We start from the raw sequence: 131,464 nt of genomic DNA, 5'->3' as shown, positions 1-131,464 counted from the left end.
AACGGTTTAGAAGAGAATCAGGATTTGGGAAGTTCAATGAGTTTTTCGTACACACTAGCTAAGGCTATATGTTTACTTACCAAACTTTAACTTAAAAATACAATTTGTAAAAAATAAAAAAATGACAAAAGTATAAAGGCGCACGAAAAAGTTAGCATATTAACTCATACATTAAAAAAAAAGTAATTTAGCTGACTGAAACCTGAGTTAAACACATACAAAAAAGTTATTTCTTTAATCACTTTTAAATGATAGGTTCGGTAGTCTTTTCTGGTATCTTAGAAATGACAAGCATCTAGGATAAATATTTTGACGTCTTACATAAAATTAAAATAAATAAATAAATAAATCTGCAACATTCAGTCGCATTAATTAGGTTAAAGTACTCATAAATAATTAACAAAGATAAATGTGAAGGTGAAGTCGGGTAACTCAAACATCTTTAAAGTCGTGTAAATAAAAAAACAAATCTTTGCTCTAAAGAATGTTAAAAATATTGAAAACTTTTCCGTCCTATGTAAGAGAATGCTGAATTTTATCAAATATAATGAAATAAACATATTTACTTACATTATTTGGTCATCATATTAATTGCTTAGCCTTTGTAAATAAATTTAATAAAACAAGCTTTAAACCCGCATATAATTATGAAAGTTGCTTCCACACAGTACTTGCTCTTCAATTGAGGGATGATAATTTATGACTGTCTTTGTGTCATTTTGAAATACAAAACATGCGGCGTTTCAACTCGCGATCAGTCAGGTTTTTAAACACACAGCTTGTGGTTTCGCACTCCTCAAAAGTGAACAAGTGTGTTGGCTGTTAACTTGAACGCATGCAGCGCTTTCCGCGGTCACACACTGAACAATAAATGTTAACATTTGAAGATACGACACGATATTTAGGTGATTCAATATTTCGAACATCATTACAATCAATTGTAATTCATTGCAGATCAATCATTTATCAACTTACTTTTATTATAGGCCAGCCACAACATGTGAAATGGATACAAAGTTTTCATCTAAGTTGTCCTAAAACAAAACAGTTATAGCTCTTGTCTTAAAGAACTTGAATGAACATTTTAGTCCGACTCCTAATGTTGACTATCATGAAATACAAGTATGCTTAATTATAATGTTCAGGGTTTCTGCAAGTTTCACCAAGCAAAATGTAAGACTTTTTAAGACCAATAAGAATGAAATTTTAGAGTCATACTGGGCTAAACACTGAGTTTTTTTAATGGTCCAGATGGAAAATATTTGTATTTGCCTTATCAAATAAATGAGAATTTAATAAATTTACAATACAAAAATAATTTACATTTAACAATATAAGGTCGCTGGTTCGAGCCTCGGCTGGGTCAGTTGGCATTTCTGTGCGGAGTTTGCATGTTCTCCCCATGGGTTTCCTCTGGGTGCTCTGGTTTCCACCACAAATCCAAAGACTTGTGGTGTAGGTGAATAGCGTAAGCTAAATTGTCTATAGTGTGTATGTGTGAATGAGAGTGTATGGGTGTTTCTCAGTAATGGGTTGCAGCTGGAAGGCCATCCACTGCATAAAGCATATGCTGGATAAGTTGGTGGTTGATTCTGCTGTGGCAACCCCGAATTAATAAAGACACTAGCCGAAAAGAAAATGAATTAATTAATTTAACAATACAATAATAATTTAATGATTATATTTTAGTTTTTTCTTAGCAAAATATTTTAAATATTGTGTCAAAACAAACAAACTCTAGCTGTAAACATACACTTTTTTCAACATAAACTTTCTTTTTTCATCTCATAAATTTTAAAATAAAAATAAAAAAAAATTACTAATGTTTTTAAAAACTATAATAAACTAAATAAATGCACATTCTGTCCAGCTCAGTATTCGGCGGTAAATCCATGGGGAACTTTTAAGCAAATGTTATAAGAAAAACAATTAAAACATTACTATAAATAGAGTTAAAATTTGCATTTTTAAATAAAAAGCTAAAGTTTTATTGAGATGGATTGTTGATGATTGTATGGGTTTTGGCCAAATTGGGTAGACATGAACAAAGGAAAATGAAGACCTGATTAAATAAAGATTTAATTCCTACAATACAATATCACAGTAAATTTAAGACTTTTTAAGGCCTAAAATTCTGTTTTTGAGATTTAGGACCTTTAAAGTCTTTTAAGATGCCGCATATACCCTGATGTTAGTGATGTTAGTTAATAAAAAATGTGACTTCAAGCAAATCCAAACCTATACAATTTCATCCAACATTAAAGCAAAACTGAATTTAGGGTAAATATTTTTTAGTTACATTAGGTCCTGGATAAACAATAATTAATTTGCAATAGACATGTCAAAATCTTCTTTATAAAAAAATTAATAAATAACAATAAATATAATAATAATAATAATAATAATAATAATAATAATAATAATAATAATAATAAAGAGAAAACAGGGTCAGAAAAATAATTAAAGTCTTGACTTTTTTGAAAAATGAATTATTGCCCTGTAAAAAAAGAATTTGATCAATTAGTCATAACAACATATGTTTTAGTTCATTGTAAATTATTAAACTAGTTAATCATGTTCTAACTTAATAATATAAGTCACACAAGCTGTTTTAAGTCAGAATAACATGATACAAGTCCAATGGATTCAAAGGTTAATTTATTCAGCTTAAAAATTTAAGGCAACCAGGATTGTTTTTTTTACAGTGGCAACAAGAAAGGCTAAATTCTTCATATGTTTGATTTTATGTCTCCAAAAAGTCCTGTACAGCATGGCAGCATGGAATGCATGAACCTTAAAACAATATTAGTTGTTTTCTAATTGTATTCCCTCTAGCTGATAATGAACAATGAAGCAAATATAAAGCAACATTGTCAAAATCAGCCCAGCATTTTTCTGCATCAGTATTGTCTCTGGCACAGACTTTAGACTCTCCTGTCGCCTTTCTCAACTGTAACGTATGAACTAGTGCACATTTTTGAGATTGATGTCACAGTGCGGGTTTGAGACGGAGAGACTCCCTTAAGACAAATATATCCGTGCAAGTTTAAAGAAGCTCAGGGAATATTTTGCCCAAGAAACATCCGTCCGCCCCATGACTGATTTCAAGCAAGTGGCGAGGTTAGGGTATAAATCAGTTTCAAAAGCCTTTCACTATACTGTTTTTTTCCTTGCACGCTTCGTGCCAGGAATACTTGATGCGCTGCTGCTAGAAATCTGCCAAAAAATGTTTGTCATCCTGCCTAACATGCTTAAACAACAGTTAAAGAGTAGAAAAATAGTGTTTTTAGCTGTCACTCAAGAGCTGAGAGGAAAGACACTGCAGGTGACTGGGGCAAAAAAAAAAAAAACACACCCAAAACTAATACACTGAAAAAAAAAAAAAAAAAAAAAAAAAACTTACTTAATATTAAGAACTTAAATTATGTTAAACTGACTTAAACAGCTTGTGTAACTTATAAAATTAAGTTAGAACATGATTAACTTAGTTTAATAAGTTACAATGAACTAAAAACATATTCTGCCATGACTTATTGATCATATATTTTTTTACAGTGTAGTTAATAAACATTCCCCAGCGGTTTATCATCTTTAGAATTGCAAAGGAAAATTATAACATGTTTTCAAGAAAGTTCATAATAAACAAATAAAGCAAACGGGGTATTATCTCATTATGCATATTTACTTATTTCTAGAACATAAAATCTGAATATTGCAGGTCAAATGTCTTGTTTTATTTTGGTACATAAAAGAGAAAACTTTTTACTTGGGCTGTCAAATTAATCGCATAAACTGTGTATATTTATTACATATAATTACAAACAATCAATCCATACAACCTATTATTTATATATCTATCTACATACACACTGTAATAAAAAGTCATGCAAACATATGTTTTAGTTTCAAGTTACTTTAACTTGATTTAGAAAGTTAATTGGGTTTCAACTTAAGTTAAACAAATTTAAACTTGATGTTTTAAGTCAGCTTAATTGATTAGTTAAAATGACTTGTAAAGTTAAATAAACTTTAAAATTAAAATGAGCAACGTTTTTAACAGTGCAAATTTGTATTAGATATAAATATTTTATACAATAATATAAACATTTGATCAAATATAGACATGTATGCATGAGTGTGAGCACATACATATATGTGTGTGAGTACAAACTCATATATTATGTAAATACAAACTTTTGGATGCAATTATTTAATCATTGATTAGATTTTACAGGAGAAGATTTTGGTTATATTGTTTATATTTTGGTTAGGTAATGCAAACAGCCAGAAAGAAATAATTTGTTCATATTTATATATAAAATGGCACAAAAACAGGCAATTTATGTAAAAACAAATACCTTGGTAAACTTCAGAATGTAGAAAAAAATAAAACTGCTGAAGTGAAGATCTGTGGCTCAGAGTAGAAAAAACATTGCATTATACTTGGAATCACCACAAACAAATTGACAAAGAGTCAAAATAAACACTTGAAAGTAGGCATGGGTTGGTATAAGATTCTGACAGCATTATAATCTTGGATAAAAACATCACGATATTGTGATTACTGCTCTAAAATATTTTCTTTTTAAATGTCTTGGTAAAAAACAAAAACTTTTTCCCCTTTGAACACAATATATTTTATGTTGAGAGACATTTGAAATATTGACAAAACATTGACCAACAGCCTTCTGCTATTCACATTAGTTTCAAAAACACAGATTTCTTTACAATTTAAAACGGCATCTTTGGGTATAATTCCTGCTAGAGATATTGTTGTTATTAAATATATATATATATATATATATATATATATATATATATATATATATATATATATATATATATATATATATATATATAAAAATATATTAATTAATTGAAAATAATAATAAAACTAAATAAATATGTTTTTTTATATACCATAGGAACGGTATAACAGAAAACTTTGGTGGTTTTAAAACCTTGACTTTTCCAAACCGCGTTATAACATGCCTCCTTAAAAGTATACATTTTACTTTCCGTACTTTATGTAAAGCCAAAAAGCTAAAAAAAAAAAAAAAAAAAAACTGAGAAGTGCATGAAAGCAGTATTTTAACCGGTGGTGTCTTGCCTTCTTGAGAAAAAAAACAACAAAAAATCAAATCCTCCCGCATTTCAGTGTTGAATTTCAAAGCATTTTGTTGCCTGTAAATGAAAAAAGAGGAGAAATCCACCTGTTGCTATTGTAACAAATGAAGGTCCGGGAGGCTGTTAAAAACTGTAATGAGAATCCAAGCTGGATGAGAAAAACCACAGAGAGCCAAAGATCATTAAGGGAAATGTGCTCACCTCCTCAGGGTTCACAGCGCTCATAATGAATGAACGCGCTGTGAGAAACTCACTCGGACTCAAACAATATTTTTCCCCGAGAAGAAGATTACTCCGCTGATGATGCATTCGTCAAGCCTCGCCTGATAGAGGAGGAGAAAAGCATTTCAACAGGTACAGTCAATAATACAATGTTTAGATTCGCATGCAATTTACAGTACAAGAGAAATACAATTTAGTACCCTCAAAAAATGACATGTACTGTTAGATGAAGTCAAAATTATTAGCACTTCTGTGAATTTTAGTTTTCGTTTTTAAATATTTCCCAAATGATGTTAGTTTGATATGTATAAGTTGTTTGGAATTTTTTTTTTGACGGTATATAGAATGAAGCTCACTTCGCAAGGAAACAATTTTTTTTGAGAGTGGATTTACAATTGGCTAAATTTCATCTCTGATTGTGTGTGGATTTCAATCAATTTTGCCTAATTCTGTTTATCTGTCTCCTCTTATTACTGATTTCATTGTTTCCCAAAGTATTGAACCTGATACATCTTCTTTGTCATTATTTTCTAGGAATGCTACAAATTTGTCGGATGAATATTCCAAAAATTTGACATCCTTTAATAACATTATCAAATTTCCAAATACTAAATCCTCTAGACCGATTTATTTTTGAATTGAGTAAAGCTGGGGGATGGTGGTCTGATCTGAGTCTAGTATATTACATTATTGATATAACATATTGTAACAGTCTTGAATCTATTATGAAAAGATCTATTCTTCGATATATTTTGTGAACTTAAGATTAGAATAAAAAAGCTTTGTCTGTAGGATGGATAGCTCTCCAGTTGTCCACCAAATGTAACTTTTGTATAGAACTATTTAATAAGAGCGAGGATTTGTGTGTTGTAGTTCGACAGGGTTGCGTACTGTATCTAACCTAGCATTTATCAGACAATTATAGTCACCAGCCATAATGACTTGAGTATTAATAAATGATATTTAACAGAGCAAGGAATTTTTCACAGAATTTCCAATATTGTTTTCTTTCAGAGAAAATAATATTGTTTTTTTTTTCTGCGAGAATAAAAGCAGTTTTTATTTATTTAAAAAAAAATAAACATTTTGAAATGGGCAACTTCACATTTTTTCGTATTTGTAGACAATTTTGCTGGAGAAATATTATTTGTTTTTTCCTTACTCCAAAACAGAAAATGTCATTTCATGCACAAAAAAAAAAAAAAATGATATGATCAATTAGTCATGATAGTGTATGTTTTTAGTTCATTGTAACTTAAGTAAAATTAAGTTAAAGCATGGTTAACTTAATTAAATAAGTTACACAAGCTGTTTTAAGTCAGTTTAACATAATATTAGTTCAATGGACCCATAACTTAAATTCAGCTTAAAATTTTAAGGCAACCAGATTTTTTTAGTGTGGAAACTCAAGTTGGAGGCATTGTGGATCACAGGATGCTAACCATTATCACATATTTTGGTGATGCCTCAATATTACAAGTTTTTGGAATGGGGTTCAAAGCATTTTAGAAAATATCTTAAACACTTCAATTGATTTCAGTTTTGAGGTACTTTATTTGGGTATGCTGTCAATGGATTTCTTGGAAAAAAGAACACAAATATGTATATTCATCCTTGCTTTAAGTAAAAAAGCCATTTATTATTTATTAAGCCATAATTATTATGGGGAAAATGACATACTGTATGCATAACAAAAACGATCTGCTGACGTTTGGTTTAAATGGACTGAGTACATTACTCCCATTCAAGCTAATATCATTTCACTATAAAATTTTAAGATTTATTTATACTGTTAATATTGCTTCCCCCTTTTTCTCCTGTAAAAATCTGATAGGGATGATGTAAGATAATGCAAAGGGATATGTTGTTCTGTTGCTGGCATGAAGAAATTTGTGTTTCGTCTTTGATCCCTCATTAGGGAATTTAAACTAGAAAAGCTGTAAAAGTGACAATCGTTCGATGGTCAATATTATTAACCACCTTAAGCAATATAGTTAAAGTTTACCAAATAACCTTGTTAAGCCTTTGAATTGCACTTTACGTTGAATACTTTAGTTTCATAAAAAATATTGAGTAAAATATGATGGACTAATATTGAATTGGGGAAAAACATAGAGGGGGGCTTATAATTCTGACTTCAACTGTTTATAAAACAAGCTGAAAACATTATTTTAAGGTTTTTTTTTCCACTTTGAGGGGGCAACTTAATTGTTTTAAGTTCAATCAAGTTAAAATCAAGTTAGCTTAATTTCTTTATGTTGTCCCAACACAAATTGCTTGTATGGAACCCAGATTTCCTTAAGTGTTCACTCAACACACTGTGAAAAGTGAAAACTTAAAACACATTACCTCAGCTTGCTACAACTACACAAATTAATTAGTTTCCACTTGATTTACCACAGTTTTCAGTAGAAAACTAGTTAGAAAAAAATTACTCCCAGCAAGCATTTTTTTTTAAGATGTCTAATATAGTTATCTTGGCTACTTCTAAGAATAGAAAAAAAACAGACTAGTCAACAGAAATAAATGACTACATATAAAGTCTAGTTTTGGGCTACTCTTAGATGTCTATCCGATTTTCACTGACAGCCCAAGTTTAGCCTTGTTTTAGCCAAGCGGTCGACAATTAGATGTCTATTAGACGTCTGTTAAACACAAAATTGTTTGCTGGGTTCTTTTAGGTGTAGGAAGTTGAAGTAATTTATTTAAGTTGATCCAGTGAGGCTTTTTAGTCAATACAGGTTTTATACAATCCCCTAATCTCATCTAAATGCATATCGATTAAGTTAACTTAATGGTTTTTACAATTTTAGGTTGATTGAACATAAAACACTTAAGTTTTCCTTGGCAAAGTAAAGAAATGTGTTGTTTAAACTGATTTTAAATAAGTAGTTTAAACAAGCGGCACACTTTTTTTTTTTTTTTTTTTTTTTTGAGTACAGTGTCTATCAAATCCCCGTGTACTGAACATTTTTTGTCCCACACAGGGTGTCCACCCTGAAAAGCCGATAGAGCGGAAGCTGTAAAAATCATGGTGGGAGAGTCGGCGGACCCCAGGAGGGCTAGAACTGCTATTCAATCTATTGACATGTTGGGAACAGCTGTTTCTCCCCCTCCATCCCGTCACTGCCTCTCTGATGTTAAGGCACTGGCTGCATCTTTACGAGGAGAGGAATGTCCAAATCTCAGCATACAGTATATGTGGGCATCTAATGGAGGTGCTGAGAGAAGTGGAACTGCGAGGGAAGTATCAAGTGTTGCAGCCGGACAGGTGCAGAGGTCGATACTTAGGAGATTATACAGGCTGATATCTTAGCCAAATGTGTCCAGAGAGAACAGAGGTTGTTTCCAGGGCCCCGTCTGGAGATGCCGTGCATGGGAGAATTCGCTAATGCGAAAACTGATAACGCACATTTATTTACAAATATTACTGATATTGCAAACATCTTGCATGGGTCAAAGATCATCAAGACAAGTCATTTTTCTTTCCGCAACATGTGGACATACAGTGGAGCAAAAACGTTGTCTCGCAGGACCACATAAATAAACAATCATAAATATGAACACAACGCTAGACGCAAGAGCTATTTTAAACCTATACATAGCTAACATATTGGAACAGTAATCTAATTATACAAACTACTAACTATACACAATCTAACAGAGAATATACAAGTAATTTTACATCAGGCAGAACAATATTGTGCAAAATAATGTGCAAAAGAGACAGTTTAAGGTTGAAGAAAACTAATGCAACATGATTTGTGACACATTCATGAGTAAACATTGCTTTCCTTATTGAGTGCTTGAAAGATGGAGTTTAAAAAAATTGTCTGGTGCATTTGGAAAGAAGAGTGTTTCTACAGGTGGTTTGTCAAGCCACTCACCTGTGTGAGGCACTCTTAGAAATGCAGTTTTTTTTTCTTGAGATATGGAGCGATGTCTCATCATGGATGAGCGTTAAATGAAATGTACAAAAGTGTCTTTATATAAATATTAAGCATATATTAAATGCGAGTGTTTCATAGAACTGAAAATAAAAAGTGTCAAAATATGAGTGGAAAAATATTCTGGTTTTATTTGTTTTACTCAATGATAATGTTAACAAGCATGAAATTGGATTTTAATAATGCATTAGTTGCACTATGATTTGTAGCTGCAGTATTATAAAAGTATTCCAGTATTAATCATTATTATAACCAATGAAACCTTACTGTGAAGTGTAAGCAAAATTAAAAAAAATACTATAATAATAAACTTATTCTGACCAGTTTTAATCGGAAATTTAAAAAAATGATCATTTTAAATGTAATTATAATTGAAATAAATAAAACATTTAGCTGTCAAAAGTAAAACATAGCGTTTTAAAGCAGATTGCAAAAGTATAAAGATGATTCCTTAAGACCTTAAATAGAGCTTTTGCTTTGTTTGCTTGTTTTTGGTACAAACTACTGTTACACAGCATTTTGGTCTCTAAATCAGAACAAAAATGCATGGGGAATTTGTCAGAAAAACATTTAAAGGACACATACACATTGTTTTGATGCTTGACACCGCGTTTTATTTTACTAAAACTAATATAACTATGAAATATATGAATATCTTTTAACCAATGTATATTTTTTATATCAATTTATTCAATTGATTTGATTTTGGCAAAGATACAAACGCCAATGATGAATGTGTAGTTTGTAGTACGTTTAGGTGAAAGAATTGCAGACAATGAGTATGTTTACATGGACACCAATAATCGGATTTTAATATGATTAAGACAACACTTGATCAAGCGTCTAACATGTAAACAGGGATTTTTGATTAGTTTAATATGACAAAGGTCATAATATAACTAAACAGAAATGTGGAGTATACCGATTTTAGTCACATTATTGTGCAGTACAGGCATGTAAACACAGCAATCAAACTATTACCGTCATGTAGGATTTGCTGAATTTTGCGACAGAATGTTCCATACACACACGGCTGTTTGACACTATTCTCTGCACCTACTGAGTGAGTGAAAGACTACAGACACCTGCATCGCGAAAAGCACAGTTTTTCCCATACGGTGTGAAGTATCAAATTCCATTAAAACAACACTGTTTTTGCAGTTTATACTCGCATCCAATATCTTGTTTGTCACCGGGGGCATGAAATGTTCCTGAATGAAAGTGAAAGTGACAAACTTAAGTTAAAGTCGACAAATTAAAAATGAAACACACAAAGTTATGTACATGAAACTGTGGTGAACTGGTGAAGCAATGACATTAATCGAGTTATCAGCTATAGCATGTGACATGTGACTCATGTAAACATCTTAATCAGATTACTGTCTAATTCAGATTAAGGGAAATAATTCCTAAAATTAATTACTAATGTCCATGTCAACGTAGTCAATGTCCATTTAAAAGTAAAACAATAATAAAAATTCAGCTTTAAGAATAAATGAATAAGAAATACAACTGTTCAAATGTTGCACATAAGTAATCACCAGAAAAAGAAAACACAAGTGCTTTAACTGCCAGCATGCTTTCAAATCAAAACTCAAACACAAGCTTGATCGTAACATATTTTATTAACATGAACTTTCTTTTATTGTGTCTTACACAAGTCATTGGAACAGTGAGGTCAGATCTGTGTAAAACCCCCATTTGGAGCAAGCCAACGAAGTAACAAATACTCAGCAATCTTATTCAATTAATTAACATCATTAATTCAGTTCTGGGGAATTCAAATGGGTTTATTTGACTCATTTTCAAATAATCTCAATGAATCTGACATCCGAAAGCTCTCCAAAATATCAGCCTTTAAACATCTCAACTCAAACTCAGAGGGACGGAGTTTCATACAATGATAAAGCCTTCTGGGCTGACAGATTTGTTACAAAGCCATTTATTTCTGCAATGAAATATTAGAAAGTGAAAACGTCACTTAGCAAGTAATTAAAAGAGGACAAACTTTGAAATGCATTAGCACAAACCGTTTTCTGCACTTAACCAAAACATCAACAGTAACGGCGATTTGAATGCAAAATGCGCTCTTGTAGACCTTCAATTTCTGTTATGCTTTTTACATAGACACAGGAGTCTACAAGCTCATAGTCAAACAGGATGGGGCTGCGTTAAATAAATATATCATGTATTTACACAGACGTTGATTTGTGTACACATTACCTGAGTGAATTCAGGGACTTTTAGCACTTTTTTTTTTCCCTGATGGAAACTTTTATAATGGAAAGAGGTTGATTTCTTTCTAACTTTTGGTGTGTTTTTTGTGCCAAAATAATTATTTAGTGGCCAACGGCAGCAATTATCTAGCCAGTATGGAAGGATGTTGCTCTACAGAGCCAAAGAAGCTGAGCTGGAAGTGACAGCGGCCTCGTCCTGCGCCACGCGGCTCTTTTTACAGGTGAGAGCCAGCAGCAAAAGCATGGGCAGATGCCAAAGACTACAGAAAAACAGCTTGCGTGAGTTCTGCCGGTCGCCGTGCCTGTAAAACCTAAACGCCAGGTAGCTGATGTAAAGGTTAATGGGCAAGGAGACTAAAGGGAACGTCCAGGTGGTGACGTCCAGCACGGGGCCCAAAGCTGAGAGGAAAATCAGACCCACGCTGTGGCGCAGGGCCACGCGCTTACAAAGGCCAGGATGGGTGACGGACATCATTCGGTACCCGCCGCGCGAATAGTCCTCTCTCAGATTCCAGCTCAAGGCATTAAAGTGAGGAAACTGCCAGGAGAACAGGAAGGCTCCCAGTAAAAGTGCTCCTGGAGAAGAGACAGAGAGAGGAAGAGGAGGAGTGAATCAACAAAACAAGCTCTTCCGCATCATGGGTGGAGGAAGGAGGAAGGTCAGAGTGCCCTGCAGAAGACAGTCGATCATTGAAAATACGCACTAGTTCTGCACATCCGGTTGTGGAGGAAGCAAACAGCACTGGCCTGTGTTCAAAAAAGGTGACACCACACAAACAGTGGAGTTTGTGTTTGTGTGTGTGAGTGAGTAGGCCTGTCATGATAAGAAATTTTTGTTGTGATATATTGTTACAGAAAATGTTGTCATAAGCGATATTTTTATAATTTTAAGATAATTTTATGCCACTGATTATATGATTATTTAACAGCATAATAATGCAAATAGCCATAAACACTTTAAAATGCTGATAATTCTTAAGTTATTTAGATTCTATAATTTGATGTTATGAAGGTAAATGTTTATTATTAATACTATTAAATTTTTCACACCAGTGAGCAGGGCTTGACATTAACTTTTGATCGCCAGCCACTAAGGCTAGTAGTTTTCCACCGTTACTAGCTACTCGCCATTTTTTACTAGCTACAATTTTGTTGTTGGGAAAATATATTTAACTATATTTTATTTGCATAAACCTTTGCCAAAAAGATTTTGTCATGGGTTGCGGCATGCTAAAATTACTTCATTTACATTTTGTGTTTTTTCCACTTGCCACCTCGTTCATACTCAATGAGCATGAGCAAATGGGTTATGCTTTCATAAAAGTGTTGAATTGCATTTATTTTTCTTTCACAGGACTTTTCAGGGCTCAACACAATAAGGATTTTTTTTATTCTCTGGCCACACCAAACTAATTATTTCCTTGCCACAAATTTTAACCAATGTGTCAAAACAAGCAAAATACTGCTGCATACATGCACTTTTTATAAAAAAAAAGCTGACATTTAATATATATATATATATATATATATATATATATATATATATATATATATATATATATATATATATATATATATATATATATATATATATATATATATATATATATCTCACGCATCAAAAACTATGCACAGTGGTCTGTTCTGACTCAATATCCCAGATCACCAGTTAACTATACATACAACAACATAATAAAGCAATATTTTTTTTAAAATGATGTTTATTAAACTATATTAACAAAAATAACAGCAGGCAAAAGAAAGCGTGTAAAAAAACAATGAAAGGATGATGTCGCGTACACGGTTAGGCCAATTAATAATCTGTTCAAAGAATGGTTAAAGCGAAAGCGACAACAACTGCTGCTGCTGCTTACAAAGCCCTTGAAGGACTGTGGGTGGCAAGCATTGCACTAGTTTCGATTCCAAGCATGGTTGCATCGGGTGAGGAAAAGGCACAGAAGCTTTTAAACACTCACGCACATCAAATTATCTGTGCACAAGACACTAAAGCCCTCGTCAGTGAGTGAGGAAAGCTTGTCTCACCGTGCGCGTGATCCTCTCATTTGTTATTCACCTGGTTACCTTTGCTCGTGTGAAAAGCTGTTTTTGTCAGTCGTGCTGCTTCTCGATTCTAAGATCACATTTGTACGCATATAGACAAACGATCATAAACTAGCAGTCTAATCTGTAGTGACGATGAGCCAGCACTGGCAATTTAAAAATATGTTTCAGCCAGCCAAAGTGGCTAGTGGGAGTGGCTGTCTAACCCGCCACAACCAAAATCTACCCGCATGAATTTGTAGATATATAATGCATCTGCAAAATTATTGAGGTCATCTCCAAGTGTTGCACGATAAGTCGACATATTAATTATTGTCACAGGCCTATGTGTGAGTGTGTGTTCTTAGAAAACACTCTTGTAGTGAAATCCTTTGGGAAACGCTGAGAGGAGGGCAGTGGGAGTGACCTCTCACACACGGGGCATCTTTTTATGGGTTGTTTGTTTTTGAATGGTTCTCAAAAATTGTGATTTGCAGGAAGGAACTGATGGAGATAAACTGACAGAGTGCTTTGAGGAAAGTAGTGAATTACAAATGTGACATCTGTATATGACCGAGGGGTATTATTTAGCAGTGTACATTTTTAGAATTAATATAACTTATTCAGTTTGATGTTGCTAAATAATAACTGTTAATAAAGGTAAAAGATGGGTGAAAAGTTGGATGTACATAGCAGTGTGTGTGTATACTTGGGACTAAGCTGACACGGAATCAGTTTGTGCAGAAATCCATAGAATTTTAGCCCATCATTGAGTATTTATTAACTCATGTAAATGTGTGTAAATCAATTTTAGTAATATTACCGAGTAATATGCAAATGTTTATATTGTTTATTTCTAATACAGTTTAAGTATTATTTTCTGTCTTTCAGAAGAAACATTATATGAGACTTGCTTTGTTTATGAAACAAATGGATTTAATCGGATTTGCATAGTAAACCTTAAAAGTTAAAAAGTTATGGCATTTTTATTTCATGTCTTAAGTTTATTATTATTATTATTATTATTATTATTATTATTATTATCACTAAATTCTATGCAGAAATAGCAAAAAATACTTTTTATACATTTTTTTAAAACTACCATAAAGCATGGAAAAAAAAAAATATTTTTTTAATCTTCAAAAGATTATAACAATGGTTTGAGTTTGCATTAATTGCTTTTCCGCTACTTTTTAATTGATATATGTATAAAAATTTTAATTTTATTTTTTATTAATGAATTAAACAATTAAAAATGAATCCATAAAAAATAGAAACCACAGAACTTGATTCTAGAAAAAAAAAAAAGGGCCACGACATAATGGCTGAAGTGTTTCTTATTTGATTAAGATCAGCTTTACCTTAACAATTTTGAATTTAATTATTAGCAGGGTTTCTGCAGGTTTCACCGAGTTCAATTTAAGACTTAAGACATTTTTAAGACCATTATGAATGGAATTTTAGACCCGTAAAGGAATTTTTCAAATGGCCCAGATGGAAAAGATTTTTGTTTGCCCTTTTAAAACAAAAAAAAAATATTATAATTAAAAACATTTAATAATACAATAATCATTTAATATAAAAAATTAAACATTTAAATTGACTTTTTAGCTAAATATTTAAAATATTCAAGCTCTATTTGTATGATCCATACACTTTTTTGCAACATAAAATTTCTTTAAAATAAAAGAGAAATAAACAAATGTTTTAAAAGTTTTAAAAACTGTAATAAACAAAATTTATGCACAACAATCTGTCCAGGTCGGTGTCCTCAGCAGTAAATGCGGGGAGAACATTTAAACAAATATTATTGTAAGGCAATTAATTAAACCATTATGATAAATAAAGTAAAAAATATATATTTTTAAATAAAAAGTTTAAAGTTTTATTGAGATGATTGTTGGTGATTGTATAGGTTTTGGCCAGATTTGGTAGCAATACATGAACAAAGGAAAATTTAAGACCTGTTTAAAAAAAGATTTAAGACCTACAACACAATATTACAGAAAATTTAAGACATTTTAAGGGCTAAAATTTGGATTTTGAGATTTAAGACATTTTAGACCTTGCAGAAACCCTGATTAGGAAGTTGTACGCAAAAATTATATCAAGTAAACAAAAATATGGGGAAAAAATTAAATATGTTCTCATCTAATTTCATCCTCAGCCTAAAAAAGGTCATAATAACATTCAGGTTTGCACATCTGAATAAAACCACGCTTGCAAAGGGCACTGAAACCCTCCTTACTTCAAGAGGCACATGCGGTTCTCTGAGCTTGGAGGAAAAACACGTAAATACACACACAAGCAAACACTTCAGCTGTTCGCTTCTGAGAAAACAGAGCTCATGGTTGCCACAACAGCACACTTTAATAGTTTAGTAGACCCCCTGCTGTCTTCCACAAACACTTGATTCAAGCATGAGAGATCTTCAGGAAAAAAACACCGGATGTACTGAGTGTATACGCAACTGCAACACTCATAAGTGGACAGAGACCTCGGGACTGGAAGAAGAGTCAGTAAAAGTCAGAAGAGACATATGGATCATGTACATCACTTCTCTGGAAGGACTGCACAATACAGAACTCTGGGAAAAACTGATAATGTTGAAACAAGAAGGATTTTACAATTGCACGTCTTAATGTGAGCCCAATTGGAGATTCCCATTGAAATACTAACATTTAGCTTTCTTGTGTATTTCTTCAAAGCTTAAATCATAACACTGCAAATGTCAGCAATGTCCACAGTGTTTTAATAATGTGTTGCTATAAGGAGATCACTAAGGCTTTAGATTTCCAAAATGTCTGAGAATCAATGAGTGTAGATTTTATAGGAATATCCAATGCTATCTTGGTAACTTTTTGATTTAGTGGCTAATCATATGAATTTGTACGATCTCATTCATACAATTCAGTACGATTTGCTTATCGCACTATGACAGTTGGGTTTTGGTGGTGGGGTTCGGTGCCACACCTCATTCTCAAAATCTTAAATTTTTGTATGACTGAACTCGTATGAATTTGTAGGAAATAGCCACTAAACCAACAAAACGTAAAATAGTTATGCTTCCTCATGAGATCAGGCTGGAATCTCAGTCAGTAAAGATCATTATATAATCTCTTGGTGTTGTTTTCGCTCTGATATTGCCTCAGACCTTCATAAATTTTACTTCTTGGAATCATGAGATGCTCAGAAGAAATTCATAGAATAGCCCATTTCACTTGTATTCTGTTATTTTGTACAGTTCTGTTATTTTGAATTACCTATGCGATCAAAAATGTAAAAGTCAAGAAATATAATAAAAGCAACTTTAACATACAAAGAACACAAAATCAGCATAGAAAATAGTAATAATACCTTATAACTGATGAAGCTTTGGAGAGAATAAGAAACATATTTAAAAATAATAGATAGTAGGATAGTAAAAAAATAAACTTGAGTAAAAGGTGGCAGTGGTTTTTAACTTTCTATGATTACAAATCTATCAAATAACTTCAAAATACTTTAAATAAAGAATCATAATGGCCAGAATCATTTAACAGTGCATTTTAATCCTTTTTTGAGCTCCCACTAGTTATATATGTATATACAGTTACAATAGCCAAAATTATTAGCCCCCTTTATTTATTTATTTATTTATTTATTTATTTATTTATTTATATTTCCTAAATGTTGTTTAATAGATTCAGGAAATGTACACAGTATGTCTGATAATATTTTTCCTCTGGAAAAAGTCTTATTTGTTTTTTGTTTTTTTTTGGCTAGAGTTATTATTTTTTTACAATTCTTTTTAAGAACAAAATTATTAGCCCCTTTAAGCTATATTTTTTTCGATAATCTACAGAACAAACTATCATTAGAAAATAACTTGCCTAATTACCCTGACCTGCCTAGTTAACCTAATTAACCTAGTTAAGCCTTTAAATGTAACTTTAAGCTGTATAGAAGTGTCTAGAAAAATATCATGTACTGTTACCATGGCAAAGAGAAAATAAATCAATTAGAAATGAGTTATTAAAACTATTATGTTTAGAATTGCGTTTAAAATATCTCTCCCTTAAACAGAAATTGGGGAAAAAATAAACAGGGGGCTGATAATTCTGACTGTATGTACTAAAACAGCAGCATGAACATTCTTATAAACATCTCGTTTCTTGTTCTACGAGAGAACAAAAATGATTCTAGCTTAGAACAACGTGACAATGAGAAAATTCTGATATTTGGTGTGAACTGTTCTGTTTAGATCACTATTTGTAGCAGTAATTGATTTTGATGGCCCTCTTTAAACGTTGTGTTTACTATAAGTAACGTTTCAGCTACATCAATTTAATTTGTTGACCCTAAAATTCCAACATGTAGAAGCAAAATTACTTTGTGTACTCACACTAGGCTATCCGAACTACGCCCAGGCACGCTTGACCCCCATTTCCCGCTTCGTTTGACAAGTGTGAGTGCTCTGAATTGGGGCCATGGCGTGGTTTAGTTGGCTGGCCCTGGCCCGGTTGGAAGAGGTGTGCCAGAGTGTCAGTTGGGCTTTGGCGCAGAACGCTTGTAGAGTGAGTGCAAAGCATGCCTGAGCCCGAAACTGAATTTGCGACAACACTTTTAAGGGACTGTTTCATATGGATTTATTAATCATTCTTACTTTACAATGAACACAAACTGTCATAGATTATTAAAAATACAAACCGCTAGTTGAACAACAACTGCCACCTTCAGCAAACCCCCTAATACATGCAGCATGATGACTTTCATAAACATTTATGAGTGTCAAAAGTGGAGAATCTGTTCAGCAAAGTCTTGACTGTGTGTCACTGCATATCAAACAACTTAAAATAATACAAACAATATAACTTGTGCTTCTCTTCAGTTAAACTGAACAGTCGTCCTATAGATGACATAAGCGTGCTCAGGCTCAGAAGGATCATTGTGAGTGTGGGCCGAGGGGGAGAGGGGACAATTGCGCCTGGGCACAGTTCAAGACAATCATAGTGTGAGTACACCCTTAAGCGGATCTCTAATAGGAAATATTTAAAATGTGTTATCTGTGTCACTGACACGATGTATATGTACCTGGATCGAGAGAGCCGGTGGCTGCTGTCCAGCCCATCACAGGTGGGATAGCACCCACCACTGCACCCACCCAGGTGTTGGCGATGCTGAGGCGCTTCAGAGGAGTGTAGCAGCACGTGTACAGGAAGATGTTCAGGGCGCCCAGGAAGCCAGTCAGAGGATTTACACCCAGGGTCAACAGGGTCACACCTGGGATCCCACAGGCCAGAGCGAAAGACACGGCATGCAGAGGGCTGAGGAGAGATGGAGGACAACTTCAGATTGATGAAATCATGATGTTTAGATGAGGTTATATTTTTATTTTCCTTAATGTCCACTAGGGGTGTGTAAATGTTATTATCTAAGATAGAATCATAATATTAGTTTTAATGGTAACTTAAACTTAATTATGGAGTGTCATATTATGCAAAAAAATATATAATCATCTTGAGAGTTTGACAGCAGTCACTGCATGATGAAGTCTATATTTAGAATGCTAACAGGATGATCGTAAAATTTAAGATACATGATAAAATACATAAGATTTGTTTTGCATACTATGGTATATAGCAAATCCACATGAGCGCAGTTTTCCTGAAGTTAATATTGAGTGACTTGCTGTATATTTATCAGGGCTCAACCATAAGGACTGCCCAATGGCCCGGGGCCAGCGTGAAATATGTTTGGGACAGTAGAGAGAATTGTTACTGGCCCGATAAGGCCAGTGCTGCCTTGTCACAAAATTTTTATTTGCCTGTGACTACTTGTCAATTGCGTGCAAATACAGTCCTAGAATCAAGAAATAATTTGTGCTTTTAAGTCTTTGAATGCTACCTTTTCTGTAAAGTCGTAAACACCATATTGCTTTTTGGTTCGTTTTATCTGATTGGATGTTGTGAGCATGTTATTTCTTCCACAACCTGGTAAAAACCAGTACAGTGAAGAGACGGCAACATGACAGCAACATCAAATTATGAGGCTAAAAGGAAACGTCTGTTTCTAACGTTGTGGAAACAGATATTTACATGGGTACAACACTACGAAAAAAATGAAGCGATGTTTTGCATAGTTTTTTAAGTCTACCACTTTTTGTTTTGCAATAAAATACCAGCACATTTTCAATACTGCTATATTTTACTGCTGAATATTTTAACATTTTAAAAATATTTAAATGCTAGATTCACACACATTATTTTTGACACATTATTTAAATGTGACTACTTTATTTATTTTGGTGGAATCAGTAAAATTTTGGCAGGGCAAGTAAAAATCTGAACCGCTGGTCCAGTCAGGCCAGTAGAAAATGTTCTTAGCATTGAACCCTGTTTATGTTAATATTTTTTTAAATTAATCATGCTTTTGTTCTTTCTTGTGATCAAAAACAGTTTCAAGAAAGCTGCTGCAGACAGACAGACAGACAGACAGACAGACAGACAGACAGACAGACAGACAGACAGACAGACAGACAGACAGATAGATAGATAGATAGATAGATAGATAGATAGATGAAGAGACAGACAGACAGACAGACAGACAGACAGACAGACAGACAGACAGACAGACAGACAGACAGACAGACAGACAGACAGACAGACAGATAGATAGATAGATAGATAGATAGATAGATAGATAGATAGATAGATAGATAGATAGATAGATGAAGAGACAGACAGACAGACAGACAAAACAAAAGATTGAATGATATATAATGATAGAACGATAGATTTATCTCAAATTCAATCTGTTCTGAACATCCTGTTTCACTCAGAAATGTCAGACTGCAAACCAAAAATGGTTGTGAACAGCAAATAATATCAATGGTATGAGCTGGAATCCCTGTGCTAATGTTTCCTGTGTTAAGTTAAACTGAATTAAGGTTTTCATAACATGATGAACTCTTATATGAAAAGATCAAGCAATGATTTGATCCCTTGTGTATTTCAACATATACATTTACAAACCAATAACCACCACCAAGAGAAACTAAATGACTTCGATTCTGTTTGTGACCAGAGCGGACAGAGAAGGAAGCGTGCATAAAGCGAATATATATATATATATATATATATATATATATATATATATATATATATATATATATATATATAACAGGAGTATCTGAGATAAGCTTTAGTGTGGTTCTGCGAGTTCCATTAAAGCAAAAGCTTGTGGGTTTCTGCTACAGATTAAACCTCTCCTGGCCACATTTCTCTGTGCTCCATTGGACGACCACTTCCTCTAAGGTTTATTAAAAGCAGTCAGATCCAATCCAGCAGAGGCGTCTGGTTCAAATTCACAGCTAACTGCTCCATAAATTAGAGGGGTATTGAGACAGAGACCAAAGCGTAGAGAGGAAAAGAGGGCAAATTTTCCGCCCAACAGCAGGAGATTCCATTTTAATGTTATTATCATTGTTATGGCTGTTTTATGTGGTGGAGGGGTCTATATGAGCCCCATAAGTTAACGGGGTGAGATCAGTTGTTTGAGGGATAAGGCTGACTAACGCTAGGAGTAAAGCCACTGGCATTTCCTGCACTACATGAAGGAAATTACTATTTTCACACACCGTAATAAACTAGATATTTTAACTTTGTGCACTATTGAATTCATCTAGTGTTACAACGTATTTGTTCATCCAATGGGCCACTTGTAAAAGCACTTTTGAGTTATTGAATAATCTAATTTATAAAATAATAAAAACAATAAAAGACAGTTACTTTAAAATGTTATTTCATTTAAATAAAAAATGTAAATATGTTTTATTTAAAATTAATTTAATTTAAACTTTTACTGTTTTAAAAAAATGCACATTATATGTATTAAAAAGCCAGTAAATTCGCTAAAACTCTAAATTGTAAGATAATAAAAATAATAAAAACAGTAAAAAAATATTTAAAAAATTTAAATTGACATTAGATTTATTTAAAAGCCATTAAAGTCACTAAAACTCTAAATTAGAAGACAAAAAAATTGCTTTAAAATATTTTTAAAAATATATAACTAAAGAAATTGACATTAAATAAATTAAAAATGCATGAAAATTCACCAAAAATCCTAATTATAAGAAATTAAAAATAATAAAAAGCTACTTTAAAATATTGAAAATAAATTAATAATAATGCAAAAAAGAAATTGACATAAAATGTATTAAATATGCCAGTAAATTAAATAAAACTCTAAATTATAAGATAATAAAAATAATAAAAACAATTACCTAAAAAAGAACATTAAATTTATTCAAAAGCCAGTTAAGTCATTAAAACTCTAAATTATTAAGATGACAATTAAGATAACAAAAACACAAAAAGCAGTTACTTAAAAATATTTTTTTAAATGCAAAACTAAAAAAGAAATTGACATTAATTGTATTAAAACGCAAGTAAATACAATAAAACTAAGTTATAAGATAATAAAATTTATAAAAAAAGCATTACTTCAAAATGCACAATATTTGTTTCAAATCAATTAGGTTAACTTAAATTTAGGTTGTTTGAAAATAAAGCAATTGAGCTGTCCCAAAACATTTTAAATAAGTAGTTCAAAGGAGGAGCAAAATACTTGTTTGAGTGCACAAAACAACAGTGAAACAGAACTTTTTCATATTAAAAAATGTGTAAAAAAAACAGCAACAGAAATACTCCCCAAATGAAACAGCTGAGATTCAGCTTTGCTCCATCTCATGCACATCTCTGCCTTCAGGCTTACATCATAAGAATGTAACAGACATCAAAGAGCGCCGTATCATCTCAAGTCTGCGTAATAACACACTGACACCCGTACGAGTGCGTGTGCAGGCGTAAACAGGTTGCGCTAGGACACATCTAATGCATGTAATGACACGTTCTGCTAGGTGACTCCACTGTTAGCGTGCTGTGCATTTGTGTTGGGCTCTCGAGTGTCTGCGGGGTGTCGGGTGAAGACGCACAACAGAAGAATTCCGCAAGTTATTGACAGTCAGTCTGACAAAGATGACGTATTTGTAAACAATCAAGGAAGCAATTTTCTAGTTGGGGTGACAGAAACAGGGTGTGTAACGGCTGTCAGAACACATCGGTGTGCTTTCATGTACACGTTGCTCTTGAAATGCTGTATGCTGTGTAAATGATGTAGGCTATGTTTACACTAGTGCTTTTTCATTTTAATACAGCGTTTTAGAATACTGGTGTTTTACTGCGTTTCATCCACACTATACAGCCTAAAACACATGATTTAGACCATTATGGCTCATTTCCACTGAGTGGTACAGTACAGTACAGTACGGGTCACCTTTATCCGTCATTCCACTGCCAAAAGGGTACCAATAGGCTTGGTGTCAACAGTTTCAATCAACAGCATTCTCACTCCACGAAATGTCAAAGTAAAACTGTAAGGGTCGTTCGCATATCATATGAGAAGCACTTCACACAAAACAGATACTTTATATACAAAAATACTTGTGTAAAAATGTCCATTACTAACCTTTCTATGAACAGGATTTGTTACCAATTACAGTAAAACTACATACAGCATACATTTAGTCATTATTTGGGTTTAAAAACAACACAAAATATAGCCCAGTCAGCACATGTAACCTCTTGTTAGAAAGTACTTCCATCATTCCGAGTTTATAATAGACAAAGTGTGATGATAATAGTTAAACATGGCAGTTCAGGTTTTAGGTTGCTGAAAGAATCATTTGCTTCTTTGTTTTTCCGGCTTTTCCTTTGTTTTTTCGCACTTACCTCTCGCGCTTGTCTGTTTCTGACAGGATCTGATGTCAGAAGAACTTTAATAATCACGTGCACATTATTATCATCAGCTCAAGTTCTTTATTTCAAATATAGATGCGTGGCGAGCTCTGTGGAGTAAGTTAAACTGCGTGCACTTTTAGACGGGCTCGTAAAACAACAAGACATAGCAAATTTTGTTCTTTCTGGCTTAGTGGCTGTTTTTCAAGACGACGACAAGGTTTGTTTGAGCTTGGGAAGACCATGGCTTGTTATTAAATGTATATATTATTACGGTGTAATGTTTTGGCTGTATTTTTAAAAATGGTGGTTCCTTTGTTTTCATTCTCCTGCTTGTTGATGAGCGAATATGTATCTCTCTACACCAAAAGCATTCAACTGTGTGTCTAGCTCTGCCTTTTGGTACAATTTTTTCATAATAGGTCTCTTTTGCAAAGGGTACTCAAAAAGTGGTACGCTACGGTTCACTTTTTGGTATCCTTTGAATGTGAAAAGGGCCATAAAATTGTACCAAACCGAACCGTCCCGTACAACTCAGTGGAAACGGGCCATTAGGGCAGGGCAATTCATTAAAAAATAAATAAATAAATAAAAAAAATTTAACAACTACACCGAAATGCATAACCTATAAACAATGTTGTTTCCACACGTCGGTTAGTTAATTTATATGTTTTCAATATTGTTAATACATGCTCTTTAATAAGAAATTACAACGTGTGGAAAAACTGAAAGCTTATGAGTTGCTTGCATTGTTCTTATGCATGGCAACCTGATGAAAAAAAGAGAAGCAGAGTCTCTCATACATCAGGTAAACCATATTTTTATTTTTTTAAATTTTATTCCCAGGGAAAAGCACAATGTTCAATGCTTCTTTTCTCCACTTTAAGTAAAAACTTTACTTTTGATTTGAGGGGGAGTTTGATCCACCTGTACAGTCCTCCTGCAGCACGGCTGAATTAGTGCTGTGCTACTGCGAGGGTAAATCTCACAGTAATTAAGCTGCTCTGGGGGACGTTTCCAGAAGTTTGAAATAGAGTACCATTTATCTGCACACCTCTTCTTTATCTTCTGCTGCTTTAGAAAGCGAGCTGGGACTTAAGCTGAGAGGAATGTGGTGTGTTTGAAAGGGAGTGAAATTGTACAGCTATATGTTTTCCAAATGAAGATAAGGCATGACATAACAATGGCCTGCAAACCCTGATCACACAAGAACAGCTAAAAAAAAAGGGAAAAAAGCACAGAATGTGGAAACTGGCATGCAGCACATCACCTCTTCACTATTTATACTTACAACATTATCATAATAAATAATAATAACTGTGTCCAAAAACTAATGTGACCTTTTTATTATTTATTCTTATGATTCCTGATTAAATAGTTTGACTATGTGGTTTATTGGTGCATGTTAAAATTATTACCCCTCCTTTGAAATATTTGATCTTTTAAATATTTTACAAGTGTTGATTTTGGAGAGATAATAAACACATTTTAATACATTATAACATCAATAAGTAAATTTATTTTGTCTTTGACAGAAACAGAGGGTGTGTAACGGCTGTCAAATCACATCAGTGTGCTCTTGAAATGCTGTGTAAATGGTGTAAGCTGTGTTTACACTAGTGTTTTTTCAGTGTTTACAGTGTTTTAGAATATTGGAGTTGTTAATGCTTTCGTCTACACTATACAGTCTAAAACACATGATGTAGCCTATTTAAGGCTGGGCAATTAACTGAAAAGCATAACCTATAACTGACATCATTTACACATGTTGCTTATTTAGTTATTTGTTTTTCAATCCTGTTAACCTATATACCTAATAACCTATTATCACTGAAAGCATTGTTCTTATGAATGGCAACCTGATGGGAAAAAAAAGAGAACCCGAGTCTCTCATACATCAGGTAAACCATATTCTTTGTTGCTGGTTTATTTGGTAATGGGTGGGAACAGTGCAATTCAATGATTTGAATCATGTTTAATCAGCAATTTCACTTCAGCAAGTCAGATAATTAATATTCAGAAGCCTGACAGATTATTGTTTGCAATAGTTCTTTTCATTTTTTAACTGAGCTGTCAAATGTCTCACTCACTTTCCTTCAGTTTATTCCCCCTTCATTATAAAGTGTTGCATTAGCCGAATGAAGTTCTATCATATAATTATATTATATGAAAACAAATATGAAAGCATACAATTATATTATATGAACACATACAATTATGTTACAAGAAACGTATATAATATAATTATAGGTATGTATAGATTATCTTTTTTAATCTAGATTAACCTAGATTAATCTAGATTAAAATGGTTCATTTGAATTCTGCCGAAGGCATTTAGAATGTGTGCTATCCAAATAATAAGTCTTTAAGAACGGGTTTCTCATGCCAGGAGGCACATTAGACCAGGGGCTCATCTCCTGTTTCCAAAATGCATCTCAAACTTCTTGAGAAACTGTTCTACTATGATAATTGGTGATGAAAATAAATTATGTTCAATAAGATGTACTTGTGTTTATTAACTGTTAATTCAGTTAAACATAAATTTAAGTTTTGTAGGCCTACATAAGCTCAAAACAGCTAAACTAAAGTCATAACTGAATTAAACAGAAATGGACTTACGATGTGGAGTATGCTTATATTAGTGGAATTATGGTGGAAAGTATATTTTAATCTTTGTTGCTATATTTTCCGACAAGATCCACACACGCAGCGGTCAGTAAAGGACCGCACATGTGCACACGCACGCACACACACACACACACACACACACACACACACGAAATTTGCACGTTTTTTGCTTTCCATTTGGCTTGTGTTACTCCCTCACCAGTTCTTACTCCTTAATCGCGTCTAATACCTCAGTTTGTCACGGGAGCATGAATAAAATGTTCATGGGTGAAAGCAAAACTGCCAAACTGCAGTTAAAGTCAGGCATCCTGCTGATTTAATTCAGAAGGGCACTTTTTTGTCAGACAGCTCACCAGTCAAGTATACATCTGCGCTAAAATATCAAGGTGAAAGTCATCATAGCTTGCGTAGAATAGACCCAGCTCCCAACCCAACTTTGAGAATAGATTAACGCCAGTATTTTTATCGCACAATAAGAGTCTATAACGGCCCACCACTAAATTAAATATAATATAATATAATATAATATAATATAATATAATATAATATAATATAATATAATATAATATAATATAATATAATATAATATGATGTAATGTAATGTAATGTAATGTAATATAATATAATAAAACATATGGTGACAGTCTGTAATATATTGTTTTACTTATTTACAAAGAGACTAGTATTCAGTTTAAACTGCAATTTGAAGACTTAACTAGGATATGTTAACTAGGCAAGTTAGAATAATTAGGCAAGTTATTGGATAACAGTGGTTTATTTTTTAGACAATCAAAAACATCCTACAATATTGAACATACAATTGCTTTTAAAACATAAAAAAATGCTTTTAATTAAAATAAATAAGACTTTCTCCAGAAGAAAAAAATGTTTTAGCAAATACTGTGAAAAAGTCTTTGGTCAATAAACAGCATTTGGGAAATACATAAAAATGAATATATAAATATTTTACAGGAGAGCTAATAATTTAACTTCAACTGTATGCACATATGCTTGATATTTATGTGTATATCATTTTAATTTTCACTTTAAAATAAAAGTACACTACATTGTGGAATGGGCCAGTGAAGTTGACGCAGATAGTGAAGTTATAAACCATGTCCTCTTATTTCCTCTGAAGCAGAACTGAGTGTGCTCTTGTCTTTGATTGTGAGTGTGTGTTTGAGATGCAGGATAAGCCGGGGTGTTTGGTTTGGGCTGTTTAGATTACGGTGACTGCTCGAGTCATTCCTTATACCCTCACGTCAACAGATCTGCCCCTTCTGTTGTTGCAAAGTGACCCTCGAGGGAGTGAAAGAGGGCAGGGGTCCTGTTTGGTTCAATTCCACTAACACACCCAATTAGTGAGAAGTAATGGCTGTCAAATGTGTGATACTGCGCTCGAAAACATGTGTAAAAATGACACAGTATATGTCCTTACTGGCTATTGTTGTAAAAGCAGTAGGGCTGCACGATATTGGAAAAATCTGACATTGAGACATTTTGTTTTTCTATGACCCTTACAAAATCACTCCAGTCGATCTAAATTAATGATTTATTTTCAAACAGACATATTCAAGCCATCTGGTGAAATTGTATTCATATCACAATATATATATATTAACACTATTCATTTGTTAGGACTGTCATGATAAACAAAATACACAGAAACTTTTAGTAAGCTTATTTATAACAAAAATAGAAGAAATCCAGTTGAAAATAATTGGAGGGTTATGATAACCAAACAGAACTCCTCTGAATTAATTTAGTAAGCTTTCTTTTTTACAATTACATAATCTATCGGCTTAAAGATATGAGCTTGATTTTGTTTGGGCCAATAACTATAACACAGCTTGATCTCATGAGAAAACTAAAGTATTTTACGTTTTGCCAGTTTAGTGGCTAATTTGTAGGAATTCGTACAAGTTCAGTCGTACGAAATTGTATGATTTTAAAAAGGAGGCGTGGCACCTAACCCCACCCCTAAGCCCAACCGTCATTGGGGAATGAGCAAACTGTACGAATTCATACGAATCAGCCACTAAATCGAAAGGTTACAAATTGCCGTGACATTGTGTTGGATAACATTAAAAATAGCATTTATCGGCCGATAATGATATGGCCGCCGATATATTGTGCATCCCTAGTGACTGGCTGTTGTTTCACCCTGGAATGCTCAATTTAGGCATGATAGTGGAAACGTGGTTAATGGTTACAGGTTTTCAGCTTTCTTTAAAATATCTTCTGTGTTCAACAGATTAACGAAACTCAGATTTGGAACCACTTGAGGGTGAGAAAATAGTAAATGTTCATTTTTGCATGAACTTTCCCTATAAGGCTTCAAATTCATTAACACTATTCATTTGTTAGGACTGTCATGATAAACAAAATACTCAGAAACTTTAAGTAAGCTTATTTATATGGGTGTCAAAATTAATTGTTTCTTCGGTGCACCGCGATGCAGATGCGGACAATTCTGTATCGGTTCAGTAATAATCATAACCGTTATTATGTACTGACGTCATTTATCTCCTATTCGCTCTGTCGCGAGGGAGGTGAGTGCGAGTATTTACAACACTCAGGCAACTCAGGGCCGGCCCGTGGCATAGGCACCATAGGCATATGCTAAGGGCGCTGTAGATTCAGGGGGGCGCCAGAAATGAGCGCGGTTCAGTTGGTTTTGTTTTCGATTTTCCTTAGACACATTCAGTTATAGACGGCAATAACTCAAAAACTTCTTACCCTAAAAAGATCTAAAGTGTGTTTCCTACAAAAAGACAAAGCTGGTTATGTTTCACAGCTGTCTTTCTTTTTTTCGCTTGACATTACGAGCACTGCTCCGTTTAAGCCCTCGCAATATGTGTTTAGCTCGCGCTGAGAGAAGCTCTCAGTAAGGGACCGTCAGAAAAGTGCTTCTTTTTTTTTTTTAGTTCTTTTTCGTTTTTCTGCTCCACTCAGCGCGAGCTCTCCCTGTTGCGAGGGCTTGTGTGTGTGTGTGTGTTTGTTTGGTGCTGTCTATGTTTGTGTATGTGTTTGAATGAGAGACAGTGTGGTGCTGTGTGTCTGTGTGTTTATACAGACAGCTTGTTAGCCTCCCCCCTAAATAACACTGTATATAGAAAGCATCGTCAATGCACCGTGATGCACCGAGATATCGAATTGAACCGAAGGCATGATAATCGTAACCGAACCAAACCGTGAGACCAGTATAGGTTCACACCTCTACTTATTTATAACAAAAATAGAAGAAATCCAGTTGAAAATAATTGGAGCTATTTTTATATAATTGGAGAATTTATGATAACCAAACAGAACTGCTCTGAATTAATTTAGTAAGCTTGTCTAACAGCATGTAGAAATTACACCTGCATCCCGCATTAAGCCCACAACACTACAACCAAAATAAACAAGTCAACCTCACTAATTGAGTAGTGTACTGTCGTGACCCACGGTTTGTCAGCAGTGGAGTGAGACGGGACGAACAGAGAAAGGCACACCTACACAAAACTGGATCAGGTTACACAGGACAGGTGCGCAAGCGGCAGACCAGCGCTACAGATATCAAACAATGGCATATAGTTTCTGATGCCAGCAGGCTCAGCTACACACAAACACTTGTCTACCTGAGAACCATGTACAGAGTAAATGATGAGCATAATGAGAGCAAGGAAGACATTTTTACTTCTTACAAATATTTGCTTTAAGTTAAGACAAAGCAAGAATGTTTGAAACCCAAATAGAAAGCCTATGTAGGATGCTTGTTAGATTTTAAAACACACCCCAAGAGTGAGAGAGAGGTTGTGAAGGAGCTTACCTGATCTGTCCTCTGACCAGGGGTCTGTTTTTGGTACGATTCATGTTGGAGTCAAAGGGAACCTCAAAGTACTGTTGAGGAATGAAAAAAAGCACATTAATATATAAAGTATTAACAATACAAAATCTGTACAACACACATGCATTCAGAAATTTGCACATCTCTGGTTTAATGTGTCAAATTAAACACTTATTAATAACAGATATCTCCTTAGTAAGAAACACCAACTATACGATATTAGAATTATCTGATATTGCGATGTTATTTTTTTGCGATATATATTGCAATATGAATATTTTCACCAGTTTATTTATTTATTTTGGTTTGAATAGCTCTACTTCACTTTTTTCACTTCATTAACAGTATTCAGGTATATTGAAAAATCTAACTGCAAAAAATGCTTTTCTAATTTACAGATTTTGTCTCATTTCTAGACCAAATATCTGAAATATATAAATAAACTGAGTAAAAATATTGTTTTGCTTTCATCTTCAAAAGAAAAAAAGTCAAAATTAAGTGAGTTTTTCCTTAAAATAAATAAACTAATATGACAATGATGGGAAGGTTCGTCATTTCTACTCCGTTTTCGGCATTCCTGCCCTGTTTTTGGTTTGGAATTTTGATAATTAGATTAGAAACAAGACAAGTTCTAAAAAAGAACAGGTTTTTTAGAGTGTAATTTTGGCAAATTCTTGTGCCCAAATGTTTTAAACTCTCTTGAAATGCTCAATCACAGGCCTCAAACAGATAAATAAATATAAACTTTCACTCTATTATATTTAAACTCTACAAATCACATGTATTCTTTGTCTCCTGGGCACCTATCATTCAGACTCAACATTGCAGATCTAGCGATGTGATTATTGCAGGTGTGCACATTGCAATAACACAGCTAAAATATATATATATTGCCCTAATTCTTTAGTCTTTGTCAACTAGGGTTGGGTCAACAGACGATGCCATTGATGGCCGATAGACATCACGATGCTGAGCCGGCATCGCAATCCTCCGCCTTGCCCCCTTTGCAGCAGCAGCCGCTCGCGAAAAACACACAATTAGGCCATGTTTACACTAATACATCTTAGTTTTAAAATGACATTTTAGAATGAAAACGAATCACATCCACACTGGCGTTTTATCTAGCATTTCTGAAAAGATCTCCAACCACACTATTCTGCTGAAAACGCACATCATGTGACCACACACACATGCACAAACATACTCTGTCATGCGCTGCAGCGTCTGAGGAGCAGCAGTCAGACAGTTTATCAAGGATGTACCACTGCATCGCCCCTCACTATAGTTGTTAAACGTGATATTTAATTAATCTTGACTGTATCTAATGACTCTTTGGCCTTTTTAATCTATCAGGCAGCATGTCACAGTGTCAATACACTGCTTCAATCTTTCGCTTTTACACTTGTACTATATGTTAACAAAAAACCTCAGATACTGTTGGTTGTGCACCTTTTTTACCAACAAAGTTTGTCGATGCTGTTATAATGACACAGATAACTCTGCCTATTCATGCCAGAGTCCTGTGGAAAAAGTGACTGGCAGGTGGTAATTTGTATGTAACTTATCTTTACTCAATTATGATTTAGTGATGGGTAAAACAAAGACCATGCGGGTCAGGTAGTTGCAACGGTAGGCTACAAATAACTAATTTGTTATGAATCAATTAATTATTCAAAAATGATTCATTCATCACTGCCTATGTCGACATCGGTATGGTACATCGTGATGTTTCACATTAGACATCATACAATGCCAAATTAGTCAACATCGCTCAACCAGTCAATACTAATGTTACAATACTAACCTCTAGGGAAGTTAAGAAAATTGCATTTGGTTTAATAATTGGACATCACCAATACCCCCCTCATTCCAAAACTGGATTTCTAATATGATGTCTGTTATTCAGATGGAGAGACTGAGATTTTTACAGACAAGCTCCACGAGAAAATTTTTGGGCTACTTGGGGTCAATTTCTTGATTTATTTGACAAATCAACATCTCAAGAGCATTCCACTGACCCCTCTGAGGTTTAAGCTATACACCCTCTCTAGTTTTGACTGTATGTTTTGTGACTAGTATGTGTGTGTTTTTTGTTTATTTTTTGTTCTTTTGTCTCGATTCTTTGTTGTTTTCTTTTATAGTGTCTTTTGTTTGTCTAAAGTACGAGCCAATGTTTGTTCTCATGTGTTTTTTTTTGTTCTGTCTGTGTGTGTGTGTGTGTGTGTGTGTGTGTGTGTGTGTGTGTGTGTGTGTGTGTGTGTGTGTGTGTGTGTGTGTGTGTGCGTGTGTGCGTGTGTGTGTGTATGTATGTATGTATGTATGTATGTATGTATGTATTTATATATATATATATATATATATATGTGTGTGTGTGTGTGTATATATATATATGTATGTATATATATATATATATATATATATATATATATATATATATATATATATGTGTGTGTGTGTGTGTGTGTGTGTGTGTGTGTGTGTGTGTATATATATATATGGTTAATATAAAGTAATAAAAAAAGGAAAATTGCATTTGGTGGAATATTTGTGATCTTCAAAATCAAAATAAAAACCTCTAAAAGACAATAAAAAAAAATGTAAATTTGAAACCTCAGATCTTTGTATGATAGAGAAATATCAGATCTTTGTGTAATAAAACAAATACTACCAACACAGCTAACAATTGTTAGCACCTTTTTCTTTGTGACTTATGAAAAAAAAACTTAAAGAGAAGCACGTTTCTCATATATTCTCTGAAACATCTGCTCAAGATTTCCAACAAACGCATGAAATTCAAACCCATAAATGGATGGATATGAACGCATGTGTTCGAGACGGAACGACAGAGGTTGCTTAGGTGCAACAGAGACGATTAAGGTAAAAAAAAGTTTTTCTGTTTTATGGCTTTCTGCTGGGGAGTCTGCACAAAACCCACCTCGGGGAATCTACAATGTGAGACTAAAACACAAACACATGGGGCGTTTAAAGCCAGAAAGTGGTTATTCAGTCTGTGAGAGACAGCACATGCACCTAATGAAGAAAACAGATAGCTCACTTTTCAACCCCAAGAATTTCAGGATCCATTTCTCCTAAAATATGGCCCCCATAAAATAACTAATAAACAGATAATCCATTCCTCTTTTCCTCTCTTAATTTACTGTCCGTTTGACATCGGAAAAGAGTCCACGCTTAAAAACGCTCTTGTGGTAGGTAATACATTTCACGCAGACTACATTTATATTTTGTTAGATGCCTCAGAGAATGGGACCCGACCACTTGTGGAGGACAACAGGGGGAGATGCATATTATCTGACGGTGCGTGTCTGTTTGGAATTTCCAAGCATCCCCTGGAGTTTAAAGAGGATCCCTGCTAGTGCTATTTGCAACAAATGATAACATCTATTAACTGCATGATATTTCCCATCATGCATTTCAACACAAAAAAAATAAAATGACCAAAATACAATTCCTCAATGTTTAGACTAATGCATGAGGAGCGGGCAGGTCAATAAAACATCTCAAGGAGGTAAAACAACAAACTCGGTGACAAACGTGTCATGGGAGATTGATTGTTTTTCATTTGGTTTCAGCTATTTTTGGCTGCGCTTTTAAACTTGGACCAATGTCATCCAAAGTGATAAAGTAGCCTGATACAGTGCAGAGGAAGTTGAAGCCCGAAGTGTGTTGTATAAAATTGGAGCGAAGGGTCTGCTGAGTCTCAAATTTATTCTCCCGGCCGTCAGTGTTATTGCACTGGAGATCCCGGACAGGGCAGGGCACAGATGTGGCCGTTTCTGAGGCCCCTGCAGTTTTAGGGCCGAGGTGTTAATTCTATTTCCTGGGTCAGGAAGCGCGTCAGAGGGTCGACCGGAGCGAATTTCTGCTGCTCGCAAAGTCTCTCAAGTATTAGCCGGATGCTAACATGACTGTTACGGAGTGTATCTTGGCTACAACTGCAACATTTAAGACCAGAGAGATTTCAAATGCCTTGTTAACCTACAAAAAGGACAAGAGTTTACTTTAAAAGGCTCCCAATAGTGAGTAAAAGTGAGATCTGGGACAGAACACTGGCTTAAGTATTAGTAAGCGAACCCAAAAAAAAAAAGTATATTGGAAAACTTATTGAGAAACAAATACAAGTTTTGAGTGTTTTTGAAGCTTAATTCGCATGCATTGTCTTGTTTCACAGATTTTGTCTCTCAGGCTGGTTCATCATCTGGTTCACATCATCACCCCCAGACCCCCTGACACTTCTGCTTCAGTACGTCTATTGCCGAAGAAGATCACACTTTTAAAAAAGACACTGTAGAAGTGTAAATGAATATGAATAGAGCATGTGAGAATACAGGCTGTCAACTCCATATTTAAGGCCCTGAATAATCAGAAATCTGTCTTATTTCTTCAGTACATCAGCACTTGTTAGAATGTGTCAACATCGTTTCTTCAACAATAAAAAACAGAAGTCTATATTAGGGCTGGGCCAAAAAATTATATTATATAGAATCGCAATAAAATTGATATCAATAACAATGATAAACTCTGGACTTTTTTACTCTATACTTATCTAAGAGCCAATCACACAGCAGAAATGTGCAACAATGAGAATCTAAAAGTGTGCTGATATTAAAGATGTACCGATTTTTTGGCCACCGAAAAATTATCAACCGAAAATATGTTCTGCTATTTAATGGACCCTCTAATTTTTCTAGTGTTTTTTGCTTTGGTCATTGTTGGGGTACTCTTCTAAATCAATAAGCATTAACAACTTGTATTAAAGTAATTATCGCTATCATACAATATGGACAATAATTACTGAGACTGCATTTTTGCCATATCGCTCAGCCCTAATCTATATTGTGATTATGTTTGAAGACACTGCAAGATTACATCAATTTTTTTTTTCTTTCAGAAACGCACAATGTATATGCTATTTATCAAATTCTGGGTTTGATAAAAAATGCTTTTTCAAAAGCCCTTTATGCTCATCAAGACTGCATTTATTTGATAAACCCTATATTTTGCGAAATATTACTTATGAATCAATGGCACTGGTCACTCACATGTTATGTCCGTGTTTTGATTTTACAAATATATGACACATGAAAAATATTACAAAGAGCTTGAATCTTTGCAACTCACTCAAAAAAAAAAAAAAAAAAAAAAGATTTGAGCTGCTTGTTAAAACTAATTTAAAATGAGTTGAAACAACACAATTTTTAAATAGTTTTTGGGACAACCTAAGTGATTTATGTTGAATCCAAATGCATTTGTAAAAACTATTACGTTAACTAAATCGATTCGTGTTGGGACAACATAAAGGAATTGTGTGGAACTCAGCATTTTTTTCAGTGCTGTTGGATCCTCGATTTATCAGTAAAAGCCCATTATTCTTTTCTACCTACATTATGAAACAAGTTCCACTGACAACTGGGGACCGGTGTGATGTCATGTGTGACGTAGGTTAGTAATTCCTCTATAGAATGTACTTTTCTTACGGTCGATTAGTAAATTAAAATTTAAATGCTGTACTTTCTAAGTAGTAGGCAATTTCAGACACAGACAATATATTTATTTTGAGAAACATTTAAAATATTTTGCAGAAGTAAACATTTCAAGCTAAATCATATAAATGAATCATTGACTTCTGCTGTCTTCATTAGTTTCCAAAACACAGATTTCTTTACAAATTAAGATACCATCTTTGGATTTAGTGCTGGAGATACTGTTGTCCTAAAAAACAAAAAATAACTCTTACACATACCGTAAGAAAAGTATAACATCTATGTTTTAAAACCTTGACTTTCTCGTTATATGTGAAGCACCATCATGTCAGAATGAATTGCCCCAAGAGGATTAATAAAGCTTTAAACTAATATAAATTTAACATAGTTTTTACTGCAAATGTCACATCCATAACACTGCAATTGCTCGGGTGTGCAAATTTTTACACAGACCAAATAATGAGACGTTATTGCAAAGCAATGTAGTACAGCAAAGTTCCAGTGCACTTTGTGTGCGTATCAAGAAGCCTTAATCCTCATTCCACTCTTATCGAGACCACAGAGTCTGAGTATATTTAGAAAACGGCTACATCAGCACAAGAGTGATACTGCAGAGTTCACTGTACTCAGGGCTCTGGGTTCACTCACAGGGAAAAGCGCTGTGACTGCAGCAGCGTGACGGGACAAAGTGACAGCCACAGCAAACAAACGCTGCCTGGACTATGAGACTGTACTAACTAATGCTGATGAGAAACTTACTGTAACACTGACAACTGTTTACTGACGGGAAGTGCATCCGAGGGCAAACGCACTTACATAAACATGCAAACAAACTGAAAACTCAGGCCAAATATTCTCATGTAGAGAAGTGCACGTGTACGGAGACATTTACAGACGCAGCTGCTGTATATGAGAAAGACATTGGCGATGATCATAGGTAAAAGTAAACACCACCTGCTCAAACACCTACTCAGCAACTAGTTTATCCCTCTCCACCTTTGCAAACAAAAACTACAATCCAAATTCTCAATCAACACCGTGGACATTGTAAGCACATGCGTTAAATGATGATTCCTCATGCTGTCAAAAGTCCAGGTGCAGAAACAGTTCAGAAGTTGAGTTAATAGTCCACTGATTTAACAAAATTACCTGCCAGATCAAAACAACAGGCTGCAAATCATCTCGAGCACTTCTTTATCGACAGTGGGTCAAGTTCAACCTGAGCTACGTGATTTCTGTCGGGTTCCTGGAGAAACTGTTGGCCAGACCACTGCACTCACCATGCAGTAATTATATAGAGCGTCTGCTGCGCTAAGATTGCACTTTAAAGGTGAATGAATGGATCACGGTCTGCTGAATTACAATTACAAACTCTACCATTTCCCCTTTTGTGAAATTCAAGGATGGAGAACGAAAGTTGGTAGGAAAAAAAAGGCAAGATCTCTGAAAGAAAGGACCTCTAAAGTCTTCGGTTATGATTTAATTATTTGACAATCAGCTGCACGGACTTCCTTCCTGGCACATCTGGAGAACCAATGTTATTGAATGAATCCTACAGGCGGGGATGTTAATGATGCTTTAGTGTCCTATAAATTTCAGCAGTATATAGTTGAAGTCAACACAATTCCTGCGTCCAAATATGCCTATTTCCATAATATATACTGGAAAAAAGAAAAAAAAAGTATGTGAGGCTTTTTTTTTTACACTTAACGGTTATTAAAAAACAGTAGATGCGCTTTCCGAATGCTCGCGCTCAATCTGTTGGTGGAATGAAGTCCCTAACTGCATCAGAACGGCAGTCACTTGCTGTGTTCAAACAGTGACTAAAAACTCAACTATTTAGTCTCCACTTTCCTTACTAAGATGAGACTCCCTCTCTGACTCCTCCAATAACTACAAAAAAAAAAAAAAAAAAAAATATATATATATATATATATATATATATATATATATATATATATATATATATATATATATATATATTACCAATGCTTTCCTTCTTAGACTTTACACACCTGAAACTTGCCTACAGCACTTATTCATTGTTGCTCTTATAGTTGTGTAAATTGCTTCCTTGTCCTCATTTGTAAGTTGCTTTGGATAAAAGCGTCTGCTAAATGACTAAATGTAAATGTATACATTGTAAATGAATATAACGGTAAATATATAGTTAAAATTGGATAATTCATAATTGGTTTTAAAAAAAGATATGGCGTTGGCTTTTGCACATTACAAATGGTCTTTTTTAAACGTCAGTCTAAACTGAAAAGTAGCTGGATGCGTTTATACACTACCTGACAAAAGATGTCACCTATCACCTTTAGAACCAACAAATAATAACTTGACTTCTAGTTGATCATTTGGTATCAGAAGTGGCTTATATTAAAGGCAAAGGCCTATAGATTATGCTTATTTTACCAAAATAAAATATTATAATTATTATTTAATTAGGACAGTATGGCCTGACTTTACTTAGACAAAAACCTTGTCACTAAACAGAGATAATGTACAGTATAGAATATAAAGTCATGGTGCAGTGGAAAAAGAATTACTATTGAGTATGACTTCCATGAGCTTGGAGGACTGCATCCATGCATCTCTTCAATGACTCAATTTATTAATAAAGTCATCTGGAATGGCAAAGAAAGCGTTCTTGCAGGACTCCCAGAGTTCATCAAGATTCTTTGGATTCATCTTCAATGCCTCCTCCATCTTACCCCAGAAATGCTCAATAATGGGCTGACCAATCCTGGAGCACACTGACCTCCTGTACTTTCAGGAACTTTGATGTGGAAGTATGAGGAGTGTACCATGCTGAAGAGCTTGCCCTTTTCTGTGGTTTGTAATGCAATGGGCAGCACAAATGTCTTAATACCTCAGACTGTTGATGTTGCCATCCACATCGCAGATCTCCTGCACGCCTCATATTGAATGTGACCCCAAATCATGATTTTTCCTTGACCAAACTAGACTGCATTCTGTGAGAATCTTGGATCCATTGAGGTTCCAGTTGGTCTTCTGTAGTATTTATGATGATTGGATGCAGTTCAGCAGATGATTCATTGAGGAAAAATCTACCTTCTGCCACTTTTCCAAATGATCAACTAAAAGTCAAGTATTTATTGATGTATGACAAGACTTTTGTCAGGTAGATGCTTATATATTATGTCCATATGAATTTGATTTAGATTTACATATCACATGAGAAATCTTTCACTGTGTCACTTCAGAACAGCTACCACTATACACATTGAAAAAAACACATTCACCACAATTTATTTATTTTTTTATCTAAAACAAAATAAGACAAATATATTATGACTCATTTTAAACAGGGTAAGATTATAAAACAAAAGGGTGAAATAATTCAATACTTTGCAATAAATGTCATTTTCACTTGCTTACATTTTGAAAGGCTGATTAAATGGTTTACATTTGATTAATTAATTTCATTAGACACCATTTTGAAATCTAATCAATCCTATAGTAATGAAAAAAATACAATGAAAGACCTTATTTGAGGGGGTGAAATCTAATTACATTGAATTATGAAAAAATAAGCTTCATTTACATTAATACCTAGTCAAATATTTTAAATCCATTTTCCTCCCTATAATTGTCAAATAAATATTGTAAACAATCTCAAAATCAATTGAGAAAATACAGAATTATTTCGCTGAATCACTCAGCTATGTCTACAAATTCTACTTTTTAAAAATAACTTAAAGTCTGAACTGAAAAGTAGCTTGGTGCTTATTTATTGCTTATATAGATGAGTATATATTAGGACCATAAAAAGTTGACAATCATCTAGATTTACAAATTAGATGAGAACATTTCATTGCTTCACTTCAGAACAGCTTCCACTATACACACCAAAACAAAGATATTCAATACAAACTTTTTATTTTTAATTTGAACTAAAACAATATAAGACAAATATATTATGACTCATTATTAACATAAAAATATTAACATAAAAATCATGTCAAATAAATCATATAATAACAGAAAAAAATTACAATGAAAGATATAATTCGGGAGTCAAATTACATTTACTTGTAAAAAAAATACGTTTAATTTGTATTAATTCCCAAATTCAAACATTTTAAATCAATTTCCCTCCCTACTATTGTTAAATAAATATTGTAAACAATATCAAAATTTGAGAGAAATTACAGGATTACTTTGCCTAAATCAATTGTTTACATTTTGAAAATGTATTAAATGGTTTAAATTTGAAAATTTCATTCCATTACACACCATTTTGATAAAAAAAATAAATAAATAAATCAATCATTTAACAGAAAAAAAATCTAATGAAAGACACAATTTGAGGGGAAAAGCATTATTGGCCTAAATGTAATTGTGAACAAACAAGCATTGTTTACATTAATTTCCCATGTCTACATTACAGACATTCTGAAAGTGTTTCCCCTCCCTATTATCTAATAAATAAATAAATAATAAATAAATATGGATACCAATATCAAACAGAAAAATTACATAATTTTTTGGGCTAAAACTCTTTAGAAATTACTCATATCTAGTAATGCCACTTTAGAATTCATTTGTTCTAGGTTCACTCTGGGAACTATTTAACATCCGTACTCCCTGCTATCTCCACACAAGAGTCAGGATGCAAGTCCTTCTATCCAGCCTGGTATCTGAGCTGTGATCATTTGGCCTCTCCAGCTTGGAGCACTGCGAGGAACCTGGCAGCAACTCAGCTGGCACAGCGACAAGCTTGATTAATGGCCCGCGCAAAGCAGAGTTGAGTGCTAAACTGTCCACATGCTAATCAGCCAATTACGAATGTTCTGCTCTACACTAGCGCTGCCTCAGTGCAAATCAATGTATTAAGTTCCTTTTGCCAGCGGGCACTGGAGAAGATAGGGGGACTGGGAATGCTTAGGGATGTTGTACTAAAGAAGAATGGACAAACATGAATACGGAAATCTGTGCATCATCAGTCTAACTCAACTAAAGACTTACATTTTTGTCTTGTTAGCCACATACACTAAATAAAAAGGCACCATTACTTCACTGTAGCCCTTTTCTACTTTTTTTTTTTTTTTGGTTTGGTTCCAGCACTTGCTGATTTATTTGCAATGTTTGTTCCAGTTATTACGACAACATTAAAAGGTATTTCATGGTAATGACATAAGATGGATGAGTGCTGTCTAGTTCGGTTGGGTGTTGGAGACGGAGGCTAAGCCGGTGGTTCAAGAGGCCTGAATACCTCCTGTGGGAAAGACAAGCTAGTTCATCATCTTTGGCCTGGTGTCACTTCACATAACCCAGCTCATCATTAAGGTGAGCCTTTATTTCGCAGTTGTGATCCCGCCAACACAGCGCATCCTACTGCGACGAGGCCTCAAGTTACTAAGAAAGAGCCAGAATGGCTAACGATTCTGGTTGCGGTGAGGTAAGACAACTGTGATGGATTGAACATTAAACAGTCTCATTAATGGTCACGTATTTTGTGTTACAACAAAAACAACAAGGACCGCCTAAAAAAAAACTTAGGGCGATTATAAGTTAATCAAGCCACTTAAAACCTAGCCAAAATAAGCGGTTCTTCAACAAATCTGGCGTATACCGCACAATCAACATAACAATGGGCCTGAAATTTTAGGCACTCTTTTTAAATTCGGTGATTTGAGAGTTTCATGTTCTTCACTAGATGTTTAATGAAGAAACTTCCCTCTAGTATACGCCTTGCATAGGCATGTTTATGAACAGAGCTTTCGACTAAAAGCCCTCATTAATCATGACCCTGATAATCAAAGCTCAATTTAAGTCTCTGGCAAACTAAACAAAGACACATTTGAGTCATACGATTATTTTTACAGAGAACGCAAAGATATTCAAGGCCACATTAAGCTTTGATACGATGGGCTAATCATAGGTTTGATTTACCTCTGATGTATCAGTTAAGATTAAATGTTGACATTCCCAGATTACCATTAAGACCATGAACTGTTTGTGCAACTGAGTCGTTTAATATCAGCATCTGTGAGGATGTCAAGCAAGCATGTGTTTATCCAAGAACGCATGAGTATGTGTTTAGATTATATCTGGTGCCTGCGGCTGTGTGTGACAGCAAAAGTCTCATGAGAAAATAAGTCTTGCAAATGCATGACCCTAAAATGCTTGCTTACAGTGTGTTTACATACAGGCATAGAGCTTATGTCTCTATAGAGGTGGAACTCAATTCCCTGCCATTGTTAAAATTGTTGCATTAAACAACATGTGGCGAAAAAGCATTTCTTTCAAACATTCTTGCCAACGGATGTTGAAGTTTACTTCCCAAGAGGCTGGATCATTTCAGCCGGCCACGGTGTGATTGCACTTTTAACATTTCACCTCAACAAAGATGTGACATAAGACTAAACATTCTTCATTAAGCCATCTCCCCAATGGACATTTGAAAGAAGTGGTTTTCTTATCAAGACATTCACGTCAGCACCCTCTCCATCTTCTTGATCCATGAGGCAGAGATGTCAGATTTTCAGCCGAAGAGACACATATTCAGGCATAACACGCAAAGTACACACACATTCCTAGTGGTATTTCACCTATAGAAACCCTTTTCAATGTCTAATCTGCCTGTTTTATTCTTGTTTCTTTATCAGCAGTTTGCGGTAAGCGCTTAGACATGTCTGGACACGGGTCACAAGATCTGTTTTCTCTGCTGCAACTGCATCTATCTTACTGCAAAACCACAGGCTGCCGTTAACTCCAAGACCCCAAACAGTGTTTGCATTCCATAATTAGGACTCCTTTTCACATCCCTACACATTTATCTGCCTGCACACTTTAGTCAGGACACCAGGAAAGGTAGATAAAGGTTTAAGTTGACTCCAGGCAAGAACATCTATTGATTGTAGTTGAACTAACGTTGAACTTGTGAAGCAATCGAAGGGAGAAACTGAAATATTACATCTCTTCTCTAAACCTATAAGTGGCCAGTTATAAAAATATATCCTATACTATATTTATACTAAAAAATATTTTGAGAATGTTTAATGTGAGGGTTGCATTTATAAGGTTGAGGTAAGGGAATAGAATATACAGTTTGTAACCCAACTAAACAAAGTCCTCATAAAGATAGATATACAAGTGCAGGCCCGGATTGGCTAATCGGGAAGACAGGGAGTATTCCCAGTGGGCCGGTCCATTTTTTGTCAGCGAGGGCCAATTTCCCTATCCATGATTGACTCCTGTACTACAAGGCGAGCTTTAATCGCCATATATAGATTGACGATTGACTCCTGTACTAGAAGGTATGCAGTCTTTATTAGCCATAATTCTATAGTATTTGATTTGATTACCTAACTTATTGGAGAAGCAGCAGCAGGTTAATCTCCTATACACAAGCCTTTCATGCAGAAAAATCTCCGCAGGTCTTTGGATAATTACGCATTCAGACGCTAATGCCTTAACACATATTTATAGAAGTCTAGCATTGTTGTTGCCGATGAAAAATAACACAGACAATGATTGTTGTATATTTATATATAGATTTTAGAATATTTAGATTTAAATATTTTCCAGTGGGCTAGATATTAATTAACAGTCATACAAACATTTTGCACAAGCCTCTCTACTTTTGACGACGATTGGTCTCGCGTGTCCATCAGGTTTATAGTATATTTGCACATTTCACCCTCATATGTAGTTCTAACCGAATACACGTGCAATGTCCAATGTGCAATGTACTGTGGCCAATAAATGCAGTTAGAGTATGGACGGTTCTACACTTAAAAATTTGTAATAGAAATTTGTAAACCAGAAATAGAAATGTAATAGAAATTTGTAAACCAGAAATAGAAATGTAATAGAAATTTGTAAACCAGAAATAGTCAACCATCCTGGAACCTTTGGCATACTCTGTTAAACATACTACGATTTGGGACACACTAATTCTATTTTCAAATACTATTTAGGACGGATAGTATGCGAATTGGGAAGCAGCTTGTGACTCCTAGTATCTGAGATATCCAGCTCACTGAATTTACTGGATACACTATAATTTGCTGGGACAGTTTGACAAGGCTGCCATTCCAATCTCCTCAAGGCTGTCATTCTAAACTGATTTAATTCATGTAGACAACGCAAGAAGACAAGATCATGTTGAAGGCCAAATAATGAGAGAAGAACATATGTATTTTGTCAAAACCGGTCTGCGCTGAGTAAATATCCAAGAAACTGGAGGTCTAGACATGGAAGATTGTCTGAATGGCTCAAGCTCCAAGAGGCTTGGATTTGATCGCCATCCTCTCCAGCATTAAAGTTGGTAATTACAAAGCAGACACTAATTGTGGTTTTTCAAACCCATATGACAGGGTGCCGAGCAGCAGCATCCATGGAAACCAACCCTGTTATTAGCCTGAAGGCCTCTGACAGATGGGGTATGGATTGAGTTAAAGATGCAAGTCTTGTTTTAATGGGGGCCTCAGATTAACCTCCGTTTAAAGAAAAATACCAAAAAGAAAAAAAGTGCTCATCATTTCAGACCAATTCTGCAACCATCAAGGCACCACTGGAGAAGCGTTTGAATTATTCATGACTCAAGAACGGTGCCATCCATGCTAACAGATGGAAGCAAGATGGTTTTGAAGAGCTTGACTACGTGCAAAGAGTTTCTGTCAACCTCAGTCCGCTCTCGCTTCATGCGTTTGGCCCTCGAGACCCTTTCTACTCTTCTTCTTGTCCCTTAGTCAGGCTTGTCGAAAGCAATGTCAGACTGCTAGCTCTGCTGTCAAGCCCTTTGAGTAAGTTGTCAACCATCTGTCGCCATTAAACGAAGCAAAATGGTTTCTGTCAAAGTGAAAGCAGATTAGCTGGGATGACAGAATGATGCTTCACTATAAAACGGTAAGAGGAAACGTACAAGCTGTGGAGAGTAAGATTAAAAAAAAATAACGGTAATGGTCAGTATGGTGTATAAAAATAAAAACAGCTGCTTGGATGATTGGTTGCATTGTGCATCAAGGTTAATATTTTTAACAAAAACAATCTAAAAACGAAAACTAGAATTTAAAAACATTTTTGTTAACTGAAATAAAAATAAAAACGAGTTTTTCAAAAAACTAGAACTACAGAACTAAAACTATATTGTGAATATACAAATCTAACTGAAACAAAATTAATAGCAAAAACATCATTTGTTTTCATCTTTGTGAATTTTTTTAATAAATACTGTATGCCTTTTAGAAGCAAATCTATTTACTTCGCACTGCCAGATGTTTGACCCATACAGCACCTCAAAGTCTGTAATCCTAATGCCATTGGCCAGACCAAGCCGGTCCTCCTCCAGTCATCCTTGCTGTTTCTCCCGTGAACAACAACAATGGCTGAACATGACAGCAGCATGCTGACAACATTAAATATGACCCTAGCAGAGACTTAAGAGTATTAATTTAACACATTTGAACCCAATAATGTGTTTTATTTATTAGTAATCATGATCGGGAATAAAATCGCTTTTATTAACCAGATCTTCTAAGTGAACCGGTTGAACTAATTCACTAAATCGAACTGAATCAATTGAAAAGATTTGTGTCTCCAGTAAGCACTTTTTTCTTCAAACTACTTACTTTTATAATTTCTGATTGCCCCCTAACTCGAAATAAACCAATATATACTGTATTATTCAGTTATTAGAACAATACACTGAGATCAGATTTAGGAAGCGGTGAACCAATAATACTCTGAATGCGTGATTCAGCAGGTGAATCAAACACAAACAGTACATGACAGCCTGCTGAGACTGAACTAAGCTTGTAACAACTGCAGCTTGTAACAACTCAACAGCATGTTGGGTCCAACATGGTAAGATTGTCACAAAAGATCCGGTTCCTGTTAAAGATCCAAACTTCCCATCACTACTGTGTATCTAACCTTAGAAGCAGCCTTGCACACATATTGTAGGGCTGCTATGATGTGGGCTGTTGTATTTGAATTTGAGGATGGGTAGATGGTAATGGTCATGTGTCCTCTGAATACATCTTTCAAAAAATGTTTCATCTTAGGGTGAGTTTTTATCATACAATATTTATTCTGATGATTTTAAATCTTGCACCTAACAAATATCCTTATTTAGAAAAAGAAAAACTAAAACTAACACTGAAACTAATACAGGGTGTATGTTGAAATATTAGGGGAATTTAAATACCTTGAGACTTTTTAAAGGCCTTCTCAGAATATTTTAAGACCTCATTGCCACTTCAAGTTCTAATCAGTATCAAATCTTTAACTTAATAAACCTCTGTTAATAAACAGTTGTAGTTAAATAAATCAATGTAGCACAACTATGCAACAGAACTCAGATAATCTCAGAAAAAAAAAACTAAACTTGAAATAATAAATTAAGCTGTTGTTTTCAGTGACAGGCTTAAATATATATAATATATTTATGCTTTTATGCATTCAAACACTTTGGCATGATTTCCGCTACATTCATTCTTCCATGGCGGGGCGCCACGCCAAAATTCATCCTGCCACGGCTACATTACAGCTTCTTATTCAAAACATCAAAACATTTCATTTTTAATAGCGGGTAATAATCGCACCAAAATGTATTAAAAGGGAAATAAATTATAACAGTGCGATTTTTTCTGTAACCGTAGTAGTGTTGTGCGTCATTTGTTTAACCCTTTAAGGTTACGTGCTGACTGACTGGCTGACTGACAGGTGCGTGAGGCCAGCAAACACGACGCATAGCCGTTTCACTTTACTACAGGTCGCATTAATATTGCTCTGTAGGTTTATTAGGGAGACATTCATAAATATCTCTAGCAAATCTAATAAATGCTGGAGATATACTCGTTACATAAACGCACTAAATCACACTTCAGCAGCATTTAATCGTTAATCGTGAGCGCATAAGATCTGCGCACTCTTGAAGCAACTAATATTTGAGGGGGTGTGCAAGAAGTATTGTGCACGAGCAGAGGAAATCGGCGCGCAAGCAAAGAGATCCGCATGCTGTAGGCTATTACATAAATGCGATCTCGACTTCTAATAATGTGCTCATGACATTTGTCATTGAAATAACGCCACAGGTAGATCTGTGTAAAAAAAAAAAAAAAAGGCCTGCCTCCACAGCTGGAAAGAATCCTAGAGGAAACACTGTTTGGACAATGCTTAAACAAAATTTTGGACCTCATAAAAATACGATTAAGACTTTTTAGAGACCTTTTAAGGGCCTCACATTTCTCATAATTGATTTGTTAAATTTTAAGACGTTTTAAGACTCCGCGGACACCCTGTAATAAAAACTAAACTAAAACCAAGCAATTTCAAAATAAAAAAACTAATAAAAATTTGTAAATCTACCTCTTAAAAACTAATTAAAACTAACTGAATCTGAAAACAAAGTCAAAACTAAATAAAAAACTAAAACTAATGAAAAATTTAAAACTATTATAACCTAGTTGTGCATCGCCCACGTATTTCACAAGTTTTGAGGTTAGCCACCTTTGAGGCTTACTTCGAGACTCAATTAAATGACAGGAATTCATGCTCCATAAACCTCACATGCTCGACCACATACAGGATATGGCTAATCAGCAAATTATAATCTCAAAGACGCACACTTTGACTTTGACATACATGCCTCTTTTGGTGGTGAGCCAATTAATGCAAACCACAAACCTGAACTTTGATTCCAGCCTTGTATTTCCTCTAATCCGACTTTTATCAAACAGGCTTTTTTCTATATATACCACTATCATGAAATCAATGAGGAACGTGTTGAAGAAATGCCAGTGGGAAGATTGCAGAGATGTGAGGAAAAGTGCAGCATGGCCAATCCCCTCGATGGATGGAGAAACAGAAAATTTGCTTTCATCACCTGCCTATAATGAGCGCAGCGTCCTGAAACCAACGACAGCTGGCTGTTTAGTGCTTTTGTGTTCCCTGGATTAAGCGAAACAACAGATAAAAGACAGAAAACCCTTCAAAACGAGCAAATAAAACGATATGGCTCTACACTATAAAGGCTTTCGAGTTTGGAAGGAAGAAAGCGGTGGAAGAATTTCAAAGAGTTATACTTAAAGAAAAAGTTGCCAAAATAATTTTTAAACATAAAACATGACTAAAGAAAATATGGTAGAAGGCGTTAGGTTCTTAGGTGTCATTTGTGAATAAGAAAGAGAATGAATACAAGAACACTGCCTGAACTTCAAACAAAAATGTAACAGCCAATGCATCACACTAAAGAGGGCAACATCTGCATTTGACATGTAGCTGGAAGAAACGACTGCTAAACACTGTAAGATGAAGTCGATCCTGCTCACTGTCATGTTTTAATCCCAAAGAAGCTCTGTGGAGTCACATCTGCAAAGGAATTAGTACTTGCGCAAGTTAGCTAAAAGCTGAAAATAGGGAGTGAGAGATGAGTAAATGTTTCTGAGAGAGATGTTCTGTCAAATCTTGAGATAAGACAACAGTATGAAAGTACAAAAAAAAGTCTTAAAAAAAGTTTTAATTTGCTAATAAGAATATATTAAATTGGTATATTGTAGGGTTACACGATATACCGGTACTAAAAACGTATCGCGATACCCTGGCTCTCTCATGATACCGCATTTTTTTAGTACAAGTACTTTTGAGTGACAGCCATAAATCATGTCACAACAAATGTGATATATGTTGAGATATACTGTCATACTACTACCCACATATTAATATGTAAATATGTAGTTAAATATGAATATGACAAGATCACCATGTCATGACAAAATCACATGACTTTTTTTAATGTGCATACTGGAATTTGTTCATCTTTTCTTATTGAATAAAAAGTTTATTCTAATCACAATGTATGCACATCTTGGAATTTCCATCAACCATTTTTTATATGCATAACCAAAATGAGCATAAAAATAGATGGATGGAAACGTAGCTTTTGAGGATCAGGCAACATCTTGTATTGCTTTTTTAAACAAAGCTGCAACAACTTTATGTAAAATTTGTTTTTATTTCTATATTTTCAGCTAACAGTAAACATTCTGTGTTTATTAATAAATAATATATTCTTTTTAAATGATGTAGTATCCGTATCGTGGCATTTAATTTAGGTATTGTATCGAGCCCAATTTTTAGCAATTATGACAACACTAGTATGTTTAAAAAAATGCATACGCATTATGCTTTGGCTGAACCAGTCAGAAAAAGATATATGCAATTTATAATATGATTGACATTTTGAATACTTGAAAACATACTCAAGATTCAAGTTTTTAAAATTCTTGAGTAACTTTTTCTTTTTAATGACTGCATATTTTAGGATGATCAAGCTGAGAATGCTGAGTAGAATGAGTGAAGAATCCAGATGTAATAACCTTGTGCCATCTGAAAATCTCTTTAAAAATTACAATTTTTCTGAGACGTCTTTTATTTATGTTCACTTATTTCACATTAAAGGCAACGAAAATAATATATTAATTGACATAAAAGAGAAATTACTCAACTTCCTCAAATACATCAGAGCTTGAGGAAAATGCTAATTTTAGGATAAAAATTCAGATGGTACTTAAGAGTTTTTTTTTGCATCTGAGCTCTTCATATACACTTATTGAATGGGACGCATTTCCTAGTTTCTGTTTTTTAAAAAATGCTTTAGTTCAGAGTGGCATGTGAGAAACAGACATTGACTCAGAGCTTGTCTAGAGTCACAAAGTATCACCGCAAAGACAGGCCTGCAGGTGAGTCATACACTAAACACAGTCTACCAATGGCTTCTTCCGCTGAAAATCCCTACCACACCTTTTAAGCCACTTACATGGACAGGAATCAACAATTATACCACTCTAGTCAGTCAAGAGTGACATGGTTTCGTGACAAAACATCAGATGTCAACAAATTGCCTGCTCAAAGAACCAAAGTGAGCGGATGTTAAGCTGATGAGGGAGACGAAAATCACAGACAGGTGGCTTTTGATCAATGCAGACGCAAAGATGCATTAGCAAACTTTTAAAATAGATAGAACGGATACACCACTTTTAAAATAATTGAAGTGCTGTTCGAAGCAAGATAATTTAGTGGTTTGACACCAAAAACAGGTTAAGAATGGCTACTCCTTTACCTCGAGAGCTATTATTAGTCAAAAAGTATGCATTTGTAAAGAAATTTGCAAAACAACAAACCAGAAACTATAACTAAAAGTATGCAATTATGACTAGCTAAATGTAAGGTGACTGCCACTTCAGACTTCAAGAGTAGAATCACTTAAACCAGCTCTTCAAGTTCTTAAAAAAAGTGCAACTGAGATAAGCAGGACAAATACTGCAGAAGTTCAATTTACCTTTGGCTGTTTTATTGGGCCTGTTGAAGATCAATAACATTTGTAACTCCAATTTACCTCAAAACTGCAGTTTGTAATTCAATTTAACTGAATTACTGCTAATAGAACAAGATGCAATCTCAACGCTCCACTCCTGGAGATGTCTAGAGGTCAATCATGTGGCATTGGAGGTGCTCTGCATGCAACCAACTCTCGCAAGTTAAAATTAGCATTCAACACAAGCCTGTGAGCACGGTGCTAACAGGGCTGCTTTTGATAATTAGTTACGCATCTCAGAATTAAACAAAGTGTTCCTATTGGTGTTGGCTGCTACCTTCATCAGGGCAAGTGGTGCTCGCTGCAGAGCCATTTGAGGAGAGCTGAGCTCCAGCGAGGGGGAGCTTAAGCTTGAGCTCCACCTTTTTTGTACTTCTTCTACGAGTGATGTCACTGGGGGTAGGGTTAGGGGTGGGGTTGGTGTACGCATTAAAACAGCTTACAGGAGGAGGAGCGACAGCTCATGCTCCCCCTTGCTGGAGCTCAGCTCTCCTCAAATGGCTCTGCAGCGAGCACCCTCTCCATCAGGGTGCAAACAAAAGTAGACTTGGTAAACATCTAGCTTTAACCAGCTAACACGGGAGATCTTCTTTTGAAATGGGCAGACATTAGTGAAGATCACTAGTTTAGGCAGACGATACCACCACCAATGATGTAGCAACAAAACTTTAAACAAACAAATCCATGTTGAGACTGCTGTATTTGCATAAAAGTTAAATAATCATGGATTTGATTCACACTAAAAAGTGCCTCACTGAGACTCTAGTGAGTCTATCTATGAGAATCTAATGTCTATAAGAAAAAAACAGGTTACAATTTTATTGATGACCCTCTCACACCAACAAAGCAAGCATACTCAAATAAACACTCCTGTGAAGTAAACAAGAAAATGGCTGCCAAGATTACACATTATTCCTCAAATGACAAACGTCACTACCCTTCATTTCCGCCAATCTTTCCACTGCCCACTATTACATTCAATTACAGTGTTGTTTAGGTGCTTGGATCCGCATTCAATGAAACACCTAATTTTAAAAATCATTTTGTTCTAAGAAAGAACATTGACTGCAAATGGAAATCACAAAAATAGCTGCTGCTAATTTGGACGTCAAATATCTGCTCCGCTTCTAGTCCTAGTAGAAGATGTAGTTCATACAGGCACAGCTAGATCTTAGAGATAGTTTCAACTTTCAAAACTTGTCAACCAGGCATACTAAGACTTTAGATGCAGAGGAGTTTGATGATTGTATGAGTTGTTGTGTAAATAAATAAATAAAGTTTGATCAAAAATGATTAAAATTGACAGTTTTGATTAACCTCAAAACTGCACAATACAATACAATACAATATTTTGGTTGATCAAAAATAATCAGAGCTCTCCTTAGAATCCAGAAGTCCATGTTTCTTAAGGAAAAAAATGTTGTCTAAGGAACAAGATCTTCCTCCAAATTGTGGTATTCCTAGTAGGGCTGGAATTATTCGCAGAAAGATTGCGATCTCAGTTCGACCCTACACACGATCTTAATTCTGCTTTTCTATGATCTAGCAAATTATATTTTCAAGGTCAGGAGAGGAGCGTAAAGGCGGTCACACAAGTCTTTACAGGAACATGGACACATCCAAATTGTATTAAAAGTGTCACATACTGTTTTTCTACGGTCTAATTCACCCAAAAATGTCATTTCTGTCTTAATTTAATGATATATTCGTGGCCGCGAAACCACAGGTGAGCTGACCGTGAGCTGTGTGTTTACTACCGACAGGACGTTCGCCCACCAATGATGCCTACTTTAGTGAACAGAAACTGCATGGGCTGTGAATAACAGCCAATAAAGTTGTAAATAATGTTCAGTTTGTTGCACAGGGCAATCGTTTGAGAGACGTGCAGGAAGTATGATTTGCATGTGTGTATTTATTCTCACAGTGATAGCAGCCATAAGCCACACACGGAGGTAAAAGTGAAACCAGCGTGCACATCTTTTCAATCAGGGGTGTCCAAACCCGTTCCTGAAGGGCCAGTATCCTGCATATTTTAGTTAAAATTGTAATTAAACACTTCTGAACCAGCTAATCAAGCTCTTTCAAGGTATACTAGAAACTTCCAGGGAGGTGTGTTGAAGGAAGTTGGAGCTAAACTATGCAGGACACTGGCCCTCTAGGACCGAGTTTGGACACCCTTGATTTAAATGATTAAATCGCATTTTAGAGTTATAATTACAACAAGTACTTGATGAGTTTTTACTTTCATGGTGAACACAAAGTGTTGTGCATGAAATAAATGTTTACTGGGTCAGTATAACTACTCTAGCCTACACTGCCAAACCCAAAAAGTTAAGGTAACTCAAACCGTTTGAGGAAACCAATTGTAACAAACCATTCAAGTTCAAAAACTAATCCTAATGAGTACTGTGAACAATGTGTTTGAGTAAATGAAGCAATTTGGGCACAGTAAAACCCGATGAACAAAGAGAACTTAAAACAACTGAGTACTGTAAAACCCAATAACTTAAGTTAACTCAAACCGTTTGAGGAAACCGATTGCAACAACCCATTTGAGTTAAAAATCTAATCTATATGAGTACTGTGAACTTACTTCATTCAGGTTGACGTAATGAGGTATTTAATTAACTCATTACCTTCAACACTGGGTTTAAAACTCTTTACAAATGAGTAGAATTAACTTTCAGTCAATTTTGAGTTAACTACAATCATTTCATTTCATAAAGTTGACTGTTGGGTTTTACAGCGTATATGACATTGCATACGATTCATGAGGCAATCTGATGTCACATTTTACCAGTGAAATAAATAGTATATAATGTTGTCAATGACAAATCACAAGCATATGAGTTAACACCAAGCATATTGGTGTTGGCTGCTACCTTCATCAGGGTGCAAACAAAAGTAGACTTGGTAAACATCTAGCTTTAACCAGCTAACACGGGAGATCTTCTTTTGAAATGGGCAGACATTAGTGAAGATCACTAGTTTAGGCAGACGATACCACCACCAATGATGTAGCAACAAAACTTTAAACAAACAAATCCATGTTGAGACTGCTGTATTTGCATAAAAGTTAAATAATCATGGATTTGATTCACACTAAAAAGTGCCTCACTGAGACTCTAGTAAGTCTATCTATGAGAATCTAATGTCTATAAGAAAAAAAAAAGGTTACAATTTTACTGATGACCCTCTCACACCAACAAAGCAAGCATACTCAAATAAACACTCCTGTGAAGTAAACAAGAAGTAAACAATAAAGTTGACTGTTGGGTTTTACAATGTATATGACATTGAATACAATTCATGAGGCAATCTGATGTCACATTTTACCAGTGAAATAAATAGTATATAATGTTGTCAATGACAAATCACGAGCATATGCCTCAAACATAATAACTCGACAACTATTTATTATTCTAAAGTTATCACTTTACTGTGAATTAACAACGAGGACAAATTTAAAAGTCTGGTTAAGTCCACCATTCAAAGTCAATACAAAATTGATAATTTTAACCAACAGTAGACCTAGAGATTTGCCTAATATTATTATTATTATTGTATTATCATATGCTTGAGAAATAATAATAATAATAATAATAATAGGCTACTCATATTAAGCTTTATTTTACATCTACTGAATTGTGAGAAAATCGTGATCTTGATTTTAACCAAAAAAATTGTGATTCTCATTTTAGCCAGAACCGTGCATCCCTTATTCCTAGTCATCAGAGGCTGCCTTGTGTGGGAGTTTCCCATAAATTTACTGTGATCCACTGAATGCTGATTAATTGGTCAACAAAGAGCATGCAATAGCAGCACCATGTCTAGACCTGTAACCTCTGCTGATACGAACATGAACCACCTGCCAAGGCAGTTCTCTGTGTTGATGTGTACTCCACGTAGTGGATTGTGGTAAATAAAAGGATGATAAAGTGATGAGCGCAGGGTAAGACACCTCGCGTGCGAGGATGCCGGCACTGTGTGAAAACCCCTTTGATCAAACGCACCGACGATGCACAGCTCCACCTGAAGAAGCCAATCCCTAAGGGAAGGTTTGTTGTCTTTCTTTTGTCAAGATCCTGTCTGGCTTTGACTCTACCTGTGTGGCTGGTGACACGTGAAGTCTATGAAGCCTCAGACATGCAAACAAGTCTCGCAAGGGTGAATGCCTAAACCACAAACACAAGGACCATGAGAAAACACACAAACCACAAGAGCAACAGCGAACCCACAAAGTCTGAATAAATACAAGGTAGCCTAAGGCTGGCCAAAAGCACCACAAATTGTCCATTGCTCAAGACAAAAACCCACTATGACTAGCAGTTCATCATAATGCGAAACTAACCCTGTATAAATGTAGCATGCCTGAAGGTTAAAGGCAACAGTATTGCACAATACAAGCCAAAGGAGAAAACAAAAACTTGGCTTAACCTCGACTTTACACTTCAAATAATGTCAAGTGATATCAAAACTGACATTGGTCAGAATTATCCTTTCCAAAACAAAAACTGTGATTTGAAAGACTTCAGCAATTATTTATGTCCATGCCAAGACTTCTATTTGGCATCTGTAAGACCTTTGAGCAACCCCTAACCCATAAAGCACATTGAACAAGCCACAATAAACAGGCCGCACTATGCATGACATGTACGCATGTCAATATTGCCAAAGTGTAATCTGTAACATGACATGATGATATTTTATTCATGTGCTTTTTGGTGAGAGAAAAGTTATTCTTGGAAGGAAACACGAGCTTCTGAAAGTTTTCCATGGCTTATTCAGTGCCTGATAGTAAAGCGTACTAATGCATAATCAGGACTGAAAATGAATGGTGGCTTTTGGCAAAAAAAGGGTCACTTAAATAAACAAAACTCCCTCAGAAATCGAAGATTAAGGGCAAAACTCCACCTCATAACATAACTAAATCTATTATGGTTGTCATGAATACATTTTTTAAGTGTTCATTTGAGGCTTTGCATTAAAATTGGCACATGTTTTATCATTTTACAAATTTTTACACAACCAAATTTTGACCAAGAAAGCAACCAAGGTGCCAAAGTAAAAAGAAATGCATACATGCAAAATAATAAACATATATGTGCAAAGTCTTCCATTTCATAACAAATTGCCTTAGACTTTTGCATGAACAGTCACTAACAGTAAAAAAAAAACAACAAAAAAAAAAACAATGGAATATCCTTCATATGCTTCTCTAATTTCAATATGCAACAGAAAATGAAACCCAACCTATCTGGCAACCAAATTATGGTATCAATTTCCTGTGACAACGCCATGTTTTGTGGCTGACATTTACTTAGAACAATGCCACAGCGCAAGCACTTGTGTCCATATGGAGCCTGCGGCATAATATCCCATGGCGTACAGTTTGACATAGATTGACACCCTGTGGATGGTAGAGACTGGGGAAATTAACTATTAAACGGCTGCCTCTGTTTAAATATTCATTCTTATCCTGAACACCGTGAAATAGGCCATTGAACAGCCTGTGTGCCACCGTGCCATCTGATCAGAGATCGCCCACTGATTAAGAATCTGTCTTTTCACAGCATCCTCCTCAATGGATTCAAAGCTTACGGCAAAAATGAAAGCGGAGGTGACTCATCCCTATTGTTAAAGAAGAAGTGTTAAACAGGCTCTCGATTTAGGCATCCATTTAAATGGAGAGATCACCTTGGTGTTAATTCCTTCCTCAGACACGTTTTCACCTCCAGAAAAAGGTGGTCTCGCTTCGAGCGTTGATGGCGAGAAAGCATTTTCAAGGAGCTGGTCACATTGTACAGTGGAACTAATGTGATTACAGACGGGAATAAAAGATTCATAAATAATTGATAGAGTACAGCATGAACCCCTAGGAGATCACCAATGGCAATTTTTGGACAATCGTAACTCAAACGGATTTGTCATTAATCCAGTTCAATTTATCTGTATTTCTTTAGGACTTTTACAGTGTAGATTGTGTCAAAGCAGTAGGGTTGCACGGTTTATCGGTACTTTGGCAGCACTGCAATACTATGGCATCAAAATACTGGCGGTGCCTCTGAAGTTTGTAAAAGGTAGTATCGTTATTAAAAGTTCTAAAATAGTTAATGATGCTTGTGGAAAAGTCACTAAAATGCTCACACGAGAGCATGGGGGGGTGGGGGTGGGGGGTTGGTGCGTATTGGCCACAGTCTCCACAATCAAGTCATTAAAACAGTAATTTCTCATCACTCAAATGGGCTAAAAGCTTAGGCTAACAACCATAGTGCTACATTTTATTTTTAAACTTTGTCAATGCCGTCAAAAAAACAGCCCCAAGGCAATAAATCTTCCCAGTCACAGCCAGAGGCGACTGACAAAATGGCGATGAGCGACCAAACGGCGGGCCTCGGGCTTGAAGGAAAAGATATGTCGATATTAATGGAAAAGATATTGGATAAGATTATCACCACCTAGGATGAGAGATTTGACAAACTTGAAGCAACTCTTCGAACCATACAACCATACAAACCCCTTTAACCAACTTTTAATAGTCTGAATTAAGGCTGCAAAATTGTAGATTTCGTACCTCGTTTTTTAATGCTTCAAACACACATCTGAATCAGTTCATTTTTGTTCCTGTGAACATGATTTAGCTACAACGACAGTGACAATCTCTTAAAAAGAACAACTCACTAAAGTTAAATTTGGAATTACGTTGGATTCTTACCTGATAAGAGAACAGATGAGGAAAAAACTAAAAAAGCAACAGGAAACACTAAAGCAAAAATTTTTCACTTCAAATTTTTCTGAAAAAAATCTCTTCTTGTAACGAATTTCATTTGGTATAATTTGTATCATAATTTTAATGTATTTTTTGTTAAACAGTTATCTACAAAATAAACAAAAAAATAATAATATTTGAGATGAAGTGATGAGCATCAAAAGCCGCTATTGTTCCATAGCCCAAATAAAAAACTGTCAAACAAAAGTGAAATATTCCTAATTATAAGTATTATAGTATTTCAGTCAATTTGCTTTGAGTTATTAATTAATGCAATATTGTGATACTACTTGGATACTTCAGCTGGTTTAGTATTGTATTGTGGCATAAATATTGTGATAATCTCACAAAGCAGCTTAACATAGAAGTTCTAGTAAATTGGAGTTTAGTTTAGTTCAGTGCGTTTTAAATGGCACTGCTGAAAGTCCAAACACTGAAGAGCAAATCCATTGATGTGCAGCTTCACAAATCCTAAACCAAGCAGGCCAGTGGCGACAGTAGCAAGAGACAAACTTCATCAACTGACTAAAGTGAAGGAAAAAAACAAGAGAGAATCCAAGCTTCGTTGGAAACAACCATTTCTCCTCTAGCCAAACTTCTTGTGTAGAGCTGCACTCTGAGCGCCAGAGGCTGGACAATACTGGACGTCCATCATAGAGAAACGTAGGTTTTGATCAAAAATTTTTTTGCACATTATGAAACATTGCATAAAAATTATGAATAAAAGCACGGCAACACGTGTAACAATTCAGCAACCTTTTTATTTAATAAGAAAATATATGCATAAACTACAATGCAAACCCAATTTACGGAATAAATTCCAGCATGCGCATCTATAAAGTCATGTGATTTTGTTTTGACAGATGATGTGATGATAAAAATGGACAGAATGAGACCTCATTAATCGAAAACCAGGGACCGACCACATTGCCAAAATCTGATATGTTGATATGCTGACATGTTTTGGTCATTCTAAAATCCCTCAGCCAAAGTCAGTCATCAAAGTGGTTTATTATCGCTATTATTATCTCCCAGAAGTGTCTTGAGCATCTGCTCTCCCAAAGAATGTCTCATGTCTCTAAAAGCCACTGCATGTTCATAGCATTTCATCCTCGTCTTCTGAGCCGCAAGTAATTTATTATATAAGAAAATAGGCCCCCAGTGGCTTCTCTTAACCAGCAAATTCCATTTTCCTTTTTAATATTTGGTACCACTTTATTAGGATGTGACAATTTTGTTCTCTTTGACTCGATTGGATGGAAACAATGGCAAATGTTTTATGCAACATTGCAATGTTGCACACAAGTTTAAGTCTCATCTTTGGATGGAAACATGGATATTGACATTTTGGAGTGTTCCATCTGCAAAAAATAAGCTGGAATGAAAACTGGACATCTTTAAAAAGCTTCTCCAATGCCGGTTAGGCTTGCTTTAAAGATGCAGCGGCTGTAAAACTACAGTCCACAATGTCATCATACTGGAGGAATTTGCAACCGTTTGAAAATGTATCATCTGTCACTGCATCTCATGGGACAACAGATAAAACTGCAGGATGGGGTGCTTCAAAACAAGACGGACTAGTGTGATGTCTTAGGGGGCATCTGGTTACAACTTATGGTTCCTTCAGAGGTTCTGGAAAACAGCGTGAGATCTCCAATGTGAAGAACAATGGTAACACTGGGTCCCGAGGGACAGAAAGAGCTGACAGGAATGCCAGAGCTTTAACAGATGGGTCCAGAGAGGCAGGGATTACACTCACAGATAGACCAAAACTTCAGACATGTGGCCCATATTAAGATTTGAATGGTGCTGTCAGCTAACATGAGATGCACTTTAGCTAGAGATGAAATAGTAAAAAGTAAAAATATACTTCAGTTTTAATGCGTGCATGTGGTTCCTCTTATAGTGCATATTTTGACATCAGCAGAGTGGTGCACCAGCCGAGTTTAACGATACATGCATTTTTAATTGATTTAGATTTTTTTGTTCAGTTTAATTAGAAAGTTTAAGTTCTTTAATACAGTTTTAAACTTTATTACAATTTATTAAACATGTTTATCCTCTGCTACACTCATTCAAACTACAAGTTTTTATACATTTGCTTGGATTTGAATTTTACTCAAATGCTTTTCTTACTATGATTTTCTGTTTTGTTTTTAGTCCAAATATCAAAAAAAAATGTTAAATTAAGCATTTCCTAGAAAAGCAAAACATAAGCTGGGTCCCAAATCGCATACTTATGCACTATTCTACGCCATTTTGTAGTATAAATAGTGCAAGTAGTGTGTTCACATTGAAAACTCTAAAAATAATAAGTGCACTTTAATTACCTGGATGATGCACTCATTCAGCCGCTAAAATGAAGTGTGGAATGATGGACACTTCACGCACTCAACGACCGCAGGTTTGCTTACGTACCTGAAGGGGCGGAGCGATCAGACGCACATGTTGAATAACTTTATTTATTTTGGATGGTGAAAGCAAAATTCTCCTACAAGAGTGATTATAGCGCCTCCCATTGGTAAATGCGGGAATACTTATTATTAGCAGGTATTATTTGATAATTTGGTCGTTTATTTCACTGATTTGACAACCCTCAAACGTCATCAGAGAAACGATTTGAATTTCCGCTTAGTAAAAAAAACTTTAGTGTGCCATTTGGGACAACACTGCATACATATACTATCCTGTTGAGTGTGTAAGTGCATAAGTACATAGTGCATGAGTGCATAGTGTATAGTGTGCCATTTGGGACGCAGCAATACTCACTGGCCACTTTTTTAGTTACACCTGTCCAACTGCTCATTAACAGAAATTTTTAATCAGCCAATCACATGGCAGCAACTCAATGCATTTAGGCATGTAGACATGGTCAAGACGATCTGCTGCAGATCAAACTGAGCCTCAGAACGAGGAAGAAAGGTGATTTAAGTGACTTTGAACATGGCATGGTTGTTGGTGCCAGACGGGCTGGTCTGGGTATTTCGGAAACTGCTGATCTATTGGCATTTTCAGGCACAACCATCTGTACTGTTTACAGAAAATGGTCTGAAAAAATTGAAAATATCCAGTGAGTGGCGCTTGTGTAGGTGCAAATGCATTGTTGATGCAAGAGGTCAGAGGAGAATGGCCAGACTGGTTCGAGCTGATAAAAAGGCAACAGTAACTCCTGTCACTCCTGTCAGCTAAGAATGGGAAACTGAGGCTGCAATTCGCACAGGCTTCCCAAAATTGGACAATAGAAGATTGGAATAATGTTCCCTGGTCTAATGAGTTTTAAATTCTGTGGTGACATTCGGATGATAGGGTCAGAATTTGTCGTCAGCAACATAAAACCATGGGTCCATCCTGCCTTGTATTAGCAGTTCAGGCTACTGGTGGTGTATTGGTGTGGGGGATATTTTCTTGGCACACTTTGGGCCCAGTAGTACCAATTGAGCATCGTGTCAACGCCACAGCCTCCCTGAGTATTGTTGCTGACCATGTCCATCCCTTTATGAGCACAGTGTACCCATCTTCTGATGGCTACTTCCAGCAAGATAACGTGCCATGTCATAAAGCGCAAATCATCTCAGGCTGGTTTCTTGAACATGACAATGAGTTCACTGTACTCAAATGGCCTCCACAGTCACCACATCTCAATCCAATAGAGCCCCTTTAAGATGTGGTGGAGATTCGCATCATTAATGTGCAGCTGACAAATCTGCAGCAACTGCGTGATGCTATCACGTCAATATGGACCAAAATCTCTGAGGAATATTTACCGTACCTTGTTGAATCTATGCCATGAAGGATTAAGGCAGTTCTGAAGACAAAAAAGGTTCCAACCGTAAAGTGCCGGTGAGTGTACAGTCTTGTTTTAAAAATAAATATCAAAATGATGTGTGTTTTTCCTTAAAACAAGCTAAAAAAATCTGCCCACTTGAAACTTACTGAATTTTGGCATATTATTTCTAAAACAAGCCAATATATTTTATTGTCTATAAATATTTATTGATTTAACAATTCTTTAGATATTTAGTTTAAAAACAAGACAAAAAATCTAAGAAAAGAATTCTTATTCAGGAAATGTTTCAACATGTCAAACAATTGACACAAAGTCAATGTAAAGTTTTAATAATGATCATCAAAACAAAGCTGCTTGATTCTATTAGAGTTTTATGTTTCAATATTTCCATTCAATTCTCTCTCTATTTCTCAGTCACAGCGCACTCCTTCTGAAGCAGCCGCACTACGCATGCAAATATGGATTTTAAAAATGCATGAAAACTACAAGCAGGCGACAATCACTCTACTGTCTGTGTCGCTCAAGATTAAGAGTGAGACGCCTGCAGTCAAAACGCAAAGCCTCGTGGGATAGCGCAGGTCTTCACAGTCTCCGTATCTACAGGAACCCCTATGCAGGAAAGCATTGTGCGCCCACAGATATGGAGATGTGATTACTTGCTTTCTTTGTGACAACTCCTGTTCTTGTTGTTCCAATGACATGAGGTCGTCCCCAATCCAGGATACTTTTCTTTATAGATCGAGCATTAAAATTTCATAGCAGGCATCATTAGAGAACACTGAATCCAGTCTGAACGGGTGCAAAAACAACACAATGACAAGCTAATGTAAATCAGTTTTTTGGTTTCTTTTCAAAATCAACTATCAGGCGAGAATGATTACAATTAACGTTGTTAAGGGAAGCAGAAACAAGTGTGCCGAGCACTTCTACAACCCTGATCAAACGCAGAGCACAACTGAAATTAATGTTTTACAAAGCCTTAAATGACTTCAAAGTGTGATTTGATATGCTGCTTCCTAGAGTCGCGCTTCTACATTTGCATCTGAATATATCTGGAGATTCCTCGAAACAAGTAGGTGTAGAAGCTCCTGAAGGTTTAGATCTTTTTAATATATATCAGTAGGAAATTTCCGAGATCATAGTTCTGGGGTTTCAAGTTGTAATGAAGTATGAATGCATGTTAAGATATTTTAAGGTGATTAACGTGTCAAAATGTGAGATGCTGAGATGGGGTGTAGTTATTAAAAAGATTAAAGAATCAAGTATATTTTGGCAACGTTTACACTAATACATTTTAGATTTAAAACACCACACTGGCATTTCACACAGTTTTTCTAAACAACTCTCCGTTTACACCACACCACTGAAAACGCACATCATGTGACCATACACACACACTCTGGCATGCGCTGCAACATATCTACCCAGATGAGAGCTGTGCTCGTCGGACTGTTCTGGATCCAATCAGTCATGATATTTATGAATTAAATGATATTTAATTCATCTTGTTGTCTATATCTAACGACATATTCACAGACTTTGGTCTTTTGAATCTATTACTTGTTCTCAGGTAACGTGTTTTGGCTGAGCGCAAAGATAAGTTAACCAGGTACATACTGTATAGTGACTAATTGCTTTTATTTCCTACAATGTATAAACTTATTGTACGTTATACTTTTATAATGGCCATTGTTGATCATTAAAACTGATAATCAGCAAAAGAGAGGGTATGTTTCGTATTTTCAATGAAAATGAAAGGAGGCAGTAATGTTATAGGTTCTGTTTTGTTATTAATATGCATACAGTGAAGATAACGATCACATTATGCAGCTACACGACGCCTCAACATTTCTGCTGTCTGTTAAGTTGCTAATATCAAAATAAAAACCCTCTATCATGTTTTCATTTTTTTGCAAAGAAAGTGAAACAGCGTAGCCAGGATGATGTGAATAAGGTTATAAAGTACACTGTTTCCTTTGAAGATTTACCTGACATGTCCTCGGGAGTTTGTTTTCCATATCAAACTTGCAAAGTCTGAACTTACAAGGAGAGGATGCAGGACTGAACTGTGTGTACTCTACTTAATATTGAGGGAAAAGTCCTAATCAGAGAGGTGAATGTCTGCCGCCACGCCTCTGTTTTTCAGATTTCTCAGTTTTCCTCAGCAGCGTTTCAGAATGAAAATGGCCTCTCTAACGTTTTCAAAACGCACCATTTTCGGTGCTCGAAAACTGTGTAAACGGGGCCTTAGACTCGAGTATATTTTCACTTTTCAATGCTGTCATTAAGGACAATGTCATTTAATGTTCAGTGTCAGTTTCATTCTTGACCATCCTGACACGTTTCGTTAGTCTGTACGTGCTACGCTACTTTTAGGTATACCCTACTGACCTTATTCTTCAATGTAGAAGTGTGCTGAAGCATCCCTGAAAGCTTCTATTATCCAGGCATAGTTTCTGGAGGAGTTAATGAATTCACAGAGCTGGGTGCACCTCTGAACAGATCGAGTGGACTCAGACACAGCGCCAAACTAATCTACATTGTTTTTCAGCCTTCATAAAGAACAGAGCACAGCTAGTCTCTCTCGATAAAATCTATGTTAGCCATTTAGCAATGAAGTTAGAGTCAGCGGACAGACAGAAGCCCGGGCCATGACTCAAATCTGCAAAGTGAATTTGAAGCACGAATGAAGCAAGTCAATTCTAAATGTTCGTCTGGTGTGAATACAGCATTAGAACTTCCGATTCAGTTGCCTATAGGAAAAATGACTAGGGATATAAAGGGCCAAAAACGATCAAACTACTTGCTCTACAAATAAGTGTGTTCATGACAACACATAAAAAATATTATACAGAAAAATATTATAATAAGAAAATATCTGTTTATAACATCAAGCAGAACAACAAGCTGTTTTTAATGTCCAAAAATCAATGGAAGTAAATGAAACCGGAAGTCTCGTGCCAAAAAGATTCAAATGGGTGAAGAATAAGGTCAATAAGTAGAATTTATGACACACAGAACACAGAGAATGTTTTCACTGATTTTTTAGCCAATCATTTAGTCTTTTTATTTACTTGCGTAAATGTGTGTGAATCAATATATTTATTACATTTTTATATTTATTTCAGTTATATTATCAACTAACATTCAAATGTTTTATGATGTCTTTAAGTAGAGATAATATTAGAGAGACTTGCTTTGTTTACCAAACAAGTGGATCTAATTGGATTTGCATTGTAAACCTTAAAGTTAAAAAGTTATTATATTTTATTTTGTGTTTTCAGTTTTTATTTTAAAAAAAAAATTAACAGAAAGGGCAAAAAAATGTCAGCAGATTCTGTCTGACCCTTCCTGTAGTTGCCAAACGGAACATGTTAAAATTAAGCTAGAAAAACATGCACTTTTTATTAAGAGTTATTGTAAAAGTTATCAAAATCTATATTAAATACATAGAAACTGTATAATAATGCACTGATATTGAAGATTTGATCATATAATCCTAAATATTACAATAACATTTATTATTCATATTATTAGTAGCAATTATTATATTATATTATTATATTATAATTTCTCTATTGTTATCATTTATTGTTACTAGTAGTAGTACTTTTTTCTTATTATACAAATACTATTTTTTTATAAACACTACATTTATAAATTCATATGTGGACCTAACCCTAAATCTGCACAATTACATAGAGTTTTAAACAAGTCATTCAGCTAAGAAAAAAGTTTTGCACATCCCTATAAGAGACAGGCAACAAAAAGTGAGGTGAGCCATAGAGAAAAGGTCAGGGAAACTCAGTGTGTTTTGCTTCGGCTTGTCAGACGCTGTTCATACTCTTGTGTGCCTGCCATCCTCCGCCGACCCACCGCACACTCACAGCCGTCTATCTCAACAGAAGACATGACACGAAGCCACCCCGAAATACCAGGACAGGATTTACAAAAACAACATGGAGTTGACACCTCGCAAAAGAGGCGGTGGGAAAAATGCGACTGTGTCCTTGTTGGCAAGAGGACGCACAAGAAGTATTTTCTTTGCTGTGGCCTCTTCACCCGACTATGAATTTTTAGCATTTAGCTTGAAAAAAAAAAGGCTCTTTTGAGTCAATTATCAAATTAAGTGGAATTCAGGGTAACATTTTCATAGCAATCAACCTAATGGCCATAAAGGTTTAACTCAAGTTGAACCCAAAGCTACATCATCACAACAGCAGATATATAGCTGAGCATATACCTACAATCTCAGCAAAACTTTTTAGCATCCAGGTAAGCAAAAGTACAATTTTAATAAATAATATAATATGCAACTTCGAAAAATAAACCGACCAGAAAGGATCCAAACCCCCAAAACATGCAACCGTAAATGACATATAGATTTAAACTGCACATTTTGTCCCCTTCGCGGAATTCAGCATCAACTCTGGCTGGCCATTGTTAAGGGATTCTGGATTTCTAACAGCATTCCTGACAGTTTCCAAACAAGGTTACACCGAAATAAGATACCACAAAATTGCAATGTGACTTCAGGAAATACTCCCAAGAAACCAAAGGCTAAAAGCGACAGCCACCGATTCCCAGGCCTGTCCTTCTCGCCTCAAAGTAAATCTCCTCACGGACACAAGTAAACACAAAGCGGATGGGCTTTTGAGATCCCCCCAAAATCAGCTGCTTGGTGTTTGATGTTCAATCTGCAGACAGCAAAGCTTAACAGGATCCACCTTAACTTTGATTTGTTTGTTGTACGTTTAGTGGACTCTACAAGCTTGAAAGGATCATCTTTGATCACAGCAAACCGCACGGGGGTGGCAGGGATGTTTTATAATGGGGTGAAGGAGAAAAAAAAAAAAAAAAAAAACTGGCACCACATCTAAGCATGTCATTCTTCTTTTATTTCCCTCTCTGGAGTTATAAAAACCATAAGGATGAGTTAAGAGCAGGGATCAGTTACCGCCAGGTATGGGTGTGCCTAAGACCTGTCACATTACACAAGATGAGTCAGGACTAGGAAAAAGAGATCAGAGAACTACTACAATGACCACATGGCACCTGATTCATGGCAGTGTTATACCAGTTTCTCGGTTTTACTATGAAAAACACACAAAAAAGGCTGATCTTCACAAAGCCGGCGAGAAAGAACAGCATTCATCAGGTGTTCGGCACACCAAATAAATGCAACACAATCAGAAAGGCTTTCGTTGGCTATGTGTAATGCAAAACTGTGTCAGCAGGGTTAAGATCCAGGCATCTTTGTACACGCTGCTAGAAGATATGATGACAATCACGTCACAGTTTCTGCATTCACACAGAGCTCCAAGACTTCAGATAGTGCTGGAGGCTTCGGGAACAAAAGAGACAGACTGTATACAGTTTCTCTTACACAGTGTATTTGTACAGTGTAAACAAACCTGCCATCAAGTACTTCAAGTGTGATCTTGCAATCTAACCCACAATAATAAAAAACAAAAACTCATTCATTTACTTGTTTTATGTTTATTTGTAGCAGTAGATTTTTCTTAATATTTTACCAGTTTCTTTTTTTTTTCGATAAGGTTCAAACCTTGTTTATGCATTTGAATTTTGGTCAGTATGTGCTCGTATAATCGTGTCAGCTAATTTTGGAATTTTTTTATTTAGTTTATTAGGTATTAATATGTCTTTATGAGGGTGTTGGTTAACTGGCAATATGTTTGCACAATTATAAGTAGGCTGCTTTCAAGGAACTCATTCGTTCATTTTCTTTTCAGCTTAGTCCCTTTATTAATCATGGGTCGCCACAGTGGAATGAACCACCAACTTACCTATCACATGTTTTACGCAGCGGATGCCCTTCCAGCTGCAACCCAACACTGGGAAACACCTATACACTCTTGCATTAACACACATACACAATGGACATTTTAGCTTATTAAATTCAACTGTACCGCATGTCTTTGGACTGTGAGGGGAAACCAGAGCACCCAGAGGAAACCCACACCGACATGGTGAGAACATGCAAACTCCACACAGAAATCCCAACTGACTCAGCTGGGGCTCAAACCAGCGACCTTCTTGCTGTGAGATGATTGTTCTACCCACTGCGCCACCATGGCGCCCCTTTTAAGGAACTATATGAACCAATTTTCAATCCTAACATTTTTATAATCTTTATAATATTTAATGATTAGGGGTGTAACGAGACACTCCACGAGACCAGACACAAGATTGGGTTCACAAAAACGAGACGAGATTTTTATACTAATTTTAAGAAATATTTTTAGTGATGAAATAAATAGAAAATATTCTATTCAACCGAAAAAAAGAAAAGTCACAAAATGCAAAACTATTTAGGTGCTTTTTAAAATCAACATGTAATGAAAGTTATTTTACATTTATTAAAACAAATTATTTCACAAATAAATACTTCAGCCATGTTGTCATACTTCCTCCAGCGTGCAAAAGTAACTCCAAATTTGATTCAGGATTTTAAAAAGTTTTGATTCAGCATTTGATTTTACTGCAACTGTGATTGCCTTGTGGGCACATGAAGGCGTGCACATGAAAAATGGCAGATGTGCATGAACAGAGATGTGAAGTTGTACAAATCTACATTTGTTGACAGAGAGTTTGGGCTACTTACCAGAGTTATGGGAAATGTCCGCCCCCAATATTTAATTGAATAAACATGTTTTATTGTCTTATGCCTTACCCAGAATATAAAAAAATACATAAATTAATTTAGGTCATTTACTTTAGTCTTTACTAGTAGAATGTGAAGAGACTTTCAGCCAGCACATCAAAAAATGTTTCTAAAGACAATCACCCACTGCACCTTCAATGCCTTCATGTTGTCCCAACACAAATCAATTGTGTGGAACCCAGAATTTACACCTGCACCTTTAATTTCAAGGTCTTAAGGATCTCTTACATTTTTGACACATTAATTATTATACTGTAATTCAATCTAAATACCATTCAAATTCAAAAACAACAATAAAATATAAATATGCAAAGCAAAAGTTTCATTGTTTTATTAAAGTACTGAAACTTTTATTAAAGCATGGCATCCATCTGAGTCAGAATTTTTAAAGATCTTTGCTGACTCTTTTGTATAAAACTGGTTTGTGTTATATAATAAAACCTAATATAATTTAGCGTCCAAGTAAAGCTAATTAAATAATTTTACTTTCTTTAATAATGCAAAACGGACATATGTCTACACAATTCCAACAATGTTTTGAATTCTCAGCAAAAATATCATCAACTAGATAAATATACAATTTTAGTCACACTGTGATATTTATTTTGGTTGTACCACCCACCCTTACTGGCTACTGTGACGCACTACATTTCAAATTTCTGTGTGTGTACACATCCGCGGACACAAAACCAATGACGGCTTTGAGTAGGAGGCGAGACAGAGGGGCCAGACACCGTCTCTTTCCATACTGTAACGTGTAGAGTGAAGACTCAGTGAAAATGCCAACCGCTTGCCACAAAAAAGCTAGCTCCACAGTGTATAGATTAAATGTCTTCTGAAGCCAAAGAAAGCCTATTAGCCTCAGACGGAACCTTCAGAAACACTTGAAGTCACAAGGCCATCCAACCCGAGGTAAGCAACAGAAATACCAGGGTTTCACTTAAATAATAAAACTAACATCTGATGCCTGTGTTCCAACAGGCTTTTTTGGCATATAAAAGCACACGTGATTGATGAACCTGTTCTAAGCACTCCATCCCTCCTCACTGTTCCAGCTCAATTAGAACTTCAAAGACGGCACATCAAACGCAACAAATTTACAGAGCGCCCATCTGTCCGCCTTCACTCGCGCCATATTCGGCCATTACCTCAACCTCTTCAGCCTCTAAGACCTTGTATTAATTTTATTATCAAACACACTTGAAGACCAAGTGAGCTCTGATTTTGAATTCAGCAAAGACGTCAATTATAGCTAATCAACTTTTTCACCATCTTTAGGACTTCCAAAATGACTTTACGATTTATTTAAACCTTTCATGCTTATCCAAGTTTTTCTCCCATGTTACTGATTTAGCATAAATTGTATTATGGACAATCTGTTGTTCAGCATGCTAATCAAAAGGGTACCTGAGTCTGTTTATTCACTGAAATAATGTTTCAAATAAATAGACTTTCTAATGAAAATGTATGCGTTTCTGTACTCTGTTGAAAACAAAAGATGTTCTAAAGAAATCTAACCATCTTTAGCCACAGTTGTCCATTAATGCTGCACGATATTAAAAAAAATCTGACATTGCTATATTTTGTCTTTCTGCGATATACATTGCATATATAACTAATAAATTACATTATTTTTAATTATCATAGAAAAGATAAAAGTGAGCTATAGTTTTCCAAAGAGTCTAACAGTATTTGTGTACACATATTGAATAATTAACACCGCATAGCCTTTATTGTATATAATGTAATCTTTAATAAAGTTATAGACATTGTCATTTATTGTGGTCAGATGTTAAGCTGTTTACACAAGCCGCTTTTCCACTATCGTGCTGAATCGTTCTTTAAACAGAACTGTTCCATTCCGTGCCAAACCGGGCCAGACAGCACGGATACGGTTTCATTTTAACTATTTATTTTTTTCATAAAAGCAAAAGCAACCATGTGACTAAACACTGTTATGCCGCTCTATCATATAGGGGTGCTAAATATAGGTACATGTGCACCCTTATTTATTCATATGTTGCGCAGCTCTGGCTAAATTTTATTTGGAGGGAAAATTACCAAAATGTAACGTGATGATTGAAAATAATTGGAGGGGAAATAAATAATATTTAAAATCTCTGAACATAACAGAAAAATAAACAATGATAAGACAACAATAATAATGCATTTGCATTATAGTGGCAGAAATATAATTTTGGACAGGCCTTGTCAAAGGTGAGCGGGCACTTTCACTAATAAAAACACAGCACTTAAATTATTTCATTTTAAACAATTATTTAAATTACACTGCGTTTTTATATAAAAAGTTGATAATGATATAAAATATACTACATTTTGATGGTAAAATGAAACCAATTAAGCGATGGCTGTTATTTGTTTTACTATTCAAACATTAAATAACGAATGCAGCAAGTGAAAAAAAAAACGAATATGAAAATATATCGCAGGATTTAAAGCATATAAAGCACTATTATATTTAGCAAAATGATGCTCTATTATCTTTTTATTTTGATCATTTTATTTTTATTATTATAATTATTTTTGTGTTCATAATTAACTAACAAGTTGTAGGCGAATTATTGCTAGACGTTTTAGAAAATATTTGCGTAGCTATATTAAAGATCACCACAAAAAAAAAACACAGAAACATGTTACATGCCTCATAAATGTCATATAACTTATGTATAATTGAATCATATAATTGCCTATAGCTGAAATAATAAAAATTGCTCATTTTATTTTTATAAAACATTTGTGAAAACGTATTGATATTTTTTTAAGTAAAAGCAATACTGACATTTAAGAATCCATATTTATTTAATTATTTCATTCTTTTGACTTGTTTATTAGTGCACATGCTATAATATAAATCATACAACAGTACCTTGGACAGTTACAGTGCCGCTCCGTAAAGCTTTCAAGCAAAGTCTTTTGGACGGCCGACATTACAACACGAACATGCCGTCCTTCAGGTGGTCTCGCCGGTATTAACAAGCTGTCCTGGCTTTGAATTAAAAAGTGCAATTATTTCCTCGTTGTTAAAAGAGTCTGCAAGTTCGTGTTCCATGGATATAGTGATGTTGTTGTGGAATTTAGACATCGACGATGCAAAGCGTGACTTTATTCGCTTTATTCGATGCGCAGCAGGAAAAAAAGTCAGCAGCGCAAGTCGCTTGCATGTCTCTCCCGGATCAGAGCGAGTTTTGTGCTGTGGAATACAGCGCTGCGTGCAATAAACTCACATTCAGGCAAGCGATGTAGGTCTGTATTCAAGTCAATAAAATAATAACTTTAATGAATAAAATATCTTCGTAAGAATGTGATGAGTTATTCACTTCTCTTCCAGAGATTGCTCTATGGTTTTAAAATCCTTTTCAAATATCGTTTAGACCTGGATCATTATTTTATATTAAATGTACTGTAGTTTATTGAGGATGTCTGATGACTAGCGCGCTTCTGCTGAGCCAGCTGTGGTAGCTTAGCAACCGAGTCGCGACGTCAACACACAGAATCTGTCAGCACAGTTCAGCACGGTTGTCTAACCGTGCCGAAAATTCCGGGCCAAGAACGGTTTGTAATCGTGCCGCGCCGTTCCAGGCTCAGTGGAGAAACAACCGTAACCGTACCGAAGTGTTCTTAGAACGGTTTGGCACGATAGTGGAAAAGCAGCTTCAGTCACAGGCCCAAAGGGATAGTTCGCCCAAAAATGAAAATGTACTCACTCTTCACTTGTTTTAAATATTCACGAGTTATTAAAATATATTTTTGTGTTAAACATGAAAAAGTTTAAACATTTGAAACTAATCAAGGGTGAAATGAAAATAGTGAGTAAAGTTTCATTTTTAAATGCAATCACTTAAAAAACGCATGCAGATGATGAACTTTTACTTCATTATGGTTAAACTCTGCATTGATTATAATCAACTATTATCCTAACTCAACATTGCAAATCTTGCGATGTGACTATTGTAGATGCACACATTGTGATATTGATGATGAAATTATATATTATGTGGCCCTAACATCCATGGTAGGACAAACGAATACTATGAAAGTCAATAGTTACAGGAATCTTCACAGGATCATGTTTTTGCAATTGATTTAGAAATTCTGATTCAGTCGCTTATGAGAGAAATTACTAGGAATAATAAATGGCAGAAAACAACTTGCTCTACAAACACGTGTGTTCATGACAATACATGAAAAGTAGAATAATATAATAAGAAAACAACAGTTTGTAACATCAAGAAGCTTAACATGCTGTTTAATGTCTAAAAAGGAATGGACGTGAATGAGGCAGAAAGTCTCGAAGATTCAAAAGGCAGGCACACTCGAATGTGAAGATAATAGTAAATTATTTTGATGTTTCGTGACCCTTTAAATGTGCCGTTTTTAGAATTTTTTTTTTTTTCACATTTACACAAGAGATCATTTTGAATGCATTTTAATACAAGTGAAAATAGTAATGCAAGGAGCAAAATCATGAGTAGGCCAACACAGAATTTAAACATGCAAACATCTGCAGATTTTTACAGTATGTAAATTTGTGTAAATATACATTTATTCTGTTTTTATATTAATTTCAGTAATAGTATTAATATTTTATGTATTATAATAGAGACAATATATAAAAGACTTGCTTTGTCTATCAAACAAGTGGATCTAATTGGACTTGCATTGTAACATTAAAAAAATATATATTTTTTTATTTCATGTTTTCATTTTTTTGTTACTTTGTTAACAAAATCATTCTGCATATATTAGGGTTGGGTGATTAATCGAAAAGTAATTAAAATTGATTAAAAAATCAAAACCACATTCAGTACCTAAAATCGATCACATTTTTCCAGGTCGATTTTTTAAAATTATTTTCCCTACCGCGTATGGAGTCGTGTGACCCCGCTCCTCTGGTTTATTCTTCTGCTTCGAGTGCATATGGTCCAGTGCATCCTTTGCATAGTTGCAAACCTTCGCCGTGGCTGATGCACACCTCTCAAAACATTTAACTATGGCAGTCACTCGACACAGTAGTATAAAATCTTCTACGGCCACTTTGCCACATCTGATCTCTGGTCAAGTAGGACGATGGACCCATTCTTAAGCATTACTTTGCACAACAATAATGATGATTGGAAGCTGTGCCAGAGATGCCTTGAGATGGCATATTTTCCATTACATTAAAATTATTATTCACATCAAAATATTTGTTTACAGAAAATGCAAAACGTTTCTAACAGTGCAAGTTATTCATTTTCACTTTTTTTTATATAAAAAGATATATTGATGTTCAATAAATAATCATAGATAGCTGATATAGCTGATGTGTGTTTCCTTCACTTATGTTAAAATCAAGTAATGCATCCTTCATTCAAACATCTCTCACTTGTAATATGCAAGCATATTTACTCTATGAAAGTCAGTGAACTATGAGGGCAAATACATAAAATAATTAAATAAAATAATCGTTTAATATCGGTAATAGAGTTAAAATCTTCATTTAATCAAGATTTAGATTTTAAGCCAAATCGCCAGCCCTAGTATAAATCCACCTATTTTATATGAACATTATGTGCAGAAATAGCAAAACATACCCACAGACACTGTCTGGCCCGATTTATGAGTAAATATAAAGTCAGACACCATAAAGAGAGTGAACAAAAAGATGAAATAAACCACCATCAAGGCTCAACCCAACGGTGTGAACATGACCTTCACCAAATTACATAGCCACACCTGGGTTTCGGTCAAAGAGCTCCATGCATTAAAAGTAGCAGGTGATGAAACAGTCTTCATTTAGCTAATACTTTAAAGTCACGAAAAGCCTTACTGCATAAAACGTGCTCCGCTTCCAGCAGAAAGCTGATTACGGATGGAGCAAAGCACGGCATATACAACATGCGTCTCCCGTTCTGTTTCTTTTCATTCTTGCTCGCCGAATGCTTTCATCTGAAAAACATCAGAGCGGCACTGCTAATCTGGCCTAATGTATTTTTTTAGACACACAGCAGGAGAGGAATGCAAAAGACTCTACAATTGGCTCACTTAAGTGCTGATTTCTTTTCTCCCTCTCTCTAAACGAATGACAAAGTGCGCTGTGAGAGCCCATATCGAGTGCTTGTGTCCCGTGTTTGTGTAACACACAATGAAACTCTGCTGGGCATTGCGGGACTCACTGAAGTCAAGCCAAAACTGCAATGAGACTTCATCCATCTAGCTGTACACAAGCAAAACAATAGAAAAATCAACAGACCGCCAAGTAGGCAATTACTCTGGCTGGAATGCTCGCGCAGAGTCGAGGTTAAGTACCAAAACTAGCGGGTAATACATTTCTAACCATCTACAACTGGATTTGTGTGGTCTGCCAAGGGCCTGAATCATTACATCTAGCCAAACTAAGGTCATCCAAAATTGAGATGTCAGAGCTACTTATAGATTCATGGAGATTTAATTCTGAAAGTTTGCAAATGAGTGAAGTGATTTTTATGAAATCTTTATCTCAAGAACAGTCTAAGTCATTGGTTCTCAAAGTGAGGTTCGAGATCCCCCAGGGGGTCACGGGACAATTTCTCGCTTGATTTCCAAAAATCTCATTCATTTTATTAAACTATTAGAATGACCATATTTTATCCTTAACCCACAGAAGAACAAAACAGTAGTTAATAGTAACATTATTAACATGTTACTATTAACTAATAAGAATAAAAGCCATGAGACAACCGATTTTTTGTGAGCCCTGGGATGATTATGTTAAATTAAAGACAGCAATAGCATCAGAGGTAACACATTGATTTTATGGCACCAGTTAAAATCAGTTTACAGCATTTTAACAGGACATTAAAAAATAAATACAGGACTAAACATGGAGGATGATCTTCAAGTCGCGTTCTCTAAAATTCAATAAATGAATAGACTTAGGCCTATTGGTATGTGTGCGCAGTTGTGTGCAAGGTTATATATTTATAACCACCTCCAAGAAAACTGGAGGTCGCGAGTCACTGGCATTGTTATTTTAGGGGTCGCGGGCTGAAAAATTTGGGAATCCTTGGTCTAAGCCTCAATATTAAAAATAATTATTTAGTTTTACTAATTTTACTAATTATAGTCACTCTATAAGGACCTAATTCATTTGACTGAACTGAATTATTATTTTTGGCCCAATTTTGTGCATTTTACCTAAAAATTCCCTCAATACTTTAGGACAATTCAATTCTATATTGTTGTATAGATGTATGTAGGGCTGCTCAATTCTGGATAAAATCAGAATCACGATTTTTTTTTGCTAAGAATAACGGTTATGATTTTCTCCCAATTCAGTAGATGTAAAATAAGTTATTACGAGCAAACTATTATTGAAAAAAAAAAAATCTGCGGATGTTTTTTGATAGTTTATCGTAACAAAAAAAATTTATATGAAATAAAATATAATACCTTTACAACACAAATCCAATTAGACGCATTTATTTGGCAAACACACAAAATAATATATCTACTAACTAAAAGACAGAAAATATTACAATACAAAATGTAATGTAAATAAATAAAATTTACATCTTCATATTAGTCAGTAATATTACTGAAATGAATTTAAAAACTGGATAAATATAAATTTACACACGTAAATAAATGGACTCAATGATGGGATAAAAGATTCTGTGTGGGCCTAATAAATACAGCTTGCTGGCTGTTTTAACACCATTTGGAGTCTGACAATGTCTTTGTGGCTGAGCAACGTATATAAAAAAAAAAAGTGAAGACTCATGTGACACCTTTATGCTTGCCACCTGATCTTGAAAACATTATCGGCTGAATCGTAGAAATCCTGGATAAAGATTGTGTAAGGGGGGTCAAATCGAGATTGCGATCTTTAAACAATTAATTTAAGCAGCCCTAGATCTATTGCAGCAAAAATGCTTGATTAAAACCAAATAAGAATTGAAAACAGCACACATAACTGAAGATGATGGAGAGGGATATGTTGTTCTGTTACTGTCGTAAAGACGTGGATAAAAGAGATGCGTTTCCTCTTTTATCCATGATTAGGGAATTGAAAAACTGTAAAGGTAACTGTCTATTGATGTTGAGAATTGTATTTCTTTGCAATAAAAACATAAATATAAAAGAAACTATGAATATAAATATACACTAAATTAAGCTTGTATGTTTACAATTTAAATAACGAGAATAAAGTTAGACAAATTGTGCAGGGCCAGTGCAAAATTAATCTGTAGGTTTTATTTAGGTAAATTTGAATTCTTGAATCTGAATATCTAATTCTTTAACCAGAACACACCTGAGACTATTTCTTTTCTAAGAGGTAATTTGTCGTTATTTAGACAGCTGGAGAGAATATAAAGCAAAGTGGAGATGAAAGGTGTAAAGGAAGAGATGAGACCATGAGCCATGACTTAAACATAGGAAGCCCAGAGCAGAACGATGCATAGTGTGCGGTGATTAATTTGCTTGCATACACATACACTGTGTTCTAACACTTGCTAGCTTGTTCCAGCTGAATGTCGGGTCACTTAGCCTCAGATGATGTGTTTGGTCAAGTCACGTTCTGCTGAGTATGCGGTTATTTCATGAATGTGTATGGGGTGACTGACCTGATTGATGGAGTTGGCCGTACAGGACGAAAGACCTGTTCCCAAAGAAGCCATCAAAAACCCGACAGGGTCAAAGGGCACTGGAGCCATGGCGAAGCCGGCAGCTGCTGTAGTAACCACAAGGGCTAATGACAAAAAAGAGTGAGGTAACAAAGGGTTGGTTGGTTCAGCTGAAATGGTTAACTGAGTTTCTATTAAATAATGACAAAAATACCTACAATTAACAATCTAAAAGTAGGCTAACTAAAACCTGGATAGTAAATTCCTGAAATAACTGTACATATTAATGTGTATCACTAGGTTGCATCTATTCGCAAAATATAAAATATGTAAAATGTAAATATGAACAAAACAGCAATCATTTACTTTTATAAATACTTTTTTAAAGGTATACTGCACTTTCAGGCTAATTTTACATGAATCCCCGTCTTCCCATCTCTGGGAAACATCCACACACACATTCACACACACACACACTCATACACTACGGACAATTTAGCCTACCCAATTCACCTGTACCGCATGTCTTTGGACTGTGGGGGAAACCAGAGCACCCGGAGGAAACCCACGCAAAGGCGGGAGAACATGCAAACTCTACACAGAAACGACAACTGAGCCGAGGTTCGAACCAGCGACCCAGCAACCTTCTTGCTGCGAAGCGACAGCACTACCTACTGCGCCACTGCTTCGCTGATTAAACATTTTATTTGAAACAATTTACTTGCATTAAATATGCTTGTGTATAATAAACAAATAAAAAATCCTCTAGCAATTTTAAATCAATGCAGATACCAAAACTGGATGTCTAGTATTTGACCCACATGCAAAAAGAAGATCTAAATACCTGTTAATTTCAGTTTGGAGAGCCGTGCGTAAATCCCTGGTAAATCACTGTATTGAACCCTCATCTCTTTCCACTGGCGGGCCTCCAGGCGAGCTACTCTATCTGCCTCTGGTTCGACCTGGTTGCTTTCCGTGGCACATGTCGACACCTCAGTACCAGGCTCAGGCTTTAAGGCTGGGATTTGCTGAACCTGTCGTACCATCGAATCATCTCTATCATCCAGCACAGCAGAAACAGGCTCCTGCCTGGGTCTTGCTCTCTGGCACAGACCGCTGCTGCTCTTCACATACTGATGGAAAAGAGAAAAAACATACAAATTATTTATTTTTTGTTTTTGCATGATGTTTGTTGTATTTTAACAGGAAAAGATACTTGATACAAGATACATCAAAAAGTCTCATGTATACTTGACTGCACAATTAATTAAAATAAGACTAAGTTTCAACAAAAGTTGCAGATGCACATCTTTTAGAGAAAGCAGGGCTCTGTGATCAATAGAAAATCTCCTTTAAAGACCAGAGGACAATCATACATGGACACTGCAAATACACCATAAAATAGAAAAACTGGAAATCAAATCAGTGCAGATGACTTCACTGCTTTTCATTCTCAACATGAACAATAAGAACACAACTACGATGTCATCTCACATAATGTTTTATCTCTCGACTCGACTGAAGTTACGAAGTTTAGAGTAAAAATATGTTATTAAACGTGGAATTTTTGCATGCTTTCAAATTTAAGACTTTTTAAAGACCTTTTCAGGACCATGAAGAATACTTCTAAACGCTGAGGATTTTTTTTTATTGACCCAGAAGAAAAAAGAAAGTACTTGCCCCATCAAAAACTAATTCTAATTAATTCTTAGCAACATATTTTAAATATGTCAAATATGTGTCAAAACAAGCAGACCCTAGTTGCATACATACATGTTTTTCAAGATAACATGAAACGAAACTCTATAAAAATTAAATGTATGCACAAGAGACTTTTCTAAAAGTTTTATTGAGATGTTTTGTTGGGGATTAGATGTGTGTTGAATCAATTGGGTAATGTAAATTAGCTTTAAATAAACAAGGGAAAATTAAGACCCGTTTAAGGACATTGAAGACAATATTTCAGTGAATTTAAGTCTTTTTAAGGCCTAAAATTAATTATTAAGATTTAAATGTTTAAGACATTTTAAGACCCCGCAGACACCTTGGATCATCAGCAACACAGCCATAGTTTAATTTTGAAGTGATGCAAACAGCTGTCAAATCGCAAAACCATTCTCCTAAAACCTTAATAAATCAAATTAATGAACTTTAATTTAAATAAAATCATTTTTGTTTAGTTTGTCAGTAAACTATGAATCTGTGTCGTAAATGCTGCTCCATCCGAAAGCAGGTGCTGGAGATTTACTGCTGTTTACAGAGCTGGCTTTACTGACAAGATACACGATTATCACCTCAGTTTATTTGTGCACACCTAATGTATACCCAGAATGTGTCAGTGAATTTTAGCTCAACAATAGCTCCTCACACAGGTCTTTTATTTCAGCATGCTGTTATTCTGTGTCTTTAAATTCAAATGAGCTGCTGCTACCGAGCCCCCTTCCAGCAGAGTCTGGCATTTTAAAGCAATGTCAGTTAGTTAGACAACAAACACATACACTTGTTGTCATATAAAGCGATGCGAGGCCAATCAACTTATCATTCCTTAATGTTATATCCACACAAAAGTATCAAGACAAAAGTAAAATAAGTAGGTTCCCATAATATTGCAGGGCTCGAAATTGCAACCGTTTTGGTCGCATATGCACCCGAATTTGATCTATGTGACCTCAAAATATATTTGGAAGCATTTGTGCGATTGCATAAACTTTTTGCCATGCGACAGGTTTTTACAGCAAAATTTTCACTGTATGCGCATATTTAAGAGAAATTCATCTTTGCATTAAAAAACAGCAAAAGCATAGCTCAGGAATAGTTTAAAACAGTAGTGTGTTAGTTTTGATTAGTGTTGCTTTCAAATACGATAAATCAGTTAATATAAAACTTGTAGTAACGGTGCTCATGATTTTTGGTGGGTGCCGCATATTTTGGTTGGTGTGCCTACATTTTTTAAATTAGGAGCACCGGTGCTACCAAGAAAAAAAGGTTCATTTCAAGACCTCTATTGAACAGGTCTATAGAACATTTGGGGAAGAAATTGCAAGTATATTAGTATAATAGATCTGTAAAACAGTGGCTCTGCAGCACCTTGACTAGGCCTCATTCCATAAGACATCTGACTAGATACGATACCTGTCTCTTCAGAAAGCAGAGATGCTGAAACGTGATCCATTCAGCCTGATTTTTCTTGCAGAGCTGAATCAGACTTCTGGCACTCATATGACTCCTCGAAGCATTTGCAAACAGCTTCTGTTGCACACTGGAACCAACCAAGCCTTCAAAAAAGAACAACAGTTATTAGCTGATATTAAACTTTTTATTATTTTTATTATTAATTCTATATAAATTTCATATTTGAAAAATTTAGTAGCTTCTGGTAACTTGTATTTCACTGACATTATTGTTATTAATGCTATGAGAATTAGTGCCATATGAAAATTTTAACAGTGGTCATTTGTGATTCACTAATTTTTCCGTTTATTTACACATTCAAACTGCATAAAGAGGCACTGGTCTCTCTGATCTGTCAACCTTTGCTAGTTTAATTTGATTATCTCAATCAATACACTGTATGTATCATGTCAACACGAGACACTTTGTTAAACTTTTTAACATCAAAGATGAATCGTAACATTTTGATATAAATTTAGTGTAAAACCATTCCATTCAAATTAAAAAAGGTTATGACTTTTTCAAATTTCACAAACTTGATCTACAGCTACATGACAACATTCCAGTGATAGAGGTAAAGTTGGTTTTATATTCACAAATTTGCTCATTTAGAAGTCACTATATTTTTTACCATGTCACTTTGAATATTAGATCGGAATTAGCATGCAAGTGTGGCTTGAAAACAACATTAACGCTGTTTATTTGACTGTGAACAATGTTGTACTTTAATAGTCATTTGCTGCTAATATGATTTCGCTATTTTGAGTTCGCAAATAATGCTTTTCTAAAATGATACTAAGGGAAAGTCCGAATGTGCGAATATAAAACCAACTTTACCACCATTTTCCAGTGACAAACACCCCTCTCTATCTATCTATCTATCTATCTATCTATCTATCTATCTATCTATCTATCTATCTATCTATCTATCTATCTATCCAATTCTTTCTCTAAGATCAGTAAAATACACAAATACAGATGTGACTTCATGTAAATACTGTAATGACTCCTTATCAACATGTCCATGTCATGTAACGTTAACACTGTTGTTATTTTAAGGTCATGCAGCTGCAGCAGCGCTAGGCTAATCGGCTAGCGTTTCTTCAAGATATCACAACAGAGTGAACTAAAGATCACATATGCTTCGTCGACATAATATAGCCATTAATACCATCAAGCTGAAGGCATTTCCAGGCTCCCGTCAGTTTACTACATGACGTTCTGTACATGTTCTTCCAGAAAGTGACCGGCAGCCGCTGAGTCCCCTTCACACGCAGCAGCGCGCCATCTTGACTGTGTGTTTCCTGTGACGTATGTCCGCAGGAGAAGTGCACGAGCCACGCGCACGAAAAACAAGTGTCCCATAACAAGTTAGTCAGTAAACCATAAATGAATGTTTAAATAGTACATGTATTTGTTTTTGCCTCGTGAACACCAGCAATGTGGTTAAGTAAGCTAAATTATATAAGTAATAAGTAATTACCATGAGTTATTATTTGACTTCACCTTGATAGATAGATAGATAGATAGATAGATAGATAGATAGATAGATAGATAGATAGATAGATAGATAGATAGATAGATAGATAGATAGATAGATAGATAGATAGATAGATAGATAGATAGATAGATAGATAGATAGATAGATAGATAGGAAATTAATTAGATTTTAGTAAACCCATAAATAGATTACTAAAATATGTGTTTGTTAAATGCTATAGTATGATTAAAAAGTTATATCAGCTTGAGAATAATACATTCATAAACACATTCATTTGGTGCTCACCATATATTAGTACACCCTCTACAAATCTCTGCTTCCTAAATGATGCTTTAATATTATAGTAATTGTTCACATTAGATTAGTCAATACTGAAGTCAAATCTGAAGCTAATCTAAGAATGCTTACTTTAAAAAAAATAACACCCAAATTTTATTCAATCATTTTCTTTTCGGCTTAATTCCTCATGTGGTCACCACAGCAGAATGAGCCACCAACTTGTCCAGCATGTTTTACGCAACAGATCTCTTTCCAGCTGCAACCAATCACTGGGAAACACCCATTCACACACATACACTATGGACAATTTTAACATACCCAACTCACCTGTACCGTGTGTCTTTGGACTTGTGGGAGGCCAGTGCATCCTGAGGAAACGCACGCGAATACAGGGAGAACATGCAAACTCCACACAGAAACGCCAACTGACCCAGCCGAGGCTCGAACCAGCGACCTTTTTGCTGTGAGGTGACAGCACTACCTACTGCGCTACTGCGTCATCCTTACACCCAAATTTATATATCAGAAAAAAAATTGTAAATAAAAATGTTTAAAAGAGGAAAAATTAAGATGAACAAAAAATATATAAAATAATAAAAAAAATATTTTAATAAATAAATCTGTGTACAAAATCGGTTTTATTCAAATGCACCAAAAAATACACTCACCGGGAAATATATTAGGTACACCTGTCCAACTGCTCGTTAAACACAAATTTCTAATCAGCCAATCACATGGCAGCAACTCAATGCATTTAGGCATTTAGACATGGGCTGTTTCTCAGTATGCGCTCTTCAGCGGTCTTGCGTCCTCGTGGTCTCGTGCAATGTCATCATCAGCTGTCTAAGTTTAGTTCCAATACTCAAGAACGCAAGTACGGAGTACGCATGAAGCTTCCCGGATGTGATCTTGATATCGAGGATGCACCGATGCCGACTTGAGCACCGAACTCGCTCTGGAAGTCCCAGAAGTCATTGCGACAGGAGGTGGGAAGAGCAGCATTTTATTTAGATTTATTATTAAAGTTCAGAGATATCACTTATTTATCCTCAGCGGTTTCCCTGAAACGGTGAAAATAAACATCAACATGAACATCTTAATAAAGGAATAAACACATTAAGGGTGTTTATTTCTCAAAGGGCAGGTTCTCTGCCCTCGCGGTCTCCTGAGTTTGTTCTCCCGATGACACCTGGCAAGACCGGTCTCCACAAGAACACAAGTCCGTTCTCTGCGTTCTTGGAATTGAGAAACAGCCATGGCCAAGACAATCTGCTGCAGTTCAAACTGAGCATCAGAAAGGGGAAGAAAGATGATTTAAGTTACTTTGATCGTGGCATGGTTGTTAGTGCAAGATGGGCTGGTCTGAGTATTTCAGAAATTGCTGATCTACTGGGATTTTCATGCACAATCATCTCTAGGGTTTACAGAGAATGGTCTGAAAAAGAGAAAATATACAGTGAGCGGCAGTTCTGTGGGCACAAATGCCTTGTTGATGCCAGAGGTCAGAGAAGTATGGCCAGACTGGGTCCAGGTTTCTGCTGCGACATTCAGACAGAGTCAGAATTTGAGGTCAACAACAAGAAAACATGGATCCATCCAGCCTTGTATCAACAGTTCAGGCTGGTTGTGATGGTGTAATAGTGTGAGGGATGTTTTCTTGGCACACTTTTGGGCCCTTTAGTAACATCATGTCAACTCCACACCCTACCTGAGTATTGTTGCTGACCATGTCCATCCCTTTATGACCACAGTGTACCTATCTTCTGATGGCTACATCCAAGCAGGATAACGCACCATGTCATAAAGCCTGCATCATCTCAGACAGGTTTCTTGAACACGACAATGAGTTCACTGTACTCAAATGGCCTCCACAGTCACCAGAACTCAATCCAATAGAGCACTTTTAAAATGTGGTGCAAGCTCAAAATTATGCAACAGCTGTGCGAGGCTATCATGTCAATATGGAGCAAAATCTCTGAGAAGTATTTCCAGTACCTGTTGAATCTATGCCACAAATGATTAAGGCAGTTCTGAAGGCAAAGGGAGGTCCAACCTGGTACTAGTAAGGTGTACCTAATAATGTGGCCGGCGAGTGTATAAAGTTTATTATAATATACTTAGTATATTAGTTTTTTTTTTTTTAATCTCATGCACTCAGAAAACAAGTCCTCTTCAAATGATGTGCATAACTATAAATTTTACTGTAATTCAAGGTTTGTCTCCCTCTCCTTCCCTGTCCTCTGCGCAGCCTCTCCATCTGCTCAATTATTTACATTTGTGATCACAGTCATGGCTGAATATGCGATGGGCTTCTATCTTAATGCACATCTCCAGTGTGCAACATCATTTCCCAATACTGATACAGCAGTTTGCATTATCTGAGATGATTCAGCCTCCTTTCTAAAGGAAATAGAGACACTCTTCATTCAACATCTACTAAGCAGATCGATTTCACTTTTATCAGTAAACACACTCAGACAATTCTCGATGATCTTGCATTTCTTCCCCCCCCCCCCCCCCCCCCAAGAATTAAAGTCCTGATGGCTAAAACCCTGCATATAAACCAAGCCATTTCCCTGATTCATCTTGTTCATTACAGCCTGAGATAATCTGACCTGAGCTCCGGCTAGATGAACGAGAGTGATAGTTTAACAGCCACAGATCATGAGCTTTATTCAGTTCACACACACACACACACACACAGGTCTACAGATTTGACCCTGCACACTTTGTGTGTATGTGTGTGTGTGTGTGTGTGTGTGTCAGCTGGTTTTGATTTCAGATCTGTAAGACTAAATGAGCTTGCATTACTATACAGTCTGATGTGCTTTTATTGTTTAGCACTGTAATCTAATCGTGTAACTTTTTTTTTTTTGTGATTTAGATCTAGTGCATGTGTGTGCATGCACATCCTGACCTAATGATCATGTCAGCGAGTTGTAAGGTAAGGGAAAAAAAACACTTCCATTCAGAGCAGAATTGTTTTTTAATAGTGAAAAAAAAAAAAAAATGTATCCAGCTTATCCAGCAAGTTTTTATGCAGCGGATGCCCTTCCAGCCGCAACCCATCTCTGGGAAACATCCACACACACATTCGCACACACACTCATACACTACAGACAATTGCTGTGAGGCGACAGCATTACCTACTGAGCCACTGCTTCGCCCATTCATGAAACTGTTATTTTAAATTGTAACAATATTAACTTAAATTGTAATAATAAAAATTTACAATTAACATTTAATTAACAATTGACAAATAGAAAACATTTCATTTTCTTACTCAATAATTAATGACATATTTGTAGTGTCACTATTACTATTTAGAAATACTTTAAAGTAGAATGAATTTGTTTTTATAAATCCTTAATTTTAATTAAAACTATTGCATTTTAGCACTTTGTTTGTGTGTGTCTTTGTCTGTGTGCGTGTGTGTGTGTGTGTGTGTGTGTGTGTGTGTGTGTCTGTGTCTGTGTGTGTGTGTAGTATTTACTGTATATATTTTTTCTATTTTTAAAAAACATGTTTCATCTTAAGTTTAATTATACTATTTTATTTTTAGTATTATTTTGTAAATTTTTATCATATTGCGGTTTGTTTTAAAAGTCTGGTCTGCTCACTTGAGTCTCTACAAAATATCTGTGAAATATTTACAATCTATTATTTTAAATCAGAGAAATTTACTTTATTAAACAATTATTTTAAAATGTAATAATATTTCAAATCCTTCACAGACTGTCTATATTCTTAAATAAAATGATTACGAAGTATAAAATAAGTAAATAAAAATATAAGATAAAATAAAACAGCCTTCTTATAAAAACATTAAAAATCTTACTGATCCCAAACAAATATATACAGTACAGTTGAGAACAGAAATATTAACCCTTCTTGTCAATTTTAATTCTTTTATATTTTACTCTAATTTTTGTTTTACAGTGAGAAGATTTTTTAAAACACATTTCTAAACAAAACATTTTCTTCAGCTTAGTCCAGGGGTCACCACAGCGGAATGAACTAGCATACGTTTTACACAACAAATGCCCTTCCAGCTGCAACCCAATACTGGGAAACACAATAGTTTCAATTTCTAATAAATGCTTTCTCTTATCTTTTCTTATGATGACAGTACATTATATTTTACTAGATATTTTTCAAGATACTAGCATTCAGCTTAAAGTGCAATTCAACAGCTTAACTAGGTTAACTAGGAAATTAATTAGGCAAGCCAAACATGGTTTGTTCTGTAGACAATCAAAAAAATTATATATTAAGAGGGCAAATAATATTGACCTTAAAATGTTTTTTTATTTTTTTTTATGAAAACTGCTTTTATTCTAGCCAAAATAAAAAAAAATCTCCTTTAGAAGAAAAATATTGTAGAAAATACTGTGAAAAATTCTTTGCTCTGTTAAACATCATTTGGGAAATATTTGAAAAAGAAAAAGCAGGAAAAAAATCACAGGAGAGTTAATAATTTTGACTTCAACTGTAGCTCACTATCAGTATGGCAACCATATGTTGATGTATCTCAAGTGTCATTTGTAGCCTAGGATGCGAATGAAGAATGCTCACGCTTAAAGAGCTGCCCTCATCCTAAAGTGACCATTGTTCCATAGAGGTGTGTGTGATAATGCAATGAGACGCTCCATAGGCTAAAGACTGAAGCTTCAGAGAGCTCGTAAAACTGAACATACCTCCAACATCCTGACCTGAGAAGCAGATGGTCAGAAGAGCTTCAACAATGCAGGCCGACTGGATGGATCTGCTTAACACACGGCACAGGTCTCGCTTATTATCACAACACAATGCAGCATCTTGAGGTGGACTGTAAGCATTCATTCAGTGCTGAGAGAAAGAAAAGATGAACAAAAACACCATGACTGAAGGGTTTCTTTAAGGTCAAGCTTTGGTGGAAGAGATATATGATATGATGTGCTCAGGAGTGGGTTTAGAAGTTCTTTGTGTTGAAGTAAACATAAATATGGCTGCTTACTGTATTAAAAGGGATTAGTTGACTTCACTTAAAAATGCCTTTAAAATATTAAGTAAATGAACTGTGTGGATTATTATAAAAAATAAAATAAAAATAAAAAAACTTAACAGTGCAAAGATACAATGGCTTTGTACATTGTTCTTAAGTAAAGTAACTTTTTACATTGTACTGCACTGGAATACACTGTAAAAAACTTAATTAGTTGACTTTAAATGAGTAAACCTGTTGCATTTAATTAGTTGAGTTTAATTAATAAAAGGTTGATCTGCTGCCTTATCATTTTTGAGTAATAAACTGTGCATTATTGTAAATATTACCTTAAATCAACTTAACAGTTCCGAGTTATAACAGGTTTATACAGTTTACTTAAGAAACTGTTTACATTGTACTGTACTGGAATACACTGTAAAAAAAAAAAAACATGATTAGTTGACTTTACTTAAAATAAGCGAGTAAACCTGTTGCTTTTAAAATGATTAGTTGAGTTAACTCTAAAAAGGTGAGTACATCTTCTGCCTTCTAATGTTTAATTGAACTATATGTGCATTATTATAGATATTAAGGTAAATCAACTAAACAGTTTCAGGTTATAACAGGTTTACACAGTCTATACTGTATGGAGAAATGTAAATCTACACACAAACTACATGAAACATTCATTCATTCATTCATTCAGTCAGTCAGTCAGTCAGTCAGTCAGTCAGTCAGTCATTCATTCATTCATTCATTCATTTTCTTTTTGGCTTAGTCTCTTTATTAATCTGGGGCATATATACAGTTAAAGTCAGAATTATTAACCCCCCTGAATTATTAGCCCCCCTGTTTATTTTTGTCCCCAATTTCTGTTTAACGGAGAGATTTTTTCAACACATCTGATTTATTTTATCTTTGCCATGATGTAAATAATATTTGACTAGATATTTTTCAAGACACTTCTATACAGGTTAGGTATTTCTAGACACTTTCTAGGCAGGTTAGGGTAATTAGGCAAGTTATTGTATAACGATGGTTGGTTCTGTAGACTATCAAAAATATGTAGCTTAAAGGGGCTAATAATTTTGACCTTTAATTGTTTAAAAAAGAAACTGCTTTTATTCTAGCCAAAATAAAACATATAAAACTTTCTCCAGAAGAAAAAATATCAGACATACTGTGATAAAACTCTAATACTTCTGACATCAACTGTGTGTGTGTGTGTGTGTGTGTGTGTGTGTGTGTGTGTGTGTGTGTGTGTGTGTGTGTGTGTGTGTGTGTGTATTACATTTTATTTAAGTTTCTTACATTTGTATTCTAAAATAAAATTAAATGATATTATAAGCAACACTGCATAAATTAAACACACTGCAGTCTAGAGCTTGTTTATTAATTAGTCAATTTACAGCTTAATATTGATTTTGTTGTTAATGTTAGTGCTTCATAAATTATTTTAGTTTATTTTAGTAAAAAACAAAAAAAGAACCCTTCATAAACTAAATACTCTGTACACTGAAAGTAGTACACTAAAGTCATCACAGCAGGTTCCAAAACCTCAAAGCACCATTTTAAATGAACGTTTTTTGTTTTGTTTTTTGTCCTTTTTGTCATAATTCCTAAAACAACTGAAGGCCATTTGAAATTTTCATCTAAAATGAACCTTTTTCTCAGGATCTGTATGTGTGGGTTCTGTTTCTGTAATTTCTCTTTTATGCCAAAGAATAAATTCTTTCCATTGCATTAAAAGTGAAATAACTAAACAATAACATAGAAGGATGAGAAATAAATAAATAAATAAAGTTTTTTTTTTCATCTTCAATTAAACTTCAACAGTTTCAGGATTAAATCTCTGCATTACTCATGTATCTTGCAACCAAACTAGCACCACAGGACTTTGCATTTGTTGCTGCAGTGAAAGGATGACATGCTGAAACAATTGAGAGTCTCCACGGGCCACGGGTTGTGTAACCCGAATCCTGAAGGGCCATCAGACGACCTTAAAAACAGAGAGAACCCATAACTCGTCCACGCAAACTTGTCTGCAGCCCTCTTTAAGCAGTCAAAGTCATTCTTTATGATTGTTTACTTGTTGGGAACAGCAGGCCGGGCAGTGAAAAAAACACCCGACTGCGCCCATAAACTGCTCATCCCAATAAGCAGCGGGTGCCATGAGCTGTCATCACCCATCGATGATTTACAAACTGGGTCTCCATGGCCTGAAAAAACTCGCTGTAATCCTTCTGCGATGCCCGTTTGAACCGAATGGAAGAGAAAGAAGGATAAACCCGAAATCCAAGCCCGACAGCTCCACAAAACAGCCGAGCAGAAACAGATGCAGAGAAGCTCCTGTGTTTATAATTGATTTTCAAGGGCAGCCTCTTGTTGTCAGAGTTTGTCTAACAACCTTTTTTTTTTTTTTTTTTGCATGGCGCCCTGGTGCTCGTCAAAACCGCCGGCTCCTCCTGTCTTCATTCGGGATGGCAAAGTCCACAAATACCAGGATCAGGCTGTGGAATGAGATTATTTTTGGAGATAGTCTTCAAGTCGCTTCTGGAGATAAAACAGAGAGAGAGAGTGTTAGAGTTCACACACACAAACACACACAAAAATCAGATTTCTGGCAGGATTTAGTCACCTCAAACTAATTTGGGGATTTTTATTTGTGCTACAACATAAAATTTGATATTTTAGAAATAATAGGAGATATATTATTTGTGTTATGGATGCCAATGGGGTGGCATGGTGGCTCAGTGGTTAGCACTGTCGCCTCACAGCAAGAAAGTCGTTGGTATAAGTCCCGGCTGGGTAAGTTGGCATTTCACATGGGTTTCCTTCAGGTGCTTTGGTTTCCCCCCAGTCCAAAAGACGTGCTGTAAGTGAATTGGATGGACTAAATTGGCCGTAGTGTATAAGTGTGTGAGAATGAGTGTGTATGGGTGTTTCCCAGTAATGGGTTGCAGCTGGAAGGGCATCCGCTGCATAAAACATATGCCAGAATAGTTGATGGTTCATTCTACTGTGGCGACTCCTGATAAATAAGGGACTTAGCCGAAGGAGAATGAATGAATGATATGCCGATGGACATAAATAATTGGCATACACCATTTTAAAGAAGTAAAAAGTTGGTGGGACTTTTAAGTCTCAAATGATCATCAAGACTGCATTTATTTGATTAAAACACAGGAATGTTTGTACAAAAATATAATTTAAAACTGAAATATAGTAAAATAGTTTAAGAAGTTGTTTTTGGATTAAATGTAATATTTTTCTCTGATAGAAAACTCGAAGATGAGCATTTATTTAACCCTAACAATACATTAAAATGATGTAAAATGTCCAGTGGATTCAAGAAAATCTCTAAAAAAAGCTCTTTAAAATAATGTTTTTGATCGCCAACTAGGTGGCATGGTGGTTCAGTGGTTACCACTGTCGCCTCACAGCAAGAGGGTCACTGGTTGGAGTCCCAGGTGGGTCAATTGGCATTTCTGTGTGGAGTTTGCATGTTCTACCGTGTTCGTGTGAGTTTCCTCCAAATGCTCCGGTTTCCCCCAAAGACCAAAGACATGCGCTATAGGTGAATTGAATAAGCTAAATTGGCTGTAGTGTTTGAGTGTGTGTGTGTAAATGAGTGTGTATAGATGTTTCCCAGAACTGGGTTGTGGCTGGAAGGGCATCCGCTGCATAAAATTTGTATCCTGGAATAGTTGGCAGTTCATTCCGCTGTGGTGACCCCTGATAAATAAGGGACTAAGCCGAAAGAAAATGAATGAATGAATGAATGAAAGATCTCTAACTTAAATAAGTTACTCTATAAAAATATGTTTTTATAATTCGCAGTGTTCTGAATTTTGTGATTCATGGGTGTTTTTTTATTTATCTGCATGTTTGAATTGCATTATGGGTATTAAATCTGTTTCTTTTTTAAATTTAAAGTTTTTAAACTGTAAAAATAATATTAAAAAAAATATATATATGATTTAAAAGTGACTTTTATTTTATTTTTTTGTAGTTTTAAAATAAAAAAATATATTATATTATATTATATTATATTATATTATATTATATTAATTATGTTATTTCTTATAACAAAACACCACTGAATATGAGCAACTGTTAATTAACATTTTTTAACTTAAAGCAAATTTGCAAATAAGCAAAAAAATAAGAAAATTTGACCGTTATAATTAAAAACTAAAATAATTACTAATAATATAATTACTAAAAACTAAAAAAACTAAAATAATTATAATTATACTAAAATAAATATATTTTATATATTTTATTTATATATATATATATAAAAACCCCCCCCAAAAAAAAAAAAAAAAAAAAAAATATATATATATATATATATATATATATATATATATATATATATATATATATATATATATTTTTTTTTTTTTTTTTTTTTTTGGGAAGTTTTGTATGCTTATGATGAAGAATATTTGGATTTTTCTGAGAGTGCTGATACTCCAGACAGCTTTTTAGTGAATGGTCTTACATATGGTGGAGCCACAGGTATTCCCAGCCCCTCCGTCTTTGTCCCGTGTGTTTACGTCCGAGCTCCTGCTTTCTTTGTGAGCCTCGGAGACTAAGCCAGTAATTGGCCATGCATCATCAATCTTACAAAGCTTCCCAAAAGCTTTTCACCCAAAAACTTGTGAGAAGACGAATGAAAGTGCGTCGCCTCCCAGTTGCCAGAGAGCAGAGGCCTGGGTGGAGCGAATGAGCAAAGCCTGCGGTCTCAAAAAAAAAAAACACAATGTCGGATCCTACTGAAGAGTCCATCTGGTTTATGTCACATAACTCGTTCTTTGTGGCAAACGTATATATGAGACACTTCATGTCTTTTTGAGGACAGACGGACAGGCAGGCACATTGTTTTGTGTGATCATCAAAACAGTCTCCCTTCTTATATTGCACAAATATCTTTTGTAGGGTTATTCTCTGCCTGAAATCGAAATATTTGTTGATTAACAGGTTCTGTATTTCAAGATTGACATTTTTTTCATCTACATTTGTTTTTTTTTATTGACATTTCTTTTTTATTTATGGTTGTGAATTGTATTAAGGGATGTTGATATCTGTTTTGTTGACTATTAACGATGACATTTTAGTAGTTTGAAATAATAAGAAGAAATAATATAGAGAGAAACAAGTCTGTAAAATGCAACACAGGCTCATTCTGAAAATGTAGCCCCGTACACATTTCTGGGGAGCGCAAATTATGTAGCCAGAGCTGTGTACTATATGGCTACATTTCGTCTTTAAAACTAACGTTACAGGGCGGTATGACGCCGGTGACGGCTTCTGTTCCTTTTTGGGCAAGCAGCTGACTGCTTATATCCGTGTGGACGGCTTTCTGCTATTACTAGTTTGTCCAGTGGCTTGACGCGCATGTCAGCGGACTTGAAGCGCAAAGAGGATTTGACCGCTATAACAGGGTTTGAGTTTGGCGAAAAACGGTTCCAGAAAGCAGGTAAAACAAAAATAAAAGGCCAAAAATAAATTAAGCAAGTAAATAACATGGTGAGAATGTGTTAAAAACATGGTAAAAAGCAGGCTAAGGCTTTTCTTTTTCTGGATTGCTTTTGTCGGTTGGTTTAGAGAAGTGGGTGATCGGGACAATCGGTGCTTTTGAAAACACTGTTGGTTGGGTTTAGGGAAGGGGTTGGGTGAGTCTGTCCGTCAGTCAACAGCAGCCTCTGGTGGATGTACGTGAGAACAGCAGGCGCCAATGGCACTCGCGAAAGAAATTTGAGATCTGAAAAAGCGTACACAGCAGCCTCTGATGAATTTGCGAAAAACAAAACCTGCAAAAAATGTAGCTCCTGGGATGTATTTAGCGATCTCCAGAAATGTATATAGGGGTACGTTTAAATAATGAGCCTGAGTTGGTAAATTAACAGAAAAAGCATAAATAAATAATAATAAAAAACATGACAAAAAAAGCATCACACAAAAAAAAACGAAAAATTGTTAATTTACAGATTTTTTTTTAGTGTCAGAAATGAAATGATAACAATATCTAATTTTTCTGTCGTGAAAGGATAGCATGTTTCATAAATGTTTATGCTTCAAAGCAGAACTAAAAAGCACTTCAAATCATCAGAGAATAGAAATATACAGCTGACATGAAAAGTGTAAGTTAGTTTAGCAGGTTTTTACTGGGTTTGTGTAACGCAGCGTTTATACAAAAGTGATGCAAATTAAGAGGAAAGTGTGTTTCCTATAGGTGGTTTGTCAAGCCCACTCACAATGCACCTTGGAATGCATGTAAACTTAGAGCGCAGTGAATGGGAGAGTAAAACGAATAGTTTTATTTTTCCAATCCTATTTGCTGAAATAGTAAAAGAAAAACTCAATGATGGTGTTATCAAGACCAAGAAATCGTGTGACACAGAACGGCAGCCAGAAGAGAGAACAACATCACATTTACTGTCCTGCCCATAGACGCTGCATTTTTCTATTGGGATTTTATGCAAAGATTCATTCATTCATTCTTTTTCTTTCGGCTTAGTCGCTTTATTATCAGGGGCAGCCACAGCGGAATGAACTGCCAACGTATCCAGCATATGTTTTACACAGAGGATTACCAGTTTAGTTTTTTTTTTTATTCACCTATAGTGCAAGTGTTTTTACTGTGGGGGAAACCGAAGCACCCAAAGGAAACCCACATGTACACTTGGAGAACATACAAACTCCACATAGAAATGCCAGCTGAGCCAGCCGGGACTTAACCAGCAGCCTTTTTGCTGTTAGGCAACATTGTTAACCATTGAGCACCGGGCTGCCACAATAATACACAACATATTTTATCATGATCATTTTTTGGCTATTTCGCTCAGCCTATATCAATCCAATCTGATTTGACTGTTTCTTTCTAATTTATTGACTGATTTAGAGTATGAGCATTGTCTTTTATTTAGCATTTTTCTTCCTTAATGGATTTCAGACTCTTGTTATTGCTTCGACATTTCATTTGGAAACGTCGGAAGCCATAAAATACAAGGCAATCAAGCCATTTAGTCCTCTAGTCCTTAGCATTTTCTTTCTGACTGTATTGGGTTTGGCTGAACTCTGGATGTCCACGGTTTGGCCTCGTCTGAAACGCACAGTAAGACTCACAAATTTGTCAAAACGAGTGCGATGGAGTCGAGCAGCTCCTACAGCAAGTGTGGTTTCTGGGGTCACGACAATGTCTCTGCATTTCTCGTCGACAGAGATGAGTTTCCCATCAGTCTGCGTGAGTTATTTATCGACTTGCACTCGTCCAAGTTAGCCTGCGTGCATCCATAACACACGGGGACAGAGACCCAAATTCAATCCCAGCAGGGACGGCTCAAGTCCAGGTCTTAAAGATGGAGAAGGGGCGAAAAACAAATGTGTCCATTTCTCCTCGGTGTCCGAATGTAATCAGTGGTGTCATTGCACCCGTAAATCTCAGTGGCTGGAGTCCCAAATGTGTCATAAATCCAGAAGCATCCTTGCAGATTCAGACTTTAGCTTCTCAAAGTGGAGGAAAAACTGCAGATCTGTGGCCTTCGGAGTCGATTTGCAAAGTACGATGCATCTACGTTGTTGAAGTTAAACTTATTTGCCCTCTTGTAAATTGTTTAAATATTTCCCAAATGATGTTTAATAGAGCGAGGAATTTTTCACAGTATTTCCTATATTTTTTTTCTTCTGGAGAGACTTATTTGTTGCAGTTTTATGTTATTTTTTAAGGCCATTCTAAAGTCAATATTATTAGCCCCTTTAAGCAATATTTATTTTCGCTTGTCTACACAACAAACCATCATTATATAATGTTTTGCCTAACTATCCTAACTTGCTTAATTAACCTTGTTAAGCCTTTAAATTACACTTTAAACTAAATACTAGTATCTTGAAAAATAAGGTAACACTTTAGAATTACTATCCGTTACCTAGGTAATAGTCCATTACTAAACTGTTACTTAACAAGTTATAAATAACTTTTTAAGTAAAAGTTAAAAGTTTATATTTTTTGAGAAAATTCTTTGAATTAAAAAAAAAAAAAAGCTCAACAATACACAAATGTACTACACTTTTGTTATGTTCGGGATGAAAACATAAACTGTATTAAACTGCTGTAAAAATGCATCAGATTAATATTTTTTTCTTTTTTATACATAGAATCTGTTAATCAACCTCAGTCCTGATCAAAACTACTAAATTGCTTAAAACATTACAGGATTTTAACTCTTTAACTGCCAAATTCATAAATGATGTCACTGATTTGGTGAAAAAAAAAACATACAAAATGATTTATTTTCAACCTAAAAACCAATTGTGAACTGGATTTTTAAATCTTTTATCAAAGTCTTGGACATGTGAAACAACATTGCATTTGATGCATTGTTTTCTTTATTATTATTATTAATTTTCGCTTTTTCCCCTTAATTTATTGTTTAGGGCTGTTTTTGCCCCACTGACTTCCATTATAACCTCATTTTTAGATTGCAAACCATGACACCATATAATTTTTGATTGTTGGTGAGTTTCCCTATTGGGAAGAGGTAAAATTTGTAATTTTTACTGTTGATCATCAATTGGCACCATTAACATTTTAGATAGGCCTGTGCAACAACAAAAAAGCTTAGTTTCTGAATATTATATGAAGCATAGCAGCAATTTAAAGTGTGTGAGAGTGCCCTTTACACACTTACCTTGATGTGTCTGAGAAAATCAAAATATGCATCTCAGCTTTCAGAACTACATGGAGTAAACAAAAACAAAGACTGTGTATTTATGCACCATCAAATGTGGTTGTAATGGTCGTCAATGGGGCAAAAACAACCACCAACAGTAAATTAGGGAGAAAAAAAAATGAAAGTCTAAAATATGCATCAAAGCCAATGTTGTTACTAATCATTCACAAGTCCACGACTGTGATAAAAGGTTAAACAAAATCAGTCTACAATTACTTTTTATATTGAAAATACGTCATTTTGTGTGGTTTTGTGTTACCAAATCAGTGACATCATTTGTGAACTTGGCAATTTAACAGTTAAAATCCTGTAAAAAAAAAAAAAAAAAAAAAAATTTAGTAGTTTTATTCAGGACTGGTCAACAGATTTATGTAATAATAATAATAATAATAATAAATAAATAAAACAAAAAATAGAAAATAGAAAAATGTATCTGATGCATTTTTAAAGCAGTTTAATTCAGTGGATGTTTTCATCTGTAACATAACTAAAAGGTAGTAGATTTGAACAGTGCACAGGGATTAAAACTATTATGTTTAGAAAATTGTTTTAAAAATCTTTCTGTTAAACAGAAATTTGGGAGATATATGGGGGGGGGGGGCCTTGAGCATTGAGATCACTTATAATTTGATAAAGGTTTTAATTTGAAATAATCCTGTTTATGTTCTGTCAGATTTCTCTAGTGCCTCGTCTTGGGAAGAGAACTTGAGTAACATTGAATGACAGACGTTGAACGGCCAACCGAATAAATGTTGCTAGTCATGAATGAAGTTATAGGGATGGTAAGCACTTTGAGAAACATTCAAAACTACTCTGACGTTTATTGCTGTTTTAAAAACATCAAGAAATTTTCAAATTTCCCATCAATAAAAATGGACAAGAAACAAATTCCTATCTCAGCCTAGCTGACGGACACATCTGTTTCTATCTGGGTAACTGTAGATCTGCCTTGGTCGAGCATCTGAAGCACTTTATGCTGATTTGGGATGTGAAACTCTACTCGATTGTGTAGACGCTGCACAGGTTTTTTCACTTAAGAATTTCAATATCAAAAAGCAAGCAGATGTTTCAGGTCTGTGTGCCAGATTAAAAACAGCACAAGTCCTGTGGTGAATAATGCGTTCCTCTTTCTAAAGTCACTAACATGGCATATAAAACAATCACTTCAAGGGCATTAAAATAAGGCTGTTCTGTAATGAGCGAATACATTTTCATTGCCATTAAAGTGGAATTACTAAAACTAAACATGATAAAAATGCCTGATAAAAGATAAAATGGCAAATAAAATGGATCTGGAGTCCAAATGATGACTCCATTTTCATTTGGGGGTAAATTGTCCCTATAATTCAAACACAAACACTCAAACCTTCAAACACTCAAACACTCAAACACACGCACGCACACACGCACGCACGCACGCACGCACACACACACACACACACACACACACACACACACACAATATGTAGCCTTAAATTTATTAGGTAAATAAACTATGCACATAATTAAAAAAGTAAACTTAACAATTCCAACAGGTTTACTCACTTTTACAGTTGAAATCAGAATTATTAAACCCCCTTTGACTTTTTTCTTTTTTAAATATTTCCCAAATGATGTTTAACAGAGCAAGGACATTTTCACAGTATGTCTGATAATATTTTTTTTCTTCTGGAGAAAGTCTTATTTGTTTTATTTCGGCTTAGAAAGCAGTTTTTAATAAAAAAAAAATAAAAAAAACATTAAGATCACAATTATTAGCCCCTTTAAGATATATTTTTTCCTTAGTCTGCAGAAAACCATCCAAGCCTCACCCAAACCTGCCTAGATGACCTTATTAACCTAGTTAAGCATTTAAAAGTCATAAAGCTGTAAAAAAATAAGGGGGGGGCCTGTAAAATATCTAGTAAAATATTATTTTCTGTCATCATGGCAAAGATAAAATAAATCAGTTAATAGAAATGAGTTATTAAAACCAATATGTTTAGAAATGTGTTGAAATTTTTTTTCTCTCCGTTAAACAGAAACTGGAGAGAAAAAAAAAATAAACAGGGGGGCTAATAATTCTGACTTCAACTGTAAGATAAAAAATGTAATAAAGTCGATGCCTTTTACAGTGATAACTATTTTAAATGCAGCATGTTTGAGTTAAAATTGTGGCAATCAATTTTCAAAATGGCAACAAGCACCAAAAAAGGTATCATAAATGTGGTTCAGATGATTTGGTCTCTTTATTGAAAGTCATGACATATGAAATCAAAGTTGCTTTGACCTTTCGACACATAAAATCCTGCAAATTTCAACAGTTTTAAATGTCCACATTGTTACAAAATTGGTCCCACTTTGTATTAAGTTGCCTTAACAACACTGTAAAAAAATTACATGATCTATTAATTATGGCAGCCTATGCTTTTAGTTCATTGTAACTTGTTAAACTAAGTAAATCATGTTCTAACTTAATTGTATAAGTTATGCATGCTGTTTTAAGTCAGTTTAACATAATATAAGTTCAGTGGACTTAAAAGGTTAATTTGGTTCAGCTTAAAAATTTAAGGCAACAAGGATTTTTTACATTGTATGTTCTTGCATAAGAAATAAATACAATGTACTTACTGTGTTCAAGGTGTGTTTCAGAACATTTCTGGTTCTGTTTCGGTGGGATACAGGTAGGGTAAAGGACAGGTTTGGTGTTATGGGTAGTTTTAAGTGTGGATTAAGGTGTAAGGGATGTTGAACAGTTTATTTACACAATAATTTAATCAATCATAAGTACAATATAAAAACATGTATTTACACAATAGGTACATTGTAACAAAGGATTAAATGATTAGTTAAGGCCACAATATAAAGTGGGACCATAAAATTTAATCAAACTGTAAAAACCCTTTGTTTGCCAACAAGTTGACATGTGACATCACAGATGTACATAGTCCCCCTCCTCCAAATATCTGACTCTGTCTACACTGCATGCCAGCACTGTTGCATTCAACATAAAGAGGATTTCACATTAGAATTTTAGTAAAAAATTTCTAATAACTAATTTTTATTTATTTATTTATTTTTTGCTTTGCCATGATGAGAGTACTCAACTAGTTAATTTGGTTGATACTAGTATTTATTCGGCTTAATTAACAGTAAGTCATTGGAACACAATTTTATATATATATATATATATATATATATATATATATATATATATATATATATATATATATATATATATATATATATATATATATTTTTTTTTTTTTTATGTAGACAATAAAAAAAAATACAATTTAATTCTTAAACAATAACATCACATGTGAACTTCAAGGAACATATTACAGGGTTCCCACACATCTTGAAAGTACTTGAATTTTATGGATTCAAGGCCGAGGAATACTTCAAAATAAAAAGTCCTTGAAAGTGGTTGTATTAAATTTGAAAAGAAACTTGTTGGTGTTGTTTCAACAATTGTTCTGAGTTGTCATTGTAAGGTTTGAAGCTTACGCTGCTATTCTGAACCAATAGTCGGAAACAGAAAGCAGTTGAAGGATGGCATGATTAAATCCATTATTTATCGGACTCCATTGTAATTAATCTAACTCCATTAAAGTTGTTATCATCATTGATCAAGAGAAAGAATATCAACACTTTAAAGCAGGCAAAGTTGTTTATTAAGTTGCGTTTAAATAAGCAAATGGCAGAGATGTGAATTGTATTTGTGATGAACTCTGCCACACCAGGAGGACCCATCCCATTCTGCGAATGTCTCAGTAGTCCTTCATTAGCATAGAAGGAATAGTATATAATACTTTCTCAGCTTCCATCAAAAAAAATAAAAAATAAAATAAAAAATAAAATAATAATAATTCTTAATTTAAAAACAAATTGAAATCTTGCACAATAACTATGACAAATGATGCATGTTTCAGAAACCAGTTTAAATATGATCAGTATTGAATTCAACTAATTTTAATAAAGTTCTTTGAACATGACTGTTTAAAACACTCAAAATTGTTGAAAATGATAGCTTCAAAGCATCATCATACTCTGAGATTTTAATGTCAATATTAAGTGTAAATGAAATGTTACCGTGTAAGTACAGTAAGGACTTTCATGGCGCTACATGTGCTGTGGGTGTGAATTACAAAGGTGCTTGATTTAAAATGAATGTTGCTTTAAAGGTTCAAGAAACCCTCAAGTACTTTTTTGAGATTTTAACAGATTTGTGTGTGTTGAGCATCAGTTAAGACAATGTTAGCACCTGTTAACTTTAATTGTGGGGAAAACTGGATAATTTTGAGCTTTTGTAAGGTAATTTTATCTTCCAGGCTTAAAATGATTTTTTGGGAGATGATTTCAAAATCGGCGACGTAACGCAGAACTGCAAGTGCAAAGATGACGTGCTGGTTTCTCATTATTATTCATAGCTGAGTTTTCTTATCCAATGAGAAGAGCCTGCTTCTTAATTATCCATGATTGCGTATGCTTTCCGAAGGCAAGGCAGACCTGCCAGTTTCAAGCTGTGAGACCCTACATTGATGACTGGAAAAAAACGCGTCCACGGACCTAGGCAGCATACAGTATTTAGCTGTTCATGAAGGGTCGTATGTGTTTGTTTCCATGATCCACTGGTTTGTTGCATGTTTTTCCCTGCGATGCCATCAGGGCCGATATAGCAAAGCTGTTTGTGTGCAGCAAGCATTTTTGTCGGGAGAGCAGTACGAGAATTGGAGAATGGTGGACTTTGTCTTTTATCAGAAGGAGTTTGTTCACGTTTAAACACATCTCCGTGCTGCTGTGTTTGTCTAAATCCTCCAGATTACCACCAGGGCTAATAGTTGAATTAGGCAGGGCAAGAGACCTGCTGCACTGAATCTGCATTCAGACCCGGGGATTGAGGGAAAAGTCCTCATTTAGTGTTTATATAAACACGATTATCTTCACAATTGTATAAATTGTGGTTGTGTGTATATGAAATTACAAATAACAAATGTAGCAGTGCATTAAATTACTGTTTATTTCTTTGCATTTTAACTTTGTGAGCCCACTGACAACAGTTGTTCGCTCCACTCCTTCTCCGCAGCTCTGCTGGGCACGCCTACTCCTGCGTCTGATCGCAGAGCTCCACGCCCATTATGATGCATTTTTTTTAAATTCTGAGGTACCCCTGAACCGAAAGTGGGGGGTTTCATGGCCAAAAAGTCATTGAAAATCCTTAAAAAGATTGGGAACCCTGATATTAAAATCATTTAGAAAATTCAACATCATCACCTCTGGAGATTTACTCTGTAACCCCTCTCCTTTTGTGTTTCAGAACAGGTTTGGAGTGTCATGAGGGTTTAGTAAATAATACCTTATTTTTGTGGAAATTACATAAAACATTTGCTCATGTCAGGGTGGTCTCTGGTGCTTCTGGCAGCGGGACACAGTGGACGGGACGCCCCGGCAGGACTCTGCACACACAGAATGAGAGCACTAATGAGACATCAAGGTCAGAGTGTGTGAAGAGTGAGCACTGATTCCCAGCAGCTGTGAGACATTAAAGAGCTGCTGTCTTTACACTGACGCTTCACAGGCATATTAAACACAGCCTTCTGCCTAACATCTCCTCTGCTGGCCTATATGTTTAACAGCAACCTTTTATAATGACACTAGCTTGAAATAACATGATTTAACTATGCAGTACGTGTTCAGGGTAGAATAACAGATCTATTAATTAGATTTCAGGGCTTGGGGGGTTTTCCGGATCCTATGCTGGATAGGGTTGTTCAAGGAGCGACTAAAGGAACATGTTTTGCTTAAATAAGATTGAAGTTTATACTCGTATAGAAAATCTAAATTTTGCATAATGTCAAAATATCACAACCAATCAGAAGATGTTGCCACATAAGCTCATTCTGAAAATGTAGCTCTTTACACATTTTTGGAGATCGCAAATTATGTAGCCAGAAGTTTGTGTGGCTGCATTTCATCAAAATAAACGATATGGGGTGGTATGATGCAGTTCCTTTTTCGTGCTTAACAGCTGACCGCTTACCTCTATATGGACGGCTTTCTGGCTGTTACCAGTTTGTGCAGTTAGTTCCCCATGTTTGTCTGCAGACTTGAGATGCAGAAAGGAGATGACCATGACGACGGGGCTTGAGTCCGGTGAAGAGCGGTTCCAGAAAACAGGTAAGACAAAATCAGAAGACAAAAAATTCAATAAACAAGTAAATAACAGGGTGAGAATGTGGTAAAATCTGAAAATGTGGTAAAAATCAGACAAGGGCTTTTTCTGAATTACTTTTGAAAACTGTCAATAGATGCTTTTTAAAATACTATTGGTTGGGTTTAGGGAAGGAGGAGGGTAGAATAACAGGTCTATTGATAAGATTTCAGAGATTGGGGGCGTTTTTTTTTATTTTATTGCTAGTTAGGGTTGTGGACCACAACCAGTCAGAAGATCAGAGATATTTTATGTACAATGGAGGGAGATTTGTGACCAATGGGGTCTTAAAAGGAATAAAGCTGCAAAGATAGAAGTGAACAAACTAATCTCCACTAAAATTAAGTAAAATGTTTATTTATATAGTTTATTATATACTTTACATAGTTATTTCATCTATTGATAAAATGATAAAATGATCGAATGAAATAATCAAACCAAATATATAGACATATTTGAAGAATGTCTTACAAAAAAAAAAAAAAAACTGTTTAAAACTGAACCGTTTGTTATTGTAACCAAAAAATAAAAAAATAAAATAAATAAAAATAAATCATTTTTTTTTAGTTCATCTGGTTGTTGGAGAAATATTTATCTTCTTCAGTTAGTTTTACTTAATGCACTAAAATAAATTAACAAACAAATAAATAAATAAATAAATGTAAACACAAAATTTGCAATACTATTAACAAATGTAATAATAATACAAATAGTAATTATTTTTATTATTATTAAATTATAAAATTAAATTATATTAAAGCTTTAAATAAAAATTCCCATTATAAAACAAAACAAAATATATAATCTAACAAATTAGGGAATCAATATTTGTAATATTTGTTCTAATATCAAAAACAATTATGTAATAAATATATTAAAACCATTCTGTTGATCAAGGTGGCATTTATTAAATATATAAAAAAATGTAATTGTTAAATATGTATTAAAGTTTTGAATAACTGCTTTCTTATTGTATGTGGTTTCAAATAAAAAAAATACTCCAGTTATTATTGCTTTTATTACCATTACATTAATAAAAAAATAATAATAATAATAATTAATAATGAGTGATTTTTCAAAGATCATGTGACTCTGAAGACTGGAGTAATGAAGCTGAAAATTCATCTTTAAAATGACTGAAATAAATTATTAAATTAAAATATAAACTATTTTTGAACAGTTATTTTATAGTGCAATACCATTTCACAATTTGACAATTTGTAGTGTATTTTTGATTAAATAAATGGAGCCTTGGTGAGCTGGATAAGCTTATTTTAAAATATTTAAAAATCATACTGATGCCAAACTTTTGACCAGTAGTAAATGTATATATTATTATTAAAAAAAAAAGGGGGAACCAATATGTGAAATATTTTTACTAATATCAATCTACAAAACAGTTATGTAACATGTATTGTATCATATATATTTCTTCTAAAATTAAAAAAGTTGCCTGAAATGATAATTACAGACAGGAATCTACCAGAAGAACAACGATTCACATTCATCACGAAACCCAGCAGAGACAGTTATTTACGCTCCTCTATTTTATTGGACCTGTGCTCATTTTTCCAGTCTCTTTCTTCAACCTCCTTCCTTTCTCAAATATGCCAAAATGACAGAGTATAATAAAGGAGCACAGTGGCACACAACGCACCAATCCCATCAGTGCATGACTTTAATTACCAGACCAGCGCTTCGCCATAATGGGGAAAAGGTGGATATGCAAAAGACTTTCATAATTCATCCAACTTTTTCTCATTTAAACTTCTACACATTCTTCTCCCCTTCGTTTTGTTCTTCATCTCATTTCTCCCAAGCATGGCCAATCATTTCCTTTTAACAAAAAAAACATTTGCAAAATTATCAGTGCAGAGCATATCGTGCAGAAAGAATGAGCCCAAAGCACAGGTGGAGGAAAGCAGACTCTATTCCTAACCATTGCCTTCTCTACTCTATGGCAAGCCGCTCTGACGTTTATCCATGCAATGTATATCAGTAATTACATTTTCACTACTTGAGTTAAACTGTTAACTCTTAATATTGAGGATTTCCTTTACAGAGAGCCCCATATGAGAAACAATTGCCATTCAAATAGGACTCTGATATCAATCATGACGTCATTACTTGCAGAAATGAAATTATTATTATTTTTTTAAGAAGCAAAATGTTTATAATTTCTAATATCAAGAATACAGCAAGCTAGTTTACACCATTAGCTATGTTTCCATCCAAAGATGTAAATTAAATTTATGCACATAACTAGAATATTACATATTATTCCTTTCCATCCAAGTAGCCAAAGAGAACAAGATCATTGTTTCCTGATTAACTGGCGCCAAATATCAAAAGTAAAAACAGAATTTGCTGCAGTAGGAGAAGCTGCGTGAATCGTTTCTTTATTCAATGAATTACTTGCACCACAGAATACAAATGCCGACATGTGTCCTGGCGTTTGAAGGCGTGAAACGCGAAGCAGACGCTCTTGAAAAGTCTAAAGTTAATTAATTATATAATAACACTAATACTCAGCCTGCCTGTGTCACGATCACCAGGGATCCAGCCTGTGCAGATCACTGGTAAACTGCATACAACTACAAATCCACCATTAAATGGACTACATGATCCAGCCATGCACCTCTCACACACCTATCCTAGATCTCCATGATTGGCCTAGGCCAGGTGTGTGTGCCATTTTATGACTGGACCTTGTAGTCCATTTAATGGCAGATACTAATAGAGAAGATTCCAAATCCAGATCTGAGCTTTGAAGATTGAAAAATGCTTTGGGACAGATTTCATTTATCTAGAAAACACTCTGGAGCACTATGCCTCTGTAAAGGCTTGGCTACAGCTACCAGTTATATTAAGCTGGAATGTGATGCAGGCCTGTCGCTCATATGTTTGCATGACACGGTGGACACGTTGGCTACAAGATTTTTATTATTAAATATGATGTTTTAAACACACACAGGAAATGATCTGAATCGATCAAGTGTCACAATAAAGGGGACCCTTTATGCAAAAATCACTTTTTATAAGGAGTTCAAACACATTGATGTGGCAACAGTCTGTGAATAATATATACTAGCTTCTAGTGGTAAAACAATTATTACTGTTATTTTTTAGAATCACACTTAAAAACAGTTTGCAGAAACTTGATTGACACTCTCCCTTTGTATGTGTCATCAGAAGGAGAAAACGCCCATTCCCCTTTAGTGATGATCTCTCCTTTTTAGCATTGAAGTCAGTCTTGTTTTTGCCACTATGCTGACACACAGGCATTTGTAGCTCTACCCTCTTTTGAAAAGAGCACGATCTAATATGAATTTAACGCTAGTCACCAAAATGACTCAGTTAGGATAAAAACCTAAAAGAGGCAGCTCACCCTGTTTAAATAAACCCAACCAATAGTGTTTTCAAAAGCACCGATTGACCAGCGCCCACCCACTTCCCTAAAGCGTTGGTTGAGTTCAGGAAAGTGGGTCAATCGGTTTTAAAAAGCAATCTAGAAAGAAAAAAGCCCTCGACTATTTTTTTCTACGCTTTTTAGATTTTACCACATTCTCACCCTGTTATTTTTTGTTTTGCCTTTTGTTTTTGTTTTACCCGCTTTCTGGAACCATTCTTCACAGGACTCAAACCCCGTTGTTGTGGTCAACTCATCCCTGTGTCTCAAGTCTGTCAACGTACATGGCAAGCTACTGGACAAACTGGTAACAGAGGGAAAACCATCCATACAAATGTAAGCAGTCAGCTGGTAAAAGTGAAAAGGAATTCGTTTTAAAGACGAAAAACAGCCATATGTACTTTTGGCTACATAATTTGTGATCTCCAGAAACTTATATATGGCTAGGTATTCAGAATGAGCTGATGTTGGCTAATCTACAAGTAAACTGTGAAAGAACATTGTCATCTTACCTTCACTGCGAGACTTAAGAACAACAGTTTGAAGTGCCAGCAGGTCTTGTCAATCATCTCTCTTAAACGCTCCACTCACTCCAGAGGACCTTATTTATAGATAATAAAAACCTTCATTAGACCGAATTCCAACACTTGTTATAATAAACACGAGTCGTAAGAAAAGGAGCCATTCAGAGGTGTCAAACAGCCCATATGTGGCCACACGTTTACATGGCTCCGTCTACTTGTACTTTAAGAGAGCGAGAGGTCAAAGGTGAGCATCTGAAACTCGACCTTCCGTCTGTTTGTTCGGAATTAGGCACTTCTTTCTCAAGCCAAGTGAAAAGCTTCCTTATGTCAAGTGTTTATCTACAACTTAAGAATATTAAACAAGCCTGAAGAAAATGCGCACACACAAAAAAACTCTGTCTATTTGAATGAATAGATTCTACTTATAAGACGCGTGGAAGCACATTTTCACCACATCAGGCACAAGTTGTGGAAATAATGACACGTGTAAGTCATAATTGTGACCTAAAAATTCACAATACACACTGTAAAAGATGCTGAGTTCCACACAATTCCTTCATTTTGTCCTAACACAAATAAATTAAGTTGACTTAATCATTTTACAAATTTAAATGGATTTAAAAAAACAACAACAATTGAGTAGTTCAAAAGAACCGTAAGAGTTGTTCTTTCAGCTCATTGTAAATAAGCAGTTTGAAAATGCAGCAAAAGCTGTTTTTATGTAAGTGCTATAATAAATCCATCCCAGGCTCATTCTGAAAACGTAGTCCTGTGGATGTTTTTGGAAACCAAGAAATACGTCCCGGGAGGTATGTATTTTGCAGTTTTTGTTTTTGCAAATCTGCTAAAGGCCACTGTGCGCGCTTTTTCACATCTCAAATGTCTCTCGCGAGTGCTGTTCATGCCCGTGCTGTTTTCGTGTGAACCCACAAGAGGCCGCAGTTGACTGACTGAATGACTGAATGATTAACTGGATGACCAGCAAATCGACCGGCTCAATCTCCTCCTTCCCTAAACCCAACCAATTTTACAGATTGACCTGCCAACCCACTTACTTCCCCTAAACCCAACCAACGGTTTACAAAAGCCACGTTTTTTTTTTTTTTTTTTTACCACGTTTTTAGATTTTACCACATTCTCACCCCACTGTCTTACCTAATTTCTAGAACCGCTCTTCGCCGCACTCGAACCCGGTCATCGTCGTCATGGTCAACTCCTCTCTGCGTCTCAAGTCCGCTGACGTACACGATGAGCTAACCGGACAAACTGGTTGCTGCGGCCAGCCGGTAAGCACCAAAAGGAAAGGCGTCACGCCGTCCCGCAGTATTCGCTTAAAAAAATGAAATGCAGCCATACATACCCCCGGCTACGTAATTCACAGTCTCCAGAAACATCCGCGGGACTACGTTTTCAGAATGAGCCTGTGTTGAATAAATCACTTATTAAAATTAGTCAAAATTACAACTTTGAAGGTCATACGAAATTGTGACAGGTCAAAATAACAAGATAAAAAGTCGAGATTATGACTTATGAACTTGAAATTATGACTAAAAATGTCACAATTATATGTAATTCTATTATATTATATGATTATATTATATATTAAATATGTCAAACCAAAATTAAGATTAAATGTAAGTCATAATGAAAGGTCATAACACAGTAATAAATGACTAAATACAATAATGAGTTGAAATTATAACTTTAAAAGACATAAGAAATTGTGACAGGTCAAAATATAAAGTAAATATTATGACATACTTATGACTCCCCTGAATTCTAATTAGACTCACCTGCACCTATAATCACAATCCCCCATAAAGCCTCCTCGATTCCAGTCATTCAGTGGCTGGAGTCAATGTCACATGGTTCAGCTCACCTTCTCCCTGGCACGCCTTCTTTCATGGATGTTTCTCTTCTCCTATAGACGTTTCCATACCTATAAGTCTAAATTATGAGATACAGTCAAAACTGACATGCTTCAGTCAAAATTATAAGATATGTCATAATTTTGACATAAATAAATATTAGAATTATGATTAAAAAACTAAAATTATGACATACTAAATTTAAATTGACAAATTATGAGATTAAAAAGGGTCAAAATTATGATGATTTCATTTACAAATTGCACTGAAAAGATACTAAAGCTACATGCAAAATAAATATAAATGTTTTTTTGTATTTAATTTATAAAAATCATCATCGGACTTCAGCGTTTTCACTCATTCATACACATTTTACAATCATTGTTACTATGGATGAAGATTGAATTCATATTCGAGAGCTAAACTAGCTCGAGATGCCATGAATAACCATCATCCCTTCTTCAGAGAGAACTATTGGGTGACCTATCCCTTTAAATGTTTAAACTATGTGAAAGCACTTTAAAGTCGAATAAAACAGTACGATATAAAGAGTCCAAATATTGTTTCACATCCTTAAAAGCCATTTGCCATGGAGGCAGCTTTGCTACACTGGCCCAGATGTTTCTGGCAGACTTTGATCAGTAGTAAAATCGCTCATCCACAAAAACCATCGCATTCCTAGACTGCGCTTGAATAACAACGATGACACGGAAAGATAGACGCTGAGCGAGAGGAATAATTGTTGGAGAAAGCACTTCTACACGAGTCTTTGAAGTGATACAGCGTTGTTCTGGCATCGGTAGAAGTCTTGAGGATTTAGATCAACATTAGCATCTTTCATTCTTCCTTTGTCTCTCTTAATCTGCGCGCCATCTACAATCATACTTCTCATTTTCCCTTCTTAAAACCTCCCAGTGGACTATTTTTCAGTGCTCTGGAGACAAAACAGACTTCCAGTTACATCTCATTTTAGTATAAACTCCATCTCAGATGCTTCTGTTAAAATTCCTACAAACAGAAATGAATCTGAAAGATGTTTGCATAGAGTAATAGTAGAGTGCTATTATCATGATATGGCATCTGAAGAATCTAGCAAGAAAAGTTTGTGCGAGTTCTAAGATTTTGACGTTTTAGCTTTTTAAATTGCAGCAAAATCTCGAATTCACTTCACTTTTGTACATAATTGACATATTGAAGAGATTTTGTGCTCTTCTGTTTTGTTCTCTACGGATCTAGCAGCTTGTTCTGCTATAAATAGCTGCAGGGTTAATTTGATTTAAACAGAAATGGAAACATGCTGTGACCTTTAAATTATAAACGGCTGGCAGAGAGTCCTGGTGGACACCTGTGGACATCGGTGCACAGAAATGGCTGATTCCTGTACTTTAATTGCCTACATATTGTAAAGTGTGGCATTTACTGTAAAGCAGTGGCTTTTACTGGAACATCAACTAGCCACTCCACCTTATTTTGTTTTCTTAAAAATTAAATATCAATTATTAGATTAAGTATTTTTTCAGCAAGCATACATGTAGTTGTTCAAACGAGGCATTACATTTACTGCATTATACAAGTTTAGCTAAATAATTTTTTTTTAAATCCTATTGTTCTAATGTATTTAATGTAAGCAACATAGATCAAGAATTATCAAATAAAATTGACAAAAGTTTCTACATTCATTTTTCAAATATTTTTGATCAAAATTTAACAGGAATGAGCTAAAATCATGTTCAGTTGTGCTCAGAATTTACTTCTTGCAGAATTTATTAAAATGTGAATAGTTTGAACAAAATAAGTGAGATCATACAAAATGCTTGGTGTTTTTATTTAGTACCGTCTCGAGTAAGATATTTTACATAAAATATGTTTACATAGTTTACTACACCAAATTCAAGTTGAAATTATTAAAAAAGCCACATGCAAAAGTTTACATATGCTTGGTTTTCAACACTGTGTGTAGTTTCCTGATGATCTACGAGTGCTGCTTCTACTTTGTGATTGTTGTTCACAAGTATCTCTTTTTTTTTTTTTTTTTTGAACAGTTAAACTGAATGCTGTTCTTCAGAAAAATCTTCCATCTCCTGGAGATTCTTCAGTTTTCGAGCATCTTCTGCAGATTTGAACCCTTTCCAGCAGTGACTGTATGACTGCGAGATCCATCTTTTCACACTGAAGATGATTTAGGGACTGCTAAAAAAAAGGCATTGAAAAAACACAAGGCATTGGGGTGAAAACTTTTAAACAGGGTGAAGATATCCAATTTTTCTTATTTTATTGAAATCTCTTTGTTCCTTCATTTAGCACTGCCCTTCAGAAATAACAGAAAATATTTGGATTCATCTCGTAACACAAATTAAGTGCAATTTACCTTGATCTTCAGATTCTAATTTATTTTTCACCTTCAACTTTTAATGCCACTAACTGTCATTGTTAAAATATGTCAAATAATATCACACTTTTTTATTTAAAATGATTAAAGCTACTTGCTGACAAAAAGGTAAAAGTTGGTGATTTGCTGAAAAGCAGCAAAATAGAAACATTTAAAATCACAAATAATTTATATTTGGTTGCTGCATTGTGATCCTTAAACACATTCTTTTATTATGTCATCAAATAATTGTTGTTCTAAATGCCTGACTTTTTAGTTTAACATATAAACTGTCATTATGAACTATATTTTGGTATATAAACTACTGTTATTGAGTGTTTTTTTAAATGAATGTATGAAGGCAATAGAACACTTGAATTAGCTATGTTTTTTAGCTATCTGTGAGGTCCACATCAGTGGTGTGTGTGTGTGTGTGTGTGTGTGTGTGTGTGTTTGTGTGTGTGTGTGTGTGTGTGTGTGTGTGTGTGTGTGTGTGTGTGTGTGTGTATAAGAAATCATTCTCCAAGGCCCGCGTTCACTCTGTCTTTTTGCTCCCGAGGGATGGAGCTGCATGCTAGATGGAGTCAGAGCAGTTTTGAGCATTTTTCTTGCTTCTAATTCAGCTTCCGCATTCTGGACAAGCTCTGTCTGTCATCCGCATGTCTAGGTTTGATTTATCCAGCTCCAGGAATGCTGTTCTCACGGCCCAGAAGTTTGTATTTTTTGGTTTTGCCCTGAGTGATGGTATCAGTCATTCCTGGAGATGTACAAACCGACTTAAAGTGGCTGAAAAAGCCACAGACTTCTTCGCCCGAGGCGGTTTTACAGTTCCTCCAACTACTGATCAAAATCTGAATGTTCACTCTTAAAAATATAGGCTTCAATCGCCTTTATAGGCTTTGATTTTTAGCAGTGATGCTATAGAAGTGTCATTCTGGGTTCCAAAAAGAACAGTTTAGTGAACATGTCCTAAAATATAGACCCAAAACTCTCAAAACAACTTAAAAATATCCACAAATTCATATGAATTAGGTAGTATAACGTTCAATGGATAGTGAACATTTTTTCACTATTTGCTTACCCTTAAAGTGGCTCCAAACTATTATGAGTTTCTTTATTTTGTTAAGTACACACAAATACATATATTTTAAAGAAAGCTCAAAACATCTATCCATTGACTTCCATAATATAAAAACAAATACTATGGTTACAGTCAATGGTTACAAGTTTCCATTTGCTTCAAATGATCTTGTTTTGTGTTCAATAGAGTAAAGAAGTCATATGGTGAGTAAATGCTCACAGAAATTTTGAGTTTGGCATTAAGTATTTCTTTTCCCAGAGATGGGTTGCGGCTGGAAGGGCTTCCGCTGCATAAAAACTTGCTGGATAAGTTGGCGGTTCATTCCGCTGTAGCGACCCCGGATTAATAAAGGGACTAAGCCGACAAGAAAATGAATGAATGAATTAAGTATCTCTTTAAAACTGTATTCAATGAACAGATTTAATGATTTAATGAACTGATTTTTAATTAAGATCAGTTATGGGGCCATTCACATATTGTGTCTTTTGTGTGTGCAAGTTCATTACTTACAATGGAGGCACGTGGCTTGCGCACGTTTTCCAGGCACCCTCAATTGAAAACATAGCTGCTGCCTCCAAAATCTCATGTCTTCATACTATATAGTACGTTATGTTAACAGTATGCTAACCGAGTAGTATGTCTGAATTCTTGAATTCAAAAAACATTATGCGAGAAGTATACACGGATGACCTATTACTTCCAGCGAGATTCTGAAGTGTGCATCTGATGGAATCTACGTTATCTCATGATGCTTTATAAGAGAACTCATGAATGGGAGTGAAGCGACACAACTGACGTGATCATGACAAAATGGCGGATGTAGTATTTCTAATTTTCATTCATACTACTCACATTCATACTGTATACATACTTTTCTAACGGTCGAGAAGTAAATTTAAATTCAAAATTAGTACTTAATGAGTAGTAGGTGATTTCAGATGCAGCCATGAACTTTTCAGAATGCCACCAATCAGCTTCACGCTTTGTATAGAATATACACTGCACTCAAAAAATATTTTTGCTGCTTGTTCAAAATTCTTATTTATAATGAGCCGAATCAACACAATTCTTGAGGGTTTTGTGGGATAACTGAATTGTGTTATGGTCAATCAACTTAACTTTGTAAAAACAATTAAGTTACCGGAAGGAATTATGTGGAATCCTGCAGTTTTTTTACACAATCAAAGAAATTTATTTATTTATTTTTTAGCTTGTTCAAACTACTTATTTAAAATGAGCTGAAACTTGAGATTTCATTGGGACAACTTAATTTTTAATGTTTAATTCACATAAATTTGTTAAAAGTGTTAAGTTAACTTAATCAATTTGTGTTGAGACAACATGAATGAATTGTGTGGAACCCTGCATTTTTTACCGTGCAGTGTGTGAAAAAAGATCCACAGAAATTTTTCATGTTGTCCCAATAAAAATGTATTAGGTTAACATAATTGTTTCTACACATTCAAGTTAGTTGAATATAAAACAATTAAGTTGTCCCAAAAAACCTTTATAACTGTGTTTTAACTCATTTTAAATAAGTAGTTTCTCGCTTACGAGCTGACCACTTACCTCCATATGAACGGCTTTCCTGCCATTACCAATTTGTCCAGTTAGCTCGCCATATACGTCGGTGGACCTGAGACACAAAAAGGAGCTGACCACAACGATAAGGTTCAAATCCGACGGAGAACGGATTTAGAAAGCTGGTAAGACAAAAACAAAAGCCAAAAAAAAAATAAATCAGTTAATAACAGGGTGAGAATGTGGTAAAATCTGAAAACTTTGTGAAAATCAGGCTTTTATTTTTCTTGATTGCTTTTGAAAACTGTCGGTTGGCTTTAGGGAAGTGGGTGGCCGGGCTTTTGAAAACACTATTGGTTGGGTTTATGGAAGAAGGAGGGTGAGTCTGTCAATCACTCAGTCAGTCGACAGCGGCCTCTGGTAACAGGCGCGAACGCACTTGTGAGAGAAATTTGAGAACTGAAAAAATGTTCACAGTGGCCTCTGTTGGATTCACAAAAACTGCAAAAAAAAAAAAAAAAAAAAAAAAAGCTCCTGGGACGTATTTGACACTCTTCAGAAATGTATATAGAGGTTTGTTTTCCGAATGAACCTGGGTTGGAAACAATGGTTTGTCAATCGCTGAAGGAATGGTTGATGTTTGCCTACAGACTGACAGATGCCACGGTAGATTGTAAAGCAATTGTAAAGTGCATTGAAAATGTTGAAAGGCTTAAGATTTCCACACACTTTTAGACATGTCATGCGAATGGCCCCTATACCGCTATATATACTGCTTACAAATCTCTTAGATTGATTAAATATTTTTTTTTTCAAGTTCCGATAATTAATATTAAATGTTTAACCCTACCAAATCAGATGTTTGGTGCCACATTTTGTAGAATTTAGTGGCATACTCTCAAAAATTATTCCTAAGCTCTGCATGTTTTTAATAATTAAATATAATCTAACTGATGCTGTTTAAACACTGTGTAGTTCAAACTCAGATTGATCGAAACTCTTTTGTACTTGTCCAAGTATCGACAAAGTGCTTTATTCTACTGCTCTTCTAATTACCCGAGTCTTTTTAATAGCTTATGCAACCACAACAGGGCTCCTCAAAAAAGGGCCAACTTCACAGAATCGATCCATGCGAGTCTACTACGATCCAATCAGAGAGCTAATTAAAAGGTTAACGTGTTGCTGCTCAAAGAGAAACGGAGAAGCTTACATTGCTGCGGTTGAAAATGGTAGCGGAAGCCCTCCTCTCTGGCCCCTGAACCCTTCCTTCAAAGACGAGCTGGAATCCTCCAAGTATTGTGCGGGCAGGCTGTCTTCCAAACTGGCTTCCTTCTTCCTTAAAAGCTTTTCAAGAGGATGGGAGAATGAATGAATAACATTGATAGCGTGCACTGCTTTTTAAGACGCAGGCTGAGAATGTGGCACGGTGCCTAAGCAAACCCTAAAGCGCTATGCCCCATTGCAGCGCATCCTGACACAATGCCTCGTGTAATAGAGGCCTAGAAAACAATAGCTTTCTTTCAGTTTTATCAGACTCATTGTGGAGGAGCTTTCATTCCCAATGGCATTGCCAGAGCTGAAGGTGTACAAAGAGGTGATTCCACCCTCATCTTGAGAAAATTTGCAGTGAAACCGGAGACTGCACGCATCTGGCAGAGATCCTTGAGTGTTTTTAAAAAGAGGTGTATATCTAATTCCATTGTGTGTGACCGGAGTGAATTTTTTATTCAAGCTGATATCAGAAAAGCCTTGGTTCTGGCTATGGGGGAGATATTGCAGAGAGTGAGAGTGGATTTCTGTTGACAGCACCATGTGAGAAACTCATCTTTGGCACTGAGACACTTCATATTTAGGGTTCTGACAGCTCCAGCTCCTGTGAAAATCCAAGAGAGGCCTTGGGGAAGACCTGTGTCAAAGACTCCACAGGAGATTCACTGCTTCTTACATCAGTCTCCTGTTCAAAGAGAGCGCCTCAGCCACTGGCAGCATCAATACAGTCTTTCATACATGTTATGTAATCTTTTTGAAGACTAACATGCTGTATGATCTATTTTATATCTTAATACATGTAGATATTGATGTAGAAAGGCGGCACGGTGGCTCAGTGGTTAGCATTGTCACCTCAAAGCATGCAGGTCGCTTGTTCGAGTCCCAGCTGGGCCAGTTGGCATTTCTGTGTGGAGTTGGCATGTTCTCCACATGTTCATGTGGGTTTTCTCTGGTTTCCCCCAAAATCCAAAGACATGCGCTGAAGGTGAATTGGATGAACTAAACTGGCCGTAGTGAATAAGTGCGTGTGTGAATGCGAGAGTGTATGGGTGCTTCCCAGTAATGGGTTTCAGCTGGAAGGGCATTCGCTACGTAAAACATATGCTGAAATAGTTGGCAGTTTATTCCACTGATGCGACCCCTGATAAATAAGGGACTAAGCAGAAAAAAATGAATGAATTAAATAATATGTACTTATTATATATATATTATTATATTATTATATTAATATATTATATATATTACTATTCAAAAGATTGTGGTAAGATTTTTTTATGCATTAAACTGATCAAATATGACAGGAAAGGCATTTACACTGTCATAAAAGATTTATATTTCAAATAAATGCAGTAGTTTAACAATTTTTATATTTGCAATTTCCACAAAAAATGTAAAGTAGTAGTTAAATGTGGATTGAAGGTAATAATGTTATAAAGAATGTTAAGGGGCCAGATTCTCTCACACACACACACACACACACACACACACACACACACACACACACACACACATACCCACCTAACAAACCAATGAGGACACATGACTCAACACCCTACCTTTGGGGACTACCCTTTCTGAAGGGTCTAGAGACAAAAGAAAGACATGACTGCACTACTAAAAATGTGCTTATTATGAATATCAGTTGATATTTGCAAAAAAATACTTCTATAAAGACCTGACAAATTACCTTCAAAATGAGGACAGTATTTTATAACTCACCTTTGGGGACATGTACACAAACTCCGGTATAGTCACACTTTGAGGACCGCAGTTATACACAAACTCAGGTTAAAGTATACTTTCAGGACTCGGTTATCTGAATATTTCTAATATAATATTATTAATAATTATAATAATGTTAGTGCAGAGAGACATATGATAAAGTAAATAAGATCACTGAAAATAGACAATTACATTTTTTCCTTCACAAATAACTCAATCTGGTGTCAGAAGGTCATTTGGTGTCAAGTATTGTTCATGAAATGACATATTTCTCTCATAAATAGTATGTGACAGAAAGCATGTTAGCAGAATAATACATACAAACTAATTTTAAAAAACAGTAAGGGAGAAGTAAATGGATGACCTTACAGTGAGTTTATGAAGCTCAATAGACACATTAATATCCAATGATATGAGAAGTGATGAAACTCTACTGATAAGTCATAAGATGGTTAATATAGTACATCTAAAATCCATTCACACTAAAACCCATACTGTATAAAACAAGGGTTGTGAAGTTCAAATCCATATACACTACCTACTTACATGCGCCATAAGACACGTTTCTCAGTGAAAACAATTACTGGGAAAGTCTTTATACAAATGATTAGTTAAAATAGGAGTGTCTATAATTAATTTAGTTTAGACTACAGTGGAAATACACACATTTGAGGACTCTGTTGATACACACACACACACTGCTTTAGCTACACTTTGGGGACTCAGTTGATACACACATACCTTTGGGGACTCAGTTGATACACACACACCTTTGGGGACCTTGGTGATACACACACACTGCTTTAGCTACACTTTGAGGACTCTGGTGATACACACATACCTTTGGGGACTCTGTTGATACACACACACCTTTGGGGACCTTGGTGATACACACACTGCTTTAGCTACACTTTGAGGACTCTGGTGATACACACATACATTTGGGGACCTTGGTGATACACACACACTGCTTTAGCTACACTTTGAGGACTCGGGTAATACACACACACACACCTTTGGGGACACTGGTGATACACACACACTGCTTTAGCTACACTTTGAGGACTCGGGTAATACACACACACACCTTTGGGGACACTGGTGATACACACACACTGCTTTAGCTACACATTGAGGACTCTGGTGATACACACACACACACCTTTGGGGACACTGGTGACATACACACACACCTTTGGGGACACTGGTGATACACACACACTGCTTTAGCTACACTTTGAGGACTCTGGTGATACACACACACACCTTTGGGGACACCTACAATGATAAACACATAAGAAACAAAGATGCATTAATGTCCTGTTTAGATGAGAGAAGGACCCCCACGGATGACTATTTCTCTGTGATAGAGTTTTATTTGTCCATGTTTTGTTCAGTTGAGTGCGGCAGGTCTGATCATAGTCACATAAGTGATAATCAACAAGGTTACATTTGTATTTGCTAAAATCTAACACAATGTTGTGCTTGGAATAATTCTGTTTATTGTTTTCTGAGTTTCATTGTAGATACAGTGTTGCCGACTCGTTGCAGCCATGGCTCTAATTGTATTAGACTTTTGACTAGACCTACAGACAAAACTATTGACTGAGCTCAGTAAAATGTTCTTTGATTATTTATTAATAATCTGTTTAATAACTAAAGCCAAAACAAATGGTAAAATAGTAGTTGTAAATTTATGTAATATGGTTTAAACAATTAAATAAAACATTTTAAATATATAAATATAATATATTTAAAAATAAATAGGTCATGTTTTGAATAACACCCATGTCCATGTTTATCATTCCATCGAATTAAACACAAATAAAACAAACATATTTATTTCAGGTTATATACAGAACTTCTTAAGTTGAATTTAATACCTTTTACTACCTTTTTTAATGCCTTCAAAAAAAATGTAATACCAGCACGACTTAGAGCTGCAACTGTAGTGGCGTAAATTAAATCTTTCTAAATGCAATAACATATTGCAGATAACATATACATTTAAGTAAAGCAGAGGGATTAATCTAGATGTCACAATGGGCCTTTGTTTATAGTTTTTAATCAATGTTATGCATGTCATTAATATCAATAGCCGCTCTTCTAAGAACAGTTCAGTACGGTTATGGTTGTTTCTCCACTGAGCCTGGATCAGTGCGGCACAATTACACACCGTTCTCAGCACGGTTAGACAATCGTGCTGAATCAATGATGACAATAATACTAACAAAGAATTACATTTGTCATTATCATGCTGCCTTGAATGTGGGTTATCTGCTATATAAAGTCCTACTGTTACTTCATGAAGAATAAATGTATAGTTTACATCAAACAAAAATATGTTTTTTTATATGCGAGTTAATTTAATGAATAATATTTCTACTACAAAACAAACAAAAGATTATAATAAATCATTCAATTCAAGGCTAAAAGCTGCAAACAGTCATCAGTAATTAAATAGAAAAAGAATATACATCTCAAAAAAAAGTCTCACTTCTGCCACTCTTTGAAAGTTTTGATTTTGGTTTGTGTCATTGTAAATGCTCACACTAGTTATGAGCTGATTTACATTTTTCTGTGTTTGTGGAATAAAGCAGGCGGGTCAGCCGACCCAATAAATGAGCAGGCAGAGCAGGATTCTCGCGATGACCAACAGCGCAATGTGGTTCTTTGTTATGAGCTGCAGTTTCAGTGTAAACTTAGAAGGCCTGCTTCTTTGGCGATGATGTGTACAGTATTAGATTTTACATTTAGCGGACATTTGTGCTGAACACGCAGTGAATGCAACGCATCCAGATACGGCCACCTTCTCCGAAAACACTCAATCTCGGTTGGTGGATCAACATTCACCACATGATAGTGGTCATCTGTGCCATTATTTGTAACTTTAGGTGGGATTTGCAAACCTGTGTACTTTTCATTCTTCAGGCGTTTGCAATTCCTGCAGTCACAAAAGCTCCCTGTCATCTGACAGCGGAAAGCCTTAAGTGATTGACAGCTAATATGAACCATTTTAATGGCCGGGAAAAGCGATTCAGCACATCTTTAGAAAAAATCTAAGCAGGTCGCACTACAACCATTATATGCAGTAGTCGCACACATGCTCCCAAATATATTATGAGGTTGCATAGCTTAATTTTTGGGCGCATATGCAACCAGAATAGTCACAATTTCGAGCCCTGGTGTGTTGACGTTGCGGCTTTGTTGCCAAGTTACCATACCACCTCACGATATCGCTCCGGTCCTACTCTCAACATTTAAATAAATCCACGCAAATTTTAGAATAAAAGCCTGTACTCAACACAAACTGAAAATGTATCTAAAAATCTAAAAATTTATCTTGAGCTCGAAAATGTAATACCTCGTCAGATGACATTAACTACTTTTTAATACTTTTTAATGCCCTTAATTTTGACTAATTTCATTTACTACCTTTCACAACCCCTGCGGACACCCTGTATATTCTGGGTATTTGACAAATCAGTAAATATATGCACTAAAAACAAATTTAAAAAGTCCATAGGCTTCCTTTACCCGTAGGCAAAACTAAAATAGGCTATTAGTAACAAATATAAATAAAAGATGAAAAACTTTTTGTGAAAGCAAGAGATAATCTTGTGAGAGTGCTGTTATAAAAGGAGTCTCAGGTGACCAACAATTGTGCATTACTGCAACACCATTTATTCCAGAACATCTGAGCCACTTTCAGTTCTAAAGTTTTCATTTTTGGTTTTATTTTATTTTTTTAAATCTATTTAAAGCTGCAGTAGGTGATCATCTTCAGAATCATGTGTTGTTGTGCTGGTCGAAAGTCTCTTCACAGTCCAAAAGTAAAGATTAAAGAAAATGATCTAAATGTGTTTATATGTATTTTTATATTCTGGGTAAGGCATAAAACTAAAACATGTTCATCCAATTAAATATTGTCGGGCTGACAATTCTCATAATTCTTATAAGTAGTTCAAACTATCAGCAAATGTAGATTTGAACCACTGGGCATCTCTTCATGCAGATTCACCATTTGCATGTGGATGCGTGCATGTGCGCCGCGCGTTTATGTGCAGACGAGCAGTCACAGTTGCGAATCAAATGCTGAATAAAAACCTGTTAAACTCCTGAATCAATATTGGAGTGAGTTTTGCACGCTGGAAGAAGAATAATACCATGACTGAAGTATTTCTGTTAGGCAGGTCATGTTCTGTGTTAAACTCTTTTAGTCACACAGAGCTGATGTAGATTGTGTTGTTAGGAATGGGTTATTTGCACAGAAGTGTTGTTCAGCCACTGAAATCTCCCCGTGAAAGATTGATGCGACTATTTTCAGTTTCATAAGGTCCTTTTACAGCATTGATAAAGTAGATTTATATTTAGTTTAACAACAAAACATCAGTAAATAGAGCTATTCGGCCTAGCCTACTTTACTGAGCTGAAGATGCTTTTGTATTTATATTGGGTCATTTCTGAACAATGACAGCCTGTGATGCGCTCTTTATATTGTTCACCACTACTCTGAATATTCATGTGAAATAGCATGCAAATATGGTTTAGTAATAAGTGTAATTCCTGCACACCACCGGCCAAACACTAGCTACATTTATAAATGGTGAATGACATGATCTAGTGGGTTGTCCACTGCCATCTTTACGATGAGCATTCGTGTTTTAGGAGGCGTGGCTTTGGATGGCAGGGAAGGGACTGTGTTTCAAAGATATTATGCCAACCGGTTAGCATTTTGGCAGATCACCTACTGCACCTATAACTTGTTTGTTAATTAAATCCTGTTTTGTTATTTAGCCTATTATTTTTAAGTAACAGTGAAGTTGCATATTAACTTGATATGCAAAGAATGGGAAATAAATTCTTTTTGACATGCTGATTTTGGTAAAAATTGTGAATATAGGTAATACTCGCCTTGCAATTTTAAAATCATTGTATTTTTTTTCCTATGAGCAGGCAATTTTTAATTTAAATGATTGCTGCTGCAGTCTGAAAGTCTCGGTTAGGCAATGCTGACGGACACAGCTAAAGCTGGACAAATTACAGTTAATTGATTATTAATTCTGATAAGAATAACATCAACAACAAGATAATATTAATAATAAGTCTTTTATTTAAAAATGAATTTAACACATGTAATAGGTCTACATAAATGTGAAACGAACCAAACATCATCTTTAAAATAGTCAGGCCTCAGCTCTCTGTGATATCTCTCCCTATCATCGATACACAACACTAGTGTCAATCGGCACAACCCTATCTTGTAGTAAACATAACTCCAAACTGCAATATGGTCATTTAAATGTCGTTCACGCATCGACGTTCAGGGGTTCGAATCGAGATCGCCATCTTTTTACGATTAACTATGCAGTCCAACTATCACTTGCCAGTAATTAACCAATCTTTTATAGTAAAATCTGTATGTGTACTATTGGTCATACTGTATGAATTAACTCCAGAATATCTGGCATGTGAAAATACATAATTGAGCTATCCTTTCATCTTTAAATAAATTGCTTTAAGACACAATTGTATGATGTTATATAGTTAGAACAAGATTACATTTTAAATAAACCTGCCAAAGGGTCTGTCTTACCTTGTTCTGGTTACTCTGCCCTGTTCACTTAGCAGCAAATATCACTAGATAGGCTACCTGGTGCCTGAATGAAAGGGTTACCGTCTTATTCCCTGATCTTCTTGCTTTGTCTGACTGTTGTGGCTCAGTTTGTTTGTGAGGATCACTCATCTTCACGTTGTCCAAAGCAGGTGAGGAGACAGAACATTATGGGACTGGATGTCAGAAAAAAAACAGAGAATATCGAAATCAGAAATATTTGTCAAGACAGAACAAGTATATTCTTCTTTTTCTATATTCAGGGTTTCTGCAGATATCATAATGTCAAATTTAAGACTTATTAAGACCTTTTTAAGACCATTAAGTATTAAATTTAGGACCTATATCGCAATATCAAAAACACGCATACACATAAAGAGATCAGAAGAAGAAGAAACCGACAGTAAAATCTGACAAATAAACAGAGAAGTAAAAAGCTTCTGGAACTAGGTCATATCATTAATATCATTCAGGATAATCGTTTTTAATTATTTTATAATTAATTATAAAGATTTTTATAACCATTCAAGATTTTTTAAATACATTTTTTATCTAAATGATGCATCACATGCTTTTCTTCATATCTCAGACAGTTCTACCCATTAAAGTTAAATATTAATGGCAACAGATCTTGGGTTGCTCTACAATTATATTTTTTATTAAGGCAGAAATAAAAACAGAAAACAAGTACACTCACTAAAAATATTGAGGTTTTTTATTTTTTATTTTGCCCACTCAACAATTCACACATCACTTTCTGGCTAGTTTAGTTATTACCAATAAAGCCTAGAAATTGGGCATCAATATACTGTAAACTGATACATATATTCATACATTCCTTTCCAGTTGAAGTCAGAATTATTAGCCCCCCTGTTTATTTTTCCCCAATTCCCGTTTAATGGAGAGCAGATTTTTTTTTCAACACATTTCAAACATAATAGTTTTAATAACTCATCTCTAATAACAGATTTATTTTCTGTTTGCCATGATGACCGTAAATAATATTTGACTAGATATTTTTGAAGACACTTCTATACACCTTAAAGTGACATTTAAAAGCCTAATTAGGTTAATTAGGTGAACTTGGCAGGTTAGGGTAATTAGGCAAAATTTTGTTACTTAATTTTAGTTTGTAACTTGTAAATTGTTTTAAATTCGAAATTGTAATATAGGTCTATACATTAGTGTAAAACCTATGCATGATGGAAAAACATTCTGTAATATTAAAACCAACTGGGTCTACACTTTTGCATGGACTCTTTTTTTAAACAAACTTATCCCTCAGGTTTTTCCAAACTTTTACAAAAACTGTCGTCCTTTCCCACTGCTGTTGCAATTTCTAGCCAAAAAGTATTGGTCATCTGGTTCTACTTCTCCCTATGATCACGCATGGACTGATCATAAAGAAGATGTGTGTATAGGGCTGGATGATATGACAAAAATTTATATCACGATATACTTCTTAATTTCGGCCGATATGATATAATTCCGATATCGACATGGACAATATTAAAAAGACATAAAAAAACTGCCAAGAACGCACACAATAGATGTCTGTACCTACAAATATCTGCAAACTGAATTTGCAAAGTCTATAATACCTCCAGGCTCTTATAACTTTTCTTTTAATAAAAAGGTTTAAAAAAATTTTACTTGTTAACTTTTTCAAATGTTCACTCTCTTTTTTGTATTTAGCCTTTACAAACAGACATATATATATATATATATTAGGGATGTAACGGTATCAGAATTTCACGGTACGGTAATACCTCGGTATCAATGTCACGGTACGGTATTTATTGAATCATTTACAGGAAAAAACAAAACTTATGAAAATACTTCAAAAAAGTGCCAAAAGTGTCAATGACATACAAATTAGCCATCTATCTGTAAACTTTGAAACAGGAACTTCAATTTTAATAACAAAAAAATATTAAACCATGTAAAAAAAATAAAGTTTTTAATTTAGTATTGTTATCACTCACTCACTTAGATAGAGATGGGTTTAAAGGAAAATTATCATATAACTATAATCTGGTAAAAGCTGGTATCTCTGGGCATTTACAATGTCCCCTGCAACAGAAAAAAAAAACCTCTCATTTGGGACTGAGGTTTCTGGGACAAGAGAGATATGACTTATATGACTTATTTCTCGAGCGCCGAAAACGGAGCGTTTCGAAAACGCTGGAGATGCCGTTTTCATTCTAAAACGCTGCTGCTCCGTCTCAGTGTGGATGGGGAAAGACGGAGACATCTGAAAACGGAGGCGGGGCTGCAAACGTTCGCATATCTGATTGGGGCTTTTCCTCAATATTAAGTAGCCCACACACAGTTCAGTCCTGCATCATCTTCTTGTAAGTTAAGACTTCGCAAGTTTGATCAAGGCTGCAGTCTCCCCCTTCTCAGTTTGATATGGAAAACATACAGAGGACACGCGTAAATCTTCAAAGGGAACAGTGTACTTTATAACTTCATTCACATCACCTTGGCTACGTTTCACTTTCTCAACAATAAAATGTAAACATGATTTAAGGAACTGCATATTTCCTTTTTAATATTAGCAACTTAACAGACAGCAGTAATGTTGAGGCGTCGTGCTGCATATATGAGCGTCATCTTCACTGTGTGGATATTTATAACAAAACGGAGCCTATAACAACTACCTCCTTTCAATTTCAGTGAAAATACCAAACGCACCCTCTCTTTTGCTGAATATCTGTTTTAATAATCGACAATTATAAAAGTATAACATACAATAAGTTTATACATTGTAGGAAATAAAGGCAAGCGATCAGTCAATGTACCTGGATTAATCATTAACTTATCTTTGCGCTTAACCAAAACATGTTACCCGTGAACAAGTAACTTAATAGATTCCAATGACCAAAGTCAGGGAATTGGCCTATGTCGTTAGATAAAGACAACAACATGAATGAAATATCACGTTTAGCAAATATAGTGAGATTAGATCCAGCGGGAGATGCGTGATGAGCAGTCCGACAAGCAGAGCTCTCATCTGGGTAGAATGCTGGAGCGCTTGACCGAGAGTGTCTGTGGTCACGTGATGTGCGTTTTCAGCGTTTTGGTGTGGACGGAGAGCAGTTCAGAAACGCTGGGTAAAACGCGAGTGTGGACGCGGATCGTTTTCATTCTACAACGCCGTTTTAAAACTAAAACGCACTAGTGTAAACGGGGCCTTAGAGTTTTACAGCTCTTTTTGATCCCCGCTTCTAGCAGCACACTCCATTTCCGCATTACTGGATCTGTAGCGACAACAGACCGCAAGGGATGATGGGAATTGTAGTTTTCGCTACCTCCCGTTCGCTTCATTCGCCTGAGCAAATTTTCTCAGAAGACCTATAGTTTTACCGAGTCATGCGACTTCGGTAATATCGAAAAAAATTAATATTGCGGTATGACGGTATTTACAATACCGTTACATCCCTAATATATATATATACACACACACACACACACACACACAGGGCTTTACATTAACACCCGGCAACACGCCAAATTCAGGTAGATTTCAGCTTTGTCGTGTTAGACAGTCACTCCCACAAGCCACTTTGCCTGGTTGAAAATAATTTTTTTTCAATTTTGTAGTTTTCCTAAAAGCAGGGTTCGACAATATAAGGATGACCCAATATGCGTGCAAATGTGATCTTAGAATCGAGAAGTAAAATAATTGTGATCACGTGAGCAGAAGAAAGCAAGTGAATACCAAATGAGAGGATGATCATTAGCCACGACAGATTACTGTAAATATTTTTGATACATGACAATAGTTATTTTTTTAAAAGTCAATTGCTTTTCTTTCTTTTTTAAGAAATGTTTTATTAAATAAAAAGTATATAGTATACAGCTATATTTTGCTTGTTTTGACACATTAAACATTTGTGTCTAAGAAATAATTATTGTTTTGTATGGTTATAGAGATAAATTTGGTAAACCGTTAATTTTGAGCTCTAAAAAAAGTCATGCTAGTCGTGCAAACACTATGAAACCATGACTCCTTTGCTCATGCTCATTGAGCAACCTCATACTCGACACACAAAAAGTGAAATGATTGAGAACACGTGGACATAACACAAAATTTAAATCAAGTAATTTTAGCATGTCAACGTCAAACTTATGCATATAAAATATATTTTTCCAACAACAAAATTGTGGATAGTGAAAATGCAGAGTGGCTAGTAAAGTTGGAAATCTACTAGCCACAGTGGCTGGTGATCAAAAAAGTTAATGTCAAGCCCTGTGCAAATATATATAAATATATATATATATATATATATAGCTTGTTCATTCACATCTGTATTCAGGGCACACTTCAGGGCAAACTTTCTGCGACGTAGCTAACCAACTGCTGTGCTAAGCGATGGCAGCGTGTCTGTGATGTCACATGCGTGATGACGTACATCATGCTCTTTCTGATGGCTGAGCACTGACCGTCACTCAGTGACAAATGATGCAATCTAGGGATGTAACGGTATTGTAAATACCGTCATACCGCAATATAAATTTTTTCCGATATTAGCGTAGTCGCATGACTCGATAAAACTATAGGTCTTCTGAGAAAATTTGCTCAGGCGAATGAAGCGAACGGGAGGTAGTGGAAACTACAATTCCCATCAGCCCTGGGGTTGCCAACATTCTTTGCGGTCTGTTGTCGCTACAGATCCAGTAATGCGGAAATGAAGTGTGCTGCTAGAAGCGAGGATGAAAAAGAGCTGGAAATGATCGAACATAAAGCGGGTGTTGTCGCCGCGCGCGTACTGAATAGCGGTGTTGTCGCGCGCGTACTGAATAGCGGTGTTGTCGCGCGTGTTCTGATCAGCTGTGTTGTCGCGCGCGTACTGTAAAGCGGGGAGGGGGGGTTGAGTGCGCATACTCAAGAGCGGTGTTGTCGCGCGCCTACTGAAGAGCGGCACGTAGGGTGTGTCACGTCGTGGGGGCACTTTTGATCATTTTGGAAGGGCACTTTCTATCCAAGACTAAAAAGGGCATGTGCACTGCACAGGTTGAGCCCTATGTGTGCACGTGCCTGCAAGTTGGGGAATACGACTAATAGTATGGGGACTGCAGAAACAGCACACTGTTCAGATTGATGCAGACATTGACTTGTACCGCAAAGAGACCTCTATCTCACTCATGGCTTGTCCTCTCAAGTGGGGGAAAGACAATGCACAACGTTACCCACTGCTGTCAACCTGGGCCAAGTCATATCTCTGTCCCAGAAACCTCAGTCCCAAATGAGAGGGTTTTTTTCTGTTGCAGGGGACATTGTAAATACCCAGAGATACCAGCTTTTACCAGATTATAGTTATAAGATAATTTTCCTTAAAACCCATCTCTATCTAAGTGAGTGAGTGAGTGATTAAATGTTGAATGTGATGAGTTTTTAACAATACTAAATTTAAACTTTATTTTTTTACATGGTTTAATATTTTTTTGTTATTAAAATTGAAGTTCCTGTTTCAAAGCTTACAGATAGATGGCTAATTTGTATGTCATTGACACTTTTGGCACTTTTTTGGAGTATTTTCATAAGTTTTGTTTTTCCTGTAAATGATTCAATAAATACCGTACCGTGACATTCATACCGAGGTATTACCGTACCGTGAAATTCTGATACCGTTACATCCCTAATGCAATCTATAAGATCTTAAAAATATAATTATTTTATATATATATATATATATATATATATATATATATATATATATATATATATGCAAATTTATATCGAAATACCGGAAATGAGTTTAAAACTCATATCACGTTACTGAAAACAATTCTATAGCGATATATATTGATATCGAATCATTGTCCAGCCCTAATGGGTGTATCAATGGGTGTATCAATGGGCATGCATCAAGTTTATATATGCGCAAGTTTCATACATGTTTTGAACATAGTATAGGTTTATATGCGAGTAATTTATATGCTCGTGTTGATAAGCAAAGTTTTATTTAGATCCTACACGGTGCCTCATAGCCATCTGTGTCGGGAAGGTGGATGGTGAGGCGACAGGTTGACTTAAACTTAAATGATGCCTCATCTTCTGTCATTGCTTCTGACTCTCAGTATGTTCTATCGGGTGGAACAGATTTGATGTGTTTCCGCTGTTAGTCGGCAGACTCGGCACCACTCTACCGCACATTTTGCAGAGCACCGAAACTAAACGTTTATCGAAACTTAAAAAGCTGAATCACTTCCACACCACTGCATTCGTCTTTCCTCTCTCATCAACTAATTTGTCTGCATTCTTAGTTGTGGAAGCTTGTTCATTCACATCAGTATTCAGGGCACACATTTTGTAGCATTTTGTAGCATTCTGCGACGGAGCAGCTTAACTAACTTCTGAGCGCTGGCAGTGGCAGCGTGTCTGTGATGTACGTCATCACGCAAGTGACATCACGCTCATTCTGAGCACGAAAAGTCATTCAGTGACAAATGATACAAGGTATAAGATCTTATATATAATAAAACAGACGTATGCAAATGTATATCGAAATACCGGAAATGGGTTTAAAAATCATCACTGTTATTGAAAAAAATCTATCGCGATATATATTGATATCGAATTATTGTCCAGCCCTATATGTGTACAGTCATACCTGTTTCAGACAAAATCTCTTCAAAGTGTTTCATATTCAATTCAAATCAAATTTGAACCGCACGAACTGAAAAAACATTTTGTGAGCTCTGCCAGCCAAAATCATGTCGCGGCTGGCAGACCTCCATAAACACAGTGATGACATCACATTTACCGCGCGCACTGAGTTCAATAACAGAAAGCTGATTGGCAATTGTCGGTATAGGGCATGTCGGTCTTATTTGTAGTTGTAATAACGCAAATTACAATTGGACTAGTGAAATAAAGAGCTACAACACCCTGAAAACCTAGCAACAACAACAAAAAAAGAATTTAAATGAGTTTTAGATGTAGCGTTACATGGACATCGCAAAAATAAGACCTGTGCAAAAATATTTTAGACTTAGAACAGTGAATTTAGGACTTTTGAAGGCCTTAAATTTCGATTTTTTAATTTTAGAATTTTTAAGACCCCGCGGAAACCCTGTATATTCCTTCTGACCAGACTTTCTACTTATACATGTCAGTCAGTATTGCTATTTTGACTGTCAATATTACAGAATAAAGCATCCGTATAATTATGGTTGAATTTTATGTTTCATAATATAGACAATTGGTAAGTGAACCTACTGATTTCTGTAGACTCATACTACTGACCCCTACTCACCATAACCAGAATCTCCATAATTGTAGGTTATATCTTCTCCTGGAAGTATGTTGCACACAGCAAAGATATGATTTTCATTTTGCAGTTAGGAGCTTTGTGGTCATCATTTACAAGTCTCCCTTAAGACCCATCTTCTTTCGATGCATCCATGCTGTAAAACATAAAACAATCACTAAGCATAAAATACAAACAATTTTTAAAGTTTATACATTTAAGATGTACTATTTTTTTTCTGTGACCATCTTCAAAGAGGTGTTAACAATAGTATCGAGAATTAATTCTATTTTAAAACTTGCTAATTATTTCACTAAAAACTACAGATTTGATTAGAAGTGTTAATTTACATTTCACTTCTCAATTCCTGTAAAATATTTTTTATGTCTGTGAGGAACATTTTTTATGAAATTGCAATCAAATATGGGAACTGATTGTAATCAGAATGATCAGAATCAGAAATACTTAAATTTTGAGACGCATAATATATTATCGGCCATATCAATATCAGCCGATAAATGCTTTTTTTTTATGTTATGGTCATCAGTCTGATATCAAAATATGGCCGATATATTTAAGCTGATAGATTACAGAATTGCCTGCCTTGCACATGCGTGGGTCGAACTTGTTCAGAGTTGTGCAGTGCTTGGACATTATTGTTGGGTGATACACAATTTTCATGTCATCCGCCTTTGAGATCACCTATCATGATACTATAGCATAGGCCAGGGGTCACCAATCTTATTTCTAGAGGTCCAGTGCCCTGCAGGGTTTAGCTCCAACTTGCCTTAACACACCTGCCTGGGTGTTTCAAGTATACCTAGTAAGACCTTGTTTAGCTTGTTCAGGTGTGTTTGATTAGGGTTAGAGCTAAAATCAGCAGAACACCGGCCCTCCAAGAACAAGTTTGGTGATCCCTGGCATAGGGGCACGGCAGTGTTATGTTTGCTTATTTGCTCACTTATTTAACCACATCTAAACATATTTAATAACCTTTCGGCTAATCATACTCACCACCCAAACTTGTACTCAAGAACAAAATCCCCTCTGAATAAAGCTTCAGTGGTGAAAACTCATCCTCCTAAACAAAAGACGTTCATTAGCTGCAGTTTGTTGAAAATTAATTATCATTGGTTCATAATTGCATTTTTTGAGTTTGCATTAAATTCTACAGACTTTTGTGTTTTTATTTGAACTAATTGTTCTACTTGTCCTGTATGCTTCTCAAGCTTTATGAGAAGTGTCATTAATGTCTTTTCAGGTGCACTCAGAGGGCAATCGCCTGTTATGTCATGTCATTCAGCTTTTAATTGTTAGCATGATGTAGGTCTTTGAAATAATATTTATACAATATAGTTATAATGACATGTACAGATGATTAAACCAGTGTGTTTAAACTAGTTTTAAATTTGTTTGTTTTTGTAGTTTGGGCCAAAACAAATGTTTGTTGCAATTTTAATAGTTTAAGTTCATTTGATTGACTATTTAAAAATCTGTGGATATTATCAATGCATTTATTGGATAAAATAAAATTGCTACCTTTTACTGTAAAAAGTCCCCATCCCCAGAAGTGATTAAGGTTACACAGTCATATATATAAATGTGTAAAAGATGAAGCACTATGAATATATATTTAAAAGAAAATATGTCAAATAAATGACCAGATCTCTGTGTGGAGCACTGGCTGTTGTCAGACTCCTTGTGCAAACAAACAATTCTCTGAATAATTACAATATATAGCTAAATGTATTTGAAAACATAGACATACTATTGAAAATTAATACTTTAATTCATTAGAGTCGTACTTCTGTGGGTATTTTGGTTAAAGTAACCTAAAAGTAATACAAAAGTAGTGTAATGCATTTCTGAGATATTAATATTGTCATGTAACCAATTACAAAAAAAGAAATGGCAGTAACTTTTAATATATATATATATATATATATATATATATATATATATATATATATATATATATATATACTGTAATGCATTTCATTTTGGAAGTAACTTGCCCAACTGTGTTCGCTATTGTTTGTTAGCACAAAGATTAGATATTAACGGGGATTTGGAACAAAATTGTTTATGCACAATGGGCTCTCTGCACAGCTAGAGTTTTAAAGCCAACGATAAACTTCCGGTGATAGCTTAATGTGGATATTTTCAATTTCACAAAGTTGTTTGTACATCATCAATGTTGTAATGTTATTACAATACATTCAGTTAAACAGACTAAAGCATTCATTTAGTTGTTCAAGCGTAAAATTAGATGAACGATGGTATAACCACTAGCGCCGTCAGTATAGCAAAAGGCTAGCGCAGAAATTCCATTGAAAATACTGGGTAAAGTCTAAATCGAATACGTGGCCGGCTGGTATGTGCTATGCACATCCATATAGCAGCATTTTTATGACACTGTATAATAGGCGACGCAGTGGCACAGTAGGTAGTGCTGTCGCCTCACAACAAGAAGGTCGCTAGTTCAAGCCTGGGTCAGTTGGTGTTTCTGTGTGGAGTTTGCACGTTCTCCCTGTATTCGCGTGGGTTTCCTCGGGGTGCTCCGGTTTCCCCCACAGTCCAAAGACATGTGGTACAGGTGAACTGGCTAAGATAAAAATTGTCTGAAGTGTATGAGTGTGAATGAATGTGTGTGGGTTTCTTAGTGATGGGTTGCAGCTGGAAGGGCATCCGCCGTGTAAAACATATGCTGGAATAGTTGGCGGTTCATTCTGCTGTGGCGACCCCAGATTAATAAAAGGACTAAGCTGAAAAGAAAATGAATGAATGAATGTATAACAATAATGAATATTTTTACAGTACTGTGACGGTTGGGTTTAAGGTTGGGGTGAAGGTAGGCTTTAAAAAATAAAATGTATTGGGTATTTTAATAAATAGCAGCATAAATAATACTCAATACAACTACTGTTTTTACGTTACTGTGACAGTTGGATTTAGGGTTGGGGTGGGGATAGACGTTAATAAAATACAACAAATGTGAAATTTAAGAAATAATATAAATAGTTTTCGTTAACTTTCGGCTGCAACCATATCTGATCTAGCAACAACCAAAATACAGGGTAAAAAAACTGTCATATTTTAAAGACATGGCGGGGGGAAATGGACTTTAATGCAGTGCTTCTTGTCCGATCTGAAACCCACTTCATATCATAAATATAACAGGTAGTGAAGATTACTGATTTTTAAAGAGATCAGATCTTAAACGTGACAATTTTGAAATGGAAAGATGTCATTGGAAGCCATTGGAGTGCCTGGCTGAAAATTAAAAGTCTGGTAATCTGTAAAATATTTTACAACATTACAGATACATTAAAAACTAATTTAAGTGTGTGTATGGTTGGCATTGGTTACTTTAACAATTATAATAGCAAAAATAATTAATGTAGTGCTTTGTTGTATATACATGTTCAGAGTTAATAAATGTTTCAACCCAATTTAATTGCAAAAGTATGATAAAGTACAACAGGTAACACTTTAAAATAAAATTAATGGATTAAAGTCAACAGGGAGAAAAAAGCCAGATTCATTACAGTTACTGTGCTAATATAGGATAAAATAATACAACTGAATATTATTAGTTATTATCCCCATTTAGTAAAACGACTAACTTTAGTAAAACGATTGTAATCAGATTACTATAATTTTAACACATACATCAGCATTAAGAAATTATCATCACCTAAGATTAACATTAAAGGGCACATATTTTAGCCCTTTTTTGAGATTTAATAGTAATATTATGGTTCTTCTGAGTGTGCCAATGTAGGTTCAGATCAAAACGCAATTCAGATATTGTTATTATGCTGTGTTAAAAAGTCTAAATTTAGAGGCGTGTACACGGGTTGCTGTTTTGGGGTGTGTTGTTTAACATTATAATGAGTTTTGACTGCCCGCCCAACGTAACAAGGGGGCGGAGCCAAGAGCGCGTCTGCTTTGTGCACCGCGTCACAGAGGCAGACAGTAAGAGTCATCATGAGTGAGAGGAACACAATTCATACATATTTGACACAGACTCGGACACAGATCAAGCAGAGTCGACTGTTGAGGAATCTATAATCCGAATGTGCCAGAATGTGTCAGAGTGGTACATACAAAATATTTTATGTCGTTGTATACTTTTTCAGCCGCTATGTAACTATGCATGCACCATCCGTGATTTGTTTGATAAAGTTCGCGAACGTCATGCGTTACGTCAAACAGACAATACATAAAGATATCTACAAAGATAAATTTTGCATTGGTATGATTTATTCGTAATTCATGAATATTGACGTTGACAAATATTGGCAGGTGCTCGTGTGGCAATTGTGAAAAAATGCCAACTGAGGCTGAAAATGTATGCTGCTGGGAGATACCGCAGGTAAATTTCCAGTTTACGTTGCTGCTCTAAAGACATCGAATGAGATAATAAACAGCATAACTGTGTCGTGTAATAAGGTTAGAAGACGAATGG

The 131,464-nt window shown here is 35.2% G+C and overlaps 4 protein-coding genes across 9 annotated transcripts in view; all 4 read right to left on the bottom strand.

The window, feature by feature from the left end:
• Window positions 1-10,902: 10,902 nt before the first annotated feature.
• Window positions 10,903-80,024, bottom strand: cox10 (cytochrome c oxidase assembly factor heme A:farnesyltransferase COX10). Of its 2 annotated transcripts, NM_001166259.1 has the most exons (7): window positions 79,853-80,024; window positions 78,643-78,785; window positions 76,355-76,643; window positions 75,511-75,635; window positions 29,792-29,862; window positions 18,647-18,879; window positions 10,903-12,109 (listed from the first exon to the last, which is right to left on the bottom strand). In NM_001166259.1, the coding sequence occupies exons 1-7, from the start codon at window positions 79,908-79,910 to the stop codon at window positions 11,685-11,687; spliced, it is 1,344 nt and encodes a 447-aa protein (NP_001159731.1). In that variant the 5' UTR covers window positions 79,911-80,024; the 3' UTR covers window positions 10,903-11,684. The 2 variants fall into 2 exon arrangements, 1 of the variants encoding a protein (NP_001159731.1); XR_015503484.1 differs by lacking the exons at window positions 10,903-12,109; window positions 18,647-18,879 and adding an exon at window positions 26,749-28,388 and having other exon boundaries at window positions 29,204-29,862; window positions 79,853-79,978.
• Window positions 80,025-86,800: 6,776 nt separating this feature from the next.
• LOC147834535 (uncharacterized) overlaps window positions 86,801-131,464 on the bottom strand; it is an 83,409-nt gene continuing 38,745 nt past the window's right edge. For 2 of the 5 annotated variants that reach the window (XM_087276843.1, XM_087276842.1), the window contains 2 exons: window positions 112,340-112,473; window positions 108,196-111,311 (listed from right to left, as the gene is read on the bottom strand). In XM_087276843.1, coding sequence (XP_087132969.1) covers window positions 111,282-111,311; window positions 112,340-112,473 — 164 coding nt within the window. In that variant the 3' untranslated portion in view covers window positions 108,196-111,281. Of the gene's footprint in view, window positions 87,981-99,503; window positions 99,604-103,929; window positions 104,072-104,279; window positions 104,369-105,446; window positions 105,622-106,084; window positions 106,239-108,195; window positions 111,312-112,339; window positions 113,415-131,464 lie in introns of those variants that run through there. The other 3 variants (XR_015504386.1, XR_015504387.1, XR_015504388.1) reach the window with 3 other exon arrangements.
• Window positions 122,442-131,464, bottom strand: part of unk (unk zinc finger) — a 449,165-nt gene continuing 440,142 nt past the window's right edge. The window contains exon 9 of the transcript XR_015503317.1: window positions 122,442-122,930. The gene's annotated coding sequence lies outside the window, so the exon portion shown is untranslated. The remainder of the gene's footprint in view (window positions 122,931-131,464) is intronic.
• LOC108179108 (uncharacterized) overlaps window positions 131,242-131,464 on the bottom strand; it is a 5,415-nt gene continuing 5,192 nt past the window's right edge. Inside the window, exon 11 of the mRNA XM_087276828.1 lies at window positions 131,242-131,464. This exon is cut by the window's right edge and continues 1,359 nt beyond it. The gene's annotated coding sequence lies outside the window, so the exon portion shown is untranslated.

Source organism: Danio rerio, chromosome 12 (genome assembly GCF_052040795.2).
Source record: "Danio rerio strain M-AB ecotype USA chromosome 12, GRCz13ab, whole genome shotgun sequence".
NCBI classification, from domain to species: Eukaryota; Metazoa; Chordata; class Actinopteri; order Cypriniformes; family Danionidae; genus Danio; species Danio rerio.
Note: the sequence above shows the minus strand (reverse complement) of the source record. Positions and strands in the feature narration are given on the sequence as shown.

Excerpts from the sequence above, each read along its gene's own strand:
- cox10 (NM_001166259.1), bottom strand. The coding sequence starts at position 79,910 with ATGTACAGAACGTCATGTAGTAAACTGACGGGAGCCTGGAAATGCCTT. Across the intron at positions 29,863-75,510 it reads CGGCCAACTCCATCAATCAG|TACTTTGAGGTTCCCTTTGA; the intron begins GTCAGTCACCCC and ends ATTCCTCAACAG. Across the intron at positions 18,880-29,791 it reads CTGGTCAGAGGACAGATCAG|CCCTCTGCATGCCGTGTCTT; the intron begins GTAAGCTCCTTC and ends ATCTCTCCTCAG.